The sequence below is a fragment of the Indicator indicator genome, chromosome 15 (genome assembly GCF_027791375.1).
Source record: "Indicator indicator isolate 239-I01 chromosome 15, UM_Iind_1.1, whole genome shotgun sequence".
Classification (NCBI taxonomy): domain Eukaryota; kingdom Metazoa; phylum Chordata; class Aves; order Piciformes; family Indicatoridae; genus Indicator; species Indicator indicator.
Genome location: NC_072024.1, coordinates 3,314,076 through 3,458,254, shown reverse-complemented (window position 1 = coordinate 3,458,254; position 144,179 = coordinate 3,314,076). Strand labels below are relative to the sequence as shown.

Genomic DNA, 144,179 nt, shown 5'->3' with positions numbered 1-144,179 from the left:
GTTGTGTTGCTCAGAAAACTTCATTAGCTGGTGATGAAGCTGTGAATTCTTTAACTGTGTTACACTTTTCAGGTAGGGGCCTGACAAATGATGTGGGTTTCATAGGAAATCACTTCAGCAAACCTGAAAGGGCACTCACAGTCTCACAATATATCAGAGGTTGGAAGGGACCTCAAGAGATCATCAGGTCCAACCCCCCTGCCAGAGCAGCATCACTTAGGGTAGTCTGCACAGGAACACATCCAGGTGGGTTTGGAAAGTCTGCAGAGAAGGAGACTCCACATCCCCCCTGGGAAGCCTGTTCCAGTGCTCTGTCACCCTCACTGTAAAGAAGTTTCTCCTCATGTTGAGCTGAAAACTTCTCTGTTCAAGTGGCCCCAGAGCCAAAACACAGCAGCTGCTTTGGCAGGTTGTTGCCCTGAACCATCACCTCACCCAGCTGATTGTTTGTAACTGCTTTGACCGGTACCTTGCTGTCCCTGCAGCAATCTGTAAAGAGATACTTAAAAGAATCTGCATCTTTCTTTCTTGGAAAGCTTTTGAGCCATTCTTGTTCCTTTAAGTTTTCAACAGGAGGAGCAGTAGCTTTTGGCTTCTGCTTTATCAAAATGATTGTCAGGGCGCTTAATGAGCTTTGTGCCAGCCCGAGCGCTTTAGTAACATATGTCTCCAGCAAGAACCTTGCTCCCGCTGGCTGGGCACGCTGCTTCTCTCAGCAGGCAGGCTGCATCTCCCTGCTTAGCTGATCCATCTAGCATTTCAATGCTTCAAGCCACCCGTTTGGAACTGGGACTTTTCATCCCCTTTGTATCAAGCTAGACCCTTCCATTGGTAGCTCTGTAGAGAGGGTAAAGCAGAAACGATTTCTGGTGCAAATCGCCAAGCGTGGGGATCATAGAATAGTTTGTGTTGGAAGCGACCTTTAAAGGTCATCTAGTCCAAGCCCCCTGCAGGGAGCAGGGACATCAACTAGATCAGGATGCTCAGAGCCCCACCCAACCTTTACATTTCCAGGGGTGGGCAGATCTACCACCTCTTTGGGCAACCTGTGCCAGTGTTTTGCTGGAAACATCGTGTTGCAGAAAAAACAGCTGCAGAGAAAATTGCCTCTTTTCACTAGCTGGGGTGGTGTTTTCTTTCTGAAAGAAAGTGCAAGACACTTTAATTCAATGAAAGGAAACATTCTGAGCTGAGCTGGTAACTAATATGAATGCACAATAAGTGCCTGACAGGTTTGCAGCACGCGCTGACATGTCGTGTCAGAGCTGCTATAGAGGAAGCCGAGCTCTTTGCTGGAGATGGAGCAACTGCAGATGGGGTGATATATAATTTACTGAGCTGCTTGTTAATTCTATCATGTTATGAAATCTCCTGGGAATATAATCACTACAAATGTTTATTTGAGTCTACTCACATGGCTTCACTTTATACTGTAGGAGTTTGCACTTAGCTTGACATTATACTCTAAACGTTTGTGCCTCAGTAAAGTCATCATAGAATGGTTGGTGTTTGAAAGGGTCCTTTTAAGGTCATCTGTTCCTGCAGTGAGCAGGGACACCTTAGAATCATAGAATGGTAGGGACTGGAAAGGATCTAGGTACACCTAGATCAGGTTACTGTGTCCAGACGGGTTTTAAAAGTCTCCAGAAAGACTCCACAACCTCTCTGGACAGCCTGATCCAGGGGTCCAGCACCTTCCAAGTAAAGAAGTTTATCCTTAATTTCAAGTGAAACTTACTGTGTTCTAGTTTGTACCTTTTGCCTCTTGTCTTATTACTGCCCACCACTGAAAAGAATCTGGGCCCATTCTCATGATCCCCAACATTTAGATATTTATATGCATTTTTAAGATCCCCTCTTGGTCTTCTTTCTCTAGGTTAAACAGCCCCAGGTCTCAGCCTCTCCTTGTAAGGGAGATGCTCCAGTCCCCTAGTCATCCTCCTGACCCTCCATGGGACTCTCTCCAGTCAAGTAGTTCCCTGTCCTTTTTTGAACTGGGGAACTCAGAACTGGACACAACACTCCAGGTGAAGCCTCACCAGGGCAGAGTAGAGGGGCAGGAGAGCCTCCCTCGACCTGCTGCCATCTAGAGCAGGTTGCTCAGAGCCCTGTCCAACCTGACCTGGAATGTTTCCAGGGTGGGGGTATCTTCCACCTCTCTGGGCAACCTGGGCTAGTGTTTCACCCCCGTCAATGTACAAAATTTCTTCCTTCTCTCTAGTCTAAATCTCCTTCTTTTAGCTTTCAACCATGACCCCTTGTCCTGTCACAACAGGCCCTGCTTAAAAAATAATAGCCTGGCTATAATCACAGCATCACAGACTGGTTTGGGGTTGGGAAGGACCTCTGGAGACAGCTAATGTGCAACTAATAGGCAGCAAAATATTACAGAAGTATAGATGAGACTAAAGGCATTAAAAAAAAAAAAAAAACAACCAACATATTCTTTGCTGGAATTACCAACATTCATCCCATCTCCTGCTGGTTGCACACTCTGTAATAGCTATTGTTTCCAGGGCTGGGGTTTAATTTTCTGCAGTACATTGGCAGTGCTGGCGATCTCAATAGCAGTGCTCCCAGCAAGGTGGTGAGGGCTGCAGGGAGGCCAGCAGGGAGGCAGCCGTGACTGACAGATATTTTAAGCCTTTTTGTGGTTCAGGATTAGTGAAACACTTACAGGCAGACCTGTTTGAGTGGTAATATGTGGGCTGGTGGCCACCCTGACATCCAGGCACCCGCGGTAGGCTCTGTTGCCTGTAGGGAAACTGGGATGACTTTGGGATGGAATTGGTGTCATTCCTCTCTGCAGGTTACATGTCATCTCCTCATCTCTGTGAAGCTTGGAGCAAAGGCAGTGCCAATGTTCTAATGAAACCTAAAGCCACCCTCCTGACTATTCATTGCTAAATTGTTGCTGAAAGGGATTGCCAATTATGCTGGTTAGCCCCGGAGTGAGGGTGTGTGTTTGAGCTGAGTGTTTCAGGATGGATGCTTCATCTTCACCTCTTTTACAGGCTGCTGACCTGGCACCTTAAAGCCAGCATTGCATTAGGCTCAGCCTGCTTGGTCGTGGGACACATTCTGCACTGCCAGTCCTGTCTGTAGAGGAGACCATTAGGTCTAAAACCAGATAAGGTAGACACTGCACCAGTCCAGTTGTTTTCTGGAGTCCTGGATTGTCCCTTTGTTGAGGGTGAGAAGCACAGCTAGAGATAACAGCCAGCTCCTGGGATGGCGCCTCCTGGCCTGCTGCTTGCTGGTAGCAGCCCCAGAGCTGATTTTGCAGCTGGTGAGAGCCACTCCCAAATGCTTGGGATGCCCAAACTTGTCCTGGATTATAGAGGTTTAGAGTATTTGTTGAAAACACTGATTTCTCTGAGGCGTGAGAGCAGTATTCCTCATGCCCAATAAGCTTGTGTGAGCCTCTTTAAACCTTAGACAAATCAAAAATGAGAAGAACTTTCCCTCTAATAAAGCAGAAGTTGCAAAATTAGAAACACTATTACAAAAGAAAAAAGCAGACCAAATTAGGAAAGAGAAATTTAAGGTTCACCTGGATTAGCAGCTGCCAAAGGCAGTACCTCCCAATGAGGAAACTTGTTTGTTTTGACTTCATTGCTTCCAGCCTGACAGGTGAAGTCTGTTAGAGGTGGGAGTCTACCTGAAGATTTGGCTCTTCTTTGTTTTTGTCTTAATTTTCTGGCTACTCCTGAACATAAAAGGCATTTTATTATGGCTCTCAGACTCTCTCTGATTTCTCCACTGATTTGATTGATCTGTGTGTGTTGTCAGTTTGCATTTACCTGCCCGATGCTCAGGAGAGTGCTGATGAACTTGAGTTTATTGGTGAGTGGATCATAGGAAATCAGAGTGACTTAGGATCCTGCCCCTTTCTGCTTCTCTCAGGAACAACCTGAATTGAAGTTATTAGATAATTCTAAAATAAAGAAATAATATTAATAAATCCCCCCCCCCCCCCCCCCCCCCCAAGAGCTTTTCCTGATGCTGGTAAGAGAAAGCAACCCCAGCTCTTCTTTACTTTACCAGTTGCTTCTGTTAGCTGGAAAACCAGGGAAAAGTTCTAGTGCATGAGTGGAATTTAATAGGTTTCCCATAGAAACAGAAGATCAGATTTTGCTGCCAGTGAAGGTGATATCAGTCAGGAGCATCTATCCTGACCTCAAAGGATACAGTCTGGTGTAGATTAGAGTGAGCAGAGAGTCGTCTTGTGCCAGTTTACTGATGGAGCAGAATCGCTTCCACAGTCTTGTCTGGCTTCCTGTATCTCATTTATATATAAAAAAAAAATCAAAATTTTCTCGGTGCCATTAGTCTTTCTTTTTGAAATAAATCCCCACTGTGTCTCTCAGCACAGAGAGCTCAGGCAGGTTTGAAATACTCAGTTGAATGAGGGATGGCTGCTGTGCTCTGCCTCAGTCAGCTGCTTTTCCCTCCCTTCCCTGCAGACTGCTGTCACCACCGCAGGAGCTCCAGCTCCCTGCTTGGGGCTTTGAGCCCCAATTCCCCTTCATGTCATCCCCAGTCAGTTACTGCTCCAGCCTCACAGATTCTTCCCAGCCCAGCCCTGCCTGTCCCTGCACAGCACTGGTCCCTCGCTCATCTGCATTCCCTTCTAGTTTGGCCCTCTCCCAGAATCTGCTCACTCATCTACATCTACCAGCTGCTTTAGACTCCATGTAGCTGTACAAAGCTTCTTGGGGTCTGGTCTCATTTCCTCAGATGCTTCTCTTGCTGCCATTTTTTTTTTTTTTTTTTCCTGAAACCTTTCTCTCTCTCTCCATCTCCTTTCACACCCTAAGTCCTGTGTTCCTCTGTGCAGCTTCACAGCACTCTGCCCTTCAACCTCATCCTTTGCTCTGTTCTCATTGCTATATGGAGGGATTACTCCCAGTGTCCATGCAGACTACTGAAACATCTTGGCTGAAAAATCTTTCTTTTTTTTTTTTTTTTAATCCCTCTTTTTCCCCTTCAGTATCAAATATCACAGAATCACAGAATCAATAAGGTTGGAAAAGACCTCAAGGATCATCAGGTCCAACCTGTAATATGGTGTAATGGATAGGAGTTTTTTTAGCCCTGAGTTGACTCTTGTTTCCAGTATGGAAGAAGGTGAGAATTTCTCAGTCATGCTTAGGCTGGCTAAAGACACAACATCTACTCTGAGGCACTAGTAAGAAAGCAGCTATTCCCCAAGCAAGTCAAACCTTTACTGGTATTTGGTCAGCTCAGTTGTCTTAATGCTTTTCCCAGTGTTTCTTGCTAGGAGGAACATGGTGAACAATTCTGTTAAGATGTATGGTTGACTAAACCCAAAGCCTTGCTGATCCTGGCTGGGAAATAGGATAAAGCATCGTGGAGGCATTGACTGCTGAGTAGGAAGAAATTCTAAGAGAAAGAAATGTCTTGGAAACCTGCTGGAAATCCATATTTCTCAAGAATTATCTTATTCACACTGTGATACTCATCTCCATTTCCATCCTTTATTCAAACCTGCTTAGTATGTGTTTTGGTATCACCTACCTGATCTCCGTTCCACTTACTGGTGGGAGAGAAATGAAGAGAAGGGGGTGAAAAAAAAATAATAATCATGTTGTGAAGTGCTCTGCCAATTTTCTGTGCCCTGAAAGAGATATGCTGCAGTTATTATTGAAGTCTAATTATGTAAATGACATAGTTCAATAATGATTATTAAATCCCAGCAAGTTTTGTTTCTTTTCCATGTTGTTGATGGTTGTCCTTGATAGCAAATGTCGCGGTGCCTATCGTACAATGAATTTCCATGGAGGCTTCACATCGTTACAGGAGCTTGGAGCACAGGAGGTTGCTCAGCAAAGGCTGCTCAGCAGACCTGTTATCTTTGCAAGAACAAATGTTGTCCACAAGGATAGCAGGGAGGGGAGAGAAAACTTGCACAGCAGCAAATATTTAATTAAAAGAGCTGCTTGGGCCAACTAGTCGCGGCAGCAGCTGCTTAAACACAGATCTGTCCTTTAAATAACTTCAGCTAAATAAAGGCAGAAAAAGGAGAGTGGAGGGAAAAGCTCAAAGGGCATGTGCTGTAATTGCAGAAGTGGTTTTCATTTTTGCATTGCAGTGTCTCAGTAGCTGTTAGTTCCTTCTCTGCCTGTTTGGAAATCCAGGGTGCTTCAAGCTCTGGGAGTTTTACACGGTTGGTTGCCAAAACGTAGAGAGGGGAATGTCAAGGAAGTCAGTACATCACCTGCCAGCTCCTGTTCCACATCTCTTAGAAGTAGAAGGTTTAATGAGGAATGCTCCCATTGGCTTTTCTGCCATGTAGAATAAACCAGAATTTGGTCTGGACAGGATCAATTCTTTTCCAGTATTCACTGGCTAAATTGTCCCTAAGTGTATGGCTCCCCAGGTTTGGACTTGTGTGCTTGTGCCAGGGGCTGCTCTGGCAGTGGGCAGTTTTCTGTACTTAATACCAGGCTCTCTGTGAGTTCCCTCTGTGACTTCTTTTTCTGTCATGCTGTGACCTGGACATCTAAGGGATTCATGCTATTTATTTAACTTGATTCCCCCCCCCCCCGGATTTCTCAGCTAATACTTAAGAGTATCCATCAGGCTCCCAGATGTGGTTCAGTTATATAATAAATGATGTTTAGGAAAAAAATCTTTGATGTAAGAGTGGTCAGGTCTTGTAACAGGCTGCCCAGGGAGATGGTGGAGTCACTGGAGACATTCGGAAATGTAGACATGGCACTCTGGGCCATGGTTTAATAGGCATTGTGGTGTTGGGGTGGGTATGGATTTATGGATGGACTTGATGATCTTAAAGGTTTTTTCTAAACATAATGATCCCCTGATTCTACATTGTTGGCCCCAAGGGGATGAACCTAATGGACACACCAACTGGGTTAGACAAGCAAGGAGAGCGCAGGGTGTCTGTGTGTGTTGAGGAGAGCTGATAAATGCTCAGCTCTGTAAGGAGTGATGTTCTGTAGCATGTCCTTCCCATGCTCTGGGAACCTTTGTAGGCTCACAGCCAGCTGCATGGAAGCATGAAGAAGCAGAAGTTAAGTCAGAGATATTTGAGAGTGAAGTGTGTGAAAGGGATTGGGCAGTTCTTTTTCATAATCAACTCCTCTATGGTTTTCTCTCCCATTGCTGGTCAGTTTTTCTAATCACTTATGGGAGAGAATGATTAGAGGGTGATGAAGTCTGTGTGATGGGGTAGAAATGAGATAAAGTATAATATAAGCAACAGTATTTATATATTACCCTTTTTTTCTCTTTTTTTTTTTTTCTTAAGAAAAAGGTAGAACAGCACAGATGGTGCTGGAGAAGCTCTGTACCAAGTGTGTAATACAATTTCCATGTGTGTGATGTGGAGAGCACTTTTTCCCCCACGTGCATGCCATTGATTAGTGCAGTACATCTGCAGATGGGTTGGTGAGCAAAAGTCAGACTTGTTCTGAAGAACATCATGTTATGGGCAGAAGGGATAATGAAGACCACAATTCTGTCTGTTTGATGTTCAACATTAAGATTCCCTTTATGGTTTCGTATGACTTTAGAAGCATGGAATCTTGGAATGATTTGGATTGGAAGGGACCTTAAAGATCATCTAGTTCCAAATCCTCCACCATGGGCAGGGAGACCTTCCACTAGACCAGGTTGCTCAAGGCTCTGCCCGGTGTGGCCTTGAACACCTCCAGTGAGAGGGGCATCATCTCTGGTCAGCCTGTTCATTGTCTCACTACCCTCACTGTAAAGAATTTTCTCCTAATATCCAATCTACTAGGTTTGAATAATTCAAGCAGAATTTTCCACTCCTGACATACATTTATTGTATTTCTACTTCAATAATTTCTAGCAAGATGGAGTTCAGGATTTTCCAGAAGTGGTATAGGGGAAAATATGGTGTGCTGTGTTCATGCAGTCACATCATGGGGAACTTTCAGCAGCTCCAGCTTTTGAAACAACAGCTTTATATTCAGAGAATCATTCAGGTTGGAAAAGACCTCTAAGATCATCAAATCCAACCATATTTCGTGGTGTAGTTTATGTGCATGTGTTTTACTGTTGCCACAGAAAGCAAACACCAACAATAAAGAGAAAGGAAAAGTAATGATGCAATTACAGTCATGGGCACTGCCTCCACGTTGTTTCTAACCCTACTTGTCTGGTCTTGGGAGACAAATCACCACATTCCCATCGGCTTTCAGAGAGAATGGACTTAGTTTTGCCTGATTTTCTTCAGTACATTTTTCTCCAAATACTTAGGTAAATAATCTTACGTTTTTCAAGCCTTTTAGGCTATTTGGATTGTGTGTTTTGCTTCATGTGTTGCCTCCTCGGTATCTGCTCAGGCACCTAGTTGGAATCAAATTGCTAGTTGGAATCAAATTTTATCTCTAAAGATCAACCATGCCTTAAAATGGTCCTTGTGTGTGATCTGTCTAACGAATGTCTTCTGTGTGATCACCTGAAAACACTGCAGGCATTGAGAACTGCTTTTCTGCAGCTTGCCAGTAACAAAAGGGGTGATGAAGCAACTGAGGCAATTGGGGTTGTTTAGTCTGATGAAAAGGAGGCTGAGGGGAGACTTTCTGGCTCTCTACAACTCCCTGAAAAAAGGTTGTAGCAAGGTGGAGGTCAGCCTCTTCTGCCTTTTAAAAAGCGAGAGCACAAGAGGAAATGCACCAGGGGAGGTTAAGGTTGGATATTAGAAGAAACTTCTTCACTGAAAGAGTTGTCAAGCCCTGGAACAGGCTGCCCAGGGCAATGGTAGAGTCACCATTCATGGAGATGTTTAAAAGAAGCAGAGATGTGGTGTTGAGGGATGTGGTTTGGCACCAGACTTAGTAGAACTAGATAATGGTTGGACTCAATAATTTGAAAAGTCTTTTCCAACTGAAACCATTCTACTCTATGAACATGGATTCAGGGGAGAGAGAAGCAGAACTACAAAGTCTTTTCCCTTGTGCTCACAGCTGCAGTAGATACATTCAATATGTTGTCAGCTAGCTGCCATTGATTGATGTTTTGATTCAGTGCCCTGAGAAAAAAAAAAAAAAAGGCATTAACAGAGAAAAGCAACTGCTGCAGCTAAGAGATTAATTGGAATCTCATTTTAAATGATACTTTTCTTCTGAGGTGGCAAAACTACCTGAGCAAGCACAGAAAACTGTTGCCCATGCTCAGAAATAATCTTTACCTCATCAACAACTCGGTTCCCCTAAAAGCTCGGGTGCACAACAGTTCCATTACCACAAGCTGTTGAAATAAAATGATGGCCAGATAAATTGTAGCATTACACTCCTTAGAAGAATGTCTCAGGCACTTCCATTATGATCATAAGCTCTCCTCCCAGGAGATCCCAGGCCAAAAACTTGTCCCATCATTTTCTCAGGTGACTCTCTGCTGGGATTGTGACAGCTCCTAAGGAATAGAGGTGAAACAGGAGCACCTCACATAACATGGGCTAGGGTTTCACATGTGGGGTTTTCTTTAAATTATTGGGGTGTTTTAGTTGTAAAGCTGTTCGTGGGAAAGGGAAATGACTGTGGACTCCTGTGCTTAAGCTAAATGCAAGGAAAGGAGAAAATAGAAAATCAAGATGAAATACTCGTTCCCCTCTCCCCCACTTGCTTTACTCTTAGACTTCCTAATGCACAAACTGGTCCAGATTCTGCAGTTACTGCCTGAAATAAGTGTACCTAGAATCACAGACTGTTTTGGATTGGAGTGTGTGGCATATTAAGGTGCCCCTCCTGTGAGACATTTAAAGCTCATTTAATCCAACCTCCTGCAGTCAGAAGGGAAATATGCATCTAGATCAGGTTGCTCAGAGCCCAAATCAACTTGATCTAGAATGGTTCCAGGGATTGGGCATCTACCACCTCTCTGGAAAACCTGGGCCAGTGTTTTACACAGTGTAAAAATAATTTCTCCTTGCTCTGTAGTCTGAATCTCCCACTTCTAGTTTAAACCCATCACCCCTTGTTCTGTCATAACTGGCCCTGCTAGAAAGTCTGTCCCCAGCTTTCTAATTGACCCCTTTAAGTAATAAAAGGATGCAATCAACCCTCCCTGGAACCTTCTCTTTTCCAGGCTGAACAACCCCAACTCTTTCAGCCTGTCCTCACAGCAGAGGGGTTCCAGCCCTCAGATCATTTTTCTAGCCTCCTCTGGTTCCTCTCTGACAGAGCCATGTCTCTTCTGTGCTGAGGACCCCACAACTGGGCCCAGCACTGCAGGCAGGGTCTCAGCAGAGGAGAGCAGAGGGGCAGAATCCCCTCCCTCGACTTGCTGGCTGGAATTTCTGTTGCACTTCTTCCTTGGTAAACTGCAAATTGCAGTGATAAGTGTGGATCCTCTTGCAGGAGCAACCCAAGGTAATCAAACTGAGAGAGAGGACATACTCTGTGTCTGGGCAGGGCGTGCCAGGAATTGGGAATTTGCCTGATAGCAACATGGATGGTGTTTAACTTACATCCTGAAACGCTTTCCTGCAGTGTCTGTGCTTAAATCATTGTTTCACTTGACTTTTTTTTTTTTTTTTTTTTTTTTTGTAAGTAATCCCTTGTATCTCTGGTAATGTGGAAAATGTTGGGAGCTTAATAGCCTTGAGTTATCAGGGGGAAAAGCAAGCATTGTGAGATCCTCCATGAAGCTGGAAGAGCTAATCTCCTTTCCTACACTGAAGAGGGGCAAATCAGAGGAAGGCAGAAAGTACAGGAGCTTGCTTGCTGTGAAACTCTCCGTTGTCATGAGTCGCTGCCTGTAATTTCAATTAGAAGCAGACAACGTCTCAGTGACTTCCACTGTCGTGTAGTGCAGTTGTGCTGAGGTACAAGGATAGCACTGAGACAGAATTGATTTGCTTCAGTTTTGATGTTAGTTTTCCTTTGATTTTAATGTTTTGTGTGTGAAGCCTGCTAGGAATCTTTCTCTTGGGACCTTGGGGACATGCTGAGCATCCCCAGAGTCTGTGAAGCAGCTGAGAGCTGCTGTGAGCATGGCACAGATGAAGCAGAGGGCTCAGATTTAAGGTTTTTGGGTTTTAGCAATATTCACCAGCACTGTGCATTGTGAATGAGTTCACCTGGCTGGGATGCATCAGGAAAAAATGATCCCTAATGGGTCAAGAGGGAATAGCAGCTGTTTTCTGCTGTTTATTGAGGTAATTAATTTGCAATTAAACACTGAGATTTTGTCCCCCCCACTCTGTTCACTTTGTCACCTTGCTGCTAGCACAGGGAACTTCCAGGGAAACAGAAACCCATTTTGTGAAAATCACTGACTCAAAGTGGAGCCCTCATCCTTCTGTGGTGGTTTGTGGTGTTGTAGGATGATTTTCCCGGCACAGGGATTGCTCTAACACCTTGATCTCAAATGGTACCCATTAGGTGCTGGGTGCTGTGCATTTTTTCTGCTTCCTTCATTACCTGATTGAGTGCAGAATTTCTCTCTTGACAGACTTTTGGGGAGCCTGTGGTTTTGGGAGGAGGATGAGCTGTTTTTGCTGAGCTTTATGCTGAATGCACAATCTCATCAGACCTAAGCCCTGGAAGGAACTGTGCCAAGCAGATCCTTTTGCCCACATTTCCAAGTCAATGGGGCTCTGCTTGGCTTTGTGACTGCTGAAGGATGGAGCTGCAGTGGCATGAGCTGGGTTTTTAGGGAGGTTTTCAAGGTGAGGCAGGATTTCTCCTAGGAAGTGTTGCTTTACTAGAACACGTTTGTTTGTTGTTATTATCAAGAGAGAGCTCATGATTTTCCTATTATTTTCTGCTTTGAAAGGGGGAGAATGAGAGTACAAAAGGAGAAAGTGCCTTTGCTGCAAATTGGTTTTGAAATTCAAGAGAATTTGCACCGCCTCTGTTGGAGGAGGCTGTCATTAGCAGTCTCATCTGAAAACAAACCACAACCTGCTTTTATTCCCTTTGTGCACAGCTGACATGCCATCATTCCTAGTCAGCCAGCCCAGTTGCTACTGTATGCTGGTTTATGCTTCATGCTTGACCTATGAGCTGAAATGCTAATCGCCAATGAAAATTTCAATTAATGTAAAGCTAGTTTCAGCCAGAAATGTGGTAAAAAACTCATTTAGGAGATGTAGTATCTCAAGGAAAAAAAAAATAATGGCAAAAGCCTCAGACAATAGTTTAATTTTCTCACTGTCTGCTGTGCATTCAGATGTAGCTGCAAAGCTCCAATCTGTGCTGGTGGTGGGGGAGGGATTGTTGTGTGCTTGGAGGTCAGTGGAAAAGCCATGCTCACAGCATTCATTTAGTGTGGCATTCTCTCCTTCTGTTGGCATAAAAGTGCAGGCATGTATGGCCACACCTTTTCTTAAAAGCTGTGCTCACAACATTCCTATATCTTGGCATTATCTCCTTGGGCTGGGATAATTTCTCTGATTTCACTGGTTGGGAAAAAGAAAAAAAAGAAAAAGGAGGAATGTGTGGCCACACCTTTAAGAAAAGGGGATACAACAGCTGCACACAGGAGAATAAAGTGCTCTTACATGTGTGAATCGCAGAATGTTAGGGGTTGGAAGGGACCTCTGGAGATTATGGGTTCCAACCCCGTTGCCAAAGCAGGATCACCCAGGGCAGATTGCAGAGGAACATATCCAGGTGTGTTTTGAATGTCTTCAGAGAAGGAAACTCCACAACCTCTCTGGGCAGCCTCTTCTGGTGCTTCATCACCCTCATTGTAAAGAAGTTTCTCCTCATGTTGAGGTGGAACCTCCTGTGTTCTAGCTCATACCTAAATATAAAGCCATAATTTGCCTAAAAATAAAGCCAGGAGCCTTATTTTATGGTTACTTCTTCCAGTATTGGGAAGGGCTGCCCAGGGAGGTTGTAGAGGGGTTTAAAAGATGTGTAGATGTGATGCTGTGGGACGTAGTTTAGTGGTGACCTGGCAGTGCTGGGTTAATGGTTGGACTTGATGATCTTCGATGGCTTCCAATCTAAACCATTTTATGATCCTGTAAGTTTAACATGATACAGTTGAGGGACTCATTATCTCAGTATATCATCACTTAAGAAATCAGAAGAAAATGTAAATTTGTGGAAGAAAGGCCCATCTGTAGCTATTTGGGACTGAAGGTTAGATGCAGTATCTGGCTCAGAAAGTCCCCCAACAGCCACAGGAGGTGGGCAGGGTGTATGTACCAGGATGTTGCCTACCTCCTGCACTCCCTCTGCTGCTTACCTGAGCCTGCCCTGTCAGGAGGGCTGAGCCAAAGCCACTTCTGTGAGACCTGGTGCCCCATTTATTGTTCAGCACTGTTGTTGTGCTCTTTAAATCAATACAGATGCTTGTATTTATTCACATGTTTAAGAACGTCCATAAAGCTGGAATTTAGCTGCAGGGTATACTCAGGTTTATGTGCTCCTAATGGCAGGAATAACCACATCAGTGGTTATCTCTATTTCCTTCTAAGTGCCACGTCAATAAATGTTCTAACTGAAGTTTAACGACATATCCATCATAAACAACATTTCTTTCTTTGCTTAAGAAAAGCTAAACCAGGTATTGGTTCCATGCTGGATTTTCTTTTTTGGTCTTTATTACAGAGGTATTTTGAGCTTCCAGCAGAGCTGGTCTGATGGGGCTGGCCAAACTGGTTTCCTGACTGTCTTTGCAGGGCTGCTGCTTTTTGAATGGATTTTCATCGTGAATACCCACAGCTGCAAAAGTGAACTTTGATTTGAGCCTTTGTGCAATTTGCATTAAGGTGGTGGTTTTGTCAGATGTTACAGGGCTTAAGCTTCCTCAAATGTTCTCACAGGAAGCAAATACAGAAGTGAAGAGTTTTATTTAAGATGGCTTGACTTAAACTTACAAATGATCCTCTGCTGGGTTCAATCCAGTCTAGTTAACATTAAATGAGTTGAGCAGGTGGATATTGGCAAGTTATTTGTTAAATTTAAATATCATGTGTGGCCAGACACCTTGCCTGGTTCCACACTGGATTTAAAACCCAAACTCTTGCTGACATAAAAGGAGCCATCAAATGGATCATGTTGCAAGGCATAAGTGAAAAAAAAAACAACCAAACAAAAAACACTGGGGGGAAGTATTCAGATAATCTAGTTGTATGAATCATATTGGTGAAATAAAAATAGGGAATCCATTTAGCCAATTTTTCAGGAAAACCTGAAGTCCTCACATTCTTTGGCAGCAAGCACCTCTAGGTCCTAGGGAGGATGCTCACTGTGGTAAATGCCAGCAGAGAGCTACCCACAAGCAGATCATTTGTACTGATTAGAAAACACATTTCTGTAGTTTTCTGTCATTCTATGTCTGCAAAAGACATGCAAGGCTTTAAGAAATATGGTTCTTGTACTCTGTGATTTAGTAGTTCGATGCTTCAGCTACTAGATGTATGAAACAAATTAAATCAAACCTGTCAGGTGCTGTGACATTATATGGGCAGAGTGATGACCAAGAGAAACCATTAACTGTTTACAGCTGGCTTTTAAATGCCACGAGAGCATAGGGTGCAATCTACTGAGGCTTGGAGGGGAGGGATTGCATTGTAGGTAGAGCTCAGACAGAAACAGCATTAAATTGAGTTTCCAGACAATCAGCACCAACATCGAACTGAGATGTCGGTCACAGCCCGGTGACAGCAGAAGAGACAGGCACCAGCCATCATGTCCTGCCAGACCCATGGCTTCTGCTTCTCCAGAAAACAAGGACCTGATGAGCTGGGCTCCCCCCAAATAAGCTCCCTTCTTGTTCTTTAAAAGAGAAATTAATTCTAATAGTTACACTGTTTATTGAATCGAATGGTTTACTGCTGCTTGTGCTGCAGTAAAACATTTCCCAGCCTTGTGTATATGTTTCTTTATTATTTATGTTCATTCTATCACATTTATAGAGGGTTAGGTTTTTTTATTTATTTACTTTTATTTTTTTTTGTGGTTTGAGAACCTGAAAGACTGATGGATTACAAAATTGGGAATTGCATAATGGCTGCAATTGTATTTGAAACACATAAATCTTGTGAAATAATGTTACAGTTGTTTAACTGCACTGAAAACTTTGACTTCACATCTGCTGTCCAATAATATTTATAAAGTCCTTGGCAAGATAAATAATACATAAACTTCTCTCTCTAAATTTCCTGAGACCAGAATTGCATCTTAAAAAAAAAAAAGGATGTATTCTTCTTGCTTATGCAGTAGAATCTATTTGGAAATATTTTACTATGGAAGGAAGAATGTTTTTCTGATTTGGGTGATTATTTTAATCACTGCCAGCATCTGCATCTCGAGCTGCTTTTCTGAGAGCCCTACAACATCCCAAAATAGGTGGCTGGGATAGAGTCAAGTGAAGGTTATCTTCACCCTGGTACTGATGCTGGGATGTCAAAAAGCTTTTGGGGGACAAGCTACTTATAACATTGACACCTGACGGAAAATGCTGGGGCCTGATGAATATTCCTCCTTGTCTTTTCCAAGCACATGAGTGGCTCTGCATGTGGAGAAAGAGAAAAAAACAAAAAGCAATGGATACTTTTGCTGTAGCAAAAGCTAAGAGAGAAGGGTCACCAGGATGAGCAGAGGGCTGGAGCACCTCTCCTCTGAGGACAGACTGAGAGAGTCGGGGCTGTTCAGTCTGGAGAAGAGAAGGCTCCAAGGTGACCTTCTTGTGGCCTTCTAGTATCTGAAGGGGCCTACAAGAAAGCTGGGGAGGGACTTTTTTGGGACATCAGGTAGTGATAGGACTAGAGGGAATGGAACAAAGCTGGAAGTGGGGAGATTCAGACTGGATGTGAGGAAGAAGTTCTCCACCATGAGTGATGAGAGCCTGGAATGGGTTGTCCAGGGAGGTGGTTGAGGCTCCATCCCTGGAGGTGTTTAAGGCCAGGCTGGATGAGGCTCTGGCCAGCCTGCTCTGGTGTGAGGTGTCCCTGCCCATGGCAGGGGGGTTGGAATTAGATGATCCTTGTGGTCCCTTCAACCCTGACTGATTCTATAAAAAAAAACAAAACAAAACAAAACAAAAAACCAAAAAACTTCAACCTTCCTCAGCTAATTAGTGAAAGAGGGAAACATCCCTGCTTGTGGCATGGAAAAACACTGAGGTGATTAATCCTGTATCCCATGGAAGCTGCTGGAGGATCACTTTGTCCCACACTGAGCCCATGTCCTTGCCTCTTGAGTTTTGTGTCACCCATTTTCTGGAAGGCCCTGCAGCAGAAAGGAGAAATGGGCACAGAAGAGACAAACACTTCCTCAGTTCAAGTCCTTGTGTCACATGCAGTGACCCTCCTGAAGCAGGGCATGCAGCTGGGAGCCGTGAGGGTGGAAAGAAGCAGGTGGAATATCTCCTTTTCCAGCACTTGAGGTCACTCACTATGATCTTTGGTCATCTTGTCTTCGGGTTTCATACCACCAGCCTCACCAAAGAGGCCTGCAACTGTGATGGGGGCTTCAGGAAGTTACCTTCAGAGGGGTAGGTGATGGAAGCTACCTTCTCAGCTGCTGGGTCTGGGCTGATCTCAGGTTGCAGCTGTGAAGGAATAGGAGTGGAGGAGCCAGTTCTGGAGCATCAGTGCTCACCAAGCTGAGTCCTGGACTCATTGTCTGGGGCTCACCATGAGGTGGGCAGACACAATGTGCTTCACAGTGCAACTGCCAGCTGTGGATACGACTCAACCATTGCCCTCAGCTGGGCAGGGACTGCTGCTGGTTTGGCATGAGGGATGTTTTTCATAGAATGGTTTGGGTTGGAAGGGTCCTTAAAGATCACTGAGTTCCAAAGGGCCCTGCCATGGGCAGGGACACTTTCCAACCCGTTGCTCAAGACTCTCTGGGATATTTTTTCTTCTGTGATTGGAAGTGGGAAAAAGTGAGAGTATTTAATTAAACTCCCATGCTATGTAGTCCTTCAAGTTGCAATATGGTGTAATTAAATAAGCAATTTTTTATTTCTCAAACCAGGAAGCAATTATTTTTTTTCCAGGGCTTTTGATGTTATTTTGTAACTCAGGCCACACTGAAGGCTCTCATTTCTAATTACCAAAGACTTCTATTTAACAATCCTGCAACATGTATGGCACTGAGAAATTAAATCTGATTCTAGCTAACGAGAAAGGTCAGCCCAGAAAAGTACCAAAAGTGTTAAGTTGTGGGAATCCAGTAGTCTCATAGATACCTGTGGTGTGCAGAACTTCTACAAGGACCACTGGGGCACTGGGGAGGCCACATCTTGAATGCTGAGTTCAGTTCTGGGGTCCATGCTACAAGAAGGGCATTGAGGTGCTGGAGCATGTCCAGAGAAGGGCAACAAAGCTGGTGGAGGGTCTGGAGAGGAGAAACTGAGGGAACTGGGGTTGTTTGGCCTGGAGAAAAGGACAATGCTTTCTATAACTTTCTGAAAGGAGGTTGGAGCCAGGTGGGTGTTGGTCTCTTTTTCCTAGTAAGAAAGAAATGGGATGAGAGGAAATGACTTCAAGTTGCACTGGGGGAGGTTTAGGTTGGCTGATAGGAAAACCTTCCTAACTGAAAGGGTTCTCAAACACTGGAGCAGGCTGTCCAGGGAGGTATTTGTATCCGTATCCCTGGAGGTGTCCAAAAGACATGGAGATGTGGTGCTGAGGGACGTGGTTTAGCACCAGACTTGGTAGAGTTGGAGAGTGGTTGGTATCCATGATCTTAAAGGTCTTTTCCAAGCAAAGCATGGAAAATGATTCTATATTTTAAGAGGGAACCAAATAGCTGAGATGGATGCCATATTTAGTAGTGCAATGTAATTTGTCTTGGAAGCAGCAGAGAAATAATCTGGGAATTTTGGCTGTCAGCTTGCTACTATTTATGAGCAATTTTAATGTAGTAATTACATGTAGGGAAAATTGTTCACGAGGTTGGTGAGATACATGGAAATTTATTTTTTTTTTTTCTTCTTTAGTTGTCCAATGTTTTTGTTACCCATTTCTGGAAACCATGGGATACAATACAGTAAAAGAATCTCCTTAGAACTCGTGATCTTTTGAAAGATTTGCTCCCTGTAAGTTAAAGGCAGCTCATTAAATAAACAAATGAGCTGTCCTTAGAGCAATCAGTATTTACTATTAACTGAACAGCACAGTAAATAATGAATTGCAGGTAAGGAACTGCAGATAAGTATTTGCAGTGAATTCAAATTACTTGGCTTAAGCCTGAGGCAGAGAAAAGTGAAAATAAAGCTGGAAATAGAGGGGGGGGGGGGGGGGTGGGGGGGGGGTGGGGAGGGAGGGGGGAGGGAAGAAAAAGGAGGGATCATAAATGTAGCATTTATTGTAGCAATACATGATCACTCATTGTGCCAAGGAAAGGTTTTCTTCAGTCATCTTTTTTTGCTCCCCCCGCCCCCAACCCTGCTCCCTAGTGCAAGGGATGCTGCAGCCAGCTCTTTGGGAGAACAAAGAAGGATGTGGAATTCCTGGGGAAAACAGCATGATCCAGAGCAAGCTCTGAGCCTGATCTAGCAGTCTGGCTCTGAGAGCAAGACTGATGTTTTAACCAAGGTCAAGCTTTTGCAAGTTGCTCTCTGGCACTTTCTAGACCCCAGGAGAGCGTTGGCACCAGTGAGACCGAAACCTGCCCATAACTGCCAAGTGCTTGTGCAGTTGCCTCATTTATTTCTCTAAATTACTTAAGCAGCTAAACTGTTCATTTGCTAGCAACTGGCACAGGATGAGAAATTTTGGGTTGGAGTTCAGTCGTTATAGGAGTGAAAGATTGTGCTGCCCAAAGCTTGGGTATGTGGCTGTGTTTAGAGTGGGGTTGGGATGGGGTGTCTGGAGGATGTCTGCTATTGCTGACTGAGGAAGGAGTGCAGGGTTGTTTGGGTGCTGGAGGTGAGCAGGAAGGTCATTGATTTAATCAGGGACTCTGCAGCTTGAGCTGAGCTGTGGGCCTCAGGCTTGGTAGGGCAGCAAAAACATGTGACAGCTGTACCAAACCCCCTAGTGCTCGGCAGACCTGCCTATATATCACTTTAAATAAGGTTAATAGCTATTCACATGTCTCCTTTGGGGGAGGGTGAATGTCTCACCTGTCCATCTGCTGAGCATCATCACTGTCCAGACCAGGACATGGAAGAGCAACTGGGTGAGTGAGGCATGTCAGGAAAGATGTGCATCAAGTGTTAGCCTTCTGTAGTAATTGCTGTCACCACCAGCACAGCCAGTGTGACACCTCTGCTACTCCATTAAGAGGAAGGTACATAACATAGATGGAGAAGAGAAGGCTCTGGGGAGACCTGGTAGGGGCCTTCTGGTACCTGAAGAAGGCTACCAGAAAGCTGGGGAGGGACTTTTTACGAGGGCTTGTAGTGATAAGATGAGAGAGAATGGATTGCTGTCTACAACTACCTGAAGGGAGGTTGTAGCCAGGTGGGGGTTGGTCTCTTCTCCCAGGAAACCAGCAGCAGAACAAGAGGACACAGTCTCAAGTTGTGCCAGGGGAGGTATAGGCTGGATGTTAGGAAGAAGTTCTTCACAGAGAGAGAGATTTGCCATTGGAATTGGCTGCCCAAGGAGGTGGTGGAGTCACCATCCCTGGAGATGTTCAAGGCCAGGCTGGACAAGGTCTTGAGCAACCTGGTGTAGTGGAAGGTGTCTCTGCCCTTGGTGGGGGTGTTGGAATTAGATGATCTTTAAGGTCTCTTGCAACCCAAACCAGTCTGTGATTCTATGAACATTCCCACAGGAGGCTTGTCTTGGTGGAGGGTTATCTCTTGGGAATGAACCTCGTGGAAGCTGCCCTAGTGTAAACCGGCAGAGGTGAAATGCAGCTGCAAGGAGATTTCCAAGGGACATTTAGACAGGTCTGGTCGCTGTGCACAAGTCCAGCACCATCAGTCCCCAAATGCTGCTTCCAAATGCTGGTGCTGTCAGCTTCTTCCATTGGTATTCTGCACAGGAAAAGGGAGTGTGCTGCTAGACAGTGCAGCTAATTGCAGCAGCCTGCAGAGGCAAGTCGTGCTGTGGCACATGATAAAGGGCATCCTTTTTGTTTAGGACATTTCTTCTTTCCTCTCCAGCACTTTAATAAAATAAAGACACAAATAATGATTTAAATGGATTGGGTTAAGGAATTAGGTAGTTTGCTTGGCTTTGCTCTGATTTCATCAGAATCTATACGTTGATTTGTGACATTCATGTGAAAAAGAAACTTCTTACTCTTTAGTTTGCAGCCTCAGCAGGCTGCACACCTCCTGTCATCTCAGCTCCCCTTCCTCTGGTTGTCATCCTGGCACAGGCTGCTCTGATGCCCAGAGCTGTCAGCAGATGGGGGGGAAAAGAGGGTTTCACTACCACTAATGTACCATCTGCAAGCAGCAACACTGGCTGGATTTTTATGAGCTTAAATTGCAGTTGTGTGCTTAGAGGGTTTGCTGGCAGAGCATCTGATTCACCATCACTGACATGGGACTGGGACTGAGTGCCTGCCAGGATCAGGTAAGGAAGAGCAGAAGAGCCCAGTCCTGCAGTGACAGAAGTTGTGAAGCCATCAGGGAGCTGCTGGCTGGGGCTGCTGTGGGTTGTGTGTCCCCCTCCATGCTGTGGCACAGCCCAGATTTTATTGGACTGAGGCTTGCAACGGTCTACTGCTCACAAGTCAGAGCTGGGAGAAACCACACCGAGGGAAATATCGACTGCCACAAACCAGAGCTTGCCAATGTTGCCTAATTCTGCCTGATTTGCACTCAAACACAGCTTGGGATGGCAGCTCAGCCAGTGGGTCTCTGTCATCCCTGGTGGACTGCTACTCCATTCCCCTCTGTGGAGCCAGGCACTAAGCAGATTAGTCAGCTTCTTCCATCAGCAAACACTCACTGCCTAAGACACTTAGAAGACATCTGCTTTTTAGCCTCATTTCTTTAGGAATGAGGCTTATGTGATTAGAGAGTCTGTCTCTTGGCCCCTTCTTGGCCAGTTTCAATTTTCACCCTGGGATTTTGGTCACAAAGACGTTAACTTGCAGAAAGTTTTCATGAACTGGTGACCAAGTGACCAGAAATTATCCTCCTAAAGCTCTGGGGAAACAGCTACAGCACAGCCTGTGGCTCATCTCCAAGAGTCAAGGCAAGGAGGAATGTGCTGAGAAATATCTGTGTGTTGTAGAGGTCCAGCAAAGCAACCATCATAGACTGGGGTGTGCTGACTCTGTGGCTTGGTGCTGTCTCTCTTCCAGCTGCAACCAGCTGTGCTGGGGAAGGCTGAGCATCCTCACTACACTGCACAGGTCCCACCTCCTGCTTGCCCCTGAATGCCAACTGCTGTCTGTGATCCCAGGATTGCCTTTCTGATCCAGGGATTAGTTTAGTGCTATGTGCAAAGATACAAGAGCTGTGCACGAGCCAGGCTTAGTCTGGAAATCCATTGCCATGGATGTACAGCTCTGCTTGGGAGCTCAGTGGCTGGAATCAGAGCTTGCCATGCCATGCTGGGCTGCCATGGGTGGGTCCTTACCTCCAGCATAGCAGCCTGGTCTTGAGAATTGATCTTGCAAGATTATCTTGACATTTGAGGTCTAAATTCTCTTGAGACTGATGTCCCTTGAGCACTTAGAAGATGGAGAGGTACACACCACCTTCTGCTGGTTAATAGCTGGCTGAGATGCTGTGAATGATGCTGGTGACTGAAATCCTGACTACACCCATTTGCAGAATTGTCTCTCTTCACCCCTCTGTGGGTTACACTTAACTGCTCATTAGAGCTGAATATGTCTCCTTTTGGCAGCCACCTGACATTTTTTGCCTTGTAATGCAGAACCTAAGGATGTGTAATGGATTGTGTAAAACCTATGGAGAGCAGTTCTGGCATTAGGGAGGAAAAGCAAAGGTTTCATGTTCTGGCCCTTCTTAATGAACTAAATTAGATGGTGTGCTTTTTTAGCCATAAATGAAAGATGAAAGATCAAAACATCTGAGAATTATGAACATGATCATTAATGCACCAAATTTCTCTCATTAGGTCTGTTATGTTACTTGCCAACTTACACAGCTCTCATTAGAAAAATTTATGACCTGGAATGATTACAAATGAAAAAAAAAAAAAAATGTAATTCTGTGTTCTAAATGGGTTTGTACTTCTCTGGTTTGGTTTGGTTTGTTTTCTGCTAGAAATGTCATAGAGGACTGTGGTAGTTTTAGGCTGATGCCTAGGAAATTTTCCACAGATGGAGTTGAAAGTGGTAGAATGTAAATAAAATTACCTTTGGATGCAAAAGGAAAATAATGCTAAGGTCTAACTAATCCCATTGGTCTGATAACTAACATAAAGTTAGTTGTATAACCTAACTTTCTCTCTTTCTGGGCTTCTTCCCTCTAGCAGAGACTAGCTGGTTGCTTCTGCTGGCTTGCTGACCTTGGCTGCATTTCTGTGTTGTGGCTAAGTACTACCAAGCTACTCTCTGCTTTTCCCTTCTCTTGCCCCTTGCACAGGGGGTAAGGGAGCAAACAGCAAAGCTATTGGCACCCCCCTGGTTTTGTCCAGGGGGGTTCTTGGGTTATTGATAAATTGTGAACACCCGTAAATATTGTCTATTTTGTACATATCCATTGCATTTCATATTTCTAGATTGTAGTTTTGCTTGTTAATATAGCTTCCAACTGACCTAGTCTGGCAATTTTTTTTTTTTTTCTGGGGGGGGGGGGTGTAATTCTCTCAAATGAATTGGGGGGGTGTAATTTCAACCCACCACAAGGACCTTCCTAAAACTGGGGAGAGGGGAGAGGAAATGGCACCACTTAGTGCAGTGTGCATTCCAGCTGCAGATCCTGAAGCATTGCTGTAAGTCAGCAATCCTGTTAAAGCCAAGGGACTGTTGCAAGCTGATGTGCTGTGTCTTCTGTGTCTTCTCTAGACTTGCAGTTTCACATCCTCCCCTCTGATCCGAAGTGGCAGCGAGAGGAAGCGGAAGGCATCCCTCATTCTGTTGGGACTCCTTGTTTACAGAAGAGTGATGGAGACTCTACTAAGCACAAAAGGGATCACCATATGCCTGTTTTTCTTTGTATTGAGTTTGGCAGCAGCTATTGAAATACCCTTATCAGGTGAGTTCTAGCTATTTACTGAACACTTTCCTGGTTTAGTTTGGCACCCCTTGGATTTTTAACCTTTTTTTTTTTTTTTTCCCTAGAGAAAAAGAAAATAATTAAATCCTACTTTTCAGTTGTTCTGTTGTGAATTTCATTCTGCCAGGACAAGGCCTTCGGGAAATTCAGATGTGGAAAAAATACGTAGGCTACTTTGTTTGGACCTGTTTAAATGTACTAGTAAACTTGTCTAATTACATATCTGGTGTTTGTGATCTAACACACTGCATTGCTCCAAGGGTTTGCTTCTCTCCTTTCCATAAATCCCTCAGTTTGTTTGATGTGCATCTGCCTTTACTAACCTGCTGTTTCAATCTGAAACAGAGCAGGTGTATGTCTCAAGGTGTACACTGCTCCTGAGAGAAATATTTCCTAACACCCTGGGGAGCTCCTCCTTCATCCCTCTCCAGCTGGGATGCACTCAAACTGCTTGTTTTACATGGTTGGGGTGGTTTCAGGACACATGTAAAGTATGGGATGAGGCTCATGGGGGCAATCCAATGAAAGCCAGTGGACCCCACTGCTTGGAGTGCAGCCCAGACTTCCCAAGGTTTTTCAAGCATAAATCATAGAAAGGATCCAGAAGGATTGCAATCTTTTTTTTTTTTTTTTTAATGAGGGGGAAAACCCAGCAGCAAAGCAAAACTCAACAATATTTGGATTTATGAATTTATGGTGGGAAAAAGTAATAACCAAACCTAAGGAAAAAGAAAAGCTCTTTGCAGAGCTGTTGGTGCTGTAGCCTCAGAGTATGACCGGGGCCAGTTTCAGAGCATCCTCCAGACCTGCTGTGAGCTGTTAGCACTCTGGAGCCTGCCAACAGCCCTGGTGCTGCAAAGGAGAAGGCAATCAAGCAGGTTTGTAGGATGCTTTCCTACAGCTATCTAAAGCAGCATTTGGAAACAGAAAGTTTCTTCCAGAGGAAGATAGCTTTTTGTGTTTGAGTGGAGCTGTGTCTGTGAAGTGCAGGACAAAGTGTCTGGGCATCTATTGCTTTTAAGTACCTACATGAGGGAACCATTTAGCCCTTAATTTGCTTTAATGAAGCATTTTGTATTTTAATGAAAAGGAATTATGTCTGATCACTGAAGTTGGTGGGCTTGGAAGTGTTTGGCTTTCAAACCACATGGTACATCAAGACACCACGTTTGCTTCCAGCTTTGAGCCTCCAGGACTTAAAAGATAAACCAAAGAGCCTGTTAAATTTTCTTCCTGGCTGTTTATAACCAAGTGATTGATCCCATTATCCCCAGCTCCACGGCAGGGGAGCATTCCCCCTCATGCAGCTCTGTTTCACAGCCATTCATAACACTTTAAGTCCCTGAGAAGAAAAAAAGGAAAGGTAGTGAAATATCCCTGCATGACCCTGTGAGTGATAATGACACTTCTCCTGCTGTACCCTGGGGTGGGTATTAACTCATCCTTGCAGTCCATGGATTTCCTAGCAACCTGCTGTCTGTGTATCTCTCTGTGTCAGGATTGAAAAACTCAGTTCAGTGCTGGATAAATTCCCCAGTCCACACCCCCATGCCTTGGCTTTGGCATTAGCATGGCCCCAGCTCTCCTCTGGATGGGAGACTGTGTGCAGGTGATGCCTAGGAGCAGTTGGCTGAGTGCAGTCAGGGCTGTCAAGCCTTCCTTTGGCTGCTGAGGCAGTAACAGTGTTCAGTCTGGGGAGCAGAGGGTATTATTGATGCCAGGAAGATGATGGTCCTCATCCTTTTCCTGAAGGCAAGCCTCACTGCAGCAGTGAGACAGTCTTCACATTGTCCCTTTTGAAGAAAGGACCTGAGTGCAGCACAGCTTTGCTTGAATGATGTTTTAACCCCGTACCCCTTTGTGTTCAGTTGCACAGCTTCCAACAATCACGGAGCAATCCCACACCCAGGTTGCCTACCCTTTTGATGAGGACTTCACAATTAAGTGTGAGGCCAGAGGAAACCCACAGCCCACGTGAGTACTGCCTTCATCTGGAGAAGCAGAAACTGGCTCTGCTTTTGGCCTTTGCCTAACATTGCACTGTTTCTGAGGAGGGGAGGAACAGCTCATGTACAGTAACCTGCTCATCATCATAAGGTGAGGGTAAGGTTTGGATTTCCATTTAGGCCATTCACTTCCAGTCAGTCCATGAATAGATCTGAGCACACCTTTTTCTTGTTGGGAGATGTTTCATTTCTCTGGCCTGTGCTGAGTTCACCCCATGATTTACAAGAGCTGGTCTGGGCTGTGCTGCAAAAGATAGGAGGTGTGTGATGGCAATCAAAGGAGCCCATCTGTTCCTCTGCCTTTTCCACAGCAACCCAAAAAATACCAAGCACATTAAATCATGTATTCAGAGATCACATTTGCATTTTATCAGATGCTTTTGTCTGTACCTGACATCATCGTGGCTGTGCTGATGTTCCAAATATATACAGGAGGAGTTGCTCAAATAACTATCCAGAGATAAGCTTTGTGTATTTCACACTGGTGGAAAAAGTGAATAGAGTTTTAAAGAAAATGTGCTTAACAAAAATGTAACAATGCCAGAGTAAAAGCTCTGCCTAAGACTTGCACCACTGGATGGTGTTTGGGTTAAATTACTAGCTAGTTTGCATGTCATTTTTAACCCTTTAGTCCTTCCCTCCTTCATTCTCTGGACCATAATTTAAACTTGCTTTTAAAAGGCAGTTGTTTTATACCAAAATGACTTGATCATTTTCAAGTGAGGTCTGAATGGAGCTTTGTAGCATGACAACAAATTCTCTTTGTTTCTCTGCTTGTCAGCAGATCAATTAAAAGTTTTCTGGTATGTTTAAATGTAAGTGATAGTGCTGGTTGGGTGGTGGGAACCCATGTTCATCTCCATACTGCAGGAAGGCAGTTTTGCCAGTGCTAGTGAAGTGCCAAACCATACATCTCTGTTGACATTAATTTATTCTCTTAAAACATTGCAAAATATTGAAAGAAGGCACATCTTCCAGTAAAACATGTTGTACTGTAATTTTTCCAACTGTCTCTGATTTTTTGAATCAGTTTAGCCCAATTCAATCCATTTGAGACTTCCAGATACATAAACTATGACCAACACTTAAGCAGTCATCAAAATCCCACCCCTGTAGCATCAAAACAAGTGATTCTGTGCCAAGATAAGGAGAAGCTCAGTCAAGTCCTCTCAGCTTCTCATGGGCTTCAGCTTGATATCTCCTGTGAATGGCAAGAACAGCTCCTGTCAGTCATTGCCAGTCAAAAGTACCAGCTCTCCTACAGGCACAGCTTCTCTGCCAGCCTCCAGTTCCTTGCACTGTGTGGCTCTTGCTTTCACAGATGGTCCCCCTGATTTATTGTCTTTGCTTTGTGTTATTTTATGTCACAGTCAGTCAGTTGTCTAAAAGTCAAGTGTCCCACAGGAGAGACTTTCCCAATAGCTAACACAAATTACAGTAGCACAGTGGTTGCTCTACCATTCAACTCTTTCCTCCTCCACAAAGTTTTTATTTTTACCAATAACCATATTTACCACTGGTTTTCATATGATCACAGACTGGTTTGGGTTGGAAGGGATCTTATAAAGGTCATCTAGCCCAACCCCCCTGCAGTGAGCAAGGACATCTTCACGAAGAGCAGCTTATGTAGAGCCCTGTCCAACCTGACCTGAAAGGATTCCAGGGATGGGGCATCTACCACCTCTCTGGGCAACATGGGACATTGTATGAAATTTCTTCCTTCTTTCTAGTCTAAATTCCCTCTTTTAGTTTAAACCACTACCCTTTGTCCTGTCAAAACAGGTCCTGATACATGGCCACCATAAGGTCTCTCTGGAACCTTCTCTTCTTCAGGCTGGACAACTCAAACTCTCTCAGCCTGTCCTCAAAGCAAATTACTGATCACTTGTGTGGCCTTCTCTGGCCCTGCTCCAACAGGTCCATGTCTTTCATGTGCTGAGGGCTCCAGAGCTGGACCCAGCACTGCCGGTGGGGTCTCAGCAGAGCAGGGCAGAGGGGCAGAACCCCCTCCCTCCACCTCTTGCCCACACTGATGGGTATGCAGTGCAGGACATTGCTGGTTCTGGGCTGTGAGCACACATTGCCAGCTCATGCCCAGATTTTCATGAACTACTATCTGTAAGTCGTTCTCCACAGGGCTGCTCTCCAGCCTTTCATCACCAGCCTGTACTGATACCAAGGACTGCCCCAGCCTAGGTGCACAACTTTCCTCTAGCCCTTGGGTTTGCACCATAGTGCTCTCTGTTCTGTGACCTGTCCTTTGTAACACTTTGTGTCAGTATGAGCTTCAAACCATCACACACTTGCATTTATTTATTTATTTTTTCACAGCTTTAACTGGACCAAAGATGGGAAACCATTTGATTTGTTATCTGACCCGAGGATAGTCGTATTCAACAACTCTGGAACGTTTGTGATTCAAAACCGTGGAATCATCTCCAATTTCCAAGGGAAATACCGTTGCTTTGCATCCAATGTGCTGGGAACTGCCATGTCAGAAGAGATTGAGCTAATTGTTCCAAGTAAGGGCTTTGGCTTTGCTTGCTTTTTTTTTTTCTGGGTTGCTTATTTTGATTGATTTTTTTTCTTTTTTTTTTTGACACCAAAACTCTGTTTCCCCAAATGAAATCGGAAGGAAGTAGTTGCTAAGGTGGGGTTTGTTATTCAGTGAACACTAGAAGGAGAAAAACTCTTTGTGCTCCCTGGAATGATTTTGTTTCATTGCTAGTTTTGAGGACAGAAAGCAAATTTGAATTGCAGGAGTTCAGACAACACTGCCGAAGTGTCAACTCCTTGCAGGTTTCCAAGTGCTGATCCTGGTACTCCTTATCAACTTTAATTAATACAAACACAACTGGGTAGATTATGTGTATGTTTTCCTGGATATATTCATTTGGAAAACATTTATTATTTACTTCTGCTTTCAGAGGATCATTGGCCCACTTTGCCTCTAGGGAGTGGGTTGGCAGCTAGATCCATATAAACTTTTTAATCAGCATCTCAAGAGAGCTGAATGTTCAATGACAGGAAATTATTATTTGCTTTGACTTGACTAGAAGTGCCTTTCTAAAGCACTTGCTTTGCCTTTGCCATAAAACCCATAAGGATTCTTTTCTGATTTGTATTTGCTTAAAGCCACTGTTTGCTCTGGTGATGCTTCCACTTCTAATACTTTTCTCTTTCTGTAAAGAAGAAAGCATAAATATTGATGAGAGTTGCAGTCTGGTAAATTCTCTACCTTATCTGAGCAGACAACAGTTTATTTGTGAGCTGATGCCAACACATCAGGAAAATACAGAAATTAAGAGATATGAAGAGGTAGAACAAACAGTAGAAAAGAAAATGGCCCAGGAACTACTTTGACTGCAGTACAGGTGTTGGAGGATATTAGCTGATTGTGAAAAACAGAAATAATGGCATAGATGATGAAGTAGCATTAGAAACATATTAAAAATGTAATAAACGTTAAAGGCTCAAGAAGTCATTGCCACAGAAAACAAAATTGGTTTGACTCAGATGGCTTGGGGGAAGTGTTGCAGAAGACATTTTGTGAGTGTGGAGAAATTCTGGAGTTAAATGTGGAGTGATGTCTTTAAAAGTGAAGACCTTTATTTGAGAAAGGATTAGGAATTATGTGAGGGCTTCACTTTCCAAGCATCTCTTGGAAAGCAAATGCTGTTAAGAGTCATGAGGCTGTAATATTTCAGCTTGGCAACCATGATTGAGTGCTCAGAAATTGGGAGGAAAACATGGTCTCAATCTCAGAGAAAGGAACAAGAAATCAGAGGCTGAGGGAGAAAGATGGGAGAAATAGCAGCTTATTACTGCAAAAGAGCAACCAGTGCGAATGTTTGAAAGCTCAAGGGGAAGTGATCCAATCAACTGTGAGTTCATTAGTCTGATGTCAGTAGCATTCAGGATTTGATATAAATACTTACAGGGAGCATGTTAAGGACCTGGAAATGAATGGAAAATGAGCTCCAAAATCTAGTCATGAATATTACTGATCCTAGAAATTTGTCCTTCCATTATTAGCACAGAGGGAGAGCAGAGGAGGAAATGGGTGATTTAAAGGGCCAGATTTACAGACATGAGATGAAATTTACTGATGCAAAGTTCAAGGTGCTGAAAAGGACAATGCTGATGCAATCAGCTTTAAGGTACCAATACATTTAAGCACTTGTAGTTTGGAAGTAGCATAGGGAGATGAGCACAGAATTGGTGTCAAATTCAGGATCAAAATATATGACAGTAGAAGAGGAAAATCTGAAGCAAATCCTTCCCAGCAGGAGTATAAAGAACAAGAAATGTCACTGGTTCCACAATGCAGGAGGATAAGAACATGAGGCAAGCCTGTGTGATGTAGCTGAATGGCACAGACCAAGAGAATCAGCAGTGTGGAGGAATTTTTTTAATTTTTTCCAGACTAGATCTTGAGTTTCCAAGTTCCTGCATGAAGCGATCTGAAAGCACTGTGCACATGGTAGGGAATATCTCCAGAGTCTTCACAGCCCTTGGATTTGACAGGCAGGAGGTGGCTACCTATCTATAAAACCTGCTTCTAGCAGCTCAATACAGATGAAATGGGATGTGAAGAATAGGCACAATCTCTTTTTGTCATCTCTTTTTCATAGACAACAGTCCTGAGAAACATTCTTAGGCGTAGCTAGGGCTGGGCGAGTCATGATGCTGCGATCGCGTCGGAAACTAGACACACTGCAGGGGTTGGGAGAGCTCCTGGGAAAGGACTGCTGATGTGTTTTTACAAGCCCTACTCATAAAAGACATTGATTCAATTTACTTCCAGTCAGTTTTATGGATTTTTTTTTTTTCCTTTTCTGTGGGAATTTGATTTCATGTTCCACTTTATTGGATCACGCTCCCTAACAGTAGCTTGGTGTTTGGTGAGGAATTACCAAGGTAACCACAGAAGCACAGAATGTTGGGAGCTGGAAGGGACCTCCAGAGATGTAGTCCAACCCCCCTGCCAAAGCAGAATCACCTAGGGTAGGACACACAGGAATGCATCCTAGTGGGTGTTGAATATCTCCAAAGAAGCAAACTCCAAACCCTCTCTGGGCAGCCTGTTCCAGTGCTCCGTCACCCTCACAGCAAAGTTTCTCCTCTTGTTGAGGTGGAACTTTGTGTGTACCCACTGTTCCTTGTCCTATTACCAGGCACCAGCTAAAAGAGCCTGGCACCTTCATCTTCACACTTACCTCTCAGCTATTTGTAGATATTAATAAGATCCCCTCTCAGCTTTCCCTTCTCCACACTAAAGATGTGCAGTTGTCTCAGTCTTTCTTCATAGGAGACTGTTCAGTAGCATGTATTGCTGTATGGTTTAGTCTCCACCAACATACAGTTGCTTTAAGGGAAGAGCATTCCTGAGTAGAGAACTACACAAAATTTTAGGATGGCAAGTTGAAGTTCACTGAACTGAGAATGTGAGTTGGCTCCACAGCCAACTCTGCAGTTCCTCAAGTTGCACCAAGGGAAGCTCAGGTTTGACCTTGAGTACAATTACTGAATGAGTGGTCAGGCATTGGAGCAGGCTGCCCAGGGGTGTGGTCAGTTCCACATCCCCAAATGTGTAGATGTGGAACCCTGGGCCATGGTTTAATGGCCTTGATGCTGTTGGTTTGATGGTTGGACTTGATGATCTTAGAGAACATCTGGAAGAATCCTATGATTCAGGCAGAAATAGGAGAACAATGCAGTTGCTCAGAGCTTTAGTCAGGACATAATTATTCACTTTGGAGTCTGGCCAGGGCAATGGGGTTAATATGACATCTCTTAAGCAAAGTGTCTCAGGCTCATTAGTTTTCAGAGTTCAAGACCTCAGTGTCATGTTTCAGTGAAGGTATGTCACCTCCAACCCCAGAATATTCCAACACTCCGTTGCTACTGAATGAAAAAGATGCTGAGAAATGGAAAACAAGAATGAGTTGATGTCTGTATCTGGGATCATTGATTCTGTGATCAGAGAGGATTAATTTTTGCTTTTAATGAAAGATTGCCTATACTGGCTTGAGTACAGGCAGGTTAGTATACTGGGGTTAGATAGCAACAAAAGGTCAGGCATTGGAACAGGCTGCCCAGGGAGGTGGTGGAGTCACCATAAGCATGGCACTTCAGGAGATGGTTTAATGATCATGGTGGCCTCAATGATCTTGGAGGGCTTTTCCAACCCTGTACTCTATGAAATTAATTGAGAAGTTACAGATGTGGTTGCTATCAAATGCCAGAGGAATTTTAGTGCTAATACATGCAAAGTCCTAGGTCTAGAAAATGAATAGGTGGTGCAGATAAGTTATTAGAGGAATTTACCTGACTGCCACACCTTTTTAAGCACATTTAATTTTATTCAGACTCTTCTGCCATCACTTCTTTCATTTAATAGTGCAATGTGGATGCTGCAAATTAAATCAGGATGCAGAAAGTGACAGAAGACACCTTTGAATTTCTTAGTGCTGGATAGTCTGCAACTGTGCTGGAGTGAAAGGGAGCTGCTGGTGCACAGCTCCTCTGTAAATTAGGCAATCAGTGACACAGAAGAGTTTGGGATAAATTACCTCTATTCACCCACAAGTTTTGAAGCAGAGACTGGTTACATGTGAGATCACTCTATGCATTCATGATAATGATACAGAGGTGGCAGTGCTTTGCCAGCTGTATTCAAGCAAAATGTAAGTTGCTTGGCAAGTCACTATGCCAGTGAAGTGAAGAAAAAAAACAGCAAGTCAGCCTGGGCCAGTTTTATTGATAAATTGCATTTACACTGCAGAAGTAGAACACTGAGTCTGTGAGGTTGCTGCTGCAAAGGAGAACAAAAGCCTATTTACTCACTGTAGTCTTTTCCAGGGAAGCAATAGAAATGTCACCAGAAACGATCATTAAATCTCACCTCCATAATGAAAATACCACACCTCCCCAATGTTTGATGGCATTAAGAAGGGTGGGAAGGAGTGGGGTCTGAACATCTTTATCTCTTTGCCTCATTTGCAAAGTCCAGATTGTTACAAGATAGATGCAGCGTGAAAATTAATTTAAATGGGGAGAACCCAGACCTCAGCTACCCTCCTCCTCTATTTGGTGAATCTGTTGCTTCAGTTACTGGGCAGGCTCAATGCCAGAGGAAGGAGAAGAAGTACAGTTTAAACTTCTTTAATTAACTAGGGCAAAAGACTCTTCATGGGAGACTGCATTAAGATTTATGCTGAGCCGAAGCTGTTGCTCCAAAAGTCCAAAGATCTAAGGATGGAAACAGCCTGAACATAGAATTGTCCAGTGGCAGGCTGTGCTGTGCCAGTGGTGTTAGTTCTGGAATTCCCAAAGAGAACAAACCTGTGATAGTGTTAAGAAAAAAAAAAAAAAAACAATAACCAAACAAAAAACCAAACCAACAAACCCAGATGCAAATAGTGTGAAATTGTTAAAAGACATTGAGCTGATACTGAAAGAGAAGGGGTCAGTAACAGACCTTTGTGAAGACCTTCAGTGTAGACTTGATGGAAGAGAGAACAAAAGGGAGCAACTCAGTGAGACTTTGCAAATGATTAAAGATAAATTTTTTACCTCTTGCCTCCCAAACCCAGTGTACCTTCAACAACTCTTCTGGCCATCTAACTTGTTAGGATCACTCTGATGGTTAGCAGCAACCATTGCTTTGGAAAGGGCAAGAGGCAGGGGGTTACAGAGTTAAAAAAAAGACTTGGGGATCTTCTCAGTCATAATCAATAATTAAAGGGCAGGGGTCAAGAGGATTGGACCAGTCTTTTTCCAGCAGTGCCTGGTGACAGGACAAGGGATAACAGACACAAACGGGAATTCAGAAGGTTCCATCTGAAGATGTGGGACAATTTGTTTGGTGTGAGGGTGCTGGAGCACTGGAGCAGGCTGCCCAGAGAGGTTGTGGAGTCTCTTGCTCTGGAGGGATTCCAAACCTGGCCGTTGTGATCCTGGGCAACCTGCTATGGGTGATCCTGCTTTAGGAGGAGGGTTGGATTGGATGATCTCCAGAGATTCCTTCCAACCCTTACCATTCTGTGATTAAGTCACTGATTGAACCATAAAAATTCCCTTGAGAGACAGAGCCTCTGACAGCTTCATATTCAGACTTTCCAAACTTTTTCAATTTAATGCAGCATTTAAAAAAAAAAGCATAAATAGGCAGGATCATATCTCAGAAACAGTTCAAAGGCTGCAATGAAAATTACAAATTTAATTACTGCTTGTACTGTGTGGATCAGAATATCAATTGAGGTACTGAGATGAGTGCTGGAAGCTGCCCAAGCTGTATTCAGTTCAACTGATGTGGTCAATGACTGTTAAAGTCATGTTTAAGGTTCTTAGATGTGTTGGGCTGCTCACTGCACAAGCTATGGATCTGTACAACAAACTACTAATTAAAGTCTGAGGAGCTGGGAATTTCAGATATATAAAGTTATTGACTGATTCAACTTTTCCTTATTTTTCTACTTGTTAAGTATTTATTTGCTTGGAAGAACTTAATATCCGTGATGGGTCAGGCTAAGCATCTGTCTAGCTCAGAACACATGTCCATCAGCACCCACAGGCAGTTGTACAGTTAACTGGAGAACCTCTTTTCCTTCAGGTCACTTTCATAGAATTATTTTGGATCAATGATTTTTAAGATCCACAAGTTGCTTCTAACATCCAACCGAAGCCTCCACTGGTGCAGTTTGAGATCATTTCCTCTTGTCCAATCATTTGTCATTTGAGAGAAGAGACCAACCCCCACCTGGCTCCTACCTCCTTTCAGGGAGTTGCAGAGAACCAGGTCTCTCCTCAGCCTCCTTTTCCCCAGGCTAAACAACCCCATTTGTCTCAGCTGCTCCTCACAAGACCTGTTCTCATGATCTATTGCCAGCTTCATTGCCCTTCTCTGGACCTGCTCCAGCACCTGTGTGTCCTTCTTGTAGTGATGGCCCCAAAAGTGAACTCAGTATTCAAGGTGTGGCCTCATCAGTGCTGACTACAGGGGTCAATAATTTCCCTAGTCCTGGTGGTCACACTTGCTGCTACAAGCCAGGATGCTGTTGCCCTTCTTAGCCACCTGGGCACACAATTCTTGACACTTTACCCAAAACCATTTTAAAACCTCAGGTTGAACGGGCTCCACTCTCACATAAACTGCTATAAATTGCCATATTTGATACACTTATAGTTGTTTGAAGTCACTGTAGGCATCAGCAGGACAAAAACTAAGCTGTAGGACAAGATGCTCTAATGTGCTGAGTAGATTTGAAGCAGTCCTGCTGGGAGCCAGAGTACTCCAGCTCTGGTTGCTCTATTTCTGTACCTGGACTGATGAAATCAGATTTTATATTGCATTTTATCAGTCTCTCTTCTGTTTGATGGGGTTTTTTTAAACTTTATTTTATGTTGAGATGCTGCATTTTCTGAACAGATAAGGAGTAGGAGCCTCCTTTCTGAAATTTCTTTCGGTCAACCTAATTTGCTGGTGGTATTTCAGCCTAATCTCAAGTACAGTTCAGTCATTAAACTTTAAGTCGACCCAGGGATTAAAACAGAGCCTGAGTCCTTGCACAAATGTCTCTGGACACTGATAAGCTTCCACTTCTATGGTTTACACACTGTCAAAGCACCATAGTTCTTCTTTTATGAGTGTTGTACAGCATTCACAGCCTTATCAGGAGACAAAACTTGGGCAGTGAAGTCTTTCTCAAAACTGTGTTGAGCTGTCCTGGTGGGCTTTTGGGAGCTGTCTCCATAACAGAAGGCAGGTGTGCAGTTTTTCCTCTTCCCTGTGGCTGCTTCATACCTGCCACTTGATTGCTTGTGTCATGAGATCCATCCTGCTGGCAGCCTTTTTCAGAGCCATTCAGTATTCTCCTTTTTTAACTTATGTTATGGATATGTGAGGAGGAATACTGGGAGCTATGTTGGATTCTCTGTCCCCTCTCATTATATCTGTGTGGGGGCAATTGCATGAAAGCTTGACATGACAGCTTTAATGGTGTTGCTGCAAAGAGATCAATTGGTTGTAAATGTTACAGTGTCCATGTGCTGGCATTGATAATTCCAGGCACTATTAAACACTTCCATGACACAATTAATCTTGTATGATACTTTTGAGCTGTGATTCTTTGTGTGATCAGCCACAGATCAGTGGTGATTAATCCTGGAATACTCACTCATTAAATCAGAGGGCCACTGCAAGGAATACAATAGGATATTGCCTGCTTGTGCATACTGAAGACTAATGTGCAAGAGCCCAAGTCTGATGTGATGGTAGCTTCTTAGTTTTAATAAATCTCCTCACTCAGAATTCAGAAGCAGCTATTTCTTTTTAGTCTCTGAGGGCAGTGGGATCCCACCAAGAACACTTGTCAGAAGGTTTAGCTCATGAAAGTTGACTTTTCCTCTCTTGCAAAACTTCAGGGCTTCAAACCTCTCCAAGCTAGGCATTAAGGTACAAATCAAAGCCTTCCAATGTTTTTCATGATGAGCTAAGTGAAACAAAACAGCATGGGAGAACCCAAAATCCTTTACCACCTGTGATTCAAGTGTTTGTTTCAGGTGGAAAACATTTGGATTCAAATGTCTGTTTCCCTCCTGAAGTGCAGAAGCAGACACCTGGGTCATTGGAGATGAATGTCTGCACTTCCAGTTAATGGTACCAGGACCATGAGTTTTCACTGTCTCCTGGTGGAGAATCACAGAATGGTGAATCACAGAATGGCTTAGGTTGGAAGGGACCCCAGAGATCATGTACTTGAACACCACAGCGATGGGCAGGGACAGCTCTCAACTAGACTTGGTTGCCCAAGGCTATCTCATCTGGCCTTAAACACCTTCAGGGAGGGGGCATCCACAGCCACTCTGGGCAACCTATTCTGGAGTTCCACCACGCTTCTACTGAAGAACTTCTTCACAGATCTAGTCTAAATCTATTCCTCCTCAGCTTCAAACCAGGGACTCCCTTATGAACAGTCCCTTTTCCAGCCTTCCTGTAGGATCCCTTCAGGTATTGAAAGGCAGCTAGAAGGTCCCCTGGAGTCTTTTCTTCTCTAGGCTGAACAACCGCAGCTTCCTCAGCCAATCCTCATAGCAGAGGTGCTCCAGCTCTTGGATCATCTTTGTGGCCCCCTCTGGACTCACTCCAACAGTTCTAAGTCCTTTTGCTAGAGAAATACACTGAGAAGACCAATGTTTATGGCACCCAACCGGGATATTGGAGACCTAGATTTGGTTGTGGCAAATGAGGCAAGAAATAGGTTTGCACGAGAGTTTCCTATGTCCTAGATGAGTGATCTCACTATTAGTCTGTTTACTGGTCTCTGTGGTTTAGTCAGAAACTCCTTATCCTTCACCTCAGCCTTTCCTGAGGTTTTGCTGGGAGTGATGTGCTTTGGGGAATAAGTAAGCATTAGATCAATAAATTGATTTTTTTTTTTTTCCTACTGGAAACTGTTCCACCTCTCCAGCAGACAGCAGATGCATTTTCCAAGGGCTTGTAGACTATGTATTTTTCAGTGTACCAGATCTGGGTATGCAGGTCCCTTTGTTATCTGCAGTTTCACCTACAGAGTGGGTAATGCTCATTAGCTCCCTTTTGCCTCTCCTAAGATTTCCTAACATATTAATAATCCTCCTGCAGATAAAATCTGGGCACAGTCTGTGTTCAGGCAATCAGCATTATTGTGATTGCTTCTTTTTATGTTTACTTATCCTACAGCATTTAAAGGTTCCTCAAAGCCCTGGCCTTGAATTTCTCACTGTCCTCCTTTGATTTGACTCCTGCAAGGTGACCCTGCAGATGTCCTTCTGGACAACTGATGTTTCAATTTGTTTTTTCCCTGTCATGACTTGAACACCAGAATGGCAACATTTGCAGTGCCAGTTTGGCTCTGCACAGCCAGGATGCTTTCATTCCTTTGCTGTTTAATTGCTCTTAATTTTGCTGTTTAATGCAGTTGCCTGCCCTGAAACTTTGGCTAGTTTGAACTTGCCTGAAATGAAAGCAGCAGACGACGTCTGCCCTGAAACTCTTAGATAAATTCATTTAAGGAGTGGTTACATTTTTCAGGCCAATTTCTTTGCCATAATCCTTGAGCTGCTTGGTTTGGTGTGGGCTCCAACCCTGCTCTGCTTCTTCTCCTCTTGGATGTGCTTTGGTTGCATTTTAGATTACCAAAACTAGCCAGGTTGCCCAGGTTGCTGGCATCAGCGCTGATGTTCTGAGTGATTAAACAAGTCCTTGATTCATTAACTATTTAATTTATATTTAAGCCCAAGTAGTGTAGTCCTTGTGCACCCCGTGAGTTATTTTGTGCACAACCTGTCTGTTAAAGTGATATGAAGGACAAGCTTGCTGAGAAAGTCTGCATGGCAGAGTTTTTATACCTGAGGGGATGAAGAGGCAATACAGCCTTTAAACAAGACTTTGGGAGATGGATAAGGATTGGGACAACTCCAGGCACAAGGTGGAACAGCTGCCTGATGTCTGTCCTCACCTGCATTGACTTGCAGTGGCTTCTTGAGAACTACTTTCTTGCCAAGACTTCCGCGATCATACTGCACTCCCAGACTGGTTTCTGATCACCCAGAAGCAACCTGGCACCAGTCAGTGCACAGTCCTCTACTCTAGTCTTAGCCTCAGGCTTTGGTTCTGTGTGGTTTTCAGGTGTCTCTTCCAGTCGTGACAACTAAAGGAACTATACAAAGGCTTTGTAAACAAATGCACTAACATAAAGCCAAAGCAAAGCTCATGGATATCCCAGAAGTGTTAAACATCTCCATCCAGTTTCTTGGCTTTTAATTCTATGGTCTGTGCACTTTATGAATGAGGAACACAAGCAGAGAGTTCTTACTGTCAGTAAAATGCATCATTACACTCTATCACTTGGTAAGTAATGGTAGTAACTAAAGGCAGAGGGTGCAAAGGACAATGGTAAGGTAAATATTTTTGAAAACTATATTAAAAGGGAAGTGAGGGGCAAAACTGCAAATGGCAACAATAAAAGAGAGATTTCTTTGCTTTTGTACAGGTGTACCCAAGTTCCCCAAGGAAAAGATTGAGCCCTTGGATGTGGAGCATGGTGACTCAGTGATTTTGCACTGCAACCCCCCAAAAGGCATCCCACCACTGCATATCTATTGGATGAACATTGGTAAGGTGTAACAGTATGAGAATTAAAAAGGCAGTTTTAAACCCTCACATAAGCAACGAGACTTCATGCAGTTCCTGTGAGGAGGCTCAAACCATTTGTCTTCCAGAGCAGTTTCATTACAGATTCGTAATTGATGGGAATGGTAATTGTGCAGGTGGATATTGAATGACAAAACTGAGAAGAGGAGGCTGGGGATGTGATTTTTACATAACACAAAGTGAAATTGCAGAGTGTGCATCAACACAACAAACTGTTTAAGATGAGATATCAGAAGTCTTGCATGCTAGTAAATGAGTTTACCTGTGATGAGGAGTACTGCATTTACTGTGGAGTGGATAAAATGTTTCATTGTATTACTTCCATCATAATTATTTTCCTCTTTTCATAAACTAATGGTTGATTTATGATACTGAGGGGAAAAAAAAAAGAATCTGTCAGGTATGCATAATTAGTTCTTGTGGGGTTCTGTCATGTTATTCTTCAGAATTTGTGCTCTGTAGGAGCTTCTGGGAAAGCAAAGTGACTCAGATTGCCTCCGTGATGTGAAAGGTTTGCTTCTGATGCTGACCAAGGGGTTGCAGAGACAGGGTGCCAGAGTAAGGCTCTGATCTTGTAAGGCAGCCTCTCTACTCCTGACATATTTATTTATCACTGACCTGCATTTGGCTGGATCAACAATGAGACAGAGCAGCAACCTTGGTTCATACAAACGCTCCCCTATTGTAATCTGTAGTTACAGGAGAGCAAAATGCTTGAGAAAGTGGCCGTGGGGGACACCTGCGAGTGATGACCTCCAGATCATCATTACAGGGCTTTGGGGCAGGGAGAGGTGCTGCAAAAAATTCCTTTCACCCGAGCAGGAATTTTGTACTGAGTAGTTTTTTTTTTTTATTATCAGTTTTTCGTTATCAGCTATTTAAAAACCAGAACATATATATTTAAAATAGCTTAACACATGAAAATATCTATTATTAATTATCAGTATATTGGTAAATACCTCATTGTTTCTGATGGGCCTTCTACCTCTTTCCCCATCACAGTTCTGTTCTCTCTGGAAGCAAGCACATGGCAGGAGGGCATTAGCAGTCAGACTGGGGGAAGAGCTCGCTGGCGTTCACCATATCATAATTATTTTCTCTTGCTAGATTTGCAGCACATCCCACAAGATGAAAGGGTCTCCATGAGCCTTAAGGGAGATCTCTACTTTGCAAACGTGGAGGAGAATGACAGTCGGAGTGATTATTGCTGCTTCGCAGCCTTTCCGCGGCTGAGGACCATCGTGCAGAAGATGCCGATGACGCTGAAGGTTTCCCGCTGTAAGTCGGGGCACGAGCAGTCTCTCTTGTTTTCTGCCTCCTCAGGCACCAGGGAATGCAGATATGTGCCCTGATGAGATTCTTTCTGAACATAATCCACGTTGCTGTGCTTGTCCCTGCATTATTAACCTTACACTAAGGACTAAATTCAAGTAATGAAAGCTGTTTGCATTTGCCTGCCCCCAGAACTGCCCTGTTCTTCCTCCTGTTCTCCCACCAGTGAAAGCCAAGGATGTGTTAGGGAAATCTGCTGCTCTCGCAGTCCAATAGGTCACCTGTTCTTCCTCCTGTTCTCCCACCATAGAATCATAGAATCAACCAGGTTAGAAGAGACCTCCAAGATCATCCAGTCCAACCGATCACCCAGGTCTAAGCAATCAACTGGACCATGGCACTAAGCGCCTCATCCAGTCTCCACCAGTGAAAGCCAAGGATGTGTTAGGGAAATCTGCTTCTCTTGCAGTCCAATAGGTCACCTGTTCTTCCTCCTGTTCTCCCACCAGTGAAAGACAGTGGTGTGTTAGGGAAATCTGCTTCTCTTGCAGTCCAATAGGTCACCAATGGATGAGACTCCATGGGGTCTTGAGGGCTTTGAGGGCACCTCCTGCCTGGGTGCAGGCCTGGTTTGGTCTAGGTGGAGCAATGTGGTTGGGAAGGATGGTGCTGTCCAGGTCTTTGCAGGCTGCCTTCAGCACCAGTAGTGACACACAGGGCATTTTCCATTTTATAGGGTGCATAGTTTGTGTTGGAAGGGATCCTGAAAATCATTTATTTCCAACCCCCAGCCATGGATAGGGACACCTTCCACTAGACCAGGTTGCTCAAAGGCCCATCCAACCAGACCTAGAACACTTCCAGGGATGGGGAATCCACAACATCTCTGGGGAACCTGTTCCAGTGCCTCACCACCCTCATACTGAAGTACTTCCTTAAATCTCATCTAAATCTCCCCTCTCTCAGTTTAAAACCATTGCCCCTTGTCCTATCACTACATGAACCCTCTGGCTTTCTTGTACACCTCCTTTAGGTATAGAAAGGGTCCTATGAGGTCTTTCTGGAGCCTTAATGATTATTTTGTCCTCAATTAAATGTTGTGTAGGGAACACCAAATGTTATTTATTTATTTAAACCTCTCTGTATTCCTGTAATCTCCAAGGGTCTTCTAGACAAAGCTGTTTCAGGTGTTCCCCATGAGTCTCATTGGGCCATGTGGGGTTTGCTGTCCCATCATGATGTGTGTGCATTTCTTTGGTGTGTAGCTGTGGTATCAAACTGCTAATTGAAGGTGTTTTGAAATTATTAAATATATGGGGGAAAAAGAATGCAAACATCCAAGGGAAAAAAAAACAAACAGCCTTTTGGGGCACTCTCTCAGCTGTGTTAGACCAGCACAGCCTGACAGCAGCCAGTGGAACTAAGGCAGCTTATAGCAGCTGGAGATCCATCCTGCTTTGCTTGACTCTCTTTTGGCTGTAATAGCTTCTGGTATCACTTGTACCACTTGCTGAGGCTGCCTGTGCCCTTAATATGAGTCTTCTGTTTCACTAATACTTCTGACCTTTTCAGGCTTAGGTAGCCCAGAAAGTCTAGGAGATTTTTCTTCATGAATGAAAGCCTAATATATAATATATGATTTTAAGAGTTTTCTTGTTAGGATTAAAAGATAAAGGATTAGTAGTGGGTTTGTGTGTCTCAATACTTCCTCAAACCATACCTTGTGATAATAATTGTGAGAAAAAAAAATCAAAATGGAATGTGGCTCTCCATAGCTTTTCTAATAGGTCCAGTCCCATACACAGATTACAGGAAAATGAGATGGGATTTGGCTGTGGGGCTGCTGATAGCCCTGGCAGGGACTCAGCAAAACATTTCAGTGCTGTCGTCAAAGCCATGAGACTGGGTGCAGGAAAAAAAATAAAAACATAAGGCATAGAATGGTAGGGGGCTGGAAGTGCCCTCTGGAGATCATCATCAGAGCCTTTCCACTCTGCTTCATACCAAGTCCCTGTTCAGGAGCCGTATTAAAAAAAAAAAAAAACAACTACATAGATAGTAATAAAAAATAAATAAATAAACAATTTAAAAAAAAAGGGACTGGATAAACTGTATAAAATTTCTTTTTTACTGGCTGCTTAGTGATTCTTTTATTACTCTAGACTTAAATGATGGTCATATCATCCACAAAATGTTTTGCAGAATAATCCCTCTCTTGAAAGCATTTTCTTTGTGCTTTCACAGAATCACTTCTCATCTGTTGCTTCACTTTCTATTTACCTTTCTTGCTTGCTTTTGTGGCAGAAACTCTGGGGGGGAGGGGGGAGAGGAGGGGTGGTTTGGGGCCATGGGGGAGGAGTTGGGGAGCATGTTTTTATTTTGGTTGATTTATTGTTTCTTTTGATTCTGTGTCAACTCTGCATGTTTGTGTTTGGTTGTCACTTTTATTTATTTCAGTTAAGCATGCTAATGACTCAGGCTCACCTAACGCTGCCGTTACTAAGGGTGAGTTGAATGCATCTGTTCCTTAGCCTTGAAACTGAGAATCTACCAGCTGAGATGAAACATGAGCTGCTGCTCAGGAAAAAAAAAGTAATAATAAAAAAGACACACACAGACACACACACAAAATCCTTTTTATTACAGTGGGATGGATTTAAGTGGTCTGTGGAGTACAATTTGCTCATCTCATACTTTTTTTGACAGAAATCTGAAGGTTTTTTTAACAAAGAGGTAGTTTTCTTGCTGGAGAAATGAACATTCACATTTCATAATGATGTAAAGAAAGAGACTGATGTCCTAGGTTGTCTTGTGTTATCAGTTCAGAGCAGGAGCCAGGGCTGGATGCTCCAAATCTTCCTCTTGCAGTTAAGGTGCTGATGTGAGGTGGGCACTGTTTGAAACCATGAATTCATATCTAAAGGGTTACCCTGGGGCTGCATGACTCCAGGTTGAGCTTTAGGTGTGGATTTGCAGAGCTTTAGCTGCTCTGTGTTGATTGTCTCCATCACAGCAGATGGGAGGGAGTTCTTCTGTGCCATCTATTTCCTTGTCTAATACTCACCATGGGTAAGCACTTCAATGAAGCCTTTCTTATCCTGGAATTTCAAATCTTCCATCACACTGTGTTTCCTTCTCTGTGGAGCAGTACCCTGAAAATACTCTGGTGAAGTTTATGCAGCACTGTGGCTAAGTCAGAAGGCAGCTGGTGGCTCTTCCTGCCATTCTCCACCTGGTTAATTTTGTTCAAAATATGTGAAAATGAGAGCCTTGGGGTTTCTGCATAGCTCTTGGCTTGGATTTATTTGCTTACATTGTTTGTGGGAGTCCCTAGTTTTTGAAAGAACAAATTTGGATCTTGTGAAAGACCTCATTTTGTTGGCTGAACACTGAAGGGTTTAGAATCATAGAATGGTCAGGGCTGGAAGGGACCTTCAAAGGTCAGCTAGATCAGGTTGCCCAGGCTTGTGTTGAGCCTCACCTTGAATATCTCCAGGGATGGGGCCTCAACCACCTCCCTGGACAATCTCTTCCAGTGTTCCAGCACCCTCATAGTAAAGAACTTGTTCCTAAATGGGGGCTCTCTTTGGGTGCTTTGGGATAGATAAATCAAGGCAATGGCCAGTCCTCAAGGCTTGGCCCATGGAGGCAGACAAAACAGGGCTTGAACAGAGTGGCAGACACTCCAAAACCTGATATTTTTGTTTTGGTTTGGTTTTGGTTTTGTTTCCTCTTGGAGAGATGTCTGAATTGTTGCTGGTTGGGAAGGGGACTGCCTGCCTTTGGCAACAGGAGGTGGAGGGCAGATGGAAAAACGTGCGAGCATATCCAGAGGCACCAAAGCTGCAGGCTCTGCAGCTCTGAGCTCTTATGACACAGATTTGGAGAGAGACAAAGCAAGGGGTGGAGACGGAAAAAAAAAAAAGAAAGAAAAAAAAGAAAGTGAAAGAAATTAGAAAATGATTCAGAGAGATACATGAGGTCTTTTACCAAATCATCCATAACTGACTCTTTTTGAAGAACTAGTACTATGTGGGGACTTACTCATTACTGAGCTAATTATAGTGATAACTGGATAGCCATTTTACTCCATGCATATTTCATCATGAAACCATTGTTTGGCAGGCTGGAACAAATGATCTGTTGAAATCAAATGCAGGTCAATCTTGTTTTATTATTTTAACAGACTTCCTTACAAATTGTGTCTCCATTACTGTAGATTTAATAATTGTAGCAGGGAGGGCGATGCTGTGGGATGGTGAAGTCAGGAAGGATGGGTTTTCATCTGAGATTTAAAAGATGATGGAGTCAATGCAGAAGAAAGGTGGTAAGAAAGATGGTGTGGACCAGAAGATGAGCAAATAAGACCAGAATACCAAGAAAGGTTGAGGTCTCTGATAGAAAGGGCCAGTGCTTGGAAAGCAGGATATCAAACTGCAGGAAAAGGGACTACTGCTGGTGGTGTTATTACTGTAGCTGTCTCCTGGCTGTCATCAGGAGAAACAGTAGAGTCTCAAACCATACAAATAAAAAAAATATTTACAAATCAGTGTCTGAAACCTGACAAAAGCAATGTTTGTGACATTATTGAAGGGTAAGTGAAGGCTCTAAGATTTAATATCTAACTTTTGTTTCATTTTAATTCTTTCTTTTCTTCTTTTTTTTCCCCCAGCAAATTTTATCAAGGAAAGAAAACCCAAACTGCTGATCCCTCCTGAATCTGCTGGCAGTAGCTCATCAGTCACTGTCATCAAGGGAGGTGTCCTGCTACTTGAATGCATTGCTGAAGGGCTGTGAGTAATGCACAATCCTGCACAAACTTAATCACCTTTTGAAACAGAATTGAGCAAAGAGAGAGATGTATTAAGAATTGTACAACTACACCAGAATGTAACTATCTGTCTCTACAGTTTTAAACTGAACCTCTCTGCAGTTTTCCTAAAGTGTGTGTAGCCAGAGCACAGAGCTAGCATGCAACACTCATGTATTTGTTATTGCTAGAGCTTATAAACAAGGAATTAACTCATATCACAGTTAATATTGATTTATTTTGATTTTTTTTCACTTTTCTATCAAAAACCCTATTACTGAACTTTTTTTTTTTTTTCAGTAATACTACTCTTGAGATGGTGAGAAACTGACTAACATCAGAGTTCAGCTTCTGTGGTTTGGCTGTCAACCTGTAATGTTTCTTTTCTTGTTTTGCAAATTAGGGTTTTTTTGCTCAATGCTTGAAAAGTATTCAGCATTTTCCCAACTGTCAGAGCTCAGCTTTTTATAAGCAAAGTTCCTCAGTGATTTAATGCAAGACATCCATTAAGGAGAAGCCCCACTGAGTGAAACTGGTGGTTCATATGGCCCAGGTACAGTGGGAGATGCTGGCTCAGGAACTTGTCTACTTTCTGTGGTCCACTCACCAGCACCAGAATGTCCATACAAAGGATGTTCCTTCCATAGTGTTCTCACAAATGACAGCATGTCAAGGAACAAAATCCACAGCTATGTAAAAATGTGGTGAACCAGAGTCAGACTGGTTGGTTTCATCCTGCTAACACTAACAATAATGGGCTGACGTCAAATTTAGGTCCAGTCCCACGTTTTTTTTGCTTGGGTCCATTCCTGTGCCTGCCTCTGATGCTTTGTGGTGCTGGGGTGTCTCAGGCTTCTTATTGCCATAAACATTTATGTTAGAGCACTGTTCAACCTCTAGCTGTGGGTCTGGCTACACTAAGCCTGGCAGAATATCTCAATGAGATGTTCACTGTAAAAAAATATAGGGAAGGGTTAAAGTAAATAGTTTGTGATGGGAAATCAGAGCAATTTGGTTTCCTTGTGTAAATAACAGAGGACAAAGTAAAGGTTAGTAAGGGAAGGGAATGGCTAAATAAATGCTAAGTGCAGTCATCAGCGTAAAGCTGTGAATACCCCTCTCAGACCTTGCTCCTGCTGCAGTAACTCACACAGACACAAGCTCCACTTTGCCCTCAGCCTGGTTTACCATAGATGCAGCAGTCTGCCCCAGAAAAGAAGTCACCAGAGACCCAGGTAAAGCAACAATCTCTCCAACGCCTACAGCCACAATAAAAGCCCAGTTGCTTCTGGTTTATTTGTGATAGAGCTTTCTCTTAAATGGAGACTTAAATCATCATCCCCTTGTGCTGGATGGTAGAGCTGCAACTCTGAGGAGGCAGGCTGTGCTTAGCAGATAGATAATTCATAATAAAGGCTGAGCAATTATATCTCCTCTATAAAATTCCCCAAAAGTCAGGATATTTATCTGCCTGAGCAAGCATGTTCAAGGTATTTTGTTGTTTTGGGTTTGGGGTTGTTTTTTTGCATGTGGGCTTGAAAGGGCATTGCTCGTTTAAGCTGGCAAGATAAAACCTCTGCAGTTGGTTGCCATGTCTGGAAGAAGGTGAATTACTTTGTCTCTGTTGGATTCACTCCAAGTATCTGCAGTGAGTTCTAGTTCCCTGTTGCAACACTTCCTTTGTCTAATTCACTGCCCAGCAAGCTAATGCACGGGCATTAGCTTGCATGAACCTCCACAAGTCCACAGCCATGAGGTCGTGGTGGCTTTCCAGGCACTTACCAGGCAAATCACCTTGGAAATACACAGAGAGGAATTTTCAAGTGTGAGAATTAACATCGTGTACAAGAAGAGAAAGCCAGAATGGATATGAGAAAGAGGATCTGAGAAATAGGATTTTTTTTTTCACTCTGCATTTTCCAGGAAACATTCTTAAAATCATTTTTTAAAAATGCTTTTTCCAGGAAACGTTTTTAAAATTACTGTTTTAAATTGTAAAAATTTCTTTCTCCTTTTCTTTCTTTCTTTCTTTCTTTCTTTCTTTCTTTCTTTCTTTCTTTCTTTCTTTCTTTCTTTCTTTCTTTCTTTCTTTCTTTCTTCTTCTTTCTTTCTTTCTTTCTTTCTTTCTTTCTTTCTTTCTTTCTTTCTTCTTTCTTTCTTTCTTTCTTTCTTTCTTTCTTTCTTCTTTCTTTCTTTCTTTCTTTCTTTCTTCTTTCTTTCTTTCTTTCTTTCTTTCTTCTTTCTTTCTCTTTCTTTCTTTCTTTCTTTTCTTTCTTTCTTTTCTCTTCTTTCTTTCTCTTCTCTTTCTCTTCTTTCTTCTTTCTTTCTTCTTTCTTTCTCTCTTCTCTCTTTCTCTCTTTCTCTCTTTCTCTCTTTCTCTCTTTCTCTCTCTCTTTCTCTCTTTCTCTCTTTCTCTCTTTCTCTCTTTCTCTCTCTCTTTCTCTCTTTCTCTCTTTCTCTCTCTCTTTCTCTCTTTCTCTCTTTCTCTCTTTCTCTCTTTCTCTCTTTCTCTCTTTCTCTCTTTCTCTCTTTCTCTCTTTCTCTCTTTCTCTCTTTCTCTCTCTCTTTCTCTCTCTCTTTCTCTCTCTCTTTCTCTCTCTCTCTCTCTCTCTCTCTCTCTTTCTCTCTTTCTCTCTCTCTTTCTCTCTTTCTCTCTCTCTTTCTCTCTTTCTCTCTTTCTCTCTTTCTCTCTTTCTCTCTTTCTCTCTTTCTCTCTTTATCTCTTTCTCTCTTTCTCTCTTTCTCTCTTTCTCTCTTTCTCTCTTTCTTTCTCTCTTTCTCTCTTTCTCTCTTTCTCTCTTTCTCTCTTTCTTTCTGTCTTTCTTTCTGTCTTTCTGTCTTTTTTTCTTTCTGTCTTTTTCCCCAATCAGCATTTTCCAGGAAACATTTTTTTAAAAATCATTTAAAAAATATTTTTCCAGGAAACATTTTTTTAAATTATTGGTTTAAATTAAAAAAAAAAAAAACTTTATTTGTTCATTCATTTATTTATTTCACTCAGCATTTTTCAGGAAACATTCTTAAAAATTGTTTTTAAAAATACTTTTTCCAGGAAACATTTTTAAAATTATTGTTTAAATTTTTTAAAGGGTATGTATGTATGTATTTATTTATTTATTTTTCACTCAGCAGTTTCCAGGAAACATTCCTAAAATCATTTTTAAAAATACTTTTCCCAGGAAACATTTCTTAAATTATTGGTTTTTTGGTTTTTTGGGTTTTTTTAAACTTTATTAATTTATTTATTTCACTCAGCATTTTCCAGGAAACATTCTTAAAATCACTTTAAAAATTACTTTTCCCAGGAGACATTTTAAAAATTATTGTTTTAAATTTTAAAAAGTTATTTATTTATTTATTTATTTCCCCGCTCAGTATTTTCCAGGAAACATTTTTAAAAGTATTGTCGTAAATTTTTAAAATGTATTTATATTTTTTCCCCCACTCAGCATTTTCCAGGAAACATACTTAAAATCATTTATAAAAATACTTTTTGCAGGAAACATTTTAATAATTCTTGTTTTAATTTTTTTTTTTTTCACTCAACATTTTCCAGGAAACATTCTTCAAATCTTTTTTTTTTTTTTTTTCCAAATACTTTTTCCAGGAAACATCTTTTAAATTATTGTTTTAAATTTAAACTATTTATTTATTTATTTATTTATTTATTTCATTCAACATTTTCTAGGAAACATTCTTCAAATCTTTTTTTTTTTTTCCAAATACTTTTTCCAGGAAACATCTTTTAAATTATTGTTTTAAATTTAAACTATTTATTTATTTATTTATTTATTTCATTCAACATTTTCTAGGAAACATTCTTCAAATATTTTTTTTTTTTCAAATACTTTTTCCAGGAAACATTTTTAAAATTCTTGTTTTAAATTTAAAATAAAACAATATTTATTTTTTTTATTTATTATGTAGTCACTTTAGAAAGAAGACAAAGTAATTCTTTGTCTTATCACCAAATAATTTGTCACTGAAAGCCTTCCAAAATGCAACATCGAGATCAAAATGAAACAGTAGTTTCAGTTTTCCTGAAATGCCCTTTTTCAGAAGAAGAAAATGCTTTGCCTATGCCTCTGCCAGTCCATCCCACCAAATGTCCACAAACCACAGAAGCAGATAGACTGAGCCAGATCTCAAGGAACTAAGTTCAGGGGCAGCCAAGTGCAAAAATAAAGCATTAAGGACATTTCCCATCTCTCATTTTTTTGAAGACTTATAGTCAGAGCAGTGACAACGTCAGGAGGGCATCGCCTCGGTGCAGCACCAAGGCAGCACAGAGCCTGGCTCCAGAACTGGAGCAGGACAAGGACATCAAATAAAAGGATATTTGCAGAGCTCTGCTCCTGGGAAACCATAATTTCTTGGTACCTGGGGCTTTCATAGCTTGTGGCCTGGGCACTTTGCCACAGTACCAGATGGACACAGGAGTAAGCAGATCTGACACTGTGTATGTGCAGCGTGTATGGTGTCGGGGTCGTGAAGCCCCGCTGGGAACGTGCAGACAACAGTCTGTCCCCAATTCTGTGTCACTGCTGTTTGCTTTCTAAAAACCTAAGGATCATTGTCAGCCATCTCCAGTGGCTAGGACATCTTTGTGACCAGACAGGGCACTGAGTGAAGTCACTGTAATAAAGTCTTTGCCTCCTTGTCTGTCCTCAAGTGCCCTTTTGGGGTAGGATGGAATGAGCTCTTCCCCATGTTCCACAGCCCATGCCAATACACATACAAGGAATTCAGTCTCACACCATGGCCTTGTGTTGGCTGTGAAGAACATCTTCACAGAGGACCTCAAATCAAGAGGCAATATAGGCTTCTTGGAGTCTGTAGTTTTAACCCTTACTATAACCCCAGTGTTTTAAAAGGGCTCCAAGACTGAAAACTTCACCTTGCAAACTGTGTGCATGACATTCTACAGCTCTGCTGACATGCAGGATTACAGCAGTCTAATACTCAACATCTTTTTGTTTGTTTGTTTTTCTTTTTTTCCTTTATTATTAGCCCAACTCCTCATCTAAGCTGGGTCAAAGTCACTGGAAACTTGCCCAAGGATGAACCAGAAACAGAAAACTTTGGGAAGATATTGAAGATAGACCAAGTGACTACAGCTGATGAAGGAACGTACCAGTGCACAGCAAGCAACCCCATGGGGAGAGCAAAGCATGAATTCCATGTTCATGTGGAAGGTGCTGAGTACACTTCACTAAGCTTTTTGATTTTGAACACAGAGGGGATCAGAGGTGGAAAGTGAACCTTTGCTAATATCAATGCAATTCAGAAATTCAATCAGCTCTATGAATTTATGCTAGCCAAGGACTCACGTTATCATTTTGCAGAAAGAAGCACCTTTTAAAAAGAAGGAAAAAGAAAGAAATGTTGGGTTTTATCTTATTTTTTTTTCTGAGCCTCAAAGGCTCTGCAAATTGGTGAACAGGAATATGAATATGTGAGCAGATCCAATACTCTAAAGATGTGAGTTAGTGAAGCAGAGATATTGATGAAATGTCTTGTGCTAACCTGAATGTCAGAACAAAAGATCTAATTATTTCACTTGCTCTTAGAGGATGTGAAAATGACTGCGTTGGGCCGGATCAGAGGTACATTAACTCAATGTTCTTTCTTTGACTTGCACCAGAAGTGAATGCCTTGGGAGGGCTGTAAAAATGCAGTGAGCAAACATAGCACTACTCCTCTGTTCCTTTCCTTCTTGTGCTCCCTTGCTGTCATTTTTGTGTAGGACAACTTGAGCAAAGTGGTTTCTATGACCCCTGAAAAATATCACAAGACTTTGCCAACAGAGTAAAAACAACCAAAAACTTTCTAGTAATGTCTAACAGTTTTAAACATTGAAATGTGGTCATTTTTTTCATTCCACTGAGTGTCCAGGGCCCATTCCCACCCTAACCTGCATGTCTGGAAGAATGACCAGTCTGAGAGCTACACTTGTGCCTATCACACACTTGTGTGTAGGGTGGTGCACCCCTGTGCATGAGGTCTGGTGGCTGAACAGGGTGAGTGCTGGGCTACCAAAATGGAAACCTGGTCTCTTTGTGCATCTGTTTGGTCATCATTTGCTTATGCTGCTGCTAGAAGGCAGCAGGTGAATGCAGACAGCCAAGATACCTTCATGATGAGCATCTTGCAGAGTGCAGACAGTGGTGCACAGAATCTGCTCTCCCTCCAATCTACTTTCTCCCTTCTCCTACTCCTTAAATCCTAAAGATGTAAGTCCTTCTGGGGCTGTTTAGCTTGGAAGAAGCCTGAGAGGAGATCTTCTCAATCCTGATCGATACCTAAAGGATGAGTGTCGAGCATGGGGACAGAAATTTTCAGTGGTGCCCAGTGACAGGATAAGAGGCAGCAGGCAAAAACTGGAACCCAGGAGATTCAGTTTGAACACATGGAAAATATTCTTTGCTGAAGCCATGGAGCAGGCTGCCCAGAGATGTGGAGTCTCCTTCTTTGGAGAGATTTCAAACCCAGCTGGATATTGTGATCCTGGGCAAGCTGCTGTGGGTAACCCTGCTTCAGGAGGGTGGTTGGACAGGTCCCTGCCAAACCCCCACCAGTCTGTGATTCTGTGAGTCACACAAGGCAGGTGCAGATGCTCTTTTCCAGGAGCATAGCAGAACTCCAGTGAGGCTCATGCAGAGACAAGTGAGCCCTGCAGAAGCATCGCTGTCAATGCAACTCTTTCAGCAGTGCTGCCCATAAATAGCTAGAAAAGGAGAGTCCTGAAGCATGGCTGAAAAACTTTGCTGGAAAGTTTTTCTCCTCACTGATGAAAAATGCTCTGACCTCTGCTCTGTGGAGTAGGGAAAAAAAAAAAAAATCCCAGGCAGCATTCAACTGTTGGAGTCTGCCAACTGCTTCTTTTTAATCTGTGCTGCTTCTCATTCCATGGTCACAAGGAGTCCTGCCAGGAGGAAAGGCACTTTCAGCTACCTGCTCTGTATTTACTCATCAGCTGAGGAAGAGTCTTTTCTCCCAGTATGTTGTGAATCATCCCCATTCACTTGACACAACCTTGTGCCTCACAGCCTTCCTCCTTTTCCTGGAAGTGTGGCAGTGGGGGGCGGGGGGGGGATACCAGGGCATGGCAAGTTTTCAGCTGGGGTGGAGGAGAAGTGCTGACTCCTAGAAATCATTCCAGATGGTTTGGAGCATCTCCTCTGTAGCTGAATATTTTAACAACCTGGCTATCTTTTTCTCAGCTGTAAAAACTGAGTCCTGCAAATAAATTGCAGAAGCTGCAAAAGCCAAAATACCAGAGAAAAAATATTAATTAAGCAGTTCAGAATGTTGATCCCCTTCTCCTCCAACCTCTAGAGGAAGGAAAGCTTTCTGAAAAATTTGTTGTTCTTGATCATTAATGAAGAGGTACCCTAAAAAATACATATATGAAGAAGGAAATAATCCTTCTTTAGCCATTGTAATGTAAAAAAAATGTTTTAGCAGTTGCTATGCAATTAATTTTCCATATGTGTAACTACTGCTGGCTGCTGTCACTAGCAGGAATTCTTCCTATTAGGAATCACCTCACATGCAGGAGATGAGGGTAAAATTGAGCCCAAACACTGTCTTCTTCTAGAATTTCTAACCAGAAAACATTGCTGCCATTAATCAAAGTTGGGCATGTTCATCATTCTTGCAGCAGCTCCTGTGTGAGCACTCAAGGGCAGATCTTGAGTTGGTGGAAGTGAGCATTAATTTCAGTTGGCTTCAGGGAGGTTATGCTGACGTTGGGCATCCTCACACCTGACAAGCTCTGCTCAAAGGCTGCTTTCAGGGAGAGGAAGATTAAACCTGGAAGAAAAATTATCCAAATTATTAACTGCCAACCATTCCCTAGATCTGAAACTGGTGTGTATAAATCAGGGGGTGGCTATTGTTTCTGCACTAGGTCACAGATTCTGTTCTTCTTTCTGATGTTTGAGGATCTCAGAGCAATACAACTTTCTAAATAACATTCTTAATGATATTTGCATCCAGCCCACTTACTAATCCTACCAGAGTCTGAGGGCAAAGACTCAGGCAATTATTACCAAGTCTATGAAAATCTGCAGCTAGCAAATTGCTTGACTGTTTGAGCATTTTAATCTTCCCTTGCAAGGGAAGATGTAGCCTGGTACATTAGAGCAGGCACAAAGCCCCCATTGTTATTAGAATGAGAGAAGGTGATGAAAAAGAAGCAGAGAAATCCACAAATTGCTTTGACTTCAAATGTTTGCTTATTTGGTTATAGTTTGTAATCCACCAAGCCCCATGTAAAATGTACATAGAGAATCTTGTTGCTATCACAGTGCCTGATCTAATGGTACCTTGATCTTGACTGAGGCTCCTATGCTGTGTTTCATAGAAATAATTATTACAATATAATGATTAATTATAGTAATGACAATATTGCTAAGGGCCTTTGCAGCAATGGCTTGTAATGCTTTCATTACTCAGCTAGAGAAAAATAAAGTAGATGAAGCTAATGTGAGGCAGAACTGTGGCTGGTTGCCTTCATCTCAAAACTGTGGGCTTGTGTTGCACTGGAAAATGGCTTCAAACAGGGATGCAAGGTGCAAACCCCTAAAGTTGGATGGATTTCCAGCCCCTGGGAAGTCATGAGGAGAACTTGAAATTATCTCAACAAATTGGGAGAATGGTCCAGAATAAAAAGGATGGGCTTCAGTAGGCACAAGGGCAAAGCAATTCTCATCAGACAGCACTAATTGGCTTCATAAGCTCAGGATGGAAAGTGTCTGGCTAGACTAGTCTGGCTGGAGGATACGGTGGATTGCAAGCTGAACATGCCCTGGAAATATTAGCTTTGCAGAAAAAGCAAAAATCATCCTGAAAAAGAGGAAGAAAATTGTTTGTGTAAAAGAGAGCCCTGAGAAGTGAGAAGGCCTCATGTAACAGAACCAGTTTCCCATTGTGCACTTAATCAGGGCTGGGGTTGACTCAAGCCAGTTCAGGAGGAAGGTGGTGGTAGAAATGTGAAGGAAATGCAAAGATACTATAGTTTTCGATAAGCTTTCATGTCTTGAGCCTTACTTCAGTCTTTAGTTCTCACTTAACAGTGTCTCTTCATGTCCCACTTCAGGCCATGATGGTGTTAGGTCAGTGGTTGAACTCAATGATCTTAGAGATCTTTCCCCACCAAAAGAACTCTGATTCTATGATTCATGGGGGCTCTATTGTGGAAACAGTGAACTGTGTGTAGAAGCTCTTGCACATGACACTCAGGAGTGTATTTTTCATGTCTGTGTGTGAATATGAGCAATGCTGCTTTGTTTTAGCATATCACACTGATAACATCTGGAGATGTATTACCAGGCAACAGCTCTGTTAATCTTCAAAGCGCTTTATGAGCATTAACTAATGAATCCTCCTGCTCCACATACATTAGCTCATCTTTTTCAAACAGGATAAGAGACCCAGTAGCCTACCCAGCACATGCAGAAGAGGTAGGGTCAGGTGTGGACTTAACATTTAGAAGTTTGTTGCTTCTCAGGAAGAGATGATGATGCATTCAAAGCAGTGTTTTTGGCTTGAAGCTGCCTGCTGCAGGGTAGGCAGGCTCAGGGACCTCCTTCTGTCTGTAGAGAACAAAGCAGCCATCAGATCAACGCTTTTTTTAACCTCCCCTCTGTTCCTTTCCCTCCCTTATGATTGTGTTTTTCAACTCAGGGGCTGCTCTACAGAGGAGAGGTTTCCCCAGAGCTACCCCAGTTTAGCTGGCAGTGCTGGGAAAGAAGAGAGCAGAGGGAATGCAGCAGAACGCTGCTGCTCCTCTACCACCACCCTGTGGGCAACCTTTCCAGACAGCTCCTCACATAGTTCTCTCCTTAGTGGTGAGAGAATGTTTCATCATTCCTAAACACACTGCAGATAGCCTCTCTTCTGAACACAGGATGGAAAAGCAGGCTATATATAAAAAAAAAAAAAAAAAAAAAAAGAATCAGAATGCATTTCCCCAGCACACATAGATGAGCAGATGGAGCTCCTGCATCACAGTCCTCTGCCCTCCATCTGCTCCTGGGTATGTCAGTGGATGCTGCTTGCTCATGCCTGGTGAGGAGAATTTGAGCTGGATGGATTTTTGCATCCTTTTCGAGTTGATGAAATAGTCTCACCTCATTTCACAGACCACAGTCCCATGTCTGAGGGTTTCTGTGAAAATGCTGACCTGTTCAGGTTTACCTCCTTCCCCAGTCTCTCACCTCCCGTTTGCATTTGTTTTCCACTTGGATAGACGCTGCCCATTTCCTACACTCCCTGACACTCACATTTCACAGTCTGAAGGACAGAATTTGATGTTTGCTGACGCTAATACTGCCTTTTGTAACGTCGGTTTGCAAGAAATCCAGTAGAGTGCAGGACGAACTGCGAGGAGCTGGCTGGGAACTGTTGGCAGCGTTTGCCATCTCCTGGAGGATCACAGCAATAGCAGGGTTGGGTTTGTCTCTTTGTAGCACCTGATCCGTGTTATGTCCTCTCCTTGCAGAACCTCCTCAGTGGATAAAGGAGCCCGAGGGTGGTGTTTACAGTGTAGGAACAAACCTTGTGCTGCTGTGTGAAGCTATAGGCAACCCAGAGCCAACCATCCAGTGGAAAATGAACGGGATGCCCATCGATAGTAAGTGCAAGCTCCAGTGTCTATGTGATGGCTGGGTAGGATGTGCCTGTGTTGCACCCAGTTAGAGGGAACCCACAAATCCCAATGTGCTGAATGATGCCTGGCTTGTACCCCCAACAATATGGCCAGCAGGACCAGGGCAATAACTGTCCGACTGTGCTGGGCACCGGTGAGGCCACATCTTGAACACAGGGTTCAGATTTGAGCCCCTTGTTGCAAGAAAGACATTCAAGTGCTAGAGTTGGGTCTGAAGAAGGGCGATGAAGGTGATGAAGCAGCTAGAGCAAATGTCTTATAAGGAGCAGCTGAGGGAACTGGGGTTGTTTAGCCTGGAAGAAGGGAGGCTGAGGAGAGACCTTCTTGCTCCCTGTATCTCCCTGAAAGGAGGCTGGAGTCAGGTGGGGGTCGGTCTCTTCTCCCAGGTAACAAGTGATATGAAAAGAGGAAACAGCCTTACATTGTGCCAGGAAAGGTTTAGATTGGACTTCAAAAACGGTTTCTTCCTCAGAAGGGTTGTCAAGCCCTGGAACAGCTGCTTGAGGAGGTATTGGAGGGGTTTAAAAGCCATGCAGATGTGGTGCTGAGGGACATGATTTTTGTGGATGAACACTTGTAATTGATGATCTTAAAGCTTTTTCTCACCAGTCAAAAGGATTATATCTCTGATTTGGCATCTATTTAGACACTAATTAATGTTTGTTTACTTAGTTCACCTAATGTTCAAACCTGATCTTGAAGAGAGTAAGGGTGAAAGCTGCAGGGCACAGAGTGGTGATACCCCTGAGTTGCTGCCTCTGCTTCACCCTGTGCTGCTCTCTTCTTTTCGGTGATCTGAGACACCTTATGTTCATTGAGTTCTTTTAGTGCTTCTTAAGAAAAGCATGAGACTCTGACTGGGAAGCACAGGCTCTGCTCCCCAGGGTAGAAGTATTGTTAATGCAATTTTTAAAAGCCTGCATAGGAGTTTTACTGGAAATTGGTGCTCTGGAGCACTTTCTTTAGGCCATGGGACTGGTGGGAAAAGCAGTGGTACAGCCCTTTGGCTGCGGGGCAAGGTCCTGGTTTGATCCTGAAGGTGTGCTTTGCCTTTGCCTTTTCAAATGGTCAGAGACTGTGCATGCCACAGTCATGGTGTTTTCTCCATCTCCTGATACAGTCTGGGTCTTTCCAGGTAGGATCTTCAGAGGGAGAATCTCTACCAGAGAGATCAGCCTTACCAACCTCCAGCTGCAGGACAGTGCTGTGTACCAGTGCGAGGCCAGCAACAAGCATGGCACCATCCTTGCTAGTGCCAACGTGAATGTCCTCAGTGAGTACCCTCCTGGCCTTTTCTCTCCACGAGAAAAGGTCTAACTGAAGTGCCCTGTTCTGCTGAGTGAGTCTTCAGGACAACTTGGGGTGTGCAACCATGTCATTGTTCCTTTGCATTGGCCCTGGAGTTTACTACGTTGTCCAAACTCATGCAACGAGCCTTGCCATGGGCAATATCCTATGCTCAGCATAAGTGCTCCTGAGCTTTGATCTATTTTTTTTATTATTATTTTAAAAACATCTTTCTGGCTGGGCTCAAATGTCCCAGGTTCACCAGGGGCTGAGTTGTGACCACAGTTCTGGGTTTGATTTATGAAGTGTGTTGTTAATCTTTAATTTCAGTTGTACTCAGCTTCTTCTTTGAAGAAAGAGAATGATGGGAACGTGTTTAATAGAAGAGATCTCTAAAAGAAGCAGATTTGGATCTATTTTGTCTCCTGGAACACACTAAGGTTTATGTTCTAACATGTCCAGCAGTCAACCGCCATTATCTTTGTCAGTGATGCTTCTGAGAGCTGAGTTGGTCAACACCACTGGTTCCAAAAGGCAGTGAAATTCCCATTAAGTGACAGCCTTTGACTTTTGCTGGAAATGGGGATGATGCAGAGACAGTTATTTCTGTGCCCAGTGCTGCAATGTACTGCTGCTCATTTTTCATTCTCTTTTGCAGATATTGCTCCCTTAATACTCACTTCAGATGGTGAAAACTACGCTGCAGTGGTGGGTTACAGTGCCTTCCTGCACTGTGAAATCTTTGCCTCCCCTGCAGCAGATATTAGATGGTAAGCCACTGAGAAGTGTTGTTTTCATGAGGAACAAGTTCATCCAGGCTTCTCAAACACTGAAAAATCTGCTAGTTGTTATTTATTTATGGAGTTAAAATTAGAGGTTTGTAACGAAAAATGGGGAGAGGTGTAAGTATTCTGTGTTTATATGCACTTGCAAGAGCCTTGGAGAGCTGCTTAATGCAGAAAGATTGATGAAAGTCAAAACCAGTGTGAGACAAGTGCTGGGGTATTCATTAAACCTAGACATGCTGCCTACAGCCAAATCCTGCTGCAGCTTCACCTGCCCTACTTTAATGCTGGCATCTTTTTCAATCTGGACATGTTACTGAGGTGGAAACCTGATGTCTTACAGAGCATATTTACTTGGAAATGGTTCCATGTTGTTGGAAATCACAGGTTTGTCCTAGCATTTGACAGGTGTAATAAAATTGTGGGTGACAGCTGTGGATTAAAGACTCAGCCAGCCTAGTATAAAGACCTTGATAGATGCTGTCAGTGTAGTTTTGGTGTGCAGGAGGCTTATGTTCCTTTATGAGGAAAGGCTGAGACCTGGGGCTGTTTAGTCTGGAGAAGAGAAGACTGAGAAGGCATCTTATTAATGTTCATAAATATCTGAAGGTTGGTTGTCAAGAAGAAGGTGCTCATCTCTTTTCAGTGATTGTCCTGTGATAGGGCAAGGGGCAATGGATACAAATTAGAACACAGGAAGTTTTACTTCAATGTGAGGAAAAGCTTACTGCAAGGGTGGCAGAGCACTGGAACAGGCTGCTCAGAGAAGTGGTGAAGTCTCCTCTTGAGAATTTCATCTGGGTGCATTCCTGTGTGACATGCCCTGGGTGATGCTGCTTTGCCAGGGAGCTTGGACTGGCTGATCTCTAGAGGTCCCTTCCTACCCCTTCCATTCTCTGGTTTACCAGCACATGCAAAAAGTGACAGGCTCCTCTTCACTTGGTACATCTAAGGCCAGCTCCCAAAAATTCCTGTGTCCCCTCTAATCTTTGCTAACCATGAAATAAGCCCTAAGAATAAGCCCTGGCTGTGTGATCTGCAGGACCAAGGATGACAGCATCGAGCCGCTTTCAACGCTGCGCTATGAGTTAAATAAGAATGGCACCCTAGAGATCAAAGGCACAAAGAAAGAAGACACAGGATCCTATGCTTGCTGGGCTGCAAACTCTGTTGGAAAAAGAGCAATCACTGCTAATCTGGATATAAGAGGTACTGGCTCGCTTATGAGTGGGAAGAGTTTTGACATCTGCTAAGATTCCCTGTGTACAGATTTTCAGTGAGTGATTAGCAAATATTCAGCCCCAAATCCAGATTTGTTCTGTGAGGCTGTGAATTCTCTCTATGCTAAGAGCTGAAATTGCCACAGGTTTGATAGATATATGTAGCAGTTTGTCTTGTCTCCAGTTTCCTCTGTGATTTCTCTATGCTCATGTGTGGTGTTTTACTTTCGTCTTGACATTAGCAGAAGCTACATGAGGCATCAAAAAAATTGCAGCTTACTTCCCAGGTCCTTCAACTTTTTCTTATCCTGAAAGGATTTTCCTTTCTTTATCAGCCCTGTAAACTCAGAGCAGGTTTTTGGCTGACTCTTGGGGGCCCAGAAGCCTTCATGTGTTCATGGGCTTGGTGGGTCCTCGCAGTACTAAACAGAGTCTCTGCATCAATCACAGCCATGAGTTTCCTCCAGCTATTTCTCAGCTGTTCCTCAGAAGGTACATCCCAAAGTGAATTGAAAATCTACAGTGAACACCAAGCACATTGCAGCAGGATGGCTTAGGGGATGCTGCTGGCTCAAGGGCTTTGCGCATTGGGTTTTTGCCTGGTTATTGACTTCACAAATATTTATAAATAGAGCAAAATAAAATAAATAAATGACTGAAAGGTGTTTTTCTGCTAAATTTCAGATACATGCCTTGTGCTCCAATTCTGTCTCAAGGGATTTTTGTGGTTGGTTGGGCAGGAGAGGGCTTTCCCCAGGAGGATGTGAAAGCAGTGGACACCTTCTGTTGAACACAGAGGTTACATTTAGTGGGTTGCATGAAAATTAACTTAGAATTTAGGGCTTACCAATAACAACAACCAAAATAAAAAAATCCCTTAAATACTCAATTACCAAAGTCTTCAAAAGGACCCTCAAATGCAAGTTTGCAATGATAAACTTGAGAAAAAAGGAAAAAAAAAAGAAACCTTTTTTTTTTTTGTATTCTCATTCTACCCACTCCCTTTGCTTTGTAAATTTTGCAGTGATACTAACCATGAAAATGTACAATGAAATTCTCACAGAGCAATGATTCACTGTAGAAATAAAGTCAGCACAGTGCTTTCTACTTACTTATTCATCTGCTTCTGCATTCAGATTACAGTCAATTAAAAGAACAAACTTGATTGCAATGATTTTTTTTTTTCCCCCACACTTGACTTTAATAAGCTTGTAATTTTTCTTGGGTCATTGCCAAAGCCTAATTCAAATAGCAATTGGACATAAAAATGATATTCAAGTCTGTTTTCTTTATCATCCATTTCATGACAGTCTGTTAACAAGGATTTTCACCTGGGAATTTTTTTTGTGGGGGGCTTTGGGGGTTTGTTTTGGGTTGGGTTTTTTTGTTGTTGTTGTTTTGGTTTGGGGTTTGTTTGGGGTTTTGGGGGGTTTTTGGTTTGTGGGGTTTTTTTTAGGGGGGGAGTTGTTTGGTTTGGTTTGTTTGTTGTGGTGGTGGTGGGGTTTGGGGTTTTGTTTGTTTTGTTGTTTTTGGTTTGGAATTTTTTTGGAGCTTTTTGGTTTGGGGTTGAACTGAAAAAGATTTTTTTTTTTTTTTTTCAAAATCAACAATCTTTCATCTGAGATGTCTGTACTCATAAGATATGATTATTGCTCCTAAGTTTTTTTTGTTGTGTGGGTTTGGGTTTTTTTTTGTATGAAGTGATGTATGGAAATTTGATGTAATAATCTCTCCTAATCAAGATTATTATTTTTTTTCTCTGTGATCCATCAGATGCTACCAAAGCTGTCGTTACTCCCAAGCACCCTCACGTGCTGAAATCACATTCCATTTTATTGAAATGTCAGTCTGAGTATGATCCACACTTGAAACACAGTTTTCAATTATCCTGGAGGAAAGATGGAGATGAGCTGCCAGTCAACAGCACAGAAGATGGCAGGTAAGCAGGCAGGAAACAGGAGGTTTCTTTATCTCAGCTGAATAATGCTGAATGGGGCTGGAACATAAATTTCAACCAATATGAAGTTTGGTAGCTCCAAATGCAAATCTATGTCTGCAAGAATTCCCCATGCAATACATGAATTGAGCTCTGTTTTAGATACATAAAATACAAATGCTTCTATAAGAGATTGGAGCCATGGCTGCCCAGTGATAGGCCAAGGGGCAACAGGCACAAACTGTGACACAAAGTTCCACATAAACATGAGAAGGAAATTCTTTGCTTTGAGGGTGGTGGAGCACTGGAATAGGCTGCCCAGAGAGGTTGTGAATCTCCATCTCTGGAGTCATTCAGAACCCACCTGGGCACCTTCCTGTGCAACCTGCTCTAAGTGAACTTGATCTGGCAGTGAGGTTGGACTTAGATGATCCCCTAAGGTCCCTTCCAAGCCCTGCCATTCTGTGATTCTGTGTAAATGGTTTGGGTTTTTACTAACTCTCACCATCACAGCATAAATGCTGGTTCAACCCCAAAATACATCTCTATCCCCAGTCCAGTCAGCTGGAGTTTTGTCTCTCCTTTGGTGGAACTAAATGTTTTACATCTGTTCAGCCACAGCAAGTTATCGTAATAGTGAAGTGAACAGAAAATAAGTTTCTGGGATCAGTATCTCTAGGGGTGCCTGCAAGAAAGCAGGGAGGGAATTTTTAGTGTGTCAGGTAGTGATAGGACTGGGGGAAATGGAGCAAAACTAGAAATGGGGAGATTCAGATTGGATGTTAGGAAGAAGTTCTTCCCTGTGAGGGTGCTGAGACACTGGCACAGGTTGCCCAGGGAGGTGGTGGAAGCCTCATCCCTGGAGGTTTTTAAGGCCAGGATGGAGGTGGCTCTGAGCAACCTGATATAGTGTGAGGTGCCCTGCCCATGGCAGGGGGGGGTTGGAACTGGATGATCCTTGAGGTCTCTTCCCCAACCCTGACAATTCTGTGATTCTAAAACCGTACACGTTAAAAGCAGCAAAATTTTCCCAAGTATGAGTTTAGGATTTGCAAGTGAAGGCTAAATTTTGCCCTACTCTTGTGTTTCCACTGACCTTAAGGAGGTAGACCTCAACCTTTATGCCATATGAAGGGTCCAGCAGTGAGCAATCAGATGTCTTTATTAATTACCATAGAAGAGAGATGGTTTTCTACACAATGCAGTGCTGGAGAAGCTGGAGACCCTGCTGAAGCCACACAGTGTGAGGGAGATAGCAGCAAGCAAATGCCATGTCTGCAAGAGAGCCCATGTGCCTGAGTTAATGCCAGCTTCCCCTGGTGCCTTGGACACTGCATGCTTGATTTTACTCATCCCTTTCAAAAAGTCAGACATAAAGCTCACCTATTTGCCTCATTAGGGATGTGCCAGAGTCCTATGTTCCAAACACTCGGCTGATGCATATCAATGGGGCTCTTTTCAGACCCAGAGAGACAAGCCAGCTTCCAGCCATGGAGGCTAAATTGCTACAAAACACAACTAATAGCCTACAACACAGTGGATAATACCACTTCACTATTAGGATTTAAAGGTAGAGACCTAATGTGCAATTATGTTATTCAAAATGTCCTGTTTGCAAGGTTGTTTTTTTGTTTTTTTTTCATGAACAGCTTTTTGGAGAACAAAAATGTCTGATTGGCATACGCTATCTCACAGGCTTCACTCTTCCTTATTTCTGTGTACCTTAGGTTTTTTTTTTGCCCCATAGGATAATCCTGGACAGGGACACTCTGTTCATATCAAGCGTGACGTTGGAGGACCAAGGAATTTACACCTGTGTGGCCAGCACTTCTCTGGACAGTGCCACAGCTGAATCACAGTTAATTGTTCTGGGTAAGAGGATGTAAGGACAGGCTGGATTCATGGGCTGAGCTCAGCTGTGTGAGGTTCAACAAGGCCAAGTGCCAGGTCCTGCACTTGGATCACAGCAACCCCATTCAGCACTACAGGCTTGGGGAAGAGTGGCCAGAAAGCTGTCCAACAGAAAAGGACCTGGGGGTGCTTGTGGACAGCCAGCTGAACATGAGCCCAGTGGCCAAGAAGGCCAACAGCATCCTGGCCTGGATCAGGAATGGTGTGGCCAGCAGGACTAGGGCAATGATCATGAACCTGTACTGGGCACTGGTCTGGGGACAGACTTTTAAGCAGGGCCTTTTGTGGCAGGGCAAGGGGTGATGGGTTTAAGATAAAAGAAGGAGGTTGAGACAAGAGAGAAAGCAGACATTTTTTACAATGAGAATTCTGAAACACTGGCCCAGGTTGTCCAGAGAGGTGGTAGATGCCCCATCCCTGGAAATATTCCAGGTCAGGTTGGGCAGAGCTCTGAGCAACCTGCTCTGGTTGAAGATCACTGCAAGGGCTTGGACTAGATGACTTTTAAAGGTCCTTTCCAACCCAAACAACTGTATGATTCTCTTCATTCTATGGTTACTAAGATTAATTATCTCTGTGAATCTGGGCATAAACGGTTCAGTGGCAAAGAGCAAGTCCATAGTAGAGAAAAGCCTTGATCACAGCTCTGAAGCTTGACCTTATGTAAGCATCCTTTCTCCCCTCCTCCTTTCCTGAAGGACCACTTGAAATTAAGGGCCTGAACTTGTGGAGTGATGTGCAATCCTTTGTGCCTAAGGGCATCAGCCAGGAGCTGAAAATCTGTTTTGTGGACAGTTTTGCATCCTTTTGCTTTCATTAAATTTTGCTTTATTTTACATTTTGATTTATTTCTGCCAGTGATTGAGACAAGAACTGAGGCAATCTGACCTTCAAGATGTTTTCACACTTTAAATGAATGATATTTCTCACTAAATAGTAAATTAAGAAGATGCTATGCATATTATTTACGGTCCTGTGCTCTTTAGTGCTGTATAATTCAGAATGTTTGTTACATTACTTATGAAAATTTCATGAAACACTTCATTCCCTTTTAAAAAGATGATTTGCAGAAGAAAAAAAAAACCACAACCAGTCTGGTGCTCTTTTCCCCTTGTTTTATTGTATCTCAGAAGAGGTCTTGGTGGATTAACAATATCTGTTATTCTCCAAATGAAAAATCCAGGCTGCTTCTGCAATGTAAGATTTGTGAGATGGCTAAAGAACTAAATAAGGCACAGATGGAGACATCAGGGGGAAGAAAAAAGACTTAGAAAACTTTTTTTAAGTCTTTGTTCTATGATTGATGAATAGAGAGGTGAGTATCTTTGAGATGCACCATCACCATCCTCAAATTCATGTACTGAATTATAAATAAATACCAAAAAAAAAAAAAAACAAAAACAAACCAAAAACAGCAAAAATCCCAAACATAGCATTTTTAACTGTTTAATGTAACTTGTGACAGAGCCCTGGAGCAGGCTGCCCAGAGAGATTGTGGATTCTCCTTCTCTGGAGAGATTCTAAACCCAACTGGACATTGTGATCCTGGGCAAGCTGCTGTGGGTGCCCCTATTTTAATAGGGGGGGGTTGACGTAGATGGTCTCCAGATGGGATTCTGTGACCATTCTGTGAACTTGAGATATAAAGGAAAACTCAATATCATAATTTAAAAAGTTCTGTGGAGACACAGGTGATTTCTTTCCCAGTGATAGAGACAGTCTTGTTGGTGGAGGGAGCTGGTGTTCCTATAAGAAATGTCATTGCATGAAGGCAGGAGAAGGTCAAAGACCTGAAGTTGTGCAGCCTTGTTTCCTTGGACTGTATATTGCTTAGATTTTGAAAGATCAGCCCTGTGTTTGAAGAATGGAAGTGTGTGTGTTTGATGCTGGGAAGATGAGGGGCTACCATCCCCCTCCTGCAGTAAGAAATCACCAGGCCCTGCACATTCTACTTACCAAACTAATCCAATCCAATCAGAGTGCAAACTGATACATCAGAACATAAGGAACTACAAACATCTGTCAGTCTGCTTCCTCTAAATTTGGCAGTGTTCATTCAATTAAGGACAATCTGGCAAACAACCCAAGCCGCAGGTCACCTCTTCTGCTCCTGATGCTGTTGGGAAACCAGGTCATATTGCAGGCATGAGTCCCCCCTTGCCATCTCCCAGGATTGGGATGTGGAGCAGCCCATTTTGGTGGTGCTGGAAACCTCAGCCCTGTTTAACACCAGCTCTGATATCAATAGGGTAGTCCAGTGTGACCCACAGTCCAGTGTCTGGGGCTTCTATAGCCCCACACTTGTCCTTGGGAGGTGCAGAGCAGTTATCACCCCAACCACCACCAGCTCTGACTGTGATAGTCTCTGGACAGCATTAGTTGAGCTGGCAGGTAATGAATTTTCTTATTTCCTTTTAATCTAGGTCCCCTTGGCCAGGATAATGAATATTATCCTTTCATTCATACTCCAAAGGCCAAGTTCAATAGCTGTTGGAGATGAGTCACCTTCTTCTGCTCTGGTTTGCACCTGAGTAAATCTAAGTGATGCTGACAGAACTTTCTGCTAAGAGCAGTGTCAATATCTATTAATGATTAAATAGATCTCAGTGTTAATTTGAAAAGGAAAAATCTGTTGCTACAAGCACAGTAATGAGAGTAGATGGAAATGAACTTGAGAAGGGATATTGTGTTAATAAGGGAGAAAGCAGGGCCAGAGATTCAGCTTGGTTTTCTTGTAATAGAAAAGGATCTTTAAAAACAATTCCCACTCCCCCAGTTTAGCCCATTTTGCACTGAAAAGATGTTTTACTACCATGTGTGGAAAAAGACCTTGAGAGTCCTGGTGGACAACAGGGTGACCATGAGCCAGCAATATGTCCTTGTGGCCAAGAAGGCCAGTGGGGTGCATCAAGATGAACGTGGTCAGCAGGTCAAGGGAGATTCTCCTTCCCCTCTACTCTGCCCTGGTGAGGCCTCATCTGGAGCACCAGGGCCAGTTCTGGGTTCCCCAGTTCAAGAAGGACAGGAAACTGCCTGAGAGGGTACACCAAAAGGTTACAAAAATGATTAAGGGACTAGAACATCTGTCTTATGAAGAAAGGCTGAGGGACTTGGGCCTTTTTTTAGCCTGAGGAAGACTGAGGGGAGATCTCAATGCTTATAAGTACTTCCAGGGTGGGTATCAGGAAGGTGGGGCCAGTCTGTTTTCAGTGGTGCCCAGGGACAGGAGGAGAGGTAATGGGCACAAACCAGACTGTAGGAAGTTCCCCCTAAACATGAGGAGGAACTTCTTTACATTGATGGTGGTGGAGCACTGGAACAGGTTGCCCAGAGAGGTGGTGGAGTCTCCATCTCTGGAGTTATTCAGAGCTCTCCTGGATGCCATCCTACGTAACCTGCTCTGGGTGAACCTGCTCTGGCAGGGGGGTTGGACTAGATGATCTCCAGGGGTCCCTTCCAACCCCTTTCATTCTGTGACTCTGTGTTTCTGTCTTGCTGTTCAAGACCTTTGGAAAATGCCAAACCAAACAGAAGTAGCTTGCTGTGCTCCTGACACTTCTTCATTGTTTCTCAGACGTTCCTGATCCACCAGAAGACCTTCAGCTTTCAGAACATCACAACCGAAGCGTTCGACTCTCCTGGAGAGCTGGAGCCACTCACAACAGCCCAGTGAATGGTAGGAGGGGGTTTAGTGGCATCATCCTGCACTGCTTAGCCTAGTGGCACATTGTGGCTGCTAGAGGAAACAAACCATGCTCACAGCCCTGCTTCACCGGTTTTCCCACCAGAGTTAGTGTGTTGGAAGTCCTCTTCCATCCTTGCTGCTTAAGGCTCTGCCTTTCCTCTTCTCTTTTGGTTCTTTCTCTCCCCAGAGTCCATTGTAGAGTTTGAAGACAGCCGCCTGGAGTCAGGGAGGTGGCAGGAGCTGACTCGAGTGCCAGGCAATGACACCACAGCCCTTCTGTCCCTGGCCCCCTACGTGGACTACCAGTTTCGGGTGGTGTCTGTGAACGCTGTGGGAAGGAGCCAGCCCAGTAAACCATCGCTGCACTACGTGACACCTGCAGCTGGTAAACACTGCCATCCAGTGCCACGCAGAATTGGTGGCTTTTGGGGCTTTTTTGGGAATACCAGTTATATTCCTGTGCTTCAGAGGGCTGTGAAATCAGGGGCACTGCTGCTGTTTTCCCTGCGACCCAGGGATGCAAAGTGAGCAGCCTAAACTGGTGGGAAGGGTGTTTCCTATTGTTATATCTCTAGCTCGACTGGTTCTACACCTTTAAAGCCCATTGCAGCTCTTGATGGACAGGCAGCTGCTGGAGAAGATCAGGGCTTATGGGGAACCTTCCAGCAGTGCTAAGCTTGTCAAAAGTCTCCAGACATAGTGTATGCCACACTGTGACAGAAAATGTTCTGTCCCTAAGAGTCATTTGAGACACCAACTGTTCAGTACAGCATTTGCATTCCTTGGCATTTTTCTTTTTCTCTTTTTTTCCCCCTTTACTTCATTTTCAGGTCCTTCTTCAGCTTTTCAGTCATGTGCATCCCACTAATGATACACCTTCTGTTTACTGTCCCCACAGGGAGAAAAATCTCTTCCTGGTAATCCCTCCACATCTGGTGCTTTGGAATCTAAAAGTCACAGCTTCAAGTTAGCTGGTGGTTCCAACCAACAAGGGCACTTAGGAATCAAAACTGCATAAGCAATGTGTTTGGGTCACAGCAGCTTTGCTGATCCAAGTCATTCATCTCATGAAAGTTTTTTTTTTTTTTTGTTCAGGTTCTTTCCCTCTCAATAGTATGAACATAAGGAATGTTTCTTGCATCCTTTATTTTTGCATTTAAATAACAAGTGCAACTAAACCCCAGGATGTACAAACTAACCTTATCACCTCTGTGCTTCCAGCTCCAGACAAGAATCCAGAAAACATCCGAGTTGAAGCTTCTGAACCAAATGAAATGGTGATGAAATGGGAGGTAAGGCAAATGTGTCCATCAGTGCTGCAAGATTGGAAACAGGCTCTCCCTTCCAGCAGAAGCAGTATGGAATTTATCAGGCTGCTTTTTTTAATATAATTAAATTAAAAAATAAATTACAGATCTCTTCACTTTATCTCCTCCACCCCAGTTGTTTAGAAGACATTAGCAAATTCCACAGATAGGATCCTTGATGCTCTTGAAGTTAAAGATGAAGTTGTTATTGACTTAAATGTGACTTGCATTTCCTCCTCTATTTTTCTTTTTGCTTCAAAAAGCTTTTTATTGTTCACATCTGACTTCACAGATTATTTAGAAACATGACACTCCTATAAAATCAGAGTGAGATTTCCCCAGATTATGCTCTTCTATGCATCTCCCTTACCAGAAAGTGCTTAAAACAGTTGTGGTCTCACCCTGCTCTGCAGGAGGAGCAGCCTGGCCCATGATGGTTTATTTGTAGCTTCTGCCCTTCAAGCCTGGATGTTTAAAATGCATGGCTGGGAAATATAATGCCCAGCACTGTGCTGATCAGAGAATGAATGCTCCTCCTCACCAGGTCTGTGACCCACTGCTCAGGGCAAGAATTGGAGTGAAACCTTCAAGCAGAGAACGGGATGGGCAGCTTTAGTGACATCTTGTTGAATCATTTCAGTGGTGTGAAGCAGAGTGGTGTTTCCTCTGTGCTTTACAGAGGGAGTGCACAGCACTGAACACATGATTGCAGGCAGACAAAGGCTGCAGGAAGATGCTAATCTGCCTACTTTGGATTAACCGCCCAGATGAGCCTTAGTGACTGGCTTTGCAGCCCAGGATTTGCAGCATTAAAAGAGATCAAAATAGGAGTCAAGCAGAGCTGCAATGTAACTCTGAAAGAGATTTTTTTTTTTTCCTTCTTTTCAATTGCTTTTTTGCTTCAGCTTCTCTTGCAAACTTCCATTTTCTGGGATCTTTGCCTTGGAGGTGAATCTCTGGATACCTGTCCAAAAGTTACTGAGTCTTCCAGCTCCTTTAACAGAGTTATCCCAAGGTTCCTCATACCCTCAGGGCAGAGGAGTGGGAATTCTTACAGATCCCTCTGGTCTAGGTCCCCCTGGCATGAGGGGGCATCAGTGGGGCATTGCCTTCCACTGATACTTGTAGTAGATGCCTTTTCATTTCTCCTCCCCCTCTACTCTATGCTAGTGAGGCCACAACTGAAGTACTGCACCCAGTTCTGAGCTCCCCAGTTGAAGAGAGATGAGGAACTACTGGAGGACTCCTGTGCAGGATGTGAAGATGCTGAGGGCACTGGAGCATCTCTGTAAGGAGAAAAGGCTGAGAGCCCTGAGGCTGTTGAGCCTGGAGAAGAGCAGCCCCAGAGGGGATCTGAGCAATGCTCAGCACAGCTAAAGGGAGAGTGTCAATGCTACAGGGCCAGACTCTTCTCAGTAGTGCCCACTGAGAGATCAAGTGTCAGCGGGCACAAAGTGCAAGCCAGGAGGTTCCATCTGAACAGGAGGAAAAATTTCTTCATTGTGAGGGTGCTGTAGCCCTGAAACAGGCTGCCCAGAGAGGGTGTGGAGTCTGTGTGTCTGGGGAGATTCCAAACCCACCTGGACATTGTAATCCTGGGCAGACTGCTGTGGGTGACCCTCCTTTAGCAGGGGTATTGGACTGGATGATCTCTAGAGGTTCCTTCTGATCCTCACCATGCTGGAATTCTGTGGATCTATGACTTTCAGCTGGAGAATGTCTTATGAGAAGCCATTGCTATACATCTCCTAATAGTTGATAAATGAATGTTAATTAGGTGGGAGCCATGCTATGATGGATTCTTCAGCTGATCAGTAAAGAAGAGTAGCACAGCAGTTGCACATTAAATGTCCAGGCATAGTTTCAACCATTTGGTGCTTATTTAGAACAAATCTAAATTTTAATGACTCAACTTGCTGTGCTACATAAAATTCTAAGATAAAACACAGATTTCAACTGTACTGAAAAGCACACAGAGCCTTATGCCAAAATGTGCATTTCAGAATCATAGAACTGTTTTGGTCAGAAAAGACCTCTAAGAACATTCAGTCTAACTATCAACCTAAGACTACCATGACCTTTAAACCATGTCCCAAAGGGCTGTGTCCACACATTTTTTGAACACCCCCAGAGACAGTGACTCCACCACCTCCATGGACTACCTATTCCAATGCTTGACCACTCTTTGAATAAAGAAATATTTTCATCATATCAAACCTAAACCTCCCCTGGCACAATTTCAGGCCATTTCCTCTCTTTCTATCACCTGCTAATAGAGAGAAGAGACTGGCCCCCACCTCACTCCAACCTTCTTTCAGGGAGAGATCAATGAGTTGTACTAAAAGGCAGGTGGGTTTACATCACACAAGGAAACAAAGCAAACCTGTGGCAAAACAGAACCTGACGTACGTAGTGTGCAGCAATATGTCTGCTAGCAAGGAATCTGTTTTTAACCCAACTGTTTTTTCTGCCTTTCAGCCACCTTTCTCTGCAAGTTGTGATGTTTTTCTTCCAGTTATCTTAAAGTTAACACAACAGCACAAAGTTAAAGCTTTCTTTTTAACCCCTTTCCTCTTACAGCGTTGTAACACACTCTCCAAAATTATTCCTCCCCCTCCCCTCGGCTGCTGTTTCATGATGACTGCAACAAAGGCAGACAAGATCTCTTTTAAATTCTTTCACAGCCATTGAAGCCCATGGAGAGGAACGGGCCAGGGCTGGAGTACAAAGTCAGCTGGAGGCAGCAGGGAGTGGAGGTGGATTGGAACGAGGAGACGGTGAAGAAGCATTCTCTGACCCTACGGAACACCCCCACCTTTGTGCCTTATGAGATCAAAGTCCAAGCAGTGAATAATTTAGGATCAGGTCCTGAACCTAATGTTACCATTGGGTACTCAGGAGAGGACAGTAAGTAGAGGAAACTTTCATGTGAAGCTACTCTGCATGGGGGATTCTTGCAATGCACACTGATGAAGCAATGGATTTAGGCAGCCTGTGGCCAAAGCCCTTTTGCTCAGCGTGATGGGCTACATAAGATGGAGATAAAACTGCCCCTGGGTGCTGTGGCTGCTGGAGTTTAGGGGCTTTTTTGGAAAGGTCACTTGTGTTTTCATCCATCTCAGTTACTGGCTTAATCTAGATACTTGTTGGAAGGTCATAGTCCATTAGGAGTCTGTGGAGCGTGGCATCGTGTTGTACCTGGTGGAAAAAATGTCTTAAGCTTGTCTGGGGCCCAGTTCAACATTTTAACACTGTCAAGTAGTTAAGTACTCTGGCAATTAAGTGCCAAAACTCAGGTGCTGGGCATTATAAGTGAATTTATGGGTGATGCCAGGGTCCCATGTGTGCTGTTACCTTGCCCATAGAATCCTAAAAGAATGGGTTTTCTTCTCCGGCCTGGGTTTCTGTCCAGTGGTTTTCTGTGGCTCCCAATAGCACAGCACTCTCTCAGGCCTCTCTGAGTCTCTGGAGAAGTCTTTCTCCACTGTAAGACTTTTTTTCAGTTCTACTCCTGCTCTGAGCTTCCTCCCCAGATCTTCTCAGCACCTGCTCACCTCTGATTTTGGACTCTGCCTGACCCACACAAGGCCAGATCAAACAGAAAGGGTTTCTCTCTTTGCCACCCACTTTCACAAAATAGATGCCCTGGGCTGCTCTGAAAGCACAGAAGCCGCTTGTGGCACCCACCCTTTGCACATGCTCCTCAAGCTCCAGCTTCATGGTGGGCTTTAATAATTAGGTCCCTGCTGGTAGAATTTATACTGATGCCACACAGGTTGCAGCAGCACTGCTACGTCCATGGGACACTGGAGAATGTCACTGCTGAGGCCACCCTAATTTCTCTGAAGAGCAGCCTGTCCCCTTTGGAGTTTCCTGCATGCCTAGAGAGTATGTTTAGAGGGCTGGAAATGTATCCAGCTGCAGTAAAGAAATGCCAGGCCTCTCTTTAAAAAACAACCCAGTTATGCACTAAGACCACCAAAAACAAAGGAATTTTTTGGTAGGAATTAAGGATTTTAATCAGTGAAGGAATAAACAGCATGGTGGTGAGCTAGGGTGGAAGCCAAGCTTCCCTCATCCCACATACAAGTGCTTATTGTGTTTGCAAACAGCAGCAGGGGCTGGGAACTGCTGGCAAAGAGGGGCCAAGAGAGCCAACAAATGGTCCAAGTTTCAGATCTGTAGATTAGTTTTATTATTTCCAGCCAGCCAGCTTTCATCCCATGGAGAATTTGAAGTCTTTAAGTTGTTTCCATAGAATGGAATTAGGTGACAATTGGAATGGCCTTGAAAAAGTCTACACTGGATTAGCCAACTATGAAAGGAATGGGAGTTGCTGCTTACTGAGGTGACCAGAGAGCCACCTCCTTGGTTTGACCCACCACCTCCTTGGTTTGACCCACCACCTCCTTGGTTTGACCCACCACCTCCTTGGTTTGACCTACCACCTCCTTGGTTTGACCCACCACATCCATCAGCAGCCACTTCCCAGTGGCAGGTGCTGCTGCTTCCACCTCTCCAACTGCTGCAGCTTCTCACAGAAGCCATTCTGGAATATCATGATCCATGACAGGTGGTATTAAACAGTCAGTAAAGTTAATGTGGTAGCCACAGCTGTAAGAAATGCTCCTAGCTTCACAGAGGAAAGCAAATCCCAAGGCAGGCTCCTGGAGCACTCCTCTCCTTGAGTGAGCACACACATCTGTGTTATCACAGAGTTATAGAATCCTTGAGGTTGGAAAAGATCTCTAAGATCATCCAACACTCCCAAGCTAAACAAACTGTGTCTCCAAGTGCCCTGTCTACACATCTTTTTAACACTTCCAGGGATGGTGACTCCACCACCTCCCTGGGCAGCCTGTTCCAAAGCCTGACCACTCTTGCAAGAATTTTTTCCTGACATCCAATCTAAACCTCCCCTGGTGCAACTTGAGGTCATTTCCTCTCATTCTCAACCCTGAAAGGACCAGTTTGATATTTGCAGCCTGCCAAGTGCCTACAGCTGTTTCACCATCCTGAAGCTTCATGCCGGGAATGGTCTTGGTGCTGTCCAGACAGGAGAATCCTCACCATGCACCCAGAGGTGGGCAACAGGAAGGTTTGGTGCTTCATCTTCTCCCTCTGTAGAGCATATGGTGGAAGAGGTGATGAATCATGAGAACAGAGCAAAAGAAGCCCTGCAGCATCTTTGTTTTCTTTGTGTGTCTGCGATGGATCTCATTTTATATCTATCAGTGGAAAACCTTCCTTGCAATTCAGTTGTCAATGGATCAAGGCCTCTTTTATTTTTATTTTTATTTTTTCCCCAGGCACTGTAATAGCTCTCTGTGTTGTGCAGTGATTAAAATCCTACTGTTTAATGAGCTTAGTTGTAAAATGAAATTGATTATATAAAAGAAAAAAAATCATAATAAGTTTATGATTTCCTTCTTGAGTGCTGTGTTAATCATTTTTATTTTTATTCTTCTCACTGCTGTAAGCATTACTTGAAACAGGAAATCATAAATACTGGTGTAGAAATTCATCTGTCCCAGTGCACCACCTGTGTTCCAGGCCTCAGCAGAAAGCTCTGCTATGGCAAAATGATGTTTATTGGCCCATTTCACCCACTGGATGCAGGTGGGATGGTTGTTTTCTTGCTTGCAGTAAGACTGCATGAACTGCCACAGCTTGAGGGGGAAAGGCAAGTCCTGGAGCTGTAAACAGTGGGAAACTGAGCTCCTGTAAGCGTCCTTAATATGTTGTTTTTACAGTTCCAGATGCTGCTCCTTCTGGCGTGTCGGTGGATATTGTGAACAGCACATTGGTCAAAGTCTTCTGGTTTGGCATCCCAAGGGACCGAGTTCGTGGACATTTAAAAGGCTATAAGGTGACACTTTTCTCATTAAATGTTTGTATGGACTTGAGTAAACTACTAAATGAACCTTGGATCAGTGAGATTGAACTCTCATTTCTGGGAAAAGGAGAGAAATGGGTGTCATGGATCTCTTGGGAAGGGTCCAGAGGATGGCCACAAAGGTGATAGAGGGCTGGAGTACCACTCCTGTGAGGATAGGCTAAGTGAGTTGGGTCTGTTCAGTCTGGAGAAAGAAAGGCTCCAGGGAGACCTTGCAGTAGCTTTACAGAACCTGAGGAGGACTACAGGAAAGCTGAAGAAGGACTACTTGTAAGGGCATGTGGTGATAGGACAAGGGAGAAAGGTTTTAAACTGGAGCAGATTAGATTTAGGTTAGACATTTAGGAAGAAGTTCTTTACTGTGAGGGTGGTGAGACACTGGAATGAGTTGCCCAGAGACATCATGGATGCCTCTTCCCTGGAAGTGTTTAAGGCAAGGCTTTGAGTGACTTGATCTAGGGGGAGGTGTCCCATGGCAGGGAGGTTGAAACTTGATGGTCTTTAAAGTCCCTTCCAACTCCAGCCACTTTAATGACTCTATGATCATGTTCAACCCCATACAACGTGATTTGTTACAGAAATGCCAATCTCAATACAGGTCAATTGGTGGAAAACAAAAAGCATGTTGGATGGGAAAAGGCATCACCCAGAGAAACACTTCCTAACATTTGTAGGAGACAGAAATTATGGGATGATTCCTGGTCTGGAGCCCTTCAGTGAATTCCGCTTGACTGTTTCGGCTTACAACTCCAAGGGAGATGGCCCAGAAAGCTCCCCTGTTGTGTTTAAAACTCCAGAAGGAGGTAGGACAAAATGGGGTGGAGGGACATAAATAGAAGTTGATTTCCTTAAAGCTGTTGTAAAATCTCTACTGGTCACTAGAAAGGGGGACTGTAGGTGTTGAGCTAAATGAAATCCTCCTTTAACAAGTGCATGTAGAGGCAGAGCCTGCTCAGTCTTCTCCTCTGAAAGCTAATCCCTGTATCTTCCAGTCCCTGAACAGCCACGTTTTCTGAGGATCTTGAACTTTGACAAGGACTCTGTCACTCTGTCCTGGGGACTTCCCAAGAGAGCAAATGGTCACCTTACTGGCTACATTTTGCAATACCAGATAAGTATGTGCTTGTTTCACTTTGACTTTAGATTTTAAAAGAGGGGTTGTATGTTCACACATAAGGCAGAGAGAGGCTGATGAGAATTGCTGTGTCTGAGATCACCCTAAGAGCCATAGCATCAGAGCAGTGTGTTTGCTTGGCAGTGTGTGCACAGCCTGCTAGAGGGCAGGCTGAAGCCATCTTCCAGAGCCAGAAACTCTCCATGCACTTTCCCAGGGTAAGCTCACGTTGCTGCCATGCCCTGTCCCACATTTATTTTCAGTTATTTCATACTTGCAAATTCTACCTAACGTAGCAGTTAAGAAGACTCATAAATTGTAGCTGCATTTTACTGAAGTGAAACTCTTTCAATGCAAAGTAATTTGTCAGGAGAGAACTTTTATGTCAGTGAGCACTTCCTCCCTGTGGAATGCCTCAGCAGAAATGCAGACAACTACCTCCTGAGTCATGGTGTTGAGCCATCACTTTGGGAAACAATTACATGCTTAATAACATTGAGAAACAACTGAATACCAGGGGTGTTTCTTTATGTCTTGCCTCTGAAAGAACTGAGTAGCTGGGCAGAGGCTTTGAGCAGATAACTCAGGCCAGATCCAGTATTGGTCTCAGACTGCCACAACAGCAGCTGTGAGGTGTGGTGATGATTCAGGATAGTTTATATGTTCATAGATTCATAGGACACCAGGTTGGAAGGGACCTCAAGGATCATCTAGTCCAGCCTCTTAGGGTAAGAATGTGGTTTAATGAGATGGCCCAGGTTTTTTGAGGAAGGGACAGAATTAGACTGTGCCCTATTAAAAAACCAAACCAAACCAAAACAAACAAAACCAAACCCCAAAACCAGAAGCACCCCCCGCAACAACAAAACAAAACAAAACCAAAACACAGAACCAACCAAGAAACCCACGACAAAACCAGCAACCCCCAAAACACTACAAACAAACAAAAAAATCCCCAAATAAACCAGCTAACCAGACAAAACCAAACAAAACCATCCAGTTTCTATTTACCTATGCTGATGACAGAATTCCTCATCTGTCTTTGCAAGCAGAAGCTGGAATCCGGGTTTTCCTTTTGGTTTTGACATCTGGTTTAGTAGGAGGTGTCCCTGTCTGTGGCAGGGGGTTTGGAAATTGATGGTATTTTTAAGGTCCTTTCCAACCCAAATCATTTTATCATTCTATGACTCTGGAAAGAGTCTATGACTATGATTCTGTGAATTTATGAATTTCTTGATTCTGTGACTAGGGACAGAGAGTGGATCTGTCTATTGAGGCAGTTTGAGAGTGGCAACCAATCCTTCAGCTGCCAGCCATGCCGAGGCAGAGCTGAGCAAAGCAGAGCAGCCATCCATTAATGTGCTTGCAGATGTTTGGAAGCAAAGCAAGAAGCAATTCATATATATTTAATGATGTAGGAGACAGGCATTTTTACCTCCCACTAAGTACATGCATAGCAGGAATCAGAGAGCTTTTTAAGAACAGTAGTAGCTCACCCAGTAGTGGGGAGATTGACATGGAGGAGATAAATCCCATTTGAGTACTGGGCAGGAAGGTGAAATATGCTTATTCAGGCTGCATCCTTCCTACTGAGAGCAGAGTCCCTCCCTTGCAGGAGTGTTCATGGCAGATTTCATGTCCTTAGCCTTTAGCTGCTGGATCTGACTCAGCTGCCTTTTGCCTTTCAGTAAACGAGACTCATGAAATCGGACCTCTGAGCGACATCAGCGTCACCAACCACTCCACGCTCAGCTGGAGGCTTTCAGGGCTCAGCTCCAGCACCAAGTACAAGTTCTATGTGAAGGCTTGTACAGTCAAAGGCTGTGGGAAGCCAGTCACAGAAGAAGGACTAACGATGGCTCAAGGGAGTAAGTTAATAGGCAATATGTTTTTATGTGGAGAAGCTCTAGCAACAGCAGAAAAATCTATTGAGAATATTCCAGGCTTGACATTTCCTTTGTAATTAGAGGAAATAAATTTGTTTTTCTCTCCATGGGAACAATCAATGAACTTTGTAGGGTAGCCATGCAGCTCTTCAGAATAGGGCTTATCTGTCTCATTTTGCTGTGCAGTTCTGTCTCTGTTCCCACCTGTCAACTCTTTAAGCTGTACTCGAATAAGTGAGTTCCATTTAGTCACAAACAGAGAACTGAAGGCTTAAATAATCTGTTCTCAGCAATATAAAACCAAACTCTGCTCTTGAATGAAGATGAGGGACTGTCAGCCTCATCAGGGGAAAGTATTTGACATGGAAATCCAGATGAGCCATCATGTTGTCTGCAGTGCATTATTTTATTATTATTTTATCAGAGAGCATTTTGTGTGCCACTTACACCCTATCCTAAAACACTGGTCTTGAGTGATTTAAAGGAAAATTGCAAGCACTGTATGGAAGCTCATCTTTCACATTCAGCTGAAATGAAATAAAATGCACTGTGCTCAGCAAGTCTGAAAGCTCTCAATAGCAAGGAACAAGTCCATGCTATTAATCAGAATCCATTGCTGTGCGCTTACCACGGGGAAGGAGAAAGAGACTGTGATAAGCAAAAGAGTCCTGGCTGCTTCACTTTTAGCAAGACAAGAGTCTGGAAGAATGTTGGTGTACAATAGAGAAATGGTACTGATTGCACAACATCCTGTTGGACCTCTAAGTTGCAGAAGCTGTTCTGTTGGTGGTAAAACAAGTACAAAGCACTTTAAGCTCATCACATCTCAGTTCAGGATCCACTCATGAGCTATCAACCTTTTTCTCAAGTAGTGAAACTCCTTCTCAGCTGTCCTGTGGCCTCCAGTCTCATTGTAGTATGCACTTACTTACTTAGTAGCAACTATTAATCTATCAGCATGATTTAAACTTCATTCTCATTAAGGGAATAAAATATCTGTAATTAGGTTTTTTCAAGCTAAAAATATACAATTTCACCTCATTAGTTCCCTTTTCTGGCCTTCCTTGGGCAGCCAGAATAATGTGTTTTGACCACTTGGAACTCTCTAACTTCTTTGGATAACCTTGTCAGGGCTTATAAAATGCTTCCCTTCCTGATATGCTTCAAAGGATGATAATGTCACCAGTCCTTTTGTTCTCATTCTCTTCCTTCCTAAGACTTCGTTTCAGCTGTGGCAACAACTGATTCTTGTGAAATGCTTGCAGAATAGAGCAGCATAATTAATAGAAGCCACCAGGGTCCAGTTCTGCAATTAATGTGTGCTTCTTGCTGGTTCTCAAGCCACCCTGAATTAGGGCACTGCATCTGTCACTGAGATGCCATTAGTTTTGTGTCATTATTTGCTGGCTCAATCGTTCAGATATTTTTCAACTAAACATAATAGGCTGAAAAAAAACCCAACCAAACAAAAAAGAAAAAAAGAAGAAAAAACCAAAATCATTCTTTTCAGTGACCTTCCTGGGGCTTAAAGCTGTGGTATGGGAAGCAAAGATGATTGCTCAAAATTAAAACAATTTCTCTTTTTGAAGAAAGGGGGAAGTCAAAGTTTATAATTCAAAATGCCTCACATAAATGACACATATAAAATGTGGTGCTCTCTGAAATGAAACTCCATGCTAGAGCACTCCAAGTTTCTTTGGGGTTTGATTCAGTGATTCTATATCTGTTATGCTCTGGTTTTAGTAATAAAAACATAAAGCTCTCATTGCTCATTTTAAGAGGTTTGAGTAGCTTCCAGTGCTGGAATGCAGCCTTTGCAGGCTGCGCCGTGGGGAGTTTGGAATTTCACAATAGGTTCTGCTGGGAAAGTAGAGATGTTGAGGTGGAAGCCATGGGTTCATTCACATTTTAGCAGTGATATTCTTGATCTGCCTCACTCCTGCTGTTTTCATTTATTTGCACTTATCCCTGCTCCTATAGTCTGGCATCAGAAAGAGAAGTCCATCTCCTGCTTCGTATGTACCTATGCAATTGTGTGTGCATCACCAGTAAAACCAAGTTGTTCAGGGAAAATTGTTGTGCTCCCAAGGGTAGTTTTTCCAGCCTGTAATTTAGTGGAGCCCATTTCCTGACAATGAGTTTTCAGTGGCATGAATGACTGAATTGAGTAAAAAAAACTTGTTATCAATTAAATAAACATTACTGCCTGTATAGATAACTGGGTAGATCATGCCCTTTCTCTACAGCTGCAACATCTTCCTCTGTCATTGAACCAAATTCACCATTCTGTCTGGACTAACACAGTGCTTTGGGTTAGCAACACTTCACCAAAAATACCAGTTTGTGCATACTGATAGGAAAGGATCATCTCATGCTCCCATCTCTATTTCTTCATTGTCCAATGGAGCAGTGCCACCTTCTGCATCCTGCAGATGTCCAGCAGCAGCAGGGATCAGCCCTCTGCTCTGCAGGACTGCTTCTGCCAGATGAGTCTGGTTCTGTGCAATTCCTTTAACAGAACAAAACTACACTTTAATATTTGTCTCTAAGATTAACCACAGACCCACTGGAATTAGTGAGGAACAGGCAATATAAAAGCTTTCATTTAGAGCATCCTTGTTGCATGACCTAACACCACCGGCGTGGGCAGCTAATACAAAGTCAGTGAACTAAAAAGCCTCTTTCTTATGAAAGATCTTAAAGACAGCCAAAAGAACTCAGATATGAAACACTGATAGGCAGCTAAATGCCTTCATCAGTTGTTGGTACAGCACTGTGGACAATCATGAAGAACCTGAGCAAAAGGACATTTGCATTGCACTGCAAAATTAATAACATTTTGATTGTTGTGGCTTCATCTTGGTTTCATTCCACAGCTGTAGGTATGCTGTCCTTAGAAAATGAGTTTTAGCTCTATCTTTTCATTTTCAGGCAGTGTTTCTTAAGTGACCTGCAAATTAATTAACTCCCCTCATTAAAATGTTGATTTCCAAATGATCGTTAGTCCTCAGAAGCCTAATACAAAATCAGGTTCTTACACAAGTGAGTAAAAACATAAAATGAATTTAATAGAGCTGTCCTTCTTTGACACAAAGCTTCTTTTCACCCAGAGCACCCAGTCTTGCTGGAGGATTACTAAACACATATTACATGTTGAGAATGATTACTGTGTGTCCAGAAATTCGAGCCTTGATGAAAAATTCATCCAGAGGAAGCCTCACAAATGTGGTTTTATTTTTCCAGAGAAGAGAAGTTCACCAGTTTCATTATATTTCAATGGTAATTGGCATGAAACTCCCACAGGCTTTTTGTAAGATCCTAGCTGGAGGGTACTAACCTTCATGACACACCATAAGATGAGGAGAGTAACCATTTGTTACAAAATAGATGGGTTTAGTTCTCTTTTGCTGTAGGCACAGGTCGGGGGGGGGGAAGGAAAAATAGAGCTGACTTAGCCAGATGTGTAACCAGCAACACCCCCCAGATATGCCCTGTTTGCTCACAATCAAGAGAATGTGATGAAATCTTGGTGAAAAGGGTTTGGGGCTTTTTGTTTGCTTGTTTTGGTGTCATTTGTGCCACTCTAGCCTGGTGTCTCTTTTTTTGACCAGAGCACCATCAAACCCTCAAACAGGCTGGACCAAGAAAAGGCGTATGTGCTATGTGATTGCTTCAACCTCCTAATATTTTGAGCAAGAAAAAACAGGGGTATTCAATATAATATGCTAAATATTTCAATCTTGGAGTACTCAAACTAGGAAAAGGTATATGTGCTATATCATTGCTTCAAACTTCTAATATTTTGAGCAGGAAAAGCATGTGTAGTCAACATAATATGCTAAATATTTCAATCCTGGACTACTCATACTAGGAAAAGGTATATGTGCTATATCATTGCTTCAAACTCCTGACATTTTGAGCAGGAAAAACATGTGTAGTCAATATAATATGCTAAATATAGCAATTTTGGAGTACTCAAAGCAAATTTGTGATGAACTATTTGTCTTTGCTGGAATTTTTTGGCTCTTTCCTTTTCTGTTGGCTCAGTGTAGCCAACACAGAAAGCTAAAAAGAAGCAGCAGGAGCTGACCAAGCTGTAATTTGACTCCTTCTCTCAGCTCAGATTACTCTTACAAATGATAAGTCAGTACCTATAGCTGATCATAGAATTGTTAGGGTTGGAAAGGACCTCAAGGATCATCTAGTTCCAACCCCCCTGCCATGGGCAGGGACACCTTGCACTAGATCAGGTTGCTCAGAGCCACAACTCATCAATAGATTCTTCTCAGTAGACTTTACATTCATGACTACAACTTAAAATATTCCAAATCCAGCATGATTCACCTACACTAAGAAAAAAACCAAAGGAGACTTTGTGATGCATCTTTATACATTTCTAATAGCCACACAGCAGGGAAAAGGGAAAAAAAATACAGAACTAATGAAAATTCAACTCTCCATTTATTGCAGCAGATGTATTTAGACAGGTATGGTTATAAATTAAGATGTTGCCCACAATTAAGACTCAGCTATTAGACTGCCAGCTACTTTTTTTTTTTTTTCCTCTAAGTATTTTTTTCTCTTAAGTTTTTTTTCCTAACAGATGTGCTAACTTTTGGAGAACTAGCTTTCTTGTAAGTCTTTGGGGGCAGGTTATATTGTGGTCGGGTTTTTTTTCTCTTTATACTATAAGATACTATTAAAAAAAAAAAAAAAGTGTGTTCTGTTGTTCTCATAAATCTTGAAGCCCAGTAGGAATATTGTAAGATTGCAGTTCAGTGTTTAATGTTCATGCAAGTCCCATGGTGTGGCTGATAAATAGTGGGGGAAGATGAGAAGTGCTGGTGATATGCCTTTATTACTAATGCTTCTTCTCCCTTATTGTAGATTAAAAACCTAACCCAACTGCTTTCAATTTTCTGAAGCTAATTTCTGCATCTCACTGACCTTTCAGTATGTTCAGCTTGGTTTTTTTCCTTATCTGTATGTCTTTGCTTTTATTTTTCAGGATGCTGCCCTGCTTTTTCTAGTCCAGCCACCCAACTTTGCCCCTTTTAGCAAAGCTTTCTCCTCTGTAGGTGCTCTCTTGAGTGTGTAACACTGACCAGAAAGAAATCGTGTGGAAAGAAACTTCATAGGCACCCAGCACTGGACTGAGTTTTAAAGGAAAAAAAAAATATATATTTGCTTAGTGTTTGGGGATAGAGGATGTTAGACTGGAGAGCTAATGGTAAATCTCCAGTCCTGAGGCATGTTGGGCTCAAGCCTTCATTCCAGTACGTGCATCCCAGCCCTGTGCTGCTCACTGTGCCAGGGCAGCAGGAAGGGTGAGCAAGAACCTGGTAGAAAAGGGTTCTTTTCCAGCCATGCCAGTTCCCCCTTTCTGCTTCTGACCATTCAAAAAGAAGAGGCTGGCACAAGCTGGAAATAAGTGGTTCATAGACACGGGCTGGTTAAGCAATGCTATTGCTAAGCTCAGGGTTAAGCATTTTGCTGACCAGGAATTCAGAGGAAATGCTTCCCAAGGAGAGCTGTCTTGTATCCCAGTTGGACCATGCTGCTATCACATCATGTTACAGGGTGTTTAATTCACAATGGGTTGAAGGTTCACATTTGTTCTTGTAACTTCATGGGTAGGGTTTCCAGTAAACACCTTTTTTTTTTTTTTTTTTTCTTCCTGATGTCTTGCTTTTGAGCAGGTGTAATTAAAATATACCTGTGGTATCCTGTCACTTAATTTGCAGCTTGATTAAAAATTATAGCTCAGTTTCACATACTTCATTTAGCAAAAATTACTGATAGATGGATTAATTTATGCTAATGAGCTGTGCTTCAGTATCAGCTGTATTTCAGCTGCCTGTGTTCTCTCTGGGTCCCAGTGGGCTGCTAGTTTAACTGCTTGTTGTAATACATGCAGAGCTGCCTTGGAAAACTTATCCTGAACTGCTGCTTTGATTGTGCTTGGATTTGTCTTAATCTTATTTTTCCTTCCTTCAGATGTCAACTAAGCCTTAATCTCTGAAATCTTCTTGCTTTGCTTGTTTACTGCTTTAAGTATTGACTAGAATTGTTTTACTGCCAGTGCTAATTGGTCAAGTGGTTTTCAAATTATACTGTGTGCTCAGTCCTTAGTCGAGATGATTTTTCATGAAGCAGGCAAATGAGGGAACCAAACACAATTAAGGAGTTATATTTATTAAGTGCAGCCCTTCCAAATCTCTCTCCTGCCATCAAGGGCTGGCACATACCTGTGTTGTGCCTGGTGGTTGATTAAAGCCATCCCACATGTCAACCAGCAGTTCTGAATTTGTTGTATGAACAGGCATTTCATGTTCCAGCACTGATGGCTAACATCTGTAAATGTCCTTTTTCTTTTTTTTTTTCCTGTCATCCACAAAGGCTATTGCAAAAAAAGCTTCTTTAATACCCTGCAAACTCACTGCAGGCAGGAATTTCAGTAGGAGTTTTGCAAGTTAAAAAACTCTAAAACAAGAGCTACCGAAATTTCCCCTCTGCCTCTTAATCAAACGTTAAATTCATCAGGAACATTCAAATGCTTAAATATAAATGTGAAGGCAATCTTAGAACAGTTCCTTGTGCAGGCATTGAGGAACTTAAAAGGACATGGAAAAGTCAGGAGAGAAATGAGTACAAATTCTAATGTTATTTTTTTTCCCATGAGACACATAAGAATCCATTTCCAGAGAACAAGCTGCCTGTGCCTCCCTGCTGAGTTCAGTTCAATGGAAGAAGCATCCAACCCCAGTTTATCCACCCAAAGCAAGCCCATTTCCATGTTGTAATTTTTTTTCTTAAGCAAGCATTAGTTAGAGCAGATCCATAATCCCCCATCAATATTAACTTTCATCCTGGGAAATGTACAAACCCCTTCATAAACATCAGGATTACTTCAGTCTGCTGTTTGTTTTGTCTGATGGAATATTAAAAATCAAATAGGGGGAAATGTGTTTGGGTTGTTTCTTTTTTTTCTTTCTTTTTTTTTATTTCACTTTACTGCCTGCTTTTGACAAATCAGATTATCTGCTGCCAAATGTTAAAAATCCTTGGGTGTCACGTTTCTGTGTTATTTCCATGATTTGTAACTGTGCATTTCATAGACCTTTTGTTGAAGGAAGACCATTAATCAATATGACTTAAATATGTACATTCTGTAGGTAAAGGGATCGGCAAGATTTCAGAAGCAGTAAAACCCACCCAAAAGTTTCACCCCATTGAGGCACTTGAGCCTGGAACTGACTATACAGTTCGTCTAGTGACTAAGAATTGGGTTGATAACAATAGCATTTTTGAAGATGTTATTGAGACAAGGGGGAGAGGTGAGACATGCAACCCTTCAAGGTGATAAAGTTCTCTTTTGAATGTAAATACGTGTCGAGGTGACATCTGATGTTGTGCAGTCAAAGCGTTCCCAAATCATCTTTTTTTTTGTTCTGTCATTTTGAAGTTGTACCCCATGGGAGCCCAAACCCACCTGTGGTTCTTGGCTGATCCTGTGCCTTACTTTGGTGCACAACAGCCTGGAACAATGACACACCTTTACAAATTATTTTTCCTTCCTCTGTGATTTCCAAAGGAGAAAAGCGTTGGGCTCTAATCCCATTTCACATGTGCCAATCCAGCGGTTTGCATGTGCTGGGTGCAGTTTCAACTCCATTTCTGTCGCAGAACTGCTTTTGCATGAGAGGCTTAACAACCCTCTGCTCAGCTTTCCTCTTTGGCATTAATCCTTTGAGCCAACTGCTCTCTCAGAATTACCTTTCCAAAATGTCTGCATTGTGCCTTGTCGGCTGTGTGTTCCTGTTAGAGCCTCAAAATGTCACTCTCCAGACGTGTTCCTGTCTTGCATTTCTCTAAGTGGAACACAATAAGTAGTGATAGACTGGTTCAATTAGGATCCAGTGAAGAACATGTTATGTATTCATGTTAGAGTTGGGTGATGCCCTTTTCCTCTGATTAATTTTCTTCTTCTTTTCACTTCTTTTCCGTTCCACGAAGCCTATGCTGGCATTTATGACGGAATTTCCACCCAGGGCTGGTTCATTGGACTGATGTGTGCCATTGCTTTGCTCACCCTGCTGCTGCTAACTATTTGCTTTGTCAGAAGAAATAAAGGAGGAAAATATTCAGGTAAATGGATTTGTTGTCCTTTTGCTATGTTCACATGTTAATAACAAGCATTCTTCAGACTTTTATCTCTGGAGGCTGCAGCACCACAAGCAGAAGCATCCAATTAGGTGCTGTAGCTTTTGATAAATATCTGCAGAATGGATTCTAATGAATACAAGTGAAACTCTGCTCTCTGGGTGAGAAAGTGCTGTCTGCTGGGCAGAGATCTTACCAAGGCCTTTGATAACATTCATTGACTCTTCCAGCATTCAATCCAGCCCTAGAGTCAAGGTCCTACCCCAGCTACACCTCTGAGCCTTCAATTTGCAGGGCTGTTCTCTCACTTCCACCTGATAGCTGCCACTGGGCACACGAACTGAGAGACCTTCCCTGGGTGGCCAAATTGCTTAACAATAGAATATTTCTGCTGAAAATCATCCAGTTATTTTAAAAACAAGGGTAAATATTTAAGTATAAACCTGGTTGCTCAGAAAGGTGGTAGATGCCCTATCCATGGAAACATTCGAGATCAGGTTGCGTGATGCTCTGCACAAGATCATCTAATTGCAAATATCCCTGCTGATTGCAGGGGGGTTGGACTAGATGACATTTAAAGGTCCCTTCCAACCCAAACCTTTCTAGAAGATGAGTCTTGCTTTCTTATAAGTGAAGGAATGGCCTCAACCCCTTGATGGAAGCATGCTGGTTGTGTCCAGCAGATGTGTGGGGCAAGCTGCTGCCCTCCAGGTAGGGCTGTGAGCAGTGGCAGGTGGTTTTCCCATTACACTGAGGAAAGAAAAGTCCACAGTGGAACCTGGCATACAGATCTGTGCTTTATTTTATTTGTACAGTGAAAGAAAAAGAAGATTTGCATCCAGATCCCGAGGCTCAATCAATAAAAGATGAAATCTTTGGGGAATATAGGTAAATAGGACCTGCTTTAACAAACGTTTGTGTTTGTTGGGGTTTTGTTTGGTTTCCAGATGTCATCATTGTTTAGGACATTTTTATAGCATGCAATTAATGGCTGGTTTTCATTTCCAAAGCAAACCTCAAAGGAGTGGGTAACAGTAGGACTATAAAGTCCAGTATCCAGTATGCTTAAATCCATACACCTTGGGGTATCAGTAAATGTTGATGTATCAGTGGTTATTTTTCACTTGTCTGTTGTTTGTGTTGTTTTGTTTTTCATTAGCATTGTATGAATAATGTAAATCTATGTAAGATAATTTGGGTTTCTGCTGTGACATCCACTGAAGTCAATAGGAAGGGTTTCTTATGGCTTCAGTGGGTTTCTGAAACCCAGTCAGGCCCCAGCTGTGTCATATGGGGAATGTTCATTCTATGACAGAAAACAAAAAGGTTGAAATGCAGTAAGAGATGCACACCCACCCCCCCCCCCCCCCGCAAAAAAAACTAGCTTCCTTATGGAATTTTCTGTGGGAGAACTGAAATAATCACTTTGGCTGATTTAAAAGAAATAAACCTGATGATGTAACCTAATTGTGGTATGAAGAAAATACATCTTTATGAGAACCATGCTGGAGAACTGTTGTATTTGGCCTTAAGGGCATAAAATTTCTGTTCAAATCCCAATTATTACATTATTTGTACTAGAATTTCTTTTTTTTTTTTCTGCATAATTTCATCTTTATTTAATTTTTAATGCTTTCTAACGGGACAAATATTTAGAAAGGTAAGAAAGTCCTGAGGTTAATACCTTTGATCCCCTCCTTTCCCCCACCTGCAAACTCCAAACTTGGAATTTTTATAAAGAGAAATGCCCTGTGCAGAAAAGCAGCAAATATTTTTATTGTCTTGATTGTGCACATTATTAAATGTATGTTGGAGAGGTGAAATCTGGGTGCATTTCTTTGTCCTTCCTTAGATAGTGTTGCCAAAGTGCTTTGACTCTGAGTTGGCATCAGCAAGGGCCCTAATTGAGTAATTATGTCCCTAGTTCAAAGGCGTAATTATTTCTTTGGGAGTAATCTTTTAATCTACCCCAAATAATCCTCCCAAATATTTAATCCTCCCAAATATTGTGGTCAGTCAGGAGAAGTCAGGCTGCTTTGGTTCTTCTCCTACAGTCCCGTCCCATTTGGAAGAATGGTCAATGGAATTTCCATTTATTTCCCCCAAGTTTTGGTGGTGGGCCTGTCTTTTTTTCATGAAATTGCAATTAAGCAAAGACTTCATGTGAGCAGACACTCTTGATGCTGCTTTTGTTTTTCAACACCTTCAGCAGAGAGGAACTCCATCACTTACAGTAAGATAGCAGAACAAATGAAAAAAGGGACGAGAAACCCCTTTGTTAGTCATCTAAAATCAAACAGATGCTCACAGAGTAGTGAGATGCAACCCACAGATGATGCCTCATCCCACAACTTCATTAATTCACCCACCCACCTCAAAAGAAACATGAAATGAAAGAGGCCCTGAATACCACCCACTGTTTTGTAAAATGAAAATGGCTCTTTCTGTAAGGTGCTGAAAAGTTGAGTGGTTGCTGAAATGGATCCCTCAAGTCCTTTCCAGCATTTCCTGTTCTTTTCCCTTTGCTTTCTAGCTCTTATTCTGTCTGTCCAAGGGGATAAAAAAAATAGAAAGTAGGAAAGACCCAAACACATATAATTTTAATTGCTATCTCCCTTTTCAACCCATCCCTTCACTGTAATAACCACCAAATCCTGTCTGTGGGGAATTCAGGTTGGTGCGCATGACCTGCTTGAGGTGCACCAGACCCAAGAAGGTGGGGTCAGATCACTTCCAATATATATAACCCACACAGAAATGCTTCCTTCCTGCTGCTTTCCTTCCCACTAACAGCACAGTTTCCCTGCTCGCAGTCAAAAGCTCGGTGTTTGGAAAGGCTTTTCTTTGTTTTGTAGTGACAGCGATGAAAAGCCGCTGAAAGGCAGCCTCCAGTCCATTAACGGGGACATTAAAGCCACTGAGAGTGCTGATAGTCTGGTAGATTATGGAGAAGGGGAGCATGGGATGTTCAATGAAGATGGTTCATTTATTGGAGCTTATTCTGGATCTAAGGAAAAAGGATCAGTGGAAAGCACTGGGAGTTCTACGGCAACCTTTCCTCTCCACGCCTAAAATCTAAGCAAGAATGGTTCCATTTGTGTTTAATTGTGATATTTATCTTGATTAGTCCTCCGTGGTTACCACATGTGATTGGAAGCAGGTTGCCAATTGAGCCAGTCAGGAACTTGACGTCCAGGTAATAGAAAACCAAGTCACTGCCACTAAAAGGTGATTTTCCATCCTAATTTCTAGCTGTTTTCTTCTAATTAAAACCAATTGATTCTTTACTATTATGAAATGTCTTACTCAATTCTTACCAAACCAGAATTTCTCAGTGTTACATCCATGTATTTACCTGCTTCTCTGTGTGTTTCTTAGCTTTGGAATATGTTTCTCTTTAGAGTATCTTTGGGGGTTTTCTCCTGTATGGCTGTTGTCACTCTGTACATGCATTTATATGTCCTATTCCCTCACGTACTGTGGCCTCAGCTTTGTAGAAGTTGTAAAAGAACAACAGCAACAAAAAAAGGCAAACAAAAATAAGAGGTTATTCTGCAAAGTGACACAAAGCATTCTACTGAGAAAAAAAAAAGAAAAAAGATAATTAATAATACTGGAGAAATATATTCTATATATTGTTATAATTATTTTTTTTTCATAAAGAAAGTCCTTCACTTATGATCCTCTAAAATGATTTTAGTGGTTAGAGCTGACTGCAATTACCAACACTTAGAGATGGAACTTTATCCACAGAATAAAAATTGCTCTCAAAAGACAAAGCTCCAGTCTTGTGCCTAGATCTTCTGCCCAGTAGCTGGCACTATTTCCTTACATATGTAAAGCTGCAGTATCTTTCCTGTGGCAAGGCAAAACAGGGTTCCCATCCCACCATCACTAGAAAGCATTCGAATTTCTTTTCCCCAGTCGCTGCAAGCTGCGTTTCTAAGCAAAAAAAAAAAAATTAAATGCTTGTTGTGTCTGTCTCATATCTGTATATTTGTGTGCTAGCATCCATTATCATGGAGATGTTGTACATATGGTTATTAATATTGACACAAGTTAAAAAAAAAATCAGCCTTGTTTTATTTTGAAAGGAGAACCTGTGGCTAGCATGAGTCTGTATAGCTGTGTAGGACCGAATAGAATTGCTTCTCAGTATCAGTTTGGACCAGCAAAGTTAAGTTTTTCAGAAGGAGTTATGTGTACACCAGGCACAGAAACCTCACTTCTTTCTGAGCACCACATAAAACAGACCTGCCTGACTTAGGAGAAATGATTTTTCTTCAAGCTATTCATTGTTAAATAAGCAAAAAGCAAAAGCAAAGAGAAAATATTATGGTGTAGTTTCTTTTCTATTTTGTTTAATCTAGGTCTTTTCTTTGCCTCTCCACCACTAACTCAGCAAAGCTGTACAGCACATTTTTTTGGTCTTTTTGTATGGGAATCTTCTGAATGTCTTTTAAAAGCATTTGTATTTCTTTTTCTTTTTTTTTTTTTTTAATAAGCTTTTGTGAGTAGAATATCAACGTGGCTTCATTTCTTCTTGCACAATGACTGTCGCTTCAATTCTAATATTTGAATTGGAGGAATAGATCCTTAAAGCCATTTTTGCATCCTGATAGTAATGAGGCAAATATCCCCAATGGCTCCTTCATTATCTCCATTACTTCAGTGGAAAAAAGGAAGAGAGGAAGCAAGAACTACTCCCATGGTTATGAGTTTCCAGTAATAGCTACTGTTAAGACCAGTTAGTTGCCCATGAGAATGAAGTTTGTTGACAGTAGGGAAGCCACAGTTCACAAACAGCATCCCTTAGCTTGGGCTGTTCCCCAGTGCCCATCCAATTCTGGAAGCAGTAAGTGGCCTTTGATGCTTGATGCTTCTGTATATCTGTTCCTCTTTTTTTCTCTTTAATTTTAACCTTTCCCTAGCCTTGGGAAAAACAAGCCCCCAAACACCCAGCCCAAACCCCCTAGTGATGAAATCTGTATTAAAAGATGAGGAGAAACCTGCCCTGAGTCAAAAGTCATCCCCCTCTATGTCAGTGACCCAAGTTGTTCGCTTTTTATTATTGATAAAGTTTTATTTTCTGTATTTCACTCAGTTCAAATGCTGAGAAAGTCCAAAGTCATTCTCATTTTTGAAAAAAAAAAATCTGCATTTAAAAAAGATGAGAGTGAATAATTAAGCAAATGAGAAAATTGGCATCTCATTAACAGAGACATTTCCCAGCAGGGTCTTTATCTGCTGACTCTTGTCTGCTGCAGCCCAAACTAGATCAAGTCTCAGAAATGATGAGGCTAGTGACAATTTTTGTTGCCAGCTTCAGGCTGTTTTTAGTGAATTTCCTTTAGGAATAATCCACACCAGCACAAGATTAAGGCTCTTTGAAATAGGAACAAAATTGAGATGGACTACCCTAAAGCCTCCCCATGCTGAGGGCTGGTATAGGCTGGACCAGAGCCTGGATAGCTCTCCCAGCTGTGGGTGTCTTATCAGGGCAGAGTTTGGGGCAGACAGACGCTGGTGAGTCTGGCTGTCACCCATCCGCATTCCCAGTCATCCATTTTCCAGTACTTTGAGTCACTGCAGATCAACAAACCTCCTTGTCCCAGCAAATGCCTGTGTTAAACAGACACAAATTTCAGATCGCATTAGCGAGTGTCAAATTATCGCCTAACGAATATAAATCCCCTGTGCGATCGCTTGCTCGGTGGCTGCTAAGAGATGTTTATGACAGGCCTGTGATGTGCTACTCATCTGTGCCCAGTGTGAGTGCTTTTGCTATTGAAATTTTAATTCAGATCCTTAAATCTTAATCTTGGTGTTTCGTGATGCTTCAGGATCTAAAAATCATCTGGCGACAAAGAAGATGTGCGGTGGAATTTGTACAGCGAGCAGAGACTTTGGAGGAATATTGCCCAGTGAATGTCAAACAAAGGGCTAAAACTCCTGGGGAATCACTCACTTGAGCTTTTTTTATCTTTTCCAAATCTTTTTTCTTCTTTCTTTTTTTTTTTTTTCTTCACATTGGTGTTTTATTTTACATTGTTAGGCTATCCACTCATACAGTGTACCTTCTGGAAGTGCAGGACACTAATGATTATGATTCTTTTTTTTTTTTTTTTTTTTTTATCTCAGAGATTTGCTTTCAAAAGTAGAATCACAGAATCATTTTGCTTAGAAAAGAGCTCTAAGATCGAGTCCAGCCATCAAAAATAAAAAGTAAGCTAACAGAGCCAGCTTAGATTTTTTTTTTTTCCTCAGCAGTTATTTTGTCATTGGCAGGAAATGGGCTTCATTTTTTACTGTTTTTGTTGCAGGTTGAGAGGGTTTGTGACCACATAGGCTGTATAAAAACTATCCCCAGCTGTACTGCAGGTCTGAAATAATACATTAAATCCAATAAATAGCACATTAAATCCAATAAATAGTACTTGGAATCCAATAAATAGCACTTTAAATCCAATAAATAATACATTAAATCCAACAAATAGTACTTGGAATCCAATAAATAGTACTTGGAATCCAATAAATAGTACTTTAAATCTAATAAATAATACATTAAATCCAACAAATAGTACTTGAAATCCAATAAATAGTACATAAAATCCAATAATTATGGTTGTTGGTTTTGTGGTTTGGGGTTTTTGTTTTGTTTTGTTTTGTTTCTTTTTTTTCTCTGCCCAGGAGTGTTTATTAAAATGAGTTGATGGAAATCTGTGGTGATTTCATTAATTAATACCTAGCAGGGAATTCCAGTCTGCCTTCTGGGAGGAGAGAGTCAGGGCTGGCCAGCTGTGTAAGCATGCAGATGGATAGACGGGATAAGGATATATTAGATGGATAGGGGGTTATTAATGACCCAGTGCCATGGCTCTTAATTTGGTTACATTTGGTTATGATAAACATTGCATTTTGCTGGCAGCACAACTGTGAGAGGGGAAATGACACTTTCAGATTTGATATTTTTAGTCAAGATGGGATGCAGTTTCATCCAGCAAAGAAAAAGGTATTTTCCTAGCCCAAGGAATCCTGGCTTGCAGATTTAAGCCTCCTCTGGAACAAGAGAGGCATGGATGTTCCTCAAAAAGTTGTGCAGGGTTGACTGTGTAGAAGATAAGCACATTAAATTAGCTTTTCCTAACTGCTGGGAGCAAATACTACATTCCAGCTCCCATGAAAGTGAGCTGTTTGTGTTCACAGAGCAGATTTGGTATGGATTGTAATCTCAGGCCTGAGTTTGTATTTAAAGAAAAAGTAATATATAATGTAATTGAACAACCATGGGGTTGTGAGAATGGCCCTGGAGTCATTCTCAGGCAAAATTTGGTGACCCAGTCTGAAGAAATCTTTGCTTGTTCTTGACTCTGCTCTTCAGCAAGGCCAATAATCCAGGACTATTAAAGCCCTTCTAGGGCTGGGTCTTTAGGATGAGCAGAATTAGGATCCAAATCTGAAAAGTGACTTTCCCCTCTGGATAAAAATGTGTCTGTATGTATAACGAATTAAAAAAAAAAAAAAACCTTCTTTGTAACTTGAGTTTTAAATGGAGCTGATTAGCAATTCCTGTAATGATTTATGGTATTTGTTCTGTTGTGTTCTTATTGCTGAAGTTTTCAGGAGGAGCTCTTTTTCTGGTAACCACTTCCATCGACTGACTGGGTCAGATCCGAGGCATGAGAGGTTTTAATAAAAGGTTTTCAGGCCAATGCTGTATTTGAGATGAAAACAAATGCTAGCACAATCTTTGTAACTGAAAATAGATGGGGATTAAGTTAGAGTAACAGTCACTGATCCTTCTGTGCTTCTGAAGGGAAAAGTCATCAAGATTTTTTGGTAGTCATTGTTTGGCACATGAGTGAGAAATCTTGATTATTGTGCATACCTGAAGATGTAAAGAAAAGAAATGCTCCATGGCAAGGGAATTTCCTTTGTTTGACAGTGGATCAAGCCCTCAGCTGCCTCTCTGTTAGTGTTTAGTATCTCAGAATCAAGCATATAGATTCTGTTGGAGTACCAGTACATGTTTACATTGCAGCTCTGTATCTTCCGTGTCAAAGTCTCAAGTGATCTGCACTGATCTGTTGACTTTTCAGGCAGGAACCAATGGGTGGGTTTGAGCCAAAGCATACTGTCTGTTTCTTTTCTTTTTCTTTTTCCTTTTTTTTTTTTTCTCTTTTTTTATTATTATTGTTGTTGTTATTACTTTAAACAAGATACTTTGTAATTTCATGAGAAAAGATCAAAGCAAATGTGGTGTCACCCTTCCAACATTCCTTTTCGAGCTAAATGTTAGTGTGCATTGATTAAAAGGTTAGAGGAAGTAGTTGTGCTGTAGCTGCTGTTTGTATCATGCATCTGTGCACGTATGGTTTTAAAAGATATTTTCATTTTACATGAAAAACGACTTTGCTAATAAAAGTTTGACTTGATGTAATCTTCAAATGCCTTAGCTGTTATCAGCAAGTTTCTCTTTCATTTGGCTTTGTGCTTTTGTGGTTTTGGGGGTTTTGTTTGGTTGTTTTTTTTCCTTCCTGATACCATTTCTTTGCTAGGAATCTGGTTTGTCATTTATAGTCCTCTCTGGTTTTTATGGTCTGTGATGGGTTTTCTTGGCTTCATTACCAAAGTCAAGCTGCCCTTGGCTTTCCTGGGACTAGCAGACACCACAGACAATAAACCACCTCAATATGATCTACACCAAAGCAAGGATGAACCTGAACTTCAGGCACCCTGAATTCCAATGCCTCATTTGTTTCATGGTACAATCATCTCCTGGTCCAAACTATCATCCTATATAATGTGAGCACCTGTAACATGCTTTATATACTCCGTGTCACTTAACATCACATCACCTCCCAAGCATGCAGAGCTTTAAGCTAAGTGGCACATGAAATCCCCACAAAAAAAATAACATTATCCAGTATTAAAATATGCTGAGCCATGAAATGGGAGATAACCTACCAGGTATGAGAAGAGGTGAAAGGAGCTGATACAGTTATACGTGGTAGAATCCAGCTGTAAAGATTAGCAAGGTGAATTTCTGCACCTCTTCATAAAAGGTTAGCAGAATGAAGGTGATTCTATAAATGTCTAGGCTCATTGAAACCCAGTCATATTCTTTTTTTATTACCCTTAAGTTAGGGAAAACTCCCCTTTCATCACAAGTCTGAAATCTTTATGAATAGAGTCATTATCTAGAAATATATATCAGATGCTCTTTTTTTTTTTTTCCTTGACAAGGAATAAAGACCTTAGTTCCTTTGTAAATTGAGTGTTACAATGGTCATCTTGTCTTTCTCCCTACATTATTCCATGTCCTAGAATCTTTTTAATCCTACTTAGCCTGTCCATAGAAAGAGGTTAACCAGGCAGGACCTGCATGATGCATACATGTTACCCATCTGCTAAATGAAAGAGAAAATCTGCCACTACTTGAAGACTCAATAAAAGGCAGCAGGTAAATCCAAGGCACCTAACAGTGCTGAAGAAAATCCTTTTTTTTTTTTTTTTTTTTGGTTGGTTGGTTTTTTTGTTTGTTTTTTTTTTTTTTTAACAGAAATTTGGAGAATGCAGGCAATGCTTAAGTGTGAAAGAAGTTGCTGACAGAGAGTAATCTGTGGCCTCCCACTCTGCCATGGATTCTGTATTATTCAAGAGTAACTCATAATATATGCTCTTGAGTAACTCAAATATGCTCTTGAACATATTTTTTTTTCCTCCTGTTTTTAGCTACTTCTCTTTAGCAGGAAGCTTCCAGGTCTTTTTTTTTTGATGCATTTTTCACCTGCAAAAACACATTCAGTGCAAATGCAGAAACAAGCAGGACTGTGCTAAGTAGCGTTCACCTTCCAGGAAGGCATCAAGGGCATCTCAAGGTTTTTTTGCTTTTTTGTGTGGGTTTGTTTCTTTTTTTTTTTTTTTTTTTCCTCTTCATAGTCTGGAATAATGAGATTTACACTTTTCTCAATAAGATAATGGAGAGGAAAAAGTCTTACAATCATGTGCTTCACTGGAGTGAGAATAAAGCTGCTGCTGCTGCTGCTGCCACCATCAGGTACCTGAGCTGCAGATCCCAGCTCACCACAGCCCACAACCTCTGCTGACACCCAGCTGACAAATCCCCCAGCAAAAGTTTAAGGAGAAACTGTAAGTCCAATATACCTTTGTTGGATATTTTGCTTTTAATACCAAGCTGGCATTACTGGTATTGTTTTGGGGGCAGAGCATTACTCCTAATGTTCAAACATTCATCCTGTTCTTCGGTATTACAGTGAAATGTCATCACTTTTGGATTTTTACCATCTATTAATAAGCTGGAAACACAGAGGAGTCAGGCAGTCACCCAGTGGGAAATACCAGCAGTTTCACTCACTGGAACTGTGGAAGCTCTGCAGATTTATAAGCCTTATTTAACAAGGCTTGAGTGTTGATTTTGCCATGCTCAAGGCTCTGGTGGCCTCAACTGAGGCCCCATCCTCATTTGATGTGGCTAAACCTTCATGGAAAAGCTGATATACCCTGTTGCTGCTTGTGCTTCTTCCTTTTTCAGAGCATCTCTGTAGGTGCAGAATGCATCCCTGCCTGGCTGCAGGACTCTGCATGTTAAAAAAACAAACAAACAAAAACAAAAACAAACAAAACCCAATTACCTGCAGGGTATCATAGAATGGTTTGGGTTGGAAGGGACCTCTTAAGATCATCTAGTCCAACTCCTACTCTGCCTGTCCAGCCCAGCCTGGAGGGTTGCAGCCTAATTTTTCTGGGATATCAGAGCAGTGGAATAGGTGGAGCAGTATGTTTTGTTTGGGTTTTTTTTTAGAATAGAATAGAATCATGGAATGGTTTGGATTGAAACAGACTTTTAAAGGTCTAATTCAATCCCCTGCAGTCAGCAGGGATGTTTACAACGATATCAGAGCCCTGTCCCACCTGAGCTGGAAGGTATGAGATTGATCTGCAGATTTTAAGATATCTTGTAATGAATGTCTGTTTTGGGGAGAGGAGAGGCTTGAAGTGCAGCACAACCTGTATCACTTCCCCCAGCTCCGTCTCCTAGGGTGTACAAGCACAGGGACTGCTTAGTTGGACACCCCAGGGAGAGTGTGGTTCTTGTTGGAAAGCAGTAGGCTGATGCTGAGGATTGAGCTGAAGGCTAAATCATAAAATCAATTGGGTTGGACTAAACCTTGAAGTTCATCAAGTTCAACCATTTACCCACCACTGCCAATGTGGCTCCCTCTTGCTCCTACTCCTTACATTAAGGGTGACATTAAGAGGATCTGTGCAGGTGTTGAGGTCCTCATCAGTGTGGTGATATTACTGCTGGGCAGACCTTCCTGAGCCCAGTGCTGGTGCAGGATTCAGTGACTGGAGCTGCTCACTCCTATGCAAGTTTGTCACACTGCTTGTCTGTTGAAGCTAAGGTAACTGAGATCAAATTAGTTTTAGTAGGGATTATTTATTAACAAAACTAAAAGCACAAATGCAATGTCCAAGGAAAATAAACATATACAAAGGATGTTACCCATGATTTCAGGCAGGCATTTTTCTGAGCATTTATTCTCCTCTCAGTGTAAATCTATATGAAACAAGGACACAAGAAAAATTGCTGGGGTATTTAGACAGTGGAGTAACAGCTTCCAGTAGAGCTCCAGAGTTGTAGTTAATTATTTATCATTAAAAAAAAAAAAAAGAACATTTTTCCATACTCAGGATGGAACCTAGAGACCATTAATTTGCATGAAGTGCAGTGAAACCAGATCATTTGACATGATAATTCATGTAATGTAAGGGAACTGTAAAGGAAGAGTTCTTGAGGAAAGAGTTGTTGCAAAGAGTGGTATCAGCAAAGGGAGATGAAAGTGGAAATGGCATGGAGTGGGAATAGCTCTGGAGCACAGGTTTGGAGGATCACTGTGAGACAGGGCAGGGAAAGCACTACAAATCCACTCGGTTTTGTTGTAGCTTCATCAGGACCAACGGTATCAGTTTTTGTCACAAGCAGTTTTTAGGAAGAAAATTATTTCTTGAAAGCTCTTTGCTTTGTTTCATTTCCCATGACCATCAGATGTTAAGGATTTTCACTTTTCTTGATATGTTATTCAAGAAATTCATACTAAAAAAAATCCTCTCCAACACCTCCCCCCCAAAAAACCCCTCCAACCTCACTGTAACTCTAAGTCCCTAACCCTAAGGCTCTAACCATAAGTCCCTAACCTTAAGGGCACCTTCAACCCTAACCCTAACCCTTCACTTCCCTCCTTTCCCCAAGCTCCTTCTCCCCATGTCTGCACAGGGTGGGTTGTTTTTTTCCCCTCCCTGTACATTTTCCTCATGGAAATTCAGCATATTCCATACAATTTTGGGGGGAATAGCTATTTTTTTCTGCTGGGCCAGGTACAAATAAATCTTAATGCAGCCATGGAAGAAAATTTACTGAATGAAACAGAAACCTGCTTTCTGTTTTCCACCCAAAGATGAGGAGTAAAATAAAATAACGAAAATAACGTTTAAAAACCCCCTCTTTCCCTATATGTAAGAGATTCATAATCTGGGCTACTCAGTTGTTTCTTTGCACTGATATTTTATTCAGTTCTACCTTAATTTGAATCATCATTGTGAAGCATCCCTAGGTTCCACTTTGCCCTCCCCATCCCTCCAGGCTGGTAAGGAGAGCAGTGTAGCACAGCTATCCTTCAAGCCACCGCCTTCTGCAGAACCAAACATCTGCTGGCAATGCTAACAGAAGTCATGTTTGGCTTTTTACTTCCAGATGAGCACCATTTGCTCACTTCTTGTGGTAAGAGCAAATGACTGCTAGATATAAGCCAGTGCAAGCTGGAATCCCCTGCTCTGCAGTATTCACCTGGTGTTTCTGCTCCCTGCTTTATCCTCAGTCCCTTCTGCTCTCTGCTAGTCAGAGCAGAAAAGCAAGTGTTGCTGTGGTTACACCAGGGAAATAGGCAGATGCTGCAACATGCATGATGGCTCTTCCAGGAAATGCTTCAAGATAATTACAAGGAGCAATTGTGCCAGGGATGCTGCTTGTTCCTGTGTCTCTTCAGATAATGACTTTTGTAACCCCCTTGGCTGTGTCCTCTGGAAGGATTTGAGGACACAGTGACTGTCAGAAATCACCTGGGATTATTATTTCCCCATGTTGTCCCCCTCCCAGACTGAATGACAGCCTTAGCTCCACCTCAATAATGCTCTAACTCTCACCTCCAGTTCTTGAGCTTTAACTGTGTTTCAGCATTTATTTTTTTCATTTTGGGAACTTTTGTGGCTTGGGGATTTAAGAACCTCAGAACAGTCAAAGCACCAGAGTTCAGTGCTCAGCTGCTGCATAACCTGCAGCTGCTCAACAGCAGTGGACATGTAGGTAATGCTGTATTTAACACTTACTTTACCATCTCCCAGCAGCTTCTTCCCTGGCTCTGTGCACCCCAAAGCTCTTACTCATAACAAAATCCTAACTTGGTGGGGGTTGGAAGGGACCTCTGGGAAGCATCCAGTCCAATCATCCTGCTAAAGCAGGGGCACCTGCAGCAGCTTGTCCTGGATCATGATGTCCAGGTGAATTTGGAATCTCTCCAGAGAAGGAGACTCCACAACCCCTCTGGGCAGCCTGCTTCAGGGGTCCACCACCCTCACACCAACGAATTTTTTCATCCTGTTTAAGAGGAACCTCCTGGGTTCCAGTTTGTGCCTATTATATCTTGCCCTGGTGCTGGGCACTGCTGAGAAGAGCCTGGCCCCATCCTCTTGCCCCCTGCCCTTTAGCTGTTGATCAGAATTGAGAAGATCTCCTCTGGGTCTGCTGTTCTCCAGGCTAAACAACCTCAGGTCTCTCAGCCTTTCCTCTTCACAGATATTCTCCAGTCCTCTCAGCACTTCACAGCCTCCTCTAGACTCTCCAATAGTTTCTTGTCTCTCTAGACCTGGGGATTCCTACACTGTGAAGCACCTCATACATGAGCTGGTGGAAGGATTTCCAGCAGAGTTTGCAGGTATGAGCAGATCAGACCTAACTGGATGCTGAGGTAGGTGGGTATTGGTTTATATTCTCCTCTAGCATGTCTGTACTGGTGTGACTGGGCCTCCAGCAAGGGAACCTGCAGGAGAGGTCCCTGTGACAGGAGGTGTGACATGGAGACCTGACCCACCTGAGGCTGGAGGATCCCTTTCCAAATGCATGCTCCAGCCAAAGAAGGTAAGCAGCAAGTGTGGGGTGCAATAAACCAATCAATACATCTTGTAGCAATGAAAGATCCTTTAGCCTTCTTTCAGCAGGAGTTGTTGCCCTTGCCCAGCAGTGATATGCAAAAGCTCCAGAAAGGTACAAAATTTAAGATGCTTGAAAGGCAGCTTGAGGTTGAGTGCCCACAGCTTGCTTGGACATGGCTTCTGCCAAGGTTGTGAAGGGATGAGTTAGATCTTCCCTGGTTATGTTTGTAGGGAATCTAGGCATGGTATCTAAGCCTGAAGAAACAGTGGTGGAAGATTACTCTTCCAAATTCTGAGAACTGGCCTTCAGTCCATTCATTCCTTACATTATTAAAAGTGCATAAACAGTTGGGGAATTCAGAATTCCCCCTCTCTAGCTTAACCATTGCATCAGAGTTGCTAAATTATTATGGGGTTGGTTTTTTCTTTTTTTTTTTTTTTTTTTTTTTTTTACTTTTATTTTCTTCCCCTGTACTAAACAACAAGCTTAGCTGCTTCTCTGAGACTATTCATTTTCACCACATCAGGAACTTATTAATTCTTGATGAGAATTCAAGCATTAATCAATCCTTGATTGAACTCTCCCCAGGGGGAAAGAGGAGAAACTGGGCCAGCTTTGCCTTTTGGCTGCTTTGAGCTCTGCCTCTGACTGAACACACATGGCAGCAGTGGTATGAAGCAGTCTGCTCAGCTCCAGCTCTGTATCAAATGCATCTTCACAGCTGATGGAGGACTCTGAAGACCACCATTGTGGGACATGGTTTAGTTGGCTTGACTTTATTGGTTTGGTGATTGAACTTGATCTTAAAGGTCTGTTCCAACAAAAAATATTCTGTAATCTCCCTGCTAGAGGTACTGTCTGATGAGAAGAAAGTGGCCAGGACCCCTGCAGTGCTTTACCTTTGCAGTCCTTCTGTGGTAGCCACAGCAGGTAGCAGGGAGAAGAGCCCAAGGGTTGCTCTAACAGGGGGCAGGTATGCACTGAGCCCATGCTGATTAAGAGGAGAGAAAAATAAGAATTTTTTTCTTTCAGTTGGGCTTTGTGTGTTACAGCCATAGCTTGGGGTCTAGCCAGCAGATAAGGATGGAGGAGGATTAAGTGCTGAGAAGCGAAGTCGTGTCCGAAGTCAAAGATCTTCAGTCTTCTGCTGGTCTAAACTCATGGCTGATTTAGACACAAAATGTCATATTTCTGCAGTGGGGCCTGAAATGAGCTTGCTCAGTTCTTATTTTGAAGTTGTTTGCTTCTAGTGCCAATCTTGCAAGCATCCTGTTTGCACTACAAACAGATCAAGTCAGGTTTTTAGTCCGAGATGTCCTCATGGTTTCATTCAGTCCTGGTATACTGAGGAGTTTGGATTTAGATTTCTAGCATTGACCCACTTCTCTGTAACCATATTTTGCAAGAGGAGGAAGTTTCCCTGTGAGATTTTTCAAGCTGTTTAGATGAATTTTGCTTGACAGCTCCATGTCATTTATTTTATGATTCCCTCTCAATGAATTAGAAATAATTTAACATCATGCTAAAGATTTTCCCTATTCTCATAGGGAGGCAAACTTCCTTTTTTTTTTTCTTGTACTTATCATAAGAAGTAAAATGTGATGACTTCAGTTCTAAGGTGAATTAGACATGGCACAAACTCTACAGGGATGTCTGCAATACCCCTAATTGGAGCTGCAGTTTCATTGTCAATTCATATATCTTTCAAGTCAGGGATTAATTATTTGGGTTTTGGTTGTTTTGGTGTTTTTTTTTTTTCTTCCCAGTAAATTTATTGTTTCTTCAGCAAATATTTTTCTCTTCTCCTGCCAAGGGTCAAAGTCCAGTTAGACTGCATTCATACCCAATACATTGCCATCTTCTAGTGTCTGCATTACTTCTTTCTTAGCAACCATACTCAGGAACTTGGAAGGTTACATCCAGCAGAACTCTTCCCTGGATGGTGTTTCATACATTTCCCTGACAAAGTGAATATTTTGGTACAAGCTCTAGAGGAAAAATCATAGAATCATTACTGTAGGGAAAGACCTCCAAGATCATCAAGTCCAACCATCAACCCAACACCACCCTGCCCAATAATCCATGTCCTGAAGTGAATGGCAGATGAGATAGGAACACCAATTGTCTTTCCCCATCAGTTCCCATCCTCAGACCTGGGTTTGATAGGGTTTATAAGACCTGCTGGTGTGATTATGCTTCCCTCTCATTCCAGAACACAAAAATCCCCAACCAATCAACCAAAAAAGTAAAAAAGAAAAATGAACAAACAACCCCAAAAACCCAACCTAAAACACACCACCAAAATAAAATTAAAAAAATTAAGAAAAAAAGAAGCAAACCCAATACCCCAAAAGAAAACAAAAAAGGAAACCAAACTCTCAGAACCTCCTCCAAACAACCACAGGAGCTTATGAAAGAGAAGGAGAAGAGACTCACACCCACCTAGCTCCAGCCTGGTTTCAGGTATCTGTAGAGATTAAGAAGGTTTTTCCTGAGCCTTGTTTTCTCCAGGCTGAACAACCTCAGTTCCCTCAGCTGCTCCTCACAGGACTTGTGCTCTGAACCCTTCACCAGTTTGCTTGCCCTTCTCTGGACCAGCTCTAGCAACTCAATGTCCTCCTTGTAGTAAGAGGCCCAAAACTGAGCCTATACGTGAAATGGGGCCTCACCAGTACAAGGACATGATCACTGCCCTGGGTCTACTGGCCACACTACTCCTGATCCAGACCAGGATGCTGTTGGCCTTCTTGGCCACCTGTGCACACTGCTGCTGCTGCTAAACTCCAAGAGTAATGGAGTTTCAGCCTCTGGTTTCACCTATGAATGGCTTCAGAGGATGTAAAGGGTTGAATGAGATGCCCAAATGTTCTTCCTGAAGACACTTCATGCTCCAAGTGTGAAGGGCAGTAGCCTGACACCTGTGATAGGACACAAAAGTTGTTTGGTTTTACGGATTGTTGTCCTCCTTATTCTGGAAGGAGAGGACCTCAATTTCAACCAGTCTCAGCTGGGACTGCATGAATAGCTGAGCAGGAAGGGTAGAAAACACCTAAAAAACGAAAATGAAGGTCAGTAGGGGACTGAGGGAGCACTTCAAATGAAGATGTCAGCAATGAAATAGAAATTTATCAATTCTAGTGACCTGTATTAGCAGCTGAGAAGAGCTGTAGCTGGTCACTTCTAACCACATAAATGTAATTAAATTGGTATTGCTTGCAGGAAATAGAATATTGAATATAACAATTAGTGGCTCTTTCTGTGCTTTTGGAAGGAGCAAGTGAGGCAGAAGGCACAGGGAAATGGCACTTAGAGCAGAGTGCAGTCCCCTCCTCCGTCACAGGCAATTAAAACAAATGGCCCAGCAGTGTTTGAGTTCACTTTCCTAACAGCTGAAATAAAAGATGGGCACTTGGTCATGTCTGATAGGAAAGCAAATCCCATAGGAGAGTTTTCAATCTTTGTGGCAGTGTGTCTTTGCAGGGTAGGAGCAAGTGTGCTTAAGGGAGGAGCAGGAGGAGAACTGCAGCACCACTGGGTGGGTCCTTCCCTTGGAGAAACGGCTATGTAAGGTCTCGAGTGTAAGTGTGAGATTGTCCTTGGTGTCTCTTAAAAGCTGTAGCTGACATTTCCCTAATGCAGGATGCATTGCACCCAGCAGAAGGAAGCTCTATACTAGATCCCATCTCTGTGGCAAAAGAGTAGTTGATCACTGAATGAGAAGTTAGTGGTTGCTTGGTGCAGAGAGCCATGGTTTGGTTATGTCAAGTATGTGCTAATGGGGGAGGGGGGCTGACAACACTCTCAAAAATTTATTTACTCCTCTCCAAAAGATCCAATTTCACAAAGATGAAAACAACAAAGCTCCCCTAATTCCTGCCCCCTCTCCCCATTACTGGCAAAACACTCTATAACAAATGGTGAGCAGGGTGATGAGGAGCATGCAGAGAATAGGAATGAGGAAATGAACATGCTAAGATTGACAAGCAAAAGAGCTTGAGAAAACGTATGGCCAGCAAGTTTAAACCCATTTCATAACATCCTTTCAAGGTGACAGGAGAGGAAAAAAATAGTTTAACAGGTTGCACCAGTCCATTTGCAGCTAAGAAGAGCCTTGGGGGTGTACCTGTCCCCTTCCAGGCAGGGAGGGAGAAGAGAAATGCTGCTGCCTCCCAGGAGGGAATCATTTATATCTCAGCAGTGATTAAGGGCCAGTTAAATGGCAGCTGTGATGGCTGGGCTCTGTTAAACCAGTAAGTCTGGGTAACTGGCACCTAAACATTTTTAAGAGCCATTTGAGCTACTCTTTGGAGCATTCATGTTTACTTTTCAATAAGTCTGGGCTCACCAGGGAAGTTTCAATAGGCTGGGGGAAAAAAAGCTCTTGTCCTGCCATCATTTCAAAAGGGTGAATAGGATGACCTGAGTAATTGCAAGCCTGTCAGATGAGTGTTCAAGCAATGTGTGTGACACAGCACCAAAGGTAAGGTCATCTATCTAAGAGTAGTTGAATGCAGCTGATACTTGCAGGAAAGGAGATTTTATCCCAAGAAGCAGCATGCAATAGGAGACTACTGTACAGCTCTGGGGAAAAAAAAAATCTCTCTCTTTTTCTCTGTGTCGTGGGGGAACTCCATGTGGTCGTGCTGCAGCTCCACATAGTCATGCTGCTGCCTTGTCTGTCTTGGTGTCCACAATTCATGAAACTGCTTGGAAATTCAGAGAGAGTTCAGGAAAAATTCACTAGCATGATTAAAGACTTCACAATCCAGCCCTATAAAATGCTGTCTGCTCGAGCCACAGGGAAAAGGCAAAGGACTTCCCTCCTCGGTCTCTAATGATCACTGCTGGGATGATCCTGGCAGAAGATGCAGTGGCTGCAGCTTGAAGCCAGAAAGCTCAGGTATGAACTATGTGTGCAGTGCTCATTAATTACTGATGAGATAAATTAGGCTTGTGGCAAGTTTCCACCACTGGATTTCTTTGCAGTAGTCTCAGTTTGTTTGATAAAACTCTCATCTCTAGTTCAACCATCACAGGTGGCCTTTGAACTGAAGGTGACCTTGTCTTCTAGGCAACCTGATCTAGTTGAGCATGTCCCTGCTTACTGCAGAGGGGTTTGGACTAGATGACCCTTGAAGGTTCTTTCCAACCCAGACCATTCTTCCTACTAGGTAGGATTTGCCTGGTGTGTGGGGCTGCAGCTGGTGGCCATTACAGGTCTGGAGAATGTTGCTTCTGCTGGTGGCCATGGCAGGTCAGAAAAGCTTTGTTGCTGCCTCTGGCTGAGGATGAACCTGGTAGGTTGGAGGCATGGCTGAAGGGTCTGCATGGGCACAGCTTTCAACAGGGCCTCTGGAGTTGGAGCCACCACTCAGGAGGAATGAGAAACAGGCACCTGGAATAAAATGAAAAATTAATGGTCATCCCTTCAGGTGGCCAAATAGTGTTTGCTCCCCAAGCTCAGAGGTGATTCCTAGACAATTTCCTCTATTATTTAAAGCTGTCTATTTAGCCACACAAGCTACAAGGCTATTTTTTGAAGGTAAAAGGGAAAGCTAAATCAAAACCTATTTTTAACACTTCTCCTGGAGGTCAGGATGTGCACAAGTTGCCATGGTGTCTGCAAAATCTGCTTACACTTTCCAGATAGAATGTATTTTCAGTTCTCTTCAGAAACTCTTGATCTTCCTGGTTTTAAAGCCCCTACTTCAAGAAGGATCTGGATGTGCTGGAAGGAGTCCAGAGAAGGGCCACGAGGATGATCTGAGGGCTGGAGCTGCTCTCCTACGAGGACAGACTGAGAGAGTTGGGGCTGTTCAGTCTGGAGAAGAGAAGGCTCTGAGGAGACCTTCTTGTGGCCTTCCAGTATCTGAAGGGGGCTACAAGAAAGCTGGGGAGGGACTTTTTAGGATGTCAGGGAGTGATAGGACTGGGGGGAATGGAACAAAGCTGGAAGTGGGGAGATTCAGATTGGATGTTAGGAAGAAGTTTTACACCATGAGGGTGGTGAGACACTGGGACAAGGTTGCCCAGGGAGGTGGTGGAAATCTCATCCCTGGAGGTTTTTGCAGCCAGGCTGGATGTGGCTGTGAGCAACCTGCTGTAGTGTGAGGTGTCCCTGCCCATGGCAGGGGGGTTGGAACTGGATGATCCTTGAGGTCCCTTCCAACCCTACCAATACTATGATTCTAACTGAAAGCTTGTGCTGCCCAGATTGTTTTCTAGCTTCAGTTCTTCTCTTAATTAGTTAACAAAATTAGCAACAATATTCTCCCTGCTCAATTTTTGTAGTACAATTCCTCCCTCCTTTTTTGAGCCTTTTTTACCTTTAATTTCATTCATAGCAGGGAAAACTTTAACATTTATTTCTCACAAAATAGGTCAATGTTTGTTTCTTAGACCTACTGGTAAAACAACCAACCAACAACAAAAAGCACTTCAGGAGGCTGAAGTCCCCCTGGTGCCTCAGACAATGCTGCTGGTTCATGGCTGTGCTGAAAGTACAAATGGCTCTGATCAGCTCTGGCAACCTATTTGTCTCACACCTGCTGTGCTGAGGGGATGCTTTGCTGCAGCCTCTGGAATATATTTGCTTTCAGACATTCACTTTCACAGACTCTTCCTTGACTTTCCTTTTCCTCAAAATTCCTTTTGTTTTTTTTTTTTTTTTTCCCCTTCCTCTTTGCTTGGAGAATGGTCCTTGGAGCTTTCTCTGTTAATTCATTGTATTTGCTAGATTATTAAAATTCATACTGGACAGTTAAGGGGGCCTGCAAGAAAACTGGGGAGAGACTGTTTAGGGTGGCAGGTAGTGATAGGACTGAGGGGAATAGGACAAAACTAGAAATGGGTAAATTCAGATTGGATGTTTGGAAAAAATTCTTCCCCATGAGGCTGGTGAGACACTGGAAGAGGTTGCCCAGGGAGTGGTAGAAGCCTCATCCCTGGAGGTTTTTAGGGCCAGGCTGGATGTGGCTCTGAGCAACCTGCTGTAGTGTGAGGTGTCCCTGCCCATGGCAGGGAGATTGGAACTGAATGATCCTTGAGGTCCCTTCAACCCTAACAATTCTATGATTCTGTTCTATGATTCTATGATTCTCTCATGTGGAAAAGTCTGTGATGGCTACTAGAATTATTAGCAAATATTTGGGAGTCCGGTCTGACTCTTCCTTGTGAATGATAAATTAATTTCTGCTCATTTGAAGATGAGCTGCACATGCATGCTCATGACTTGGACAGGTAGATACTTTGCTGGGTTGAAAGAGTGTTGGTGAATGGAGTTAAATCTAGGCTGGTCACTAGTGGTGTTCCCCAGGGCTCAGTATTGGGCCCAGTCTTGTTTAATATCATTATCAATGAGGGCATTGACTGCATCCTCAGTAAGCTTGCAGATGACACCAAATTGTGTGGGAGTGTTGGTCTGCTCAAAGGTAGGAAGGCTCTGCAAAGGAATCTGTTAGCACTAAAACTCCTGACAGCAGGCAGTGACTTTGCAGCTTCAGTGTTGTCCAAGACCAGCCATGTTCAGACAATTAATTGACAGGACTTTGTCAAATCATGGTTGGAGTTATTGTGGGCAAAAGTTTGTTCTCTGATAAGCTGATTTCTCCTCAAAAAGAAAGAAAAAAAAGAAAAAAAAGAAAAAAAAGAAAAAAAAGAAAATAACTTTTTAAATGTGTTTTCTGTAATTGAGCAAAACTGGAATCAATGAGCAGCCAAGATCCATTTTTTTGAGACATATGGAAGCCACTTTTTATAGGGTTTCTAATGAAGCCTTCATTATTGTAATCTGTACATATTTTGAGTGTTGTCAGGCTCTCTTTCCTTGCTGTTGGTGTGAACATAAGTTAATTGGCAAAGGACTGTGAGATGCATGGGGCTGTGATTTCATTTAGGAGTTCTGCTTCTTGGGAGAGAATCATCAGAAACTGAACATGAAATTTTGATCATACAACTACAATTGTGTGGGTTGGGTTTTTTTTCTTTTGGTTTTTAGTTTTTCTTTAACATTATGGGGAATGATAGCCAAGGGAAACAAACAAAACAGAGAATGCTTCACTGCTTCACAGACTATATTGACCACCAGTAAATGAATTTCAAAGGGGTGTCAGTCACAGAGAACCCCTGCAGTACCTCAGTGATGTGGCATGTGAAACTCTGATATTCTGGACATAAAAATGGAAGAACAGGAGAATGGGAGTGGAGGGGGTGTCTGTGTGCCACCATGGGGTCCTCTGCTGCTGACTAGAAGGAGCTGTGGGTCTCCTCTGTTGTGCTAAAATGATGAAACTTATGTTCTCCTTCAGGGAAGAACAAGATGAGAAAGAAAGTTGCCAGTAAGAAGACAAGAGAAGAATGCCAGCCCTGAGATCCTGACCTGGACCTTGGCTAAGCTGTGCAAGGTCAGTACCATGTTCATCTCTTGCTCTTCATGCAGGCAGTGTCTCCCAGTGAGTGCTGTGCTGGTGATCAAAGCGCAGGCAGCAGGTGTGCAGCTCAGGTTCAAAGGCTCTGGCCATGTCCCTCACTTCTACATGGATGTATTCCTTATATTTTATCCTCTGCTAGTTATTACTTTTATCATTCCTGTTTTTCCTTGAAGGTGGTAATTATTTTATATTCCTGCTTCAGTCATTGTCAATTGATATGATCATTTCATGCTGTGCAGCTTTGAACACTGCAGAAAGTGTCCAGCTGGGACATCTCTGTGGCTTAATACCCATTGGTGGCTAAGAGAAGTGTTGGCTGTAGACAAGTGTCTGGCTTCTGAGTTTGACTTATCTGAATTGTGCTCTGAAGCAGCTTGTGACTATTGTTGCACAGATAAAAATCATGACAGGTGCTGATTTTTGGGTGTGCATGGCTTTGGTTCACCTGAAGAGAGACTTTGCAGCCCAGGACACAGCTTTACATCCAGTGCCATGAGAAGGAAGGGTACTTGGTGGAGAAGCATGACCAGGAAAATTCTTTATAGTGAGGGTGGTGAGACACTGGAACAGGTTGCCCAGGGAGGTTGTAAATGCCCCCTCCCTGTAGATCACAAAAATCACACAATATTAGGGGTTAGAAAGCACCTTCGGAGTTCATTGAGTTCAACCCCCCTACCAAACCATGATCACTTAGGGCAGGACCCACAGGAATGCATCCAGGTGGGTTTTGAAAGTCTCCAAGGCCATCTTGGACATGGCCTTGGACAAGCTGGTCTAGTGAGGGGGTTGGAACTAGATGATCTTTAAGATTCTGCCCAATCCAAGCCATTCTGTCATTCTATGAAGTGTATGTATGTTGTCTTTGCAACCCATGAATATATGTGGTTGGACTGACCCTACAGTCTTGGCTCCCAAGTTGTGAGATGCTTGAAGCTGATCCAAACTCTTTTGGGTTATTCTCAGGCTTCTCAAATCAGTAGTCCAGAGACAATCTCTTTACAGCAGGATCATTTTCAGGATAATTCTTGGGTTTTTTTATGACATGGAGGTGTCATTAAAAGACTCAGCAGTCATCCTAATACAGATTTTGTACCCACAAAGAGAGGACAAAGAGGAAACACCAATTCCTTGTTTCCAGCCATTTCTTTCCAGTAGTTAAGCTTGAAGTATGCTAACAGAAATATTATTGATTAGCTTTCAGGATAAAAAAGTAGGCATCTTTGCACAGATATGATCAGCATCATTGTGCATTGACTAAATGTAAGAAAGACAAAGAAGATACAGCTGTGATAGACACATCCTCTTGTCTGAAGCAATGGCTTTTAATTAAATTTATTATTAAAGTGAGCATATTAACACTCAGGTGCTAGAGCCCTTCTGTGTACCTGCTTGAATCTTATAGTTTAATGGTATTTCATTCAAGCTTTCCAACAATAGAATCTTCAGTGCAACATGTTTTGTGGTCTTCTGAGAGACAGCCCATTCAGAGGAACACAAAGCAGAGAAGGAATGAGATGGCTTGCCCAAGGAATCATGACTAAGCATGGGGAAAACATATTTGTTCGGTTTTTTTCCCCCATTAATAAATCTATCATAGAATGGTCCAGGCCAGAAGGGACCTCCAGAGGTCAACCAGTCCAACCTTCCTGCAGTCAGCAGGGACATCCCCAAGTAGATCATGTTGCCCAGGCTCTCACTGAGTCTTACCTTGAATATCTCCAGGGAAGGAGCCTCAACCACCTCCCTGGGCAACCTGTTCCAGTGTTCCACCACCCTCATAGTGAAGAACTTCTTCCTGATATGCAATCTAAATCTGCCCTTCTCTAGTTTGAAGCTATTGGCCCTTGTCCTGTCACCACAGGCCCTTGTAGACAATCTCTCCCCATCCTTCCTGTAGCCCCCTTCAGGTACTGGAAGGTTGCTATCAGGTCTCCCTGGAGCTTCCTCTTCTCTAGGCTGAACAACCCCAGCTCCCTCAGCCTGTCCTCATTGCAGAGGTACTCCCACCCCCTGATCATTTTCATGGCCTTATTATTAAGTTCATTCTCACAATGGGTTTGAAAATGTGAAAATCAGTCCATTTTCCAGACACCCTGATTCATTTGCTGATTGCTCTCTGTTGCTTGAGATCCGAAACTGCACATTTTTAGCAGAGGTGATGTCATCATTGGAAGAAAATGAGGATGTGCTCACCCTGTGCTTCTATTTGTTGTGGTTTTTTTTTTTCTTCTGAGTTTGCCTGGGCCAGCTTCATTTATTTATCTAGAATTTGTGTGGAATTTGGCTAGTTACTGGGATGGATTAATGGGCCAAGAAGATGAAGTGCTTTAATCATAATTGCATGTTCATGAGCCAAATTTCGAGGCAAGGACTTAATACCTTTAAGTGCAAGTGATAATAATAATAATGGCAAATGTTATTTCATAAGGAGTAATTTCAGTTGCTAAAATCACTCAGCAAAGGCAACCCCACTCAAGCAAGTAATTTGTGTAGCTACATAAATATTCCCTGTGTTCCTTAAAGCATTTCTTTTTCTCCTGAAGTCTGCAAATTACATTTTTATGAGATGCTGTACAAACCAACTGCTCTCTCTGTTCAGAGGATGATAATATCTCTTTGCCTTTGAATGAAATATGTGGCCCTTGAGAATCTGGCAGCATCTTTCTTCATAAAATACCTGAAAATTGAATAAGTTCTTAAGCTTTATTAGGTACATATAATACTGGTACCTGTGGGATTATGTGTAGTAACCTTATTTACACAACCTTAAGATGTATTTGCAGAATATATTTAAGGCTGGGACAGCTTTGCAGCGTGTTTGTAATCTCTTCTTACCTGACTTGATCTTGAAAGAATCCCAAAGGTTTTGTCTTGGAAAAAGGATACAGATCCTCAGTACAATCTGAATATAACTTTCAATTGCAGCATTTCAGAGTCATAAGAATATTTGCTGTAATATATTAAGTCAGTCTCTTGGCCTGTGTTGCTTCTAAGTCCTTTTATTTGTTGTTTTTTTTTTTTTTCCTCAAAATGTAAAGAAGTTGTAAGGAAATTTGGATTTTGTTGTAAGAGAAATCATACATCATGGATGCTGCATCCCCAGAGAGTCTTCTTTTGGAACTGCAATAGGGCCATGAATTTTCCAGTACTAGAGAAATACCCTAGAGACCTAATACTGAGGAGAAGTCTTAACTTTCTTCCACAAGTACTTTCCCTCTGCTCTGGAAGCAGGACTTCCTCTGGCAAAGCACCAAGCTGCTCCCCCAAAGGTATGCAATTTCCCAAGAGGAAATCCACTCCCTTTGGAAGAAAGGAGGAAGTGAAAAGAATCATACCACCTACAAATGATAAGAGGGTCTGTATTTGGAAACTGTGAGTGAGTTTCAAAGCCTTGTTTTTTTTCAGCAGGCAGCTGAGAAAGCACAGAAAACATTGAGCTCTCTGAAGCAGCATCCACCTCATCTGTTCTACAGGCTTGAAATTCCTCTTGCCCAAAGGATGTGTTAGGGCTTTGCCAAGCAGTGTTGTGGCATTATCCATGGGGCTGCTAACCTAAAAGGGCTTTAGAGAAACTTTGGAGAAGTCAAAACCCAGGACAAAACAACTTTTTATCTCGGCTCAAGGAAAGCAGAGGTTTCCAAACACATTTTTCCTCCCGATCCTCTCAGCAGTTTCTTCACAGATAAATAATTCTATTACGTTTCTGTTTGAAACACCCAAACATGAGCACTTTGGTGGGTTTAGTTAGTTTTTTTTTTTTTTTTCTTTCCTAAGCTGTTCTTTACAGGCCTTTTAAGGAGCTGGAACTGAATCCATGTCTAATCAAACTGATCAGCATTTTTGGGAATAACTTTTCAATCCCAGCATGATGTACGGCCCTTTAAGGTAACTTTATACAACAGAGCTGTTTGGATTATTCCCTAAAGATTATCTGCAGGATCTTAAAGAGCACTTTGGATAGCTCAGAAGTCTCAGCACTATATATGTATTTCATTATGTTCCTGCTGCTTTTGTAGTTTCCAAAGTGTCAGTGTTGGGTGTAGTAACAGAAGAGTGCTTAGAATTTACTGCACTCAGAGCAACACTGTCTAAGGTGAAATTAAAATAGATTTCACTTATTTGTGGAATTAATTATTGAAATGTGCTCAGCAATCACTCATGTCATCCCTCTGTGCTTACAGGGCATTTTTTTCCCTCATGCAAATGCCACCAGAACAATGTTAGGTGGTACCAAGTTGCTTTTCATTCATGACAGCAGTCCCTTGTGTCTGTTGTGTTATTGAAGATGTGGCTTTCATCAGTTCAGTGCGTTTTGGGCAACAACTGCCTGAAAAGAGGCTGCAGTGAGGTGAGGGGCAGTCTCTTCTCCCAGGTAATTAGTCATAGGACAAGGGAAAATGGGCTCAGGTTGTGCCAGGGGAGGTTTAGGTTGCATATTAGGAAAAAAAGTTCTTCGCTGAAGGAGTGGTCAGGCATTGGAACAGGCTGCCCAGGAAGGTGGTGGAGTCACCATCCCTGCAGGTGTTTAAAAAGATGTGTAGACATGGCACCTGGGGAGGTGTATAGTGGGCATGGTGGAGTTCACAGAATCAATAAGGTTGGAAAAGACCTCAAGGATCATCAAAGTCCAACATGTCACCCAAGACCTCATGACGAATAAACCATGGCACCAAGTGCCACATCCAATCCCCTCTTGAACACCTCTGGGGATGGTGACTCTACTACCTCCCTGGGCAGCACATTCCAACATCTGACAACTCTCTCCATGAAGAACTTTCTCCTCACCTCCAGCCTAAACCTCCCCTGGTGCAGCTTGAGACTGTGTCAGTTGTGCTGAAGTTTGGACCTGATCGTAGAAGACTTTTCCAGCCTTAATGGCTCTGTGAGAGAACATCTCTCTTATGAGGGAACACTGAGAGGATTGGGTCGTCTTAGTCTGGTGAAGAGCAGAATGAGAGGGCAACTCATAAATGATGATCAAGATTTCAGGGATAAGTGTCAGGAAGATGGAACCAGTTTTTTTTTTTCAGTGGTGCCCAGCGACAGGACAAGGAGTAACAGGCACAAACTTGAACATAAGAAGTTCCATCTAAACATGATTGGATTTTGGTGCTGCATTCCCTATGCATGGGACAACTCTTGGTTTGTCCTGCATGCGGTAACTTAAGAATAGCTCCATGGTGTCAGTGGGTAGCACTTCCATGAAGGTGATAAGGGAAATCTTACCAGAGGTACCCACGATGCAGCCTCATTGAAGATTCACTGAAATTAATTCTGCATCACTGATGGTCAGCCTCTGGAATAGTCTCAGAGGGGTTGTGGTTCCCCTCTCCCTGGAGGTTTTCAAGGCCAGTTTGGATGAGGCCTTGAGCAACCAAGTCTAGTTGAGATGTGTCCTTGCCCAAAGGGAGGGAGGTTGGAGTAGATGATCTCTAAGGTCTCTTCCAACCTGAGGCATTCTCTGATTCTCATAGACTCTGCCTACACCTCTCAGCAGCTTCATTTTCAAAGCACCTGTTTGGGAGCACATCTTCAAACTGGGGAATTTGGGAATGGATGTGAAGGGGGACATTTAGGAGGCTCTCTGCTGTGAAGAAGTTAAGTTTAAAGATATGAACTTGTGGTTTGTATTCCTTATTTTATTTTATTCTTTTTTTTTTTCCAGCGGAGATGATCTTTGAAATCTTTTCCATCAGCTCTCTCTGCATTCCAATTTCAGTTTTATAACACCCCTCACTGTGCAAGCCTTGGCAGGAAACTTGCCCATCTTGTGGAGCCTTGCATGAATAATTCATTTTGGTATCATGCTGATTCTCAAAAGGTTGGAATATTTCTTTGGAGAAAGCATTTAATAATATTCTCCCAAACAATACAAACCAGAGCTTTGTAGGAATTTTATGGGGCAGTCTCTCCTCAAAGGTTTTGCACAATCAAGGATTTAATGAACTGAAACCCAAAACATATGGTGGTCCCTTCTACCTCTTTGTTTCCTAGGTTGAAGAATGGAGATGAAATTGCTTAATTGGGGTCAGGAACTTGAATCTGAAGGCAGAACTTTGAGAAATAGGCTACAGCTCCTATTTGTCTCCTAATATTTCTATCTTCATTTGGTTGCTACTCCATGACAAAGACAAAGAATGAAGCAACACTTGCAGTCATTTTCCAAGTCAACAGAAAATATCACCCAGCTCCTACTAAACCCTGCCACTCTGAAAGGCTCCCAGCTGCATGTTGTCCCAGGTGCTTTGTTCAGCAAGGTGTTCTGTAGCCCATCAGATAGAGGCATGCAGGCATCTGCAGTTCTCTGAGTTCCATGACAAATTATGGATATTTAGAAGTTAATGAAGCTTATTAGGACGGAGATTATTTTTGCTTTGCTAGTTTTTCCATTTGAAGACAATTTTTAAATGGGCTTAGGTGATTCAAGAGGCTGGTTTGAAATGGGAAGTCCCTAGAACTCTTTCAAAACAACTCTTTCAACTTATTCTTATTTTTTATTGTTTTTTATGCTATTCTAGCATTATTCCAGTTTTTAATAGGCAATATTTTGCCAGGAATAAATAAATACATACATACATACAAGCAAAGTCAAGAACCAGTCAAGGTAGTTTGAATACATCACATCAATTTCATCAGTGTGGATTTGGCAGCTAGATAATGGGGATGGAATGTTCTGTGTTGCTCTGAGGATGGGAGACCATCATGTTTCCAACAGGACACTTGGTTGAGAAAGGAGATAACTCATATGGGAAATGTTCTTGGTGTATAATCGGTTGTCATGAGGTGAATTAGCTAGATAGTCATGATATTGTCATTTGAAGCCATTTCAGCAGAGTTTGCCCTCAAATCTAAAGTAGGGCAAAGGCTCCCATTGGTGTGGAAGTGGTGGTGCAATACCCTTGAGCTGAGTGTTGAGGTTATGGGTCTGACCTTGTCAGCAGTGAATGAAGATGAGGAGACAGCCAGAGCACTTTGGGGCATGCTGCCTTTCATGCTGTGACTTTGCCCTCTATATTATTTCAAAGCTGGAGTGAGTTGCAGGATTTCTTTCTGCTATCCAGTTTAAGGAAGGACAGGGAACCCTTTCCACCAGATCTTCCCCCAGCAGCAATGGAGCCAACTGCCCAAGGAGCTGCACAATCCTTGGAGATTTTTAAGACCTAGTTAACAAAAACCCAGAGCTGACTTGGTTCAGCATGAAGTGCTCCACTTTGGGTGGGGAAATGATGGTCTCTTGTGGGCTACTCCAAGGAAGTTTTCTATGAATCTTCAAGGCACAAATCAATTAGGGCTTCAAAGAATCACAGAAGAGTAGGGGTTGGAAGGAACCACTAGACGACATCTGATCCAAATCCCTGCTAAAACAGGGTCACATGGAGCAGGCTGAATGGGATCCAAATGCCCAGCAGGTTTGGGATCTCTCCAAAGGAGATTCCAAGACCTCTCTGGGCAACCTGCTCTTAGGGCTCTGGCCACCCTCACACCAATGAAATTTTTCTTCCTGTTCAGATGGGAACCTCCTGGGTTCCAGTTTGGGCTCATTGCCTCTTGTCCTGTCAGTGGGCACCACTGAAGAGAGTCTGGCCCCAGCCTCTTGCCCCCCACCCTTTAGCTCTTGCTGAGCATTGCTCAGATCCCCTCTGGGGCTGCCCTTCTCCAGGCTGAACAGTCCCAGATCTCTCAGCCTTTTCTCCTCAGAGACAAGGTTTTGAGAACACCCAGTTGCACAGGAGAGACCATGGCCCCCAGAGGGGGGGGGGTCATAAAGTGTAGCTCCTTGGATTTCAGTGCAAAGATGCCACCATAGGTGGCTCCACAGCCTGCCTGTCTGCAGGTGCCTGCCTCCCCCAGCCTGAGGAGTTAGCCTGCTGGATGTCAACCTTGCAGCTTGACAGGCTTGAAGACTTGCACGTCCCTTACTGCAGAAATGTGTTCCTACATGGGTAATGCTCTCTGCAGCACCTTCCAGGGAGATCATTTATAGGTTGTGTCAGTGATTGGTGTTTCCCAGGCTTTGTGAAGTAGTTTTCCTCATCCAGATGTGAGAGACCTGAACTCCTGAAGCGAGCTGCTTTTCTTTTCTTGATTTTTTTTTCCCCCCTAGTTGTCATTTATTGGAAATTAATATTGTAATTGCTTTCTCTGGAGGCTCTGTGGCTTCATGCACTCTCATTTATGGCTAGAAACATGGATGATGGGTGACTAATGATGCTAGTTAGGCATTTCTTAAAAATAAATACAGAATCTGTCAATCCATTCTCTGTCAGAGAGAGAAGCAGCTCCCACTTTCACACACTCTCTTCCTTCAGGGGATTCTGTCTTGGGAAGTACAATAATGGGGAGAAGTGTATGGATTTTGACTTCTTTGGCAGTTTTCACCCTTTCTTTTGCAAATACTCTTCCAATTTTCTGAGAAGGTTTCTGGGGGTTGGGAAGTGTGGTGCCTACTGAAGAAGGCAGAGCAAACTTCTTGGAATGACATTGACTGCAAGATGTCGAGTCCATGGTCTCTGCTTTTATCATCCTTAGTTATAAAAGTTCAACAAACAACATCTTTGTCCTGAGAAGTTTGTCTTTATTGATTAGGATGTTGCTATGGGGACTGAAATCAGCTGAGTCTGTCCTTAATTGCTTGAAGAAAGAAGACTGTTATGTCTAGCTCTCCATCTGCTCCCTTTGCAAGCTGCTTGCCCAAAAATCATTCCTTTTCCCTATCAATAGCCTGATGATTGATTGATTCAGTTCAGATGTCTCTGACTGCAAGCATCAAGAGGACACATTCTCATTTTACTTATAAGCATGGAAGATTTTCTTTCCCTCATATTAGCTTCTTACCCTTCAAACAGTTATTTCTTATGTTTTCTCTGCTTGCGAACAGTCTTGTTTCCTGCTGCTTAAAGTAAGAAAAAGAAGCAGTCTACTTTCCAAGCCTTCTTAAGGGTCAGCCTCCTCTGGTTTGAAAATTATTTGTTGGCTAAAAGAAGCAGGGGAGCAGGGCATGGAGTGTAGCAACAAGAGCAATCAACTTGGCTCCAAACAGAAAAATTCATGACCTAAATGAAGTATCTCCCTCCAGATGTCAGAACAGTGAATAAATGTTTCATAAACCTTACTTTCCAGGTCAGCTCCAAACCATGATTTTATGTTTGTGGTTTAATCCTTATGATTTAGCAAAAGATTGGAGAAAAGAGCAGGGACATGGTCCTGGACATTCCTGTTCTTGGGAGTGCTCACATCACTAGTGCCTCCAGCCAGGAAAAAACCTGTGCAAGCCTGAGACACCAATCTTGAGGATGAGGAATACCATATTGGTTTTCTTTGGAGAATAAATCTCAGGAAATCAACTCCAAAACCCACTAGATCACATCCTAGCAGGTTTAGCCCCCGGGGACAACAGCAGCTGGTAGTGACTGCTCATTTAGCTGCTGCTGTTCCTGTGGCACCCAAACCAGATCTCTGTGAGGGCCAGCCCACAACCCTCCATGCAAGAAAACTTGTAGTTCTGCAGGAAAGTAGATGATAGATGACTTTTAGGACAAAGGCACAAACTGGAACACAGGAAATTCTACCTAAACATAAGGGAAAACTTATTTGCTTTGAGGTTGCTGAAGCCCTGGAGCAGGCTCTCCAGAGAGGTTGTGGACTCTCCTCTGGAGAAATTCCAAACCCATCTGGCCATTGTGATCCTGGGCAACCTGCTGTGGGTGACCCTGCTTTAGCAGGAGGGCTGGACTGGATGACCCAGAGGTCCCCTACCATGCTGGGATTCTGTGACCATGTGGAGGAAGTGTGGGCACAAAGCCAGAATTATGTTTTTAGGCTGAACACTTTTCAATGACTTGACCCTCATAGCTTGTTGAAGCAGTGGTTACAGGTGAGGGAAAAGTCTGGCACTGCTGCTGCACCCTCAGAACCAGGGTCATGTTTGATTATCTGTATTAATCCTCTGCAGGTCAGCAAAGATACCTGACACAAAGGCTTTGCTGTGAGCAAGATTCTTCTGCATCCTCCAAACTGGCCCCTGTGATTCCCATGGTGTGGAGAACTTTGTCACGGCAGCTTGTGCCTGAAAGCCCAGCCTGACCTTGCTCTTCTTACTGTTAGGGAGCCAAATGAGACTGCACACCACACAATTTTAAAGGAGAGCATGGAGACTGTCAGCAAATTCTGTTAACAAGTGGCAGAATTGATGTGCTGGTGGAGTCATCCCTACATTGCAGATGGATGGTGCTCTCCTTTCACGCTGTGCTGTTGCTGCTGCTTTACAATTAGAGGGAAGCTGGCATTAAAAACATCTGCTCCCCGTGGTGGCCTGGAGTTGCCAAACTTTCTGCTCTCTTTCTGCCAAGCAGTACCTTGCCAGCAGTACTGTTGTGTTTGAATGTGAGCTCCCCAGAGTAATGCTTGCCACTGAATCAGCACTAATCCTGATGTTTCATTTAGGGGAGGGGGAAGGATCTGGGAGGAAGCAGCACCTCCAGGAGCTTAATTAGCATCAAAGTGCAGAAAAAATGAGCATGTCCTACAAAAGAGCACGGTAAGAGGTTGCTTCCTGTGTTTTCCTGAGATTTGGCAACATCTGCTCTGGATATGTTATTTGGGAACTGGTGGCTTGGGTCCAGGTTTTTGGGAGGTCTCTACCTGCTGGGGACAAAGCAGTGCATGCAGAGCCCAAGTGTGGATGTGCCTGTTACCACCAGAAGTATAAAACTTCCTGCTGTTCTCTTTAGCTGCATTTGAATTTTTCCAGGGGAGCTGTCACTTCACTGCTGAGGATGTGGTGAGATGCTCAGGGTGGGTTGGGGGCTGTGTTAAGTGGTGTGCAACCACACACTGAGGCAAGGTCCTTGGCTGCAGCATCCCAGCATCCTTTCCACAGGTTTTCACTCCATTTACAATGATTACCAAGAGATAAAGAAGTTGTCAGATGTTCATTTCCACTCCTCACTCTAATGCTTAGCCATTCTCTTTCTGATTGCTTCCTGAGCAAGATAAACCTCCCATTGTAATATGTGCCACCCATTTTCATAGCAGAGAGAGAACAACAGTGGCAAACTGCTAACAATGCTGTGCAGGAGCTGGGAAGTGGGTAAAATGAGTGCTGACCCTCTCTAGAGCCTTCTGGCTTTGAAGCATCTTGGGGGATAGCTGAAGATATTCAGCAGCCAGTATGTAATGGACTTGCTTTGGCCATTTTAACATGTGGCTGACAGTGAGGAGCAAGGCACTGTGTAACTCCATGCTTTGGGAAACTGAAGTGATGTGTATTAGGGGAAGAGATGCCCACCTGAAACCCAAATTTGACATCCAAATTCACCAACAGAATGGACCCTGGTGATTCAGAACTGGGAGGAGTGGCTGACACACTGTCAGGCTGTGCTGCCATTCAGCAAGACCTGGACAGGCTGGAGAGTTGGGCAGGGAAGAGCCTAATGAAGTTCAGCAAGGGTAAGTGTAGAGTCCTGCACTTGGAGAGGAATAACTCCATGTGCCAGTACAGGTTAGGGGTTGACCTGTAGGAGAGAAGGTCCATGGAGAAGGACCTTGGAGTTCTGGTGGAGAGCAAGATTCCCATGAGCCAAAAATGTGCTCTTGTGGTCGAGAAGACCAATGGTGTCCTGGCAGGCATTACAAAGACTGTGTCCAGCAGGTTGAAGGAAGCTCTCCTACCCCTCTGCTCTGTCCTACCCCTCTGCTCTGACCTAATGAGGCCACATCTGGACTATTGTGTCCAGTTCTGTGTTTCCCTGTTCAAGAGAGACAGGGGACTACTGGAGAGAGTCTAGCAGAGGGTATGAAGATGATGAGGGAATTGGAGCATCCCTGTGAGAAGAAAAGGCTGAGACACCTGGAGCTTTTTAGCCTGGAGAAGAGCAGACTGAAAGGGGATCTGATCAATGCTGATCAATATCTAAAGTGGGGGAGGGAGCCACACTCTTTCCAAGTGGTGTCCAGTGACAGGACAAGGGTCAACAGGCACAAACTGGAACCCAGGAGGTTCCATGTGAACAGGAGTGAAAAGCTTCTTTGCTCTGAGGGTGCTGGAGCCCTGGAGCAGGCTGCCCAGAGAGGTTGTGGAGTCTCCTTCTCTGAGGAGATTCCAAACCCACTTGGATATTGTGATCCTGGACACCCTGCTGTGGGTGACCCTGTGGGAACAGAGCTCCTTCCAGCCCTCACTGTCCCGGGATTCTGTGACTGCTGGAAAAGAGAAGACATGCAGAGGGCTGTGTAACCATGCAGGGAATACACGGTTGCAGAACCATTCCAAAATATTTTTATCTTCTTATTTCTGTGAAAAATAGGACCAGCCCACCTGAACTAAAGCTGAGGTTGTACATCAGTAAAGCAGCCTGCAACATCTCCATGGGTAACGGACTCCCAGAAAAATAAGTCATTGGGGCTTTTTTCAAGCCTGGCTGAATCCTGTTGGCACACAGCAGCTGGAAGTTCAGGCTAGAAGGAAAGAATTCAATGTAAATAGTATTGATAGACTCCAAAACCTGCTGTCTGCATTTCTTCCTATTCTTCATGGAGCAATGCATTCCTTCCTCCAGGCAGTATTTAAACTTAGGCTGCTGTCAAGTTGCCCAGCTCACTATTGGATTTTATTTTATTATTTTATTTTATTCTCTTTCTGTAACAATTCTGCTTTCTGGTATTTGTCTTTCAGCTTTTTAAGCTAATAGAGACTTTATACTTTTCCCATGGCTTATTGCATTAGTGACATTCACTCAATTGCAAGTCCAACCCTCAACTCCATGAGCATCCCTAAGGAAAAGACTATTTCTAGCTAAGAAAAAAAAAAATCCTTTCCACTTGTAGCTGCTGAATGCAGTGACAGCTGGCAAATATCTCATTTTTGACCCTTCTTAACACTTTGCTTATTAGCTAAAGAAGGATATCAAGCTGATAATACGTGGATAACAAATTATGGCTATGAAAACCACGTTGCATCTTCCATCTTACTTCATCTGGCACAAAAGGTGCTGCAAGCACGTTTGTGGTTGTTTATTTGTGCATCTGTGGGTTTGGCTGTGACTGGTTTCCTCATCTTCAGCACTTCCTTACTTTTTGAGTAGCCAAGTGTCATGGCAGGAGCTGTTGGCAAAGTGAGGCAGTTTATCTCCACATCCAGCAACAATGAGAAACTCTCAGTCACTTCTTCGTTTGTAATACATTAAAAATATTTTGCTCTATCAGAAAGGAGAAAAAGACAAAGTTTAGGAGCAATGCATCAAGCAGGGAAGTTTCTGGGCTGAACCTCAGGAATAAAGATCATAGATCACTGAATGGTTTGGGTTGGAAGGGACCTTTAGAAGTCATCTAGTCCAACACCCCTTCAGTTAAGCAGAGATATCTGCAGCTTGAGCAGGTTGCTCAGAGCCCCACACAACCTGAGCTGGAATGCTTCCAGGGATGGGGCATTTACCACCTCTCTGGACAACATGCCACAGTGTCTTGCCACCCTCAGTGTAAAACATTTCTTCCTTCTCTCTAGGCTGAACCTCTCTCTTTTAATTCAAACCATCACCCCTTGTCCTGTCACTACTGGCCCTGCTAAAAAGTCTGTCCCCATCTTTCTGATGAGCCTCTTTAAGTACTGAAAGGCCACAAGAAGATGTCCCTGGAGCTTTCTCTTCTCCAGGCTGAACAAGCCCAGCTCTTTCAGCCTGTCCTCACAGCAGAGGTAGATATGTAGAGATGCTTTTATTTTTACCAAATACTGTTTGTACAGGTGGTTGCTGTTGCTAGATTTCCCTGTTGTCTGTAGCTTCACCTGGAAAGCTGATGCTGAGGGTTAAACCCGTGTGTGATTTCTTCCTGTGAAGGTAAACCCCACAGATTTTGGCTGCATTTCAGGTAGTTCGGAGCTGGGTTGGTGCAGGAGAGCTGCTGGTTTAATCCAGGCAGTGATCAGCAGAGGGCACTGATCTAACAGGAGATGGAGTTAACTCAATTGTCATCTTCAGCACGGTCTGAAAGGACCCAAGATGAATCTGTTAATATTCTTTCATTCCCTTTCCCTCCTATATCAGTGTTAATTGCCAAACAAGTGACAACTTTCTCCACAATATTATACTGGTACATTATCCACCACTGCTGCAGATATGGTTATTTGCAAATTTGCTACAGACTCCTCCACAAATTCAGGAGGCTTTTATGTTGTTTCTGCGTGTCTGAATGCAAATAAATAGAGGCTGCAATTTCAGCTCTATATAATTTAGCCTGCATGCTATTTCAAGCAGCCTAAATATTAAAACCAGATTATTGGAGGATTCTGCAGGACTAATTTTATTCATCATAGTTAGCTTTCAAATAAACTTGTCTGCTTCCTTTGGTTTTTATTTTCCTCCAAAAGGATGTGTTCCTTAAAGTATTTATGTTAAACTATGTCTTCACAGGCTTATTTAAGAACTTGTTTCTACCTGTTATCAACTAGGCTGATAAAGGCAGTCAGGACTGAGACTTGGCAGAAACAGCACTCATAATCATAGCTGCATAAAGCACCCCTATAAACTGATTCAATCAGAGAATTGTTTCAGTTGGAAAGAAACCTCTAAGACCACCAAGTCATCAGGGCTGGTGATTCCACTCCCTCCCTGTTCCAATGCCTGACCACTCTTTCAGTAAAGACATTTTCCATCATATCCAACCTAAACCTCCCTGGCACAATTTGAGGCTGTTTCTTCTTGTCCCGTCCCTTGATAGTAAGGGGAAAAAGACCAATATCCACTGGGCTCCAACCTCCTTTCAGGCAGTTGTAGACAGCAAGAAGGTCTCCCCTCAGCCTCCTTTTCTCCAGACTCCCTCAGCTGCTCCTCCCTAACCCTGTTCTCCAGACCCTTTGCCAGCTCTGTTGCCCTTCTCTAGGCATGCTCCAGCAATTCAATGTCCCTCTTGTAGCAAGGGGCCCAATTTGAAGGCAAAAACCTTTGTAGGGGGGTGAAGAAGGTGGTAAACAAGAGCATAAGCTACTGGTAGTAGGTGGCAGAGCCCTGGAGCAGGCTGCCCAGTGAGGTTGTGGAGTCTTCTTCTCTGGAGACTTTCAAAACCTGTCTCTCTTCAAAACCAGCCCTAGGTGATCCTGCTCTAGCAAAGGAGTTGGACTGGATGATCTCCAGAAGTCCCTTCCAGCCCCTATCATTCCATGATTCTGTATTGCTTCCCCAGATCCAAAGGCAGAAGAAACCTCCTGAGCAGTGGCAAGAGATCACGGTGGCAGTGCTAGGGTTGTAGGCAATCTGGTGTCAGCAGCAGGGATGAAGCTGGTGTGTCTGGAAATTGTTCTGACAGCCAGGGCCCTATAAAATTTTAATTTGAAAAATGAACCTGTTCTACACTTTGTGAATCAAGCCCTGCAGCTCTCACTTGGGCAAGATGTTTTGCTAAGATAAATGAAAACAGACTTAAGGACTCTGACAGCCGCCAGTGGGCAAGCCCCTTTCTTGTGTCTGGCAAACAACCCCTTCTAGCCCTGACCTGTGTCACAAGATTGGGGTCAATACATAAATATCAGTTTGGTGGATGGGTGTCACAGCATTATTAAAAGCCTTTCAGGTTGAGCAGAGGGCAGTTCAAGTTAGTCTCAGCCATGGTGCTCTCCTACAAATTGTATTTCTGTTGTTTTTTATGTATTAGTCTTACTAAGAGCACTGTAGCAAGCATAACTATGTCCTGCTGCATTTCCTGAGACTTGCCTTGTTTGTTGCTTTTTGTGGAAGACTTTTTAATGGAAAAAAAAAAAACAAACATCTCCTTGTTACTGAAGGTGAGGTTTACAGAATCTCAGAATGGTAGCAGTTGGAAGAGACCTCCAGAGGTCATCAAGTGCAACCCCCCTGCCAAAGCTGGATCACCTAGGGCAGGCAACACAGGAATACATCCAGATGGGTCTTGATGCTTACTGACCATCATGGCTCAAAAGAGAAAAGGGATCTCAGTCACAGCTACTTAGGATGAGAACCCTAAATGACACTCAAATGAAGCCATTAAACTGGCACCACTCCAGCCAATACATCTCTCTGTTTCCTAATCACTGCCATACAGCAATTAAATGAGGCAAAGCTCTTGAGTGGCTGGAAAGGGGTTACACCTCCCCCCCAAACTGCTAAAAGCAGCATATTTAGTATTTGCTCAGGGAAATTCTTGTCTAAATAATGTTAGGAGTCAGCATATAATTGTCAGTTAAGGATTCATCAATCTAACTTTGTATTCAGCATCAACAGAACAAGACCAGATCAGTGCTGCCTCAACTGAAGGCAGGTGTCCTCTTAATATCCTGGAGCTGATCAGGCCAGTAGACATTAGTTTCAAACATGGATGTAACATCTTTGTGCCAGTTGATGGGTACTGCACCTTCCTGAGTGCTAACCACTTTTTAAAAGCCAATGCTCCCATGGCATGCCCACTCTTTCAAATAGCTTTTTTCTTTATTTTTTTTTTTAATGTGAAATGGTTTAAACCTAACATTTGTGCCTAATTTTGCTCTCCTTTTCCTTCCTGGGTGCTGCTTTATGCCATCAATATGAAGAAGGCTGAATGTTGTGCTGAATTGTATTTGGCATGTGGCTTAGCTGTGGTCCTTTGACAGAGAGAACCTATTCATGACTGGGGCTGTTCAGCAGCACCTGGCCTCAGCTCAGTCTGAGATGCAACAGGTCAGACTTAATCTGCAGCAGCTTTCTGCTTTGTTTGCTTGATTTAGTTTTATTTAGCAGATGCCTACAAAGAATTTCCTAAACTGAATTAGGTCAGTCAATGTGGGCTGCCCAGAAAAAGAAAAAAAAATCTCTGCTTTTAAATGTTGTGGGTTTTTTTTTTTTTTTAGCTTATTCATGGCAAAGGGATGCAGCCCAGAATTTTCTGCTGCTGTTGGGCACTGGCTCTGCCATGAAGCTCTGTCCAATTTAGGTCCTGCTAAAGGATCTAATCTGGGCTAGGTTTGCCAAAAGCATGTGCAAGTCATCTCCTGTTTTGTATTATATTAATGCAAGACAAGTACTAAGCTCCCATTTGCAATGCTTGAGCAGAAAAATGAATGTAGCTACAGCTGCTTCTGTAGACCTGCGAGAAAAGAGATGCATGGGGGATATTTAGTAGGTATTTAGTAGATCTGTTAAATGCTGTGGAAAGAGAAACAGTGCTGCATGTCTGACTCCTGTAGCACAGGAAAAATGTGACTTAAGCCATGACCCAAAGAGGAGAGAAGAAATGGGTGTTTGAGGTGTGGGAGGCTATGCCAGCAGAAGGAGCAGATGGGAGGGAGTATGGTTTGAAGTTCCCTTCTTCTCAGAGCATCTGAAAGGAAAGTTACAAATGGGGGAAAAAATGAAAAGAAAAAAATAAGAAAAAGAAAAAGGAAAAAAAAGGAAAAAAGGAAAAAAGGAAAAAGGAAAGAAAAGGAAAAAGGAAAGAAAAGGAAAGAAAAGGAAAAAGGAAAGAAAAGGAAAAAGGAAAGAAAAGGAAAAAGGAAAAAGGAAAGAAAAGGAAAAAGGAAAAAAAGGAAAAAGGAAAAAGGAAAAAAAGGAAAAGAAAGAAAAAAGGAAAAAGGAAAAAAAGGAAAAAGGAGAAAAAGGAAAAAGGAAAAAAGGGAAAAAAGAAAAAAGGACAAAAAAGGGAAAAAGGAAAGGAGAAAAAGGAAAAAGGAAAAAAGGGAAAAAAGAAAAAAGGAAAAAGGAAAAAAAGGGAAAAGGAGAAAAAGGAAAAAGGAAAAAAAGGGAAAAGGAGAAAAAGGAAAAAGGAAAAAAAAGGGAAAAGGAAAAAAGGGAAAAGGAAAAAAAGGGAAAAGGAAAAAAGGGAAAAGGAAAAAAGGGAAAAGGAAAAAAAGGGAACAGGAAAAAAGGGAAAAGGAAAAAAAGGTACAAGGAAAAAAGGGAAAAGGAAAAAAAGGGAAAAGGAAAAAAAGGTAAAAGGAAAAAAGGAAAAAGAAAAAAGAAAAAAGAAAAAATGAAAAAGAAAAAAGGAAAGGAAAAAATGAAAAAGAAAAAAGGAAAGGAAAAAAATGAAAAAGAAAAAAAGGAAAGGAAAAAATGAAAAAGAAAAAAGGAAAGGAAAAAAATGAAAAAGAAAAAAGGAAAGGAAAAAAATGAAAAAGAAAAGAAAAAAGAAAAAAAGGAAAAAGAAAAAAAAAGGGAAAAGGCATTTTACAGCTATTGCACTTAATGACACTGAGTCAAGAAAGTATGGAGGAGATGTTCAAACAGGTCTGGGTTCTGAGGTTGTCTTGCTGCTAGCTCAAGGGGAGGAGTATGGCATCAATCATGTGCAGGGGCTAGTGTAGAAATTCCACCAAGGTCTTTATTCTTACTGCCCTTGATTTCCTTAAAAAAGGAAAACCAGCTTTCCCCACAAGCCCTGCTGCTATTCCACAGCAAGCAGAGATCCAGCTAGGAATAATTGCTTTAGCTTTTAGTTTTGAGTGGAGTTTTTGCTTTGCCCCTGCCAAAGCAAATAGAAAAGGCACTTGTACTAGTTTAATATACAGAACAATCTAAGAAGAGGAAAAATTCAATAGAGAAAAAGATAACTTCATTTCTGTCAGCAAAGAAAAATATGTATTTGATCCAATCTATGCTAAACTTTTCTTTGCAGTTCCTGAGAAATACAAGGAAATATAAATAATAATAATAAAAAATCTATACATATCACACTCTTGGCCAGCGCTTGATGATATTAACCTTCAGTTTTTCCCTCTGTTGTCTGACTAACAACAACAAAAAAAGCAGGGTGTAGGTTTATGTATCAGTAAAGGTAGAGCAGCAGAGTTCCCATGCACCTCATTTTACAATTTGCTTTGACATGAAGTGAGAAATAACTGAGCACAACCTTTACTACAGTAATTGGATTTTTGCCATCAGGAAAAGCTTGTTCCAATTGTGTCCTTTGAGAAATAATACACTGTTTTTTTCTTTTTTTTTTTTTTTTCTCCCAGGTTTAGTTTTATAGAATCCATTCTCTGTAACCTTAGAGGGCTTGAATTCCAGTGAGAGAGAGATGATGTACACAGGCTGGATCCTTCCCCATCTGAGTCAATGGTCTGTCATCATTCTGTCAATAGTCTTGGTGAGTTTACACCACCAAAGCCTAAAAATCATTTTGTGAGACATGTCTTAAAAACACAGACTAATTTTAGAGCAGTCTTCCTCTTTTTATTTGGCTTGCCTTTTCTTTCCCTTTTTTTTTTTTTTTTTTTTTTTTCTTCAGGTCATTCTGTTTTGCTACTGATTTTTCTCCCTTTGTGTAACTTCCTTGAAGAGTTGTAGGAGAATATATTGCATTATAAAATCTGCATGGAAATTGCACCTGAAAACACATCAGTTAGGCTGCTAAGGGTCAGAGCCTAAGGATGAGTGATTTTTGTGAGCTGGGGAGAGGAAGTTCTTTAGTTTTAGGATCTCAAGTGGTTTAAAGTTGCCTGTGGTGCTTCTCTCCCACTTACAATCCAAAAAGCTATTTAATTTCAGATATCTCATTAAACATGGAACTTCATAGGTTTCGTTAGTACTACCAAATATTACTTTGCAATAAACATTGATCATCAGCTACAGGTTTTTCAGGGTCTTTTTTTCCAGTTGAACTGGAATTGGAAGCAATAGTAAAAAAAAAAAATTAAAGTGTTTTTAATATAGATATATTAAAATTATATTAAAATGTCAAAAAATAGAGTTATTAAGACATTATATTAAAATTTTAACCTCACCACCTTCATTGTAAAAAATGTCTCCTTTCCATCCAGTCTGATTCTCCCTTCTTTTAATTTAAAACCATCACCCTTTGTCCTGTTGTGAAACAGACATTGCCTGTCCTCATCTTTCTTATAGACCTCCTTAAACTGTCTGAGAAACCTATTCCCACAAAATTATAACTATATAGTGTATTCTTGGGCCTTCCAAAGAGTCACTTCCTTGCAAACTCTTGGCTCTCTGGAATCTTTGGATTCTTCATCCATCTGGCAGAGTGAATCTGAAACATATATTCCATTCACACCTCTTCCCTCTGGGGTCAGTAGCAAATAGCTCCCATTGGCACCAGTGGGGTCAGGCTCGGACCTTAAATCATTTACCATGCAGGATAGGAGGAGCTTCTTGCTATTTAAATATAACTTCTTTAAACTTTAAGTATAACTTCTTTTAACTTCTTTGCAGTGAGGGTGACAGAGCACTGGGGGATTGTGGAGTCTCCTTCTCTGCAGACTTTCCAAACCCACCTGGATGCATTCCTCTGTGGACTACCCTAAGTGATGCTGCTCTGGCAGTGGGGTTGGACCTGATGATCTCTTGAGGTCCCTTCCAACCTCTGATAGACTGTGAGACTGTGAAATATAACCAATTAGAGAGTGGAGGTGTAAGGTGGCATTCTGAGTAGAGGGAGGTGGATAGTAAGTTAAAGGGCCTTGTACTCAACATCAATTTGAATTTCCTTCAGACTTTGCATAACTTTCTCTTCAGAGCTATACAAATGTCTTGACCCGTTAAAATCTGGAAAACGGGAGAGAAAATCATAAGTTTGGGGACTCAGAGACGAAACAGAAATCTGTAACTGAAGTCTGACGTGGATGGGTGAGAATTTTAAGCTTCTATTTCATTCAGTTTGTGGCTTTATCACCTACTAACTGCTAACTCCCCATCTTTATATAGTGGATCATATACATTGCAACCTATTTATTCAGATTTCTTTTTTGCAGGGCCTTGCTTCTGCCATTCTGCTTGTGTAGCTCACAGTGAAGACCCTTGTGATGCCTTTGACAGAAGAGCCAGCATTAGCAAATCTATGAGAGATAATGATTCTTGTATTCTCCTTTCAATAGGTTACTTTGGAGGACAAAAGAGGTGAAGACTCTGATATGGAAGGATTCCTTATGAGCTAAATGCTCATCTCCTCCTTCTAGAAATAAATTGCAAATTCAATTTGTAAATCTCTTGCCAGGGAATGTGCATTAATTTGTTTTTCAGACAGCTCTTCTGACTTGCTGCTAACCACCATGTCTCATGAATGTGTCTTCCAACTACCTGGTCTTGCCTACCTCCAAATGGAGAGGACAACTGGCAGCATTGTGTTACTGCCACACAACCAAGCCAAAATTGTGTTCTCATATCTGTTGTACCATTAAGGTTAGAACTTGGATCTTATCCTTACGGATACCCCAAAAGGTGACTTTCATTCTGACAGCAAGTTTTTTGGTTAAAACTCCTGTTTACATCCCAATTTGATAGAGAAAAATTGAGATTTTTTTTTTTGATCATGATTGTACAGTATGGAGCAAATTGCTTCAGATTATGATTCCCTCCTCTTTAAATTGTTTCATTGTTTAGACTGGAGCTGGCTGACAGTTTCTTCATTTATCTTTCATAGAGGAAGGCTGCGGTGGACATGTTCAAGGCATTACACTGGGGCTGATTCGTCAACCTTGACCTTCTGCCACATTAGCTCATTGCAGAACTGACACTCTTCATTTCTCAGCCGTGGATTTCTTCCTGAGCTCTCAGAGCCAAGATTAGCCACCACTGTTTATGTGAAGCTTCTATGGACAGGTATCCAAAGCTGTCACAGCATGTTTTCTTTCTCATATTGGATCCCTAGTCACCAACCCATATCAAAAGCCACATATCTCATCAGATATGGAGATGTGGTGTTGAGGGACATGGTTTAGTAGCGACCTGGCCCCTCCTGGGTTAATGGTTGGACTTGGTGATCTTAAAGATGTCTTCCAACCAGACTGATTCTATGATTCTGTGATGACTCACAGCTCCTAACAAAATTTAATTGCTATTCTTATCTCTGATTTATTTTATAGGCTTGCTCTGGCTTAATAACAGCTTTGACCAGCCTATGTTTGAAATATAGGCTATTGAAATTAGCAGCAATTTCCTGTTGCTGAGCAGTCAGAAGTAGTCTGTATTGGATATACTGGTGGCTTCTAAATATTTGCTTTAGTCAGCTTTATATTTAAGTTTCCTTTTAGGAAAGGATTGCAGTTGCTGGAGCTGAAATCTGAAGAACCAGCCTTGCAAGTTAGCAACTAACACAAGCTGGAAGTTGATGCAATGTTCACTTTAAATTGGATCAACTAACCATTGTTTTAAAGCCACCTGGAGAGGCAGCCAGCATGGTCTTACCAGCACTGGAAAGCTGACTTCACTTCTTTACAGCAATTTCTTGCAGACTTTGCATCTTCAAATGCTAGATCTCATATTTGGTCCTAATGGGAATTAATAGCACCAGGAAATTCTCCCAGCAGTTGTCCCTTTTGAAGGGATATGATGTGATGCTCACTAGAAGGTGCCTCTCCAGTTTCCTTGCAGGTAGGAAACAAGAGGGGAAGAACAGGAGGATACCATTGCAAGAACAAACAAACAAAATCCACAGGGGCATAACTTACAGTGAGGGACAGTGGCATCCCAGAACGTTTTCATAACACAATGTAACTGACAAACCTTTGGCAATACAACTGCTCAATAAGAAGATCTTGGGTAGATTGTGCAAAACCAAAGCATTTAGGAATTTTCTTCAAGAGAACATGGAAACAAAGGTGCTGATTGCAAGTGGTGGGAGAAATGAAGCTGACCTCATCCCATCAGGGAGATTCAGCAGTGGTGTCAGCTCACCTCCTGGGTCTCTTGGAGGAGAGGTCTGTCTGTGGCACCCTTAGCTTGTCACTGTAGCTACATGATGCTGCTCAGCTCTGATATTAATGGGTGAAGCACAACTGCACCACAGAAACTGCAGTACATAAGACTCAAATCTGGGCTGTTTTCAGTTTACAGATTGTTCTTCTTTTCAGGTCTTTAGAATTTCTTGGCTAAGTTGGTTCTTTCAGGGTGGTTTTTTTTTTTTTTTGGTTGGTTGGTTGTTTTTAGGAGATTTGCTTGTTTGGTTTTTTTCTTTCTTTTTTTTCTTTTTTTGTCCTGTGTTTGTAGAGATTTTTGTAAGCTGGTGGTTATTCAAGTAGAGCTCAATAAAATAGTTGAAGTGATGCAGTCTTTAACTGAGTCAGACTCCCACTGAAGTCAATAAGAATTTAATATTTTTAAATACCACAGACTGCAGCCCTAAATTTAATTGAGTATTGCAAGAAACTTCAATCAGCCATGCAGGACATCTTAGGAGGTCTTTCTGGTTTTGTGTTTTGGTGTTTTTTTTCCTTCCTCTAGGATAAGCACTGTGTTTCATGCAGTGGTAGACACCCAAAGTGAAAGTCAGGATGATCTCCTTTGACTTGGACTGCTGTAATTTGCCTTTATGCTTCTTCATCTCTTAGTGTAGGCTGCTCTGACAAAATACAACCAGACGTAATGATAACTCATCTGCACTGATTCAGAGTTGCAAAATAAACCAATCTGCCTTTGAGGAAACACTTGAACCTTGAAAATTCTCTTAACAACCTTGTTGACCTGCACAGTCCTGGGCACTCCTAGACTTCTACAAGCAAATGGCATGAAACTTCTACAAGCAAATGGCACTGTTCCTTAGAGGTAGGGATTTCAGTAGCATTATCCAACACCCAAGTCGTTGTTGTTGATGGTTGCTTTTCTTAAGTGGCAGTGACTGGTGTTATCTGTTTCACAGTCTTTGGGGGGAAAAGTAAAGCTGTAAGATGATAAAATTTTGATGAATTAGTGTGAATAAGTGTGAAGCCAGGGATAACTCTCTGAAGAGAGCCAGAGTCTTGTGTTTGGCAGAGTTGTGCCCTGAAAAGGAGTTGCCGCTTGCTGCTTTCAGGGCAGCCTTTTGTAGTTGTGGCTTTTACTCACTGAGAGAGAGTTAACATGGGGTTTGGTGTTTTTTTTGGGGGGTTTTCTTTTTGTTTTTTTTTTTTTTTTGTGTATGTTTTTGTGCTCTTGCTGTTCTTAGGGATTGCTGGATGCCACATAAAATCCCACCAGCATCTTGACATCTTGTTCAGATAAAGAAGAAAGAACACCTGTCCTTGGCGAATGGCAAATAATAAAGGAAGGTTAGGGAGATAATCAGGAGAGATCTGAGTGAGAATCAGGAAACAATTGGCAGTTTACAACAGCCTGAAATCAGGCTGACTTTCAGATGGCACAAGGTCTGGACATGTCCAGAAGATGAGTTTCTCATGACACTGCACTTACTCTAACGATAGTGTCGATCTTTATCAAGCCTGAGCTATCTACATAATCTCTTTCCCTGATTGTTCAGCATTCTGAACAGATCCTTCTGTGAAAGGCACAGAAAAGTGATATTTTAAAACTTGTTTTGAGGTGGATCCTTCTCACTCAGCCCTGTGGAGGAAGCCACACTCCCCAAGGTTTTGTCTTCAGCCCAGACTTCACCCTGCTGCTGGAGCAGGAGAAAGCTGTGATTATTTGATAGCCACTTGTTTGCATGTAGTGGGAAGTGAGACGATAATTCCCCTCATGAGTGTTTCTCAATATTTTTCTTTCTTTTTCTTTACCCCTACCTCCAAGCTACAGAACATTTTGTTGTTGTTTGGTTGTTTTTTGTTTGTTTGTTTGGGTTTTTGGTTTGTTTGTCATTTTTGTTTGTTTTGTTTGTTTGGGTTGTTTTGTTATGGTTTGGTATATTTTGCCAATTAATTCCATCTAATACACAAACAAGACCATGCAACATTTAATAGAATCATAAAATCCTGTTAGTTGGAAAAAAAAAACCTTTAGGATCATCAACTCCAACCATTATTTAACTCTACCAAGTCTGGTGCTAAACCATGTCCCTCAGCACTACATCTCTGAGTTTTTTAAACACCTCCAGGGATGAGGATCCTTTTGCACATCTCATCCTACAGCAACAAGTGATTTACATCCAGAGCTGTAGATTGGCAGACAATTGGAAATAACTTGAAGTAAACACTTACTAAAATACTTGAATCTGAGAGCCAGCAGCTATATGCTGCTTGTAATTGGGTTCAGTCTGAGCTGATACTTAATTAGATTGTCATGCTTATGAGAGTAAGCATTCAAACATGTCTAAACTTCATAAAACCTCCTGTAAGGAGAGAAAAGACAGTACTGGAGCAAAAACACCCCCAAACTTTTAATCATGTTTGCACTGCAAGCTCAATGAGGACTTCTGCTGATCTGCATGAAACCTGTGCAATTTAAACAGTCTTTGTCAAGGTGCAGGTAAATTCCAGCACCAGTGGAAAACCCCTCAAAAATATTAAGTTTATTTAATAAAACCTATTAAAATGGGTGGCATGAAACTGAATTATTTCAGCAAGATCTTGAATATTCACATTACAGCTCATTGAAAAGGCAATGGGCTATGCAACAAGATTGACAACAAAGGGAAAAATGATGAGGAAAATTGCCTTACTTATCTGCTAGAGTGCTCTTGACTGCCAACTGTAATTTTATGGTCCATTATATTAAAAAAATACCATTAATGTTAGTACTTGTGTATCATAATCACAAGAAGAAGGGGAAAAAGTTCGTTGCAATGTGCTCCATTTTTAATCAAGACACTATAATTGTGTGGTTTTCAGGCATCATCAATTTCCATCAATTTCCCTGCTGCAAAAATAATGTGCTGCTGTAGTTCTTCCAAAGGTCAATTCCTGCATGAGGTACATTGACTGCAGGGATGTAAACTGTAAATAAACAGCAGCATAATTTATCTTCTCTGCTATTGCCTGATTCATCATAAGCTTTAAGTTGATAAGTGAAGAAAATGGAATCACTGCCACTGAATTTCGTGGTGCATCAGATAACTTAGAAATTACAGGAACTTTTGGTTATATAAATGTTGTTATACAAAATGTCAGGCAACAGCCAATATTAGCATTGCAGAGCCAATATTAGACAGCAAATGGATCTGTCAACCTATCTGTGTGCTCTCAGGAGTTTTGAGAATCACAGCTCAGATGAAATTGTCTGAAACAATGGCAGGCTCTGCACTGCCAGGTGCTGCATGACCTGGGGACTAACCACCTCAAAATGACTTTGTCCATCAAGGGATTTGGGTTCCTTGCCCCTAAAGGACACAGTGGTGTGACTCATCCAAATACCCCACCTCTTCTTTCATAACAGGGACACAGGGAAATGTAGTGACACTTAAAAATATGCAGCAGGTTTTGTGCAGAATAAGTTTTCTGAATTAATATTTGTATTATTCCAGTTTAATGACAGGGAACAAGTCTCAGTCCCAGTGCAACCTCAGGGAGGAGAAGAGTCCCTGTCCCAAGGACTTTCTTCTTGGTAAGACAGAGATGATTCCCAGATGATATTTTCCTAGCTAGGGGATGCTCAGACATTCTTTATTCCACAGCTCTGTGATTGAGATCAACCTTGAGCAGTAGCTGCTCTTTTCTCTTGGGAATCTGCTCTCAGTTTTTAAGCCTGTGCAAGTTAAATGTTGTTAGGAATCTGCAATTGGTCAACAAAGTACAAGAAGTTCATGGTAGAAAGTGTTATCAGTGATTTTAAAAACTGCCTTTCATCTGCTGGTGCAGAATACTGAAAATCAACTGATGTGCTTTATAGACTAACTCTGTTGTAGTTCCCTTTATCCCATTGAACACATCCTCTTCTCACAGGGCTAGGCAGAATTTCTTCTCATACTCCTCCTTGTAATCTTAATTTCTTGCAGTGCAATCTGCATATGGATGCCTAAGACTGAAGGCATCCCTCTGCAGAGACCAAGCATTGCCTTTCCAACCTCACAGAGAATCCCAAACATACCAAGTCCTTCTTCTCCATGTCAGGCTCTCTGGGAAGCTCTCACACTGGACTCAGCATCCTATCTCCTTCAGCAAAGCAAGGAGGCAGCTTTCATTTTTATTAGCCTTATAGACTGCTTCAGTCACAGCTTTTGTTGCAGCATGTGAAGGGAGCAGTGCTACACACCACAGGCAGGGAGAAACACATTTTCCCTCTGTTCTCCATCTTTTGAGTGATTCCTCTCCTTAAATAAAGCAAGAAAAGCCCAAGACATGAGAAAGGACTTTTTCTGGGTAGCTCATATTAGGGCAAACAAATCATAAAGGCAACATTACTTGAATGATATATATTCATGCAATATTTCAACTGTACTCCTCTACTCTACAACACTATCAGATTTGTGTTGTTTTGGTGATACATTACTTGATAAAAATAAGGTCAGCTCTCAAAACCCCATTCCAGTGGCTGAGGCACTCAAAGCTTTGTGGGAGGAAAAGAAAAAGAAAAGTTTATTCCTAAAGAGTGAATTTCTCAGCACGAAAGGAAGGATGGCAAGGCTGAAGCTGGGAGGCTGTACTGAAGCTGACAAGCTCTCCATAAATCCCATTCCTTAGCCAAGGTCCCAGGGCCCTGGGAACAAGGTGCAGCATTTGCTGCAAGCTAAAACGTGTCCTACAGCTCAGCAATAGGCCAGAAATAGCTGAAATGATGCAGGCATTTATTTATTCCTATTTTCAGATAAATATCACTGTTTGCCTGACACTCCTGAAGTGGGACCACTCCACAGCGGATGCTGAGCAGCTGGGTGGTGCATGGTGGAGGAGACTCTCCCATCTCCTGCTCCCAGCAGAAGGGGATGTCTGGGGTAATACTTTGCAGGTCTGCCTGTAAAAACATGGCATTAGTCATAGTGTATGTAGTGTATGATTAGTCTTTCATGCTTTCCTTGTTATAAATATGTAACACATGCTCCAGCACAGAATGTGATAATATATTCCAACATGATCTTTAATGCTGGTATTTAAAAACCTGTTCCTGAATAGGCACAGTTTAAATTTCCCATGAATGTACATCTACCATTTTTCCTCTTTGAAAGCATAAAGTCTTTCAGAAAAAAAAAAAAAAAAAAGAGGTTTTATGTCAACTGATTTTTACTCCTTTCTTCAGCTCGTCTATCTACAGCTAAATATTTTCTTCCTCCTCCACAGGAAAAAAAAAAGAATTATTCCAAAAGCAGTGCATGCTGCAAGTTTATGTGTGTGTTTGTTGGTAAGGCAAAATACAAACAACACTGGGAGAAGATATTCTCATTTGTTTTCCCTTCCAGTTTTCTTAAGTGATGTGTTAGGAAGCAATCATAATAAAGAGGAGCTGAAGAAATGTGCTGCCTGCTGTTATCTCTAATCTAAGAGGCACTGGATAGAGGTCATCTTCTGATCAATGAAGTGAATTTCATTTTATGATGCTGACAACAGACAAAAAAAAAAAAGGTACAATCAAATGCTTTCCAAGAGAAAACAGAAGCAGTCAGAGAGTGATGGAAGAACCATAAGAAAAATAAACAGATTTATTGCTATGTGTAGCCTGGTTTACAAGGACTCTGTAGTGCAGAATGAGGATGTTACTCTACTTTAGCCCCCCAGGTATACAGAGTATTGCCAGGATTTAGAATCATTTTACCTGTCCAGGACATTCTTCTGGACAAAGGTGGTTAACATGGCTAAGTTCCGAGATTCTCTCTCATAAAGGGTAAGCAATTTAGTTTTCAAGTTGAACACTTAAGCATGCAATGTAGTGCAGCTTTGGGAATCCTCACACACAGAGTGCTGCCAGCTTTGCTATTTTATGGTCTGCAGAAACTCCAACACGTGGATTTCTCCCATGTGCACTGGCTCTGAGGGGTTGGCTCTAGGGCTTGAAGTGAGGGTTGGCCAGTTTGGGTTTCTCAAGTTAAATTTGACTTGGGCAGGTTTGGCTAACAGCACTACCTGATAGGACTTGGAGTCACTAAATAATGCAGCCTGCAAGGTCTGATTTAAGTATTTCTTACTGAAGTTTTGTAGTCAGTTTGGAATATTAATCATGTGTTGTCATGGTGATCAAGAAAATGTTGGATGTATGATCTTGTCTGTTCCACAGGTGTCTGCTGTTCCCTCCCAGAACTGGGGAAAAGAATGGAGCACTCACTGGGCTTTGGGGAGTTGGGTGACAAATTGCTATCCAGCAAGAAGTTAAAAATACTTTCCCACGAAAATACTGAATTCCACAACGAGCACAGTTGGCTGTTGGAAATGATCTGTCATGGAGCAAGCTGGGTAATTGTCATGAGAGGAAGCAAGATAACCAATATTGATGAAAGCAAGGAGATGAGCAAGAGGAGAAGATGGTGCAAATACAGGCAAGGATAAAGGGATCGGAGAAACGTGGGCACCAGGAAATGGGTGACTGTGCATCTGTCATGGTGCATCATCCATTTCTCAGTGTCTGAGTTGCTATTTCTGTCTGATCTATTGATTGGAAAAGAAAGTTGGACTACAAATATTCCCTGGTGAAGATTTTGAGAGTGGTATTAGACTTATGCTTGTATCAAGGCTATTATACTTTACCGTGTTGCATGCAGCTGTGGATGGAAAGGTGTCAGCCAACGATGACAATTAGCAAATGGTGACATAAATTCATAAATTCATAAAGCTGCAAGATGAGAAGCCTAAAGTGCCAGAATTTGAACTGATCTGCTGCTGTTATGTCTGTTGGAGTCTGCACAAGCAAGGAGCAGGAAAAGGCAAAGTATTCTGCTGGCAGTGAAACATAGAAACAAGTTTCTATGGTTTTGTATTCCTCATCCAAAGGGGGAAAAAAAAGAAAATAAAAGACTGCTGTATTAGAATAGACCTAAGGAAGAAATGTTTTATGACGGGGGTGGTGACCCCCTAGCCCATGCTGCTCAGAGAGATGGTAGATGTCCCATGTCAAGCTGGATGGGGCTCTGAGCAACCTGCTCTAGTTGCAGGTGTCTGTGCTGACTGCAGGGCGGGGGGGGGGGGCGGACTAGATGATCTTTAAAGGTCTTTTCCAAACCATTTTATGATGCTATATATATATTTGAAAAGAGCATGTTTGCCCCAAACAGCAGAGCTTACTGCTCATCAGAAGATAGAGCAGAGTTGTTGTGTTTATTCCCAAACCTTGTGAACTATCCACACACACACACACACAAAAAGGGAAAATAAGAGAGCCCTTGCTGTCAGCACAGATAAATTTGGAATTCCTTGGCATTTACAGAGCCTTCCACATCAAAACATTCATTTGCATCCAAAGTTGGAGCAGTGACTCAGAGTAGTCAGAAGTTCAGAAAACTACAAGAGCGAATGAACCAAACCGCCTCTGATTTCTAGGGCTTGCAAACTTCAAACCCTGTAATTGTGCTGGAAGTCTTTGATCTCATTATTAATCTTCTATTGCTTTTGAAGTCCAAAGTGTAGGGCCATTGCAGTGGGACTTAGAGGTGTCAGGTGGTAGTTCCCTGTAGCCAGCTTTAAGGTACATTGTGTTAACTACAGACCACTGGGTGCTGAGGGATGTAGCCATGCTAGAGAGGGCTTATGAAGAAAAGCTCTCACATATCAGTAATTTCACTTCAGGGAGGTCACTGCAGACCAGTGATGCATGGGAACTCTGGAAGATGTTTTCTAGAACAAATGAGCAATCACACATCATTAAGGGGTTGGACCAGATGACCTTTAAAGGTCCCTTCCTACCAAAAGCATTCTTTGATTTTGTGATTAATAATCAACTGTTACAGCTCAGCAGGAGATAAAAAGGTGTCAAAAGTTCCATACTAAACAGCAGCTTAACTGAGTTTTGGTGCTTAGGAGGATTCCCTGGAAAGGGGGAGGGTGGCAAGGGGCTCAGCTGGAATGTCAGGAATCTGCCTGCTCCTGAGATGGAAGCTTAACATCATAAATTGGTACCAGCCTCTGCCTTCGTACGGCAGAAGTGGAAAAGAAAAATGGAAAGGGCTGCATCTATCTGACTTGTAAAATATTCATTTATGTGCTGTGCTTGAGGAAAATCGATCTCGAGAGAGCATGAGGTTCCTTCATCTCAGTCAAATTAGATTAGAGGCAAGAGCTGAGTGGGATGAAATGCCACAGGGACAGCAATGGGCTGTAACAGTGCAGGCATGTGCTCACCTCTGAGCCCTGGGCAGGGTAGGGTGAATTAGGGAGGGCTGGGACTGCAATGGGACCAAGGCCTGAGTGTGCACATGAATAAGTGTCTCTGGGCTTTCAATCCATTAGGTGGGAAATTGTTGAAACCTATGAGTAAATTTGCTCTTCAGTGACTTCTTTGGTCTGTCAGTTATGGCAAGGTTAATTAAGGTCAGTGCTGAGAGAGGCAGTGGTTCCTTGGCTTTATTTAGGGAATTATTTGCAGTGTATGGTGAAGGCAGCAGTGGGCACAGGAAAGGGCAGAGGAAGATTTACGCTTTGCTCCCCCATGGATGCCCATTGCTCCTTAGCATTGCTCGCAGACACTGGGTGCCCTACAATGGTGGCACACAACTTCATGCCTTCATGGGAGCTGTATGTGGCTGCACTGACTCTTATTTCAGCCTCTTGAACAACGATTGTTGAATTGTTTCCTCATCAAATGGTTGAGCAAGACCTTCTTTGCTGAGAAGATGCCAGAGCCCTGGAGCAGACTGCCCAGAGAGGCTGTGGAATCTCCTTCTCTGGAGAGACAGATTTCAAGCCCACCTGGATGTGATCCTGGCAACCTGCTCTGGATGACCCTGCTTTAGCAAGAAGGTTGGACTAGGTGATCTCCAGAGTTCCTTCCAACCCCTACCATGCAGGAATTCTATGGTTCTGTGATTTATCTAAGTTTGCAGAACTGCTAGCCAGGCCCATGCACATGACATGAGATGTGCTGTGGGCAGAGCTAGGTTTGTCCATGCCAAGAGGGAGCAGTCACACTAACCCAGGAGGGTTTCTTTGAGGTAAAATACTCTTGGTGGGTGTTAAGTGAGACATGCTACCATGAATGAGGCTCTTTCAGTCTTTTCCTGCTGCTAAGGAGTTCTGAGAAGTTTCTAACACCAGATTTTTTTTCCATGGCTAAACTGAGAAATGTCTTGTATAATGTTTGCAGCTACTTCTGACAATGATGCCTTTACCTTGGAAGTAAAGCATTCATAATGGTGTCAATAAAGGCATCAGCTTTGACAGCAGTTTTGTTTATAAGTGTGGATACAGAGTGCTGAATATTATCTGTGCTATCAACTGGCTAACACTTCCCATGAAGATGTCTCTTTAGGAAGCTGTGCCTTTTATGAGTGTCATCCACTTCTGTCAGGCTGGGTTGGATGGGGTTTGAGGGTTTTTTTTTCTGTTGTTGTTTACATTTGTGATAAAGTAAGTGAGCATTTCCTGAGTGATGGGCATTGAAAGATGTGTGGTGTTCAAATCTAAACTGCTTCCTTCTCCTGGTTTAGGTGAAAGCTCTGAGATTGGTGGAGGAGAAGACTTAAGTAATAGAGTGATTTGCCATTCTTTTGGTATTAAAACAGCACAGGCATAGCTTGTGCAGAGGCAGGGACTTATTACAGCTCTAAATATCCCTGCCTTTAAAAGCTCTGGGGTTGAAAAGCTTTGTGCAGTCTTCATCAGCTTTTGGATAACCCAAGGACAGAGGAACAAGAGCAATGAGGGCACTGAGAGCAGGCAGGCAGCTGTGAGCACACTGTGCACATTCAAGGGGGTAAAACCATACTAATAAGAAACAACTGATTTGCAAATATGAGGAATATTTAATTTTCCATATTATGAAAAAGAAAAAAAACACCTCTATAATTGTGTTAGTACAAACCAGTATGGATTCAGACTTTATTATTTCAGATGCAATCTCTTGAGGGATGCAGGAAGAGGCCAGACTTTGTGACACATCTACCATTTCAGCTTTCTCCATGTTTCTTGGTGGGTATAATGTAGAAAAGAGAAAACAATATAGAGCACGTCACAAAATTATAGAAGACATCTTGGATGTTGGAAGACAGCTTTAAGATCATGGAGTCCAGCCATTAACCCAGCACTGCCAGGTCACCACTAAACCATGTCCCTCAGCACCACACATACACAGCTTTTCAATCTCTCCAGGGATGGGGACTCCATCACTTCCCTGGGCAGCCTTTTCCAGTGCTTGACAACCCTCTTGGGGAAGAAATTGTTCGTCATATCCAACCTAAACCTCCCCTGGTACAATCTGAGGCCAATGCTGATAGAGACCACCAAGGAGCTGCTTTCATTATGGGAGGCTTCTTTCTGAGTATTTACATTTGAGATATAAATCAGACTTAATACATCACTCAGTGTAATAGGTTCCTGTAATTAAATGAGAGCTTTATTGAATAAATTACTGCAGTGGTAATTCTGTATGTAATACTTGTGCTGTCACATTGGCAATTCCTTTGGCTTTATTGCAGATAAAACAATGACCTTGTCTATTTTCATAATGCTTGGTAATTTAAGAAGAATGAAGAAATGTAATTGTGAGTTGTCTGTGAAGACTTTACAAATGTCACCATCAAGAATATTAACTTAATATTGAGATAACATTTCTCCTAATACTTTCTGTGTACTCACTGTGGCAGTCATGCCCCTGTTATGCTCAGAAGCACAAACTTTTTGAGCAACAGAGCTTGGACTGTGCCATTAACACTGCTAATATAGTGGGAAAAATCACTGTGGTGGGTTGAAAATTCCCCCCCAACATTAAATGGCCAGACCAGCTCAGTTGGAAGCAAGTGAAGCTGTATTTAAAAGCAAAACTACAATCTAAAATGAAATGCACTGAATATGTACAAAATATGCAATATTTACAGGTATTTGCAATTTATGAACAGCACAAGAACCTCCCTGGACAAAAGCAGGGGAGCCAGCAACAGCTTCCCCCTCCCTGCTCCCTACCCTCTTGTACACAACAGAGGAGAGAAAGAGCAGAGAGTTGTTTGTTAAGGTACTCAGCCACAACAAAGAACACAGCCAAGGTCAGCAAATCCAACAGAAAGCACAAGTTAGTGTCTGGCAGAGCAAGGAAGTGAAAAGAGAGAAAGTTTACCTTACTAGCCTTGTGTTTAATTATCTATCCCATGGGATGGTTTAGAACTTATCATTATTTTCCTTTTTACACCCCATAGTAATCTAGTTACATTCTACTACTTTCTGTTCAAGATCTCTGGAAAATTTTCTAGGCACAGCCTGAAACTACCACAAGCACAGATTCACAGAATGGTTTGGGTTGGAAGGGGCCTTAAACATCATCTGGTTCCAAACTCCCTCCTGCCATGGGCAGGTGTGCTGGGTTAAGCCCAGCCTAGGGGGGTTGTGGGCTGGAAGCCTGACTCCAGGTGGGCAAGGAAACCTGGCCCCTCCCAGGGGGAGAGTCCCCACTGGTCAAAGCTTATTCCACTCCCACTTCCTGTCCCCTATTTAAGAGGATCAACTCCTTGCCTTGTGTTCTCCAGTTGTCACATCTGCAGCACCCCTTCTGCTGCTCTTGTGAGCTGCTAACCACAGGGCACAGCTTACCTCCAGGAGAATCCAATGTCATCAAGACAAACTATCTCCATCAGCCATCTGATCCTGTATGTACCTCTACCTACCCTTGTCCCTTGCATCTCTGTAACCTTACTTTTAACTTAAATACCTTTAATCTTTTTTTTGTAAGGTTACCTTTTCCTTTACTTTTGGGTCTGCTCCATGTGGTGGGACTTACACCCAAGAGAATCCATTGCCAGCTGTGTCTGGTTTTGTAATTTTTTTTTTTTAATTTATCCCTTCCCTTATACCTCTGTAACTTTCCTTTCTCTTAAATACTATGTACCTTGGTTAAAAATTTGCAATTTTGTTTCCAAAGTTGATGCAAGTCCATTGTTCTTGTTTTACCCCTTCCTCTTCTCCTGCCTAATTCCGTTTTTTCTCCCTACTGGGAAGAAAGGAGAGGGGAAAGGGAAGGCAAACTAAATTCTGTTTTCTTGAAGGTTTTTTCTGCTCTGGTAAAACATAAATGGCTACAGCAGGGACACTTTGCACCAGCCCAGGTTGCTCAAAGCCTCATCCAACCTGCCCTTGAACACCTCCAGGGAGGGGGAATTCCACAACCTCCATGGGCAACCTGTTATGGTGTCTCACTACTATCACTGGAAAGAATTTTTTTCTAACCCCCTTTCTAAATCTCCCCTTCTCAAGCTTCAATCCATTTTCTTTCATCTTATCACAAGTCCTTGTAAGAAGTCCCTCCCTAGCTTCCTTGTAGCCCTGCCCCTTAAGGTTCTGGAAGGTGCTGGAATGTTGCTTCAGTCTGTAATATCCCCCAAGAGATTTTTTTTTTTTTCTTGCTGGTCTGGAGACCCAGAAATCCTCTGCATCCAATCAGTGAAGGCCTTTATGTAAATTAATGAAGAATTCAAACAGCAGAGTACAACTGGATGACATTTGCCTTATTTTTTTTTGTTTGTTTGTTTGTAGTTCAGTCAATAATTGCCAAGTTTACAATTTTCCCTTTCCTTTGGCTAAGTTCTTTATCTATGCACACAAGTAGAAACTCCCCCATTGGCTACTGAAATGGAATTCCAGGAGAGGCTTTAGTTTTTATTTACTGCTGGCTCCAATATATGTACATCTTTCAAATCTCTCCAGAGCTGCATTGATTCCTGCAGTATCGTTTATCAAGTACCAGTGGAGACTGATTGCCCCTTGATACATCAGGAAGACCTAAAAGCTACAGGAATGTAGTTTTAAACAGGCTATGACTTTAAGCTCACCACCACAGCTGGGAAATTATTTGAGATGGTTGGGAATTTTCTTGACAAGTTGTTTTTTTGGGGTATTTTTTTTTTTCGAGAAGAGAGGAGGGGAAAAAAATATGCTGATTAGCCCAAATGCAAACTGTTTGCTAAGCTTAATTTGATTCAAGATATCCAATTAAGAAGCAAAAGAAGGCAGTGGAATCACGGGTTGACACTGTTAACCAAAGATTGTGCTTTTCTGTGTGATGGCAAATTTTCAACATTTTAATGAACTTCTATTTAAAAAGGAAGGAAAAAAAAAAAAGTGGAAACCAATTAATTGAACTGACCTGACACACACACAAAAAAAAAAAAAAAGAAAGAAAAAAGAGTGGGAAGTGGTGGTGGGTGGAAATGTGAGATCACAGATTTACACTCTGTCTCGCTACACATTTTCTCTGCAAACTGTTGAGAACTTGTGGGACAGGGAAATGCAATCCATGCTCAGTAGGGAACTTCCTTGCTGTGCTGCCACACTGCTGATAGCCTCCAAAGCTCTTGGGAAATCACAGAACATTAGGGGTTGGAAGGGACCTCAAAAAGATCATCATCCAGTCCACCCCTCCTGTCAGGGTAGGATCACCAAGAGTAGGGCACACAGGAATGCAACCAGGAGAGGTTTTGAATGTCTCCAGAGGAGAGTCCACAACCTCTCTGGGCAGCCTGTTCCAGTCTTTTCTCACCCTTACAGTGAAAATTTTTTTTCTTTATATTCACATGGAACTGCCTATGCTCCAGTTTGCTCCCATTGCCCCTGTCCTATCACTGGGCACCTCCTGTTGCTTGCCCTTCACATATGCATAGACATGAATGAGGTCAACTCTCAGTCTGCTCATCTCCAAGATAAACAGACCTAAAGCTCCCTCAGCCTTTCTTCATATGGGAGGTGTTCCACTCCCTTCAGCATCTTTGTGGCCCTGCACTGGACTCTTTCAAGCACTTTTCTATTCTTTCTGAACTGAGGGGGCAAAGCAGCATCTCCATCTAGAAGGTATTACCAACTTGTTTCCCTCCTTCTTAGATATGGTGCTGAGGGATGTGATTCAGCACCAGACTTGGTAGATAATGGTTGGAATCAGCTGAAACAATTCCATGATTCTGTGATTCATGGTGTCTTCTGCTCGATGTCCCCTCCCTGCTGGTGTTCAAGGCCAGATTGGATAAGAACTTAAGCAACCTGGTTTAGTGGAAGATGTCTTTGCCCATGGCAGATGGGTTGGAACTAGATGATCTTTAGGGTCCCTTCCAACCCAAACCATTCTATGAATCTATAATTCCATGATCCTATCATTCTGATTGGTATCCTCTGCTTTCTGCAGATGGTTTCCACTGCCCTGTGCCAAAGCTTGGGCTCCTGCTGGTCTGCCTGATCTTCCTTATCCTGTGCCAGCCCATTCCTAGTCCTGCTTAGCTTTGCTGGGACCTTCCTGAGCGTTTCTCCTTTGCCCCTATCCTACCAAGCATCGCAATTTTTTTTGATAGATTGGTGTTGATCCATTTCTAATAATGACTTTGCTTTAAATGGATGATAACATCAAGACCCAGTTTGAAAATGTTCTGGTTCAAAGAGTTGAATTTGAGTGAAATCTGAAGCTGTTGGCCATTACTAACATCTTAAGAAATTAATTTGCACTTGCTCCCAACAGGATGTCAAGGCTTTTTTACTATGGGTTGAAAAGCCATCACAAATAACTTCTTCAGCAAAAGAAAAATAACCCAATAGCAGCTTTCTATGGAAATTCACAGCATTTCTCTGTTCAATGGTGCATGAAAATACATGTGCATTGTGTGAAT

At 42.6% G+C, this 144,179-nt stretch overlaps 1 protein-coding gene across 3 annotated transcripts; it reads left to right on the top strand.

Annotated features, from left to right (window-relative positions):
• The first annotated feature begins 22,967 nt into the window (after positions 1-22,967).
• CHL1 (cell adhesion molecule L1 like) lies at positions 22,968-87,302 on the top strand. Of its 3 annotated transcripts, XM_054387258.1 has the most exons (26): positions 22,968-23,058; positions 24,948-25,053; positions 27,417-27,607; positions 38,123-38,245; positions 39,391-39,561; positions 42,013-42,060; positions 44,228-44,348; positions 49,376-49,560; positions 54,873-55,004; positions 56,176-56,313; positions 56,986-57,097; positions 58,155-58,321; positions 60,106-60,271; positions 62,016-62,140; positions 65,754-65,855; positions 66,052-66,249; positions 67,086-67,156; positions 69,856-70,078; positions 72,925-73,040; positions 73,666-73,870; positions 74,060-74,182; positions 75,870-76,049; positions 83,243-83,404; positions 84,084-84,215; positions 85,046-85,118; positions 87,086-87,302. In XM_054387258.1, the coding sequence occupies exons 1-26, from the start codon at positions 22,968-22,970 to the stop codon at positions 87,300-87,302; spliced, it is 3,678 nt and encodes a 1,225-aa protein (XP_054243233.1). The 3 variants fall into 3 exon arrangements, with proteins under 3 accessions (XP_054243233.1, XP_054243235.1, XP_054243236.1); XM_054387260.1 differs by lacking the exon at positions 42,013-42,060; XM_054387261.1 differs by lacking the exon at positions 83,243-83,404.
• Positions 87,303-144,179: the final 56,877 nt, after the last annotated feature.

Coding starts and splice junctions, on each gene's coding strand:
- CHL1 (XM_054387258.1), top strand. CDS start 22,968: ATGGAGACTCTACTAAGCACAAAAGGGATCACCATATGCCTGTTTTTC. Junction 42,061..44,227: donor TAACGCTGCCGTTACTAAGG/GTGAGTTGAATG, acceptor TTTTTCCCCCAG/CAAATTTTATCAAGGAAAGA. Junction 83,405..84,083: donor TATTGAGACAAGGGGGAGAG/GTGAGACATGCA, acceptor CGTTCCACGAAG/CCTATGCTGGCATTTATGAC.